This window comes from Mytilus galloprovincialis, chromosome 1, assembly GCF_965363235.1.
Source record: "Mytilus galloprovincialis chromosome 1, xbMytGall1.hap1.1, whole genome shotgun sequence".
Classification (NCBI taxonomy): Eukaryota; Metazoa; Mollusca; class Bivalvia; order Mytilida; family Mytilidae; genus Mytilus; species Mytilus galloprovincialis.
This window is the reverse complement of record NC_134838.1, coordinates 59,909,512-60,034,702: the sequence shown is the minus strand read 5'-3', so window position 1 is coordinate 60,034,702 and position 125,191 is coordinate 59,909,512. Positions and strand designations below refer to the sequence as shown.

At 31.4% G+C, this 125,191-nt stretch overlaps 5 protein-coding genes and 2 long non-coding RNA genes across 9 annotated transcripts; 3 read left to right on the top strand and 4 right to left on the bottom strand.

Annotated features, from left to right (window-relative positions):
• The first annotated feature begins 4,775 nt into the window (after nucleotides 1-4,775).
• Nucleotides 4,776-13,106, top strand: LOC143080250 (uncharacterized). Of its 2 annotated transcripts, none has more exons than XM_076255999.1 (4): nucleotides 4,776-4,841; nucleotides 7,462-7,800; nucleotides 9,165-9,275; nucleotides 9,656-13,106. In XM_076255999.1, exons 1-4 carry the CDS (start codon nucleotides 4,820-4,822, stop codon nucleotides 12,322-12,324), a joined length of 3,141 nt encoding a protein of 1,046 aa, XP_076112114.1. In that variant the 5' UTR covers nucleotides 4,776-4,819; the 3' UTR covers nucleotides 12,325-13,106. The 2 variants fall into 2 exon arrangements, with proteins under 2 accessions (XP_076112114.1, XP_076112107.1); XM_076255992.1 differs by lacking the exon at nucleotides 4,776-4,841 and adding an exon at nucleotides 5,138-5,272.
• A 10,967-nt stretch (nucleotides 13,107-24,073) lies between these two features.
• Nucleotides 24,074-40,240, bottom strand: LOC143080232 (interferon-related developmental regulator 1-like). 2 transcript variants are annotated; one of them, XM_076255963.1, is made up of 12 exons: nucleotides 40,038-40,240; nucleotides 38,679-38,792; nucleotides 38,077-38,161; nucleotides 34,581-34,661; nucleotides 33,012-33,207; nucleotides 32,297-32,347; nucleotides 31,623-31,801; nucleotides 30,643-30,751; nucleotides 29,421-29,555; nucleotides 28,185-28,313; nucleotides 24,749-24,838; nucleotides 24,074-24,209 (listed from the first exon to the last, which is right to left on the bottom strand). In XM_076255963.1, the coding sequence occupies exons 1-12, from the start codon at nucleotides 40,060-40,062 to the stop codon at nucleotides 24,117-24,119; spliced, it is 1,287 nt and encodes a 428-aa protein (XP_076112078.1). In that variant the 5' UTR covers nucleotides 40,063-40,240; the 3' UTR covers nucleotides 24,074-24,116. The 2 variants fall into 2 exon arrangements, with proteins under 2 accessions (XP_076112078.1, XP_076112087.1); XM_076255972.1 differs by lacking the exon at nucleotides 40,038-40,240 and having other exon boundaries at nucleotides 34,581-34,663; nucleotides 38,078-38,161; nucleotides 38,679-38,712.
• Nucleotides 40,241-41,340: 1,100 nt separating this feature from the next.
• Nucleotides 41,341-42,222, top strand: LOC143080244 (uncharacterized). Its single transcript, XR_012979667.1, has 2 exons — nucleotides 41,341-41,657; nucleotides 42,086-42,222. It is a non-coding gene; the product is annotated as an uncharacterized LOC143080244 (long non-coding RNA).
• Nucleotides 42,223-52,040: 9,818 nt separating this feature from the next.
• LOC143080221 (HAUS augmin-like complex subunit 7) lies at nucleotides 52,041-66,333 on the bottom strand. Its single transcript, XM_076255954.1, has 10 exons — nucleotides 66,204-66,333; nucleotides 63,124-63,230; nucleotides 61,972-62,048; nucleotides 61,492-61,553; nucleotides 60,948-61,066; nucleotides 57,804-57,974; nucleotides 56,271-56,370; nucleotides 54,742-54,951; nucleotides 53,828-53,936; nucleotides 52,041-52,244 (listed from the first exon to the last, which is right to left on the bottom strand). The coding sequence occupies exons 1-10, from the start codon at nucleotides 66,270-66,272 to the stop codon at nucleotides 52,114-52,116; spliced, it is 1,155 nt and encodes a 384-aa protein (XP_076112069.1). The 5' UTR covers nucleotides 66,273-66,333; the 3' UTR covers nucleotides 52,041-52,113.
• LOC143080213 (battenin-like) lies at nucleotides 66,308-89,285 on the top strand. The gene is made up of 15 exons (XM_076255941.1): nucleotides 66,308-66,422; nucleotides 72,353-72,410; nucleotides 73,013-73,112; nucleotides 74,957-75,019; nucleotides 75,814-75,893; nucleotides 79,259-79,344; nucleotides 80,247-80,319; nucleotides 80,873-81,016; nucleotides 81,764-81,864; nucleotides 83,912-83,961; nucleotides 84,425-84,493; nucleotides 85,277-85,332; nucleotides 86,325-86,418; nucleotides 88,121-88,261; nucleotides 89,093-89,285. The coding sequence occupies exons 1-15, from the start codon at nucleotides 66,365-66,367 to the stop codon at nucleotides 89,222-89,224; spliced, it is 1,305 nt and encodes a 434-aa protein (XP_076112056.1). The 5' UTR covers nucleotides 66,308-66,364; the 3' UTR covers nucleotides 89,225-89,285.
• A 3,742-nt stretch (nucleotides 89,286-93,027) lies between these two features.
• Nucleotides 93,028-102,821, bottom strand: LOC143080204 (N-alpha-acetyltransferase 11-like). The gene is made up of 7 exons (XM_076255929.1): nucleotides 102,673-102,821; nucleotides 98,064-98,162; nucleotides 97,214-97,272; nucleotides 96,194-96,242; nucleotides 95,386-95,546; nucleotides 94,178-94,262; nucleotides 93,028-93,693 (listed from the first exon to the last, which is right to left on the bottom strand). The coding sequence occupies exons 1-7, from the start codon at nucleotides 102,691-102,693 to the stop codon at nucleotides 93,565-93,567; spliced, it is 603 nt and encodes a 200-aa protein (XP_076112044.1). The 5' UTR covers nucleotides 102,694-102,821; the 3' UTR covers nucleotides 93,028-93,564.
• Nucleotides 102,822-108,818: 5,997 nt separating this feature from the next.
• On the bottom strand, nucleotides 108,819-124,193 carry LOC143080197 (uncharacterized). The gene is made up of 7 exons (XR_012979655.1): nucleotides 124,060-124,193; nucleotides 121,385-121,560; nucleotides 120,404-120,568; nucleotides 118,516-118,934; nucleotides 116,994-117,162; nucleotides 113,670-113,900; nucleotides 108,819-112,165 (listed from the first exon to the last, which is right to left on the bottom strand). It is a non-coding gene; the product is annotated as an uncharacterized LOC143080197 (long non-coding RNA).
• Between the last annotated feature and the right edge of the window lie 998 nt (nucleotides 124,194-125,191).

Sequence of the window (125,191 nt, the reverse complement as noted above, 5' to 3'; positions counted from 1 at the left end):
ACGGAAAAGGACATACCACGCAAATGTGTAATTAATTTGAGTTTTGTGCTAATAAGTATGGTGTATAAGTTTCATAACATTTGGTTGAGGCAAGCGTAAGCTAGAGAAAGAAAACTCAATATTCAGCAATTGCTCATGAATATAGGGGCATAATTTTTGATGGTTAAGGTGACCCCAACAAAATTCAGACTTGATTTGTGTTATGTGGCAAGAAGCATTATGTATAAGTCCCATAACATTAAGCTGAGGCAAACTAAAGTTAAAGAAAGAAAACTAAAAATTGAACAATTTTTCCATTTGTAAAGGAGCATAACTTTTAATGTGATGGTTAAAGTGACCCCACCAAAATTCAGACTTGATCTGTGTTATGTGGTAATTTGCATTTTGTCATAACATTTAGATACGGCAAACTAAAGTTAGAGAACGTAAACAAACTTTGGAACGTATGGACAAGTGTAAAACTGTATGCCTTTCTACAGCGGGCATAAACACTAACAATAACCAAGACCGTTTTTGTCACCATGGTTATTGAAGGAATGTAGTGCATGCCCACAAATGATAGTCTAGTTGCTATCAAATGCAACAAGAGGCTTTCAGAGAAACAGCTAACCGGATTTTTTATCATATTTGTGTTCTGGCATTTTTCAATGTTACAAGGACCATAACTCCTGAAAGGTAAAACTGACAATCATCAATATAGATCTCGACTTCCATTTTGTCAAATGTAACAACCAATTAAAATCTATAAAGCTTTGGTTGAACAGTCCATGAATTGAAGAAAAAACTATTTTTCAATCTTTCAAGAACAACAACTCTTTCAACGGTGAAAGTGAAAATCTTCAATATCAAGCTTGACCTCTATTTTGACACCAATAACAACACATTAAAAGCGGTTGATGAGTAAATGCCTTGATACTGTTAGGCAGTCACCCACCTGCCATACATCCCAAAATCAATAACCAAATTAACGCCAGAAGGAAACAAATCTCACTATATGCGCTTTTTCTTTAAAAAGATATTATTTATGTATGTCAAAACCGATTCTAGAATACGACATGGGCAATGCTGAGTCAGTCAGATTTCTTCTTAACCAAATTGTCTCCCTATTATTTATACTGATTTGTTTTCGAAGAAAATGGTAGTCATTGGAGAGGTTTAATTGAACAATATCCGTACTTTCTTGCCAGTACCGTAGTAATGATCTAATGATCATACCCTCGAGGATTATCAGACCGCCAGCAAATGTATCGACTAAATTGTAGTATTGATATTCAACTGTGCCATCTTTAATACACCAGATGCATACTCTTATATCCATTACACATTTTACACATAAATAAAATGTCATTTTTTTTTCAGTTTATAGGATATGATACAAATAAAAGCAACAGTAGTATACCGGTGTTCAAAAGTCATCAATCGATCGAGAAAAACAAATATAATGCTTTCCTTTTGGAAATTTATCAAAGACAAAACGCAAACATTTCAAAATATAAAAATTAGTCGAAATAAAAGGACGGAGAAATTTGTTAAGAAACACTTTTATATAATTCTAATTTTGATAAGTCGTTTCAAAGAAGTCAAGAGATGACGTACTACATTTTGGTAATCAAGTTTTTCCTTGAATTTGGCACAGATAATTGTATTTCTTTTTAAAGTTAATTGTTTGATATAAATCTCTTGAAACAAAAATGTTTTAAAAGGGAAGTGAAATACATTTTGTATCCAATGAAATTCAGGAAAAAGATAAATACGACATTTAGTAATTCTTCTTCCTGTAAAGTGTTGATAACATTCAGATTGTTTTTAATAAAGAAAAACAAATGTTTGACTCGATTAAGAAATTTTGTTCAAAACTTTTAAAGTCCCTTCCGTCTCGGTGTTGCACATGTGCTTCTAGAACGGAAGAAATAACTTGGAGAAGAAGAAGACAACCTATAACACTGACGATTAAAACATTTCTCAGTGGTGTTAGTTTGTAGAATTTCTTTTTTTTCTCGAAAGTTCTGTCTCTGTGTGATACAGGTGCTCCAAGAACGGATGAAATAACTAAGAGAAAACAAGCTAGAACTCTCTGATAATTTTAATCATTTCTTCAGTGGTGCAAGTTTGTGGTATTATATTTTCGAGTGGTGCGAGTTCCGTCTCTGTGTGATATGCGTGGCGTGCATCAAGAAAGGAGGAGTTAACTAAGGGAAGAAGAAAACAATCTATTGATTTAACACCTTTCTTCGAGTTTATTTAACCGTATAGCGGGTTATTTTCGCGTGTGTAAATTTTCGCGATTTTCATTGAAATGGTATATTTCGGCGGCCATTATTTTGGCGGATTCAAAACTTTTATCAATAGCTTTGCATATACACTTTTAAATTGGAGGAACTTATTTTGGCGATTTTGTACCATCCGCGAAAATTAGCGAAAACAACCCGCTATACGGTATTTAATATTTACCTTAAGTGGTGTGAGTTTGATAAAAGGATTTGGTTGTAATAATCTGTGAGAGGGTTTGAGTGATGCGAGTTTACCGTGAACAGGGGCCTAGTTGTCATAAATTTAAGATAAATTGAATACAAAACCAATTCCACCTGCTTATAAAACGTAGACGACAAATAACCAGCTACGGAACTTTATTTGGGTTTTAAATCAACTAAGCTACGCTAAATGAAGCAATTACTATATGAAGTTATAAAGTACATTACATACACTAACTATTTATTATCAACCGGCTATAAACGTGATTTAAAAACTTAATAGTATAGATGGCAAAACTTACCTTGTGCAATTAAAAAGAAACAAATACATTGTATTGGACTAATATAACACTTTTTTAGTTCAAACATATTTAATTATAGTGGTTTGGGAAACAAGTTTTGCAACTTATATTAATCCCTTTCCACTTTGCGGGTGCGAGTGCTGCCTTGTAGCGGCATTAGCCTACTCTAATTCTAAATCTACAAGGGTGTCTTTAACGTGGAAGAGATATGGTTCTCTCTTAACACGGGTCAGCCATTTATCGTTCCCTTCCGACGTACTATCGTCGTTTCCTCAAGACCATACTCGCAAATGATGTCAAGGGAGAGCCGAAAATTGAGTTTCTGAAATTTTCATCCCGAACGAGAATCGAACCATAGGCTTCCTTGATATAACACTATTATATCAAAGAAGCCTATCTAAAGTTACCTCAGGGCCCAGTTGTTCAAAAGTGTCGTTAAGCTAACGTAGTCGTTAAAGTGTCGTTAGAGTGTCGTTAAATTTAACAAATTCGTTAACTGTTGTTTTCCATTTTTTATATGATATTTAACATTGATACTTTTCAATATGATATTTAACATTGAAACTTTTCAATATGATATTTAACATTGATACTTTTCAATATGATATTTAACATTGATACTTTTCAATATGATATTTGTATTGATACTTCTTATCCATATGATATTTACATTGATGCTTATCTCTATGATAGTTACATTCATTGGTAATTATAAATATTTACTAGGCTTATAATGTGTTTATCAATGTGTAACGATTTACCAAACCAGAAATATGACAGTTGTTTTCCATTCAATCCTTTGGTTGATATAGTCGACTGTTTGTTTTTCTTATGTTTTATAAACTCCCCTACCCTTTTGCATTTACCTTGGAGTTCGATATTTTTCCCCATGTGGAGCAATATATCCTTATACTCCCTGAAAACCTAATATCACCCCAAGTTTTTGGTAGGGTTCGTGTTGATTAGTCTTTTATTTTCTATGTTGTGTTTTGTGAGTTTGTAATGTGTATCGCTGTTCTATTCTACTCCAAGGTAGAGTAAGCTGATACATTTCCTGTAAATATATGGGTTTCGTGAATCAGCATGTTAAAAAAACTCACAGAAAGAATTGTTTAATTCCGATAAAAAAAAACCTATACATTTGCATTTTTCTTTTTCGATGGTTTCTATTTACCTCAATTAAACTCATCATAGATACCAGGATTGAAATTATGTACTTACGCCAGACTAAAAGTTTTGCCAAATACAGTTAAGGTAATCTATTTCTGAGGAAGAAAAGCCTTAGTATTTTAAAATTTGAGAGTTTTTTTAAATTATGACCACAGCAATGATATTTCATGTCACCACAGAAGTGCTGACTACTGGGCTGGTGATACTTTCGGGGAATAAAAACTCCACCAGCACCCACAGTTTGTATGTAATAACCCAACATATAACATAGGAAATGTGTATGTAATTTTTTTTTTAAATGCATGAATTGCAAAATATTGTTTTTTTCTCTTTCATACGCTCATGTGTGTATATGTCCTCAAAATCAATGACTGTACATTGATACATTCTTAAGTTTTGACAGAATTGTTTTGCAAATTATAAATAGATTAAACTCAAGTGATTTGAGCTTGTTTGTCTGAATTTGTTAAAATTCTTATAACTTATTTATTTTGGATTTTCAGTTTTTGCTGTTTTCTTTTAAGTTTGTCCCATATCTTATGTGAAAATACCTAAACTATCTCCAGTATATGACTTGAGTATTTCTGTTAAGGGAAAATAGCTAAATGCAGAATAAGTTATTTTCACCTTCGAAAATATCATAATTAAAATTATGTAAATTGTTCATTTTCTAAACTACATCAAGTCCAGTATAGTTTAAATTTCAGATACACAGGTAAAACTTTAAAGAATATAGTTAATTAGCGACAAATAAATGAAATTAAATATTTACATCTTCACCCCCGCAGATGTGAATTAATTCATGGAAACATAATACACTTCTTCGTACATACCGTATATAATACGGAAGTCAACTGTGACGCTATTAAATGATTGATGTTAAATATGGAGTCTAAAAGTAAGCGGCTTTTTTTATTTTTTACTTCTTTTATTTGATGCAAATGTCTTTTTCACAATCCCTAACTAATACGATGACTTATACTCTGATATATTTATATTTTTATCTATCAAGATAATATTTAAGGGAACAATTTTAGCAAATCAGGAAACCTTATTTTTTTACAAACTCTTAGTTAATTTTTAAAAAATACATGACACAAATATCACAGATTCAATTAAATATCATAAGTTAAAGTTGTAACTCCGTCAGGGAAAGTTGGCCATAGATGGTTGAGGTTGATTTGATTAGTTCAAGTACTTTCATCTTGACCCTCTCATATATGTGTGAATCAATCCATAAACAACTTCAAACACTCCTACATATCGCATGTCATTCGGATATCAACTATGACGCTCTTTAATGATGGATGTTAAAAATGGATTCAAAATGTAAGCTTACTCTTTTTCTTTACACCTTTTTTTATATATCATTTTCACATTACTAATGAATACGATGACTTTAAACTCAAGTTTTCATCTGGAGGGAGGCTTGTACAAAATTAGCAAAACAAGGATTGTTCGTCCTTTGAACACTGGTCCTGCGAGTCCCGTCAATGAAACCTTTCCATGACAATGATCCAAGAATTTGGTCAAGTTTGACATTTCTCTCAAGCAAAGTTGTCTTATACGCTGGTGTTTGTCCTCTTCAAGTAATTTTTATGTTGTTGGATTTTTTTTAACTTTTTATTGGATGTTTAAGTCTCCAGCATTGTATATCAGTATAATACTGATTATGATATAGTCGAGAGTAGCGAATATGTCCCTCTTCTGTTCCCCATAAAAAAGAAAAAAACTAAAGCTGCATGTGGATAAATAGACAATAACTGTTTAGTGTCTTTAAATATCAGCTGTATTTGTACGAGGCTATGAAACAAGGTGTATGCGAGCTTTTATTGAGCTACTACACCTGTTTCGAGCCGAGTACAAATACAGCTGATATTTAAAGACACTAAACAGTTATTGTCTTTATCCTGCAATTATTTCTGTATATTATTTGTGTTTTGAAAGACACAAAAACACATATTTTGCAATTAATTTTCGATTTGAAATCCCTTGAGGCGCGTGTTGTAATATGTTACAGTTATCATACATTCAGCTGAAGACGGATTCGCAAAAAAAGAATCCCGAATGGTCAACAATAATGCATCGCTCAAGGTGAATAATTATCTATTTTAACATAACAACTAATTTCAACAGTAAAAATAAATAACAAAACATTGTCCAATTTGAAACAGGAGTGTACGAGTTGTCCTACGCTTCAGACTTGACATTCACTAAACATGAATGCTGAAATTGACATGGTTGTTTTTGTTACACAATCATACACTTTCAAGTTGTCATCGTAGACAAGACTGCTGTTCATGTGTGTATGTTATCAGAAAATTGGTGTGATTTTCATTTCTCTCAAGAAATGTTGGAAAACAAACAGAACGTATAAAAGTAATCGTAAATTCGCAATTAGCACGTCATTGGAATGCAACTGCGATACGCATTCTGAGGTCACGCAGGTTCATACAATACTCAGTCCGGAAGTGGACGGAGCTTCAAAGCGATATCTGTATAGTATACAGATACAGCATAGCGATATCTGTAGGGCTGTATCTGTATAGTAGAACACCCAATTGCAGGATAAAGATAATTCATGTGGGATTCATCCTTCGATGACCCATCTAAAAAGCCCTGACTACGATATTCATAGTTGATCTAAAATACTAGTGTATACTATTTAGTCTAAAATTTCGAATTCCCTGGCATTGGTTTTTGTTTTGTTGATATGCCTCAAGGAACTGTTAGAGACAACCTTCATGCGAAAAATTATATATCTTATACAAGAAATAAAAATATTTGACTAGACTTGTATGTTTTTAAATGCTACATTTATTAAGCATGTGGTAACGCATTATGTTTATATGTATATATACATACTTGTTTTTAAGCACTTCATTTCAGACAGGCGGAAGTAAACACTTGTGTACGATTAAATCATTAAAATTGGCCTTGGTCTTTCCGTTGTCATAAGGAAATTGAAATTATAGAATTGAAAAACAATAAATTCGTATGAATATCAATCTTTTCGCTTTTCTTTTATGATTTTGATCATATATCACTTCCTCAAACCTCAAAGTTCAAAATTAATATTCTGTAAACTTGAAATGCATTTACTATTGTGTTAAACAGTTCTAAAATGTGTCATTTTGAATCTCTTGATTATTGATTATTAATTTTAGACGACATTAAACTTTTGAGGTTTGCTTGCATGTTCATTGTTTGAAAATTAAAAACCTCAATCGAATTTGTAATGTCAAACCTGGAAGAGGTTATATAAAAAGAACAACTTCTTCATTTTATAGATTAATTTCTGTACAACGTGTTAATTGATTTTTACTCTTTTGGTTTTCATGCAGTTTCTATGAAAATATAAAGAGAAAAGTCGTTCAAGCTTTGAAATAGTTTCTGTTCATAACAATGCCACGTGTAAACGATTTTACACTACAATCTTCATATTGTATTTTTTCCTTTTATGTTCATATATAAAGTGGTTTGAAATAAAATAATAGGTTCATTTATATATTTTCCAGATCTTGGAAAACTTTGTACGAAGATAGGTTTAGAATGGCAGCTGCTTGGTGTACATCTAGGTTTCAACACCGTCCAGATGGAACAGTTGCGTGCTGCGTACCCCTCGAGTATTTCACAATGTGTGTCTGTAATGTTAAGTCATTGGAAAATTGTCACAGAGCAGCATAAAGTCAATTATACTTCTGTATTGGCTAATTCTTTAAGAGAAGTTGGAAGGGCAGACCTTGCAGATGATATTAATGGCTCAGTGCAACGGCTTTCTTGTGATTTTTCAGTAAAAGAGAAAACCTGTTCGATATCAAGCACAGACGGAGAGGACGAACTTGATGGTTGTGCAGGTAAAAACAAGTCATCTATTTCTCATCTTTTCTTTTCATTCCTGTTATTTTAAGTGTGATTCGCCTCTTTTATTGAAATGGGATATATCATCACAGAGAGGATGGATATGTAATTTTGGTCATTGTTATTCCTATGAATTGTATCGATGATCTTAAGTGCCAGGCTTTGTAAGAATCAGGCAATTATGAAAAAAATCAAAACATGGCCGAAAAAAACTACTGACATAACTATCTCATTTTGAATTATCCCATCTTGAATTAGAAATGGGTGGTCTTCCGTTTCTGCCTGACGAACCAGAACACGAAAAAAAACTGAAAGTTGTATTCATTCATCAATACACAATTTAAACATAACTACTATCAAATTGAGTGTTTTTTTTGGGTTTTTTTTGTCATACTTTTATCATTGTCTGATTCTGAGGCAAATTGAATCAGACAATTCAATTTGTCTGATTCAAAATTGGACAATTATATGGGTGGTTAAGTAAACAATATGTTTAAAGTTATAATCAGTAGTAATTTTCTGTTTTAACATTTTGTATTTGTACCTTAACATATACCATACTTCCGGACAAGGTTGACAAGTTTTTCTTTCACACTTGTATATGTTTTAGTATACAATCTTTATGTGTGCTTTTACGTCTACAATAAAAGTAGTAAACAATCAATAAAGATTTATCTCTTGAAAAAGATACCTAATTGCTTAGGACACACCAGAAATGATGAAATTCATAACTTAATTCAGAAGATAGGGACTGTACATATTAACACATCAAAAATGCTAGATTTAAAGATGATATGAAATATCATTATGTCGTTTTAACAACAACATTTGAAAAAATTAAGTAATGAATATACAATTTCGTTATGTGATTGAGGCTCCATATGTGTAAACAATTAACAAATTTTAATTCGCAAACTTATCGCCTATTTAGAAGTGTTGCTTTGGATAGGCGATTACTTAATCTAAAATTTTAAGTCTCAAGTCTTTTTCAGTGATCGTTATGACTGTATGTAAATCTTACATCTGAAACCCCTCCCATTTTTTCAGTTGAGGGAACAAATAAATTACAAAGGTTACTAATGGAATATTTGGAACATTTGAAAGGTTTTTTTGTTTTGTTTTTTGTTTTTACTAACCTTCATCGGGAACGCTTAACCCAAACATAACGCGAATAGTTATAGTAGAGGGGATATTGGTTTAAAGGGGGTAAACAAAAGAATCCCCGAATCAATCTAGGGTTAAGTTTGCCTTTTGAAACCTTGGTTTCTTTATAATTACAGTAAATAGAATCACACAAGAAGAACTAATCATAACAAGCTCACATCACATCAAACAAATACACTATGTTTAATATTTTTAGACAATAGCCGTCAATATGTAATGCTAAATGATGACAGTAGGAGGTATAAAGATGAATTAAAAACTATAGTCTTTGAGAACAGGACTAGTGATCCATTGTACAGATACATAGGTAAGACCCTTAAACATAGGAAACGAATTCTCTCCTTTTTATGTACTTTGTTAACTGAACAAAGTAGGTTAATCTTACACATCGTTATATTTATATTTATATTTATACATTTGTAACATCATGGAAAATTTATTTTAAATAAATATCCAAAACTTTAAATTATACGGCTATTGCAATCTTTAACTTTTTCTAATTATATGCCTTGAAGTTAAGATAGAAAAGTCAACTTTTCATGATTTCATTATTATTTTTCAAAGTCTAAAACTGTTGTTAGTAAAATATTATTTCAAAGTATAGACGTCAAACTGTTGAAATGTCTTGTCAAAACATAAAAAAATGTGTTTATATTCAATTTATATAATCTTGCAACACTTTTACAGAACAGACAAAGGTATTCATGGAGCATAAAAATCAAAACATTGATTTATTTGTGAAAACAAGAGCATTTGAGAAAACAATGGAACGATTGTTGATGAATGGCATTGTTATAATCATTGGTAATGCCGGGGATGGGAAAACTACGCTTGCCGTTAATGTTCTAAATAGTTTGCAGAAAAAAGGATATACGCCCCTCGTATTTTCTGACCCAAATTTTCTTGAACAAGCAATAGATCCAAGTAGACAAATAGTATACTTCGTCGATGATGCATTTGGAACCCCAACATTAAACAAAAGGTTCATTGAAATTTGGTCAAGGCTTTATGATAAAATTGACAGCATCGTATCAAAACAAAAAATGTCATTAATTCTTACCTCAAGAAAAATGGTGGCTCAACAAGCAAAAAATATGCTGCGTTCCTGTGAACGTTACTTTAATTCACTTCTCGATATTACCGACGAAAGCTTATGTATGAATAATGTCGAAAAGCGAATGTTAGTTGCCCGCCACTGTCAAGGTCATGGCCTTTTCCCAATGCAACTTGTAAAAGATATGTCAGGATATACTCCCGGGTTCCCTTTGATTTGCAAATTATATGCAAAAAATCATCGTTTGAGAAATAATGCAAATTTCTTTGAAAACCCATTGTCGGTGTTACAAAAAGACATTTCAGAACTTCTTGATTATGATATTCACTCATTTTGTATCATGGTTCTAATTGTTCTCCACGACGGGCGCCTTCCAGTTGAATATCTGGACGACGACTTTGAAGACGATGGTATGGATGAAGAAAAACTGGACACAGTCATCAAGGCATTTGATATGAACAAAAGGACAGCTTTGCATCAGATGGAGAAATCTGTAGAGGCAATATTAGGGGTATATGTAGAAGAAGTAGATGACGTGTATGTATTTTTACACGACTCATTTTTTGATGCCGTTTGTTTAGTTTTTGGACAAAAGCACCCGAAAGAAATACTAAGATTGGCATCAGCTCACTTTATTGAGCAGCGTGTTAGGACCAAAAATTCAGTTTTATCAGAAAATAGTGATGAGTTAGATGTTATCGTTTTGAAAAAATCGCATTTAAAATGTCTGTCAAAACGGTGGATTTCTGATATACAGACAGGAAATATTAGAAATGTCATGAACAACCCGTCTATTCAAGACGATGTCATGTTGTCAAAATTTATTGAAAGCATAGAGCACTTGTCGGCAGTTGAATTTGAAAGTTTTATCGAGAGCATGGATGGTCAAAGATCCCTAGTCGAATTTATATTAGACGATGGTCATACTAAATTAGCTATGCATTTGCTTCATAAGATAAAAGATACAAATAACTTATTTTTTGAAATACCAATCAAAAGTCTCCATTCAGTTATAAATAGGAGAGATGCTACACTAGTTAAGCTTTTGCTAGATTTTGGAATGGATACGAGTAGTATCACACGTCCATACAAATTGAATGGTGTGCATTGTGCAGCTCGATCAGGAGAGGTTGAAATCTTACGTCTGGTAATGGAAAAAACTGGAAATGGTGTCGTTAATAGAATAGACAATTCAGGCATGCAGCCAATACATTACGCATGCCAAAGTTCAAGTGATGCATGTGTAGAACTTCTTTTAAAAAATGGAAGTATCGCTGATAATGCAGATTATGCCGGAAAGCAACCTATTCACTATGCATCATACGCTGGTAGCATTAAATGCGTAGACCTGCTCAACAAAGCCGGTGCGTGTTTAAATGAAAAAGACTGGATGGAAAGGACATCTCTTCACTTTGCTGCTATGAGTGATAACGTAGATCTTGTATGCTTTCTTCTAGAACATAGCTGCGATCCCAATGCAAAAGATAGTGATTCGTGTGCACCGTTATTTTATGCTTGTAAAAATGGCCGCTGGAGAACAGTTAAAGCTTTAATTCAGAATGGCGCTGACATTAATATTTGCGACAAGTATAATAGATTACCTATACATGCAACTACAGAAGGATGTCACTCTGATCATGAGGGTGCATACTCCTGTTTGAAACTACTGTTAGATGTAAAGACCGACATCAATGCTGTAGATGACCAAGGCAAATCCGCTTTACATTACGCATGCGCTTGGTCATATGATCACAGATTTGACAGTGTACAAATGCTTGTCGCATCAGAAGCTGATGTCAATATAACGGATGGTTTTAAGATGACCCCATTGTTGTACGCATGCAATAGTGGAAGTTTTCGGTGCGCGTCTCTTTTACTTCATTATGGCGCAAATCCTAACTGTGACGGAACACGACAAACTAAACCGATACACCTTGCATGTGCGGATGATAATATTGAAATAGTCAAACTTCTGATTAGTAAGTCAGCCGATGTTAAATCAACAAATGCCGATGGTCGCCAACCAATTCATTTTGCTAGTCAATATGGAAATAATGATGTTATTTGCTTTCTTGTTTGGAATGGAGCTAGCGTAAATGTTCAAGATAGTACGGGAAAGACTCCACTTCACTATGCATGCAAATGGGGACGAAGAAAATCGGTTAAATGTTTGATGAAACTCGATAGTAATCCACACGTCAAAGATAATGACGGATTGTATCCACAGGACTTAATTCCGCAGTGGGCAGAAAGCAGTAAATTTATCAGACAATGCTTATCTAGTACTTCTAGTTCTTTGTAGAATCCGTTCGAATTACATTAAGACGATCATGCAGTAAACCTTGACTTGAGAGGTTGTTCTGTGAAGTGATAAACTTATGCAAAATAAATAAGTCTACATCGTTGTTTCAAATAATGACTTTTGGTGTTTTTAATGGAGATAACTCGTATCACACTCGATGTAATGGTAGAATCTATAATTAAATATTAAAAGTAAATTGCTGTATTTATCATGCATTAACTGTAGTGTAGACCAGTTAAGGGAAATGTATTACCCAAACGAATCCGAGAAAATTAGAAAACGCAAAAAAATCAATCAACAAAAAGAATCATACATGAATGTGAACTATAAGTTCCATCAAATTTTATCTAGTATTCTTCTTAAAATAAATTATGAATTAAAAAAAAGGAGTTTTAAAGTTCAAAAAATATATATTCAAATTTGTAAAATAAAAAAACTTACACCTAATTATTAAGCATTACTAACAAATAATGATGTTCAATATACTACAGTCTACGATCAGTCGCTAAATCGTTATAATTTTACCAAGACCAAATAATAGTTTTAGTAAGAAACCTCTTCATTTTTTTTAGATAATCAAAGTCCGGAAAGATTTACCATTCATCTTTAAAAAATAAACGGATTCTTAATGTAGTTTATTCAAGAAATAATTTTCTTGAGAAAATTGTGTGAATATTATTATTAACAATTTAAATCACATTACCATATTTTATGATATGGGCTATTATTGTAGTTGTTTGAATGCATGAATGATGTATTTTGCTATTAAATAATATACTTTGTGAGGGTACAAGTATTCTTTTAAAGGTCTAAATGAAAATAAGGCAAGTTGTCTTACAGATTAAGTACGCTTCTTTGAATTGAAGATATAAGACAACAAACCACCAGAGACCAAATTTCTAGAATCCAGCAACTATATGTCACCAAATGACCTTCATCAATGAGCAAATTCCATACCATAAAGCAAGCTATAAAAGGCCCTGACATTAAAATTCAAACGAAAAAACAAACGGTCTGAAACAACGAACAAAAACCATGCAGAAACAAAAACAATCATTGAATAAGAGCTCTTGACTTTGGATAGATCACATACACTGTTTTGAATTGAATTGGTATATAAGGTGTTCAAAAAATAATATGACACAGAACAACAAACGATAACCAATGTGGACTTTGTACAGGCACATACAGAACGTTGCGGGGCTTCCTGATACGAGTTATGTTCGATCACTTTAATTAATTAAGGTCTGGAGCTGGCTTGTCAGTAACTGACAGTAGCACTATATTAAATCTATCATTTTAGGTTGATAAATGTAATTTTGTTTAGTTTCCTACCTATTCTAACATCGGACTTGGGCATCTTTTAAACTGCGCCTTACTGTGTGTATTGTAGTGTGTTTGTTTATCCGACATTGGCTACTGGAGGTGTATGGCAGGGTTGAGACCTCACAAAACATGTTTGATCCCGCCGCATTATTGCACGTTTTCAAAGTCATGCACCTTTAACCTTTTAAAGTATATTGTGTTTCTTTTTTCTTTAAAATTTTTAGTTCGTTTGTATGTTTCAGAGTTCAGTGTGGCGAACATTTAGCTAAATTGGTATATACTATTGTTAAGGGGCCAGCTGAAACCTGGCTCCAGGTGTGGGATTATCCTCTGCGTTGAAAACCCATTGGTGGCCTTTGGCTGTCTTGTGCTCTTTGGTCGTGTTGTTATCACTATGAGTAACACATTCCCCGTTTCCAATCTCAATTGTCAAAGTTGTCGGATTACCACGATGTCATGTCACTTTCTATTTTAAATAGAATTTCGAACGAGTCACGGCTATATTATATGTTGGCGTATTGAATTTGCGCCAATTTTTAAAAATCCAATCTTTCATTTGCGCCACAAGGTTATATTTCATTTGCGCCAAAAAATAAAAACTTCATTTGCGCCATTTTGTTCCTTTTAAAATTGTTATACGATGATGACTGATGTACCCATATTCTGACTCTTTTATTTATTGTGTCTGTTTAGTTAATACATCAATGTAAATATAACGGAATTTGATGAGACTGTCATAAAAGTGAGAGGGTTAGCGCTATAAAACCAGGTTTAATCCACCATTTTCTACATTTGAAAATGCCTGTACCAAGTGAGGAATATGACAGTTCTTGTCCACTCGTTTTTGATGCGTTTTGTTATTTGATTTTGCCATGTGATTATGGACTTTCCGAATTGATTTATTTTTTGTGATTTTACTTTTTACAGGTATTATAGAACTAAAAAGTTAGATATTGATTGCTCTATCATGTCTATTGTGAATAAGATTTGCTTCTACGGTATTTCTTAGATAATTAAGTAAGTTCAAACATATACTCATTTCTAAAACAAAACTGAGGTTTAGAATTATACAGTGTTCTCGTGTTTGAGGTGTCAAGATGGACATTGTCAATTCAGAGACAAACAAAGGAAACAATAAAATTGAGAATGGAAATGGGGAATGTGTCAAAGAGACAACAACCCACCCAAATAAAAAACAACAGCAGAGGGTCACCAACAGGTCTTCAATGTAGCGAGAAATTCCCGCACCCGGAGGCGTCCTTTTTCATGATCACACATATATATATTTCATATGTTCTGACAAATTGAGACAAGTCGTTTAGGTGTAGCATTTTTTTTTTTTTTTTTTTTTTTTTTTTGCAAAGCCAGAATAACACCTGATATGGACAGACTTATAAATTTACTATAGTGTAAAGTGCTTAGAACTATCTCGCAATTTTTCTCCTGTGTATAGTGCTTTCTTTTGGGTTTTATCTTTAGGTTTTATGATCACGTTGATTTGTCAGAACTGTGTTTTATCAAGGTTTTAACTTTACTTTTATGGTATGGTTTTATGATGACTAATTTCTGAGGAATTATTTGTTTTCTTATGCAACCAAAATCTGTCTTTATTATTTACAAAGTCTTTTTTTTTTTTAAATCTATTTTTCATATTAACGTTGGCTTGTGCACGATGTTCTTACAACAAGACGTTACACCAAATATGCGACGTCAAAGAGGTTTTTTTTAATAGTGACCGTTAGTGATTGCTAACATATTTTGTTTGTTTTGTGGAGGAACTTTCGAAGATTCTGTTTTATTTACCTGTATTTACCTATGCTATTGACGCAAATGAAAGGTTTTATTTTTGGCGCAAACGAAAGATTTTTTTGGCGCGAATGAAATGCCAATTGGCGCAAAAGCAAAACACCGAGATATGTCGTAACATTTAACTGGTTTTGAAATAAAAACAAACAAAACAAACAAACAAACAATAATAAAAAAACAAAACAAAACATCGATTTTGGCCGTGGTATAATTGTACTGTCGATTTTTTTTATGGAATTTTATGAATTTCGATTGCACTTTTGATATCTTTAGTTATTTTCTAGTGACAATTCAATGAAAGTTATTAACCAACTGTTAATACTTTGAGTATATACGTTTAAGTATGTTATAAATCAAATGTGAAAATTTAAGTCAAATCTGTTTTACTATTATATGCGTTAACTCGTTTAGGGATTCATATGTGGCCTATTGCAAGGTCTTTCAACATACCTATCTGATCGTCTATATTTCACGGCCTTTATCACGGTCGACCAACTTTGCAGATCCTATTGTATTTTTGTTAATTTGTTCTGTTCTGAATGTGCATGAAACTATGATGTTTGCCACTGGACTTAAAAACATGTTGCGGTCCGCATGACAAGACATTTAAGTGGATTACAAATTGACAATGTATTCGATTGGACGGTAATAGTTCAAATCAGCAAAAATGACTCACAACCAGCAACCAGGAAAGGTGCGATTTGTAAAACTGACCGTTTCTTTCTTCGATCGTTTAATATAAAAAAAAAAAAAAGATGTGGTGTGGTTGCCAATTAGACACCTCTTCACAATAGACAAAATGATACAGACATTAACAACTGTATGTCACCCGACGTTCTTCAACAGTGAGCAAAGCCTATACCGCATAATCAGCTATAGAAGTCCAAGAAATGACAAATGTAAAAAAAAATCAAACAAGTAAACGAACGACCTAGTAAGTTATGTACAAAAAAATGAATGAACAACAAATATGTAATACAGTAATACAATACAGACGACAACCACTGAATTATAGGCTCCTGACTTGGGACCGGAACATACATAAAGATGACGGTGTTAAACATGTTAGAGGGATCCCAATCCTCCCCTTTACCTGGGACAGTGGTGTACTGTTGTAACAGTACAAACAAACAAAAAACGATATACAAAAATCAGTTGAAAAGGGCTCAGCTCATCAGATAGATACACATATAAATCACCACAAAGTGGACGTGGCTGGGAACTTGTACATCCCAACAACAAATAGACACTTAATACATATATGAGAGTACTCGAAATTACAGACAGCTAGTTCAAAGCCTTTAACAACAAATAAAAACAATCATGGATCTAAGACTAAATAATCAATCAGTACGCATACAACGTCCAATGTATTAGCAGTCAGAGAAAAACATGACCTTGTGCAATACCAAGATGCAGGTATCGGCAGATTGTTGATTCATGCAAGTGCATATGTATATAACAATGATATTTAGTTTGCTTTTAATTTAATGATAACAAAGTCAATGTTTTTTTGGTTTGAATTCAATCAATGTGTACATGAATGTTAGTTTTTCTCGTTTGAATTGTTTTAAATTTGTAAATATGGGCCTGTTATAGTGCTAAACAGTATACGTTTTGCTCGTAATTGAAGACCTCGCGCGTTGACCTATACATGCTTACCTCTACGTCATTTGGTCTCAGGCGGAAAGTTGTCTTCTTAACTATCCCATCATATCGTCTTATTTTCACAAGATATATCTTTTCTTGACAGCGCGATATAGCTGTGGTGTTTAAACCTCTGTGCATATTACCAGCCACAAACAGTCATCAATTTGTAAGAGAAAAAAGAGCTATGCTTAATAATTTTAGTCATCTAACCCATTCATACTTTTTAATATAATCGACGGATCAATTTATCTCATTCTTTATATTCAGATATTATACTGAAATTTTTATATAATGCAAAAGATGCGAGTGGGTGCCTATCTCAATAACATGAATAAGAACTTTGCATTCAAGTATCTGGTACATATATAAACATTCAGATTTTCCTAAAATCTCAATAACTATTCTCACATTTTAGTTCTTTCTTAAAAAGTTGCAATTATTTCTGAATTTACAGTATTTCATTTTAAAACACATCCATACAAATTAGAGGTTGGAACATCTATATGTGTGCCCGAAGTGTGGCCATAAACAACATGTATTTTTTCGTCAGTTTAATGGTTTTAATATGATTTCCAAAATAATAATAGAAATTTTAAACAATGCATTTGGCTCGGTACATTTACAACTCCTCAAAGCTAAAAAAAAAAATGAACCGAGAATGATCCTCAACAGAACGCGAAGCATTGCAATAGTGCAATGTTTGTGGTTTCCGTCGGACAGCTGATGAAGGCTTCGGTATTATTCATAGATAGATATGGCTATGCATATCCTTTGTGTAACTCCCCCCCCCCCCACCCCCCATTAACCCACTCATCAAAGGAAAGTGCAATGTAAATAATTTCTAAAATAAATTGCTGAAGTGCGTGTTTTGCACCATCCATTTAAAAAATCACCATATATCATTCAATTATCGTGTCTCAGCAACTGTCCACTTACATGGGATTTTTACAGTGGTTCTTTTTTGCTTTGATATGAACACGCTGAATTGTTTCAAGACTGTGATCTGTTTGAATTGCTTGCATATATTTAATAATAGGTATTATTGGAAATTAACACATTTATTCTAAAACCAGTTGTTGGCATGATACGGTGTATGTTCTTCACATATATTTTATGATCGTATAACGGGAAGGGTTGTGCTTGATATTGATATGATGAACATAATCTTTTAATCAGTTTAGTTGAGGTCTGGAGCTGGCATGTCAATAACTGCTAGTAGTCCTTTAATAATATATGTACATGTATCATTGTCATTTTGTTTACTTTCTTTTGTTGCCTATTCTGACATCGGACTCGGACTTCTTTTATGGTCAGTTTTACTGTGCGTATATTGTTGTGTTTTTTCTGCATTGGCTAGAGATATGGGGAGGATTGATATCTCAATACAATTGATATCTCAATACAATTGATATCTCAATACAATTGATTATATCAGGCCCGTCCCTTAGAAGCACTAAAAATCCTCCAAAACCAATCATATGTATTTTAAAAAGGGTGTATAGTGTTGCATCTTTTTCAAATCTTTTATCACTTATAGTTTTAAGGTTTGTCATAACAATCATTGGAGCTTCAAGCAGTATGCACTTATGTGTGCCATTCAGTTGGTAGTTGAAGTAGACAAACATAGCTTAATGCAGTTTTCCTTAAAGGAATTGGATGTTGATGTAAAAATTGGTGTCAACAACTGAAAATGGGCAATAATGCCCTTATTTGTTTCAAATATTAGTGTGAATTAAAGTTACCATATAAGATCTTAAATTTTTTCCAACATTAATTAGGAACAAGGTAACAATGTATTAGATATACATAGACATATACGGGACCATCCTATGCTGTGTCATATGCATGAGTATAGTTTCACAAACTTGAGACAGAGACATATAGACTTGTATTTGTCTCTGCTTGGGATTTAAGAAACAGTGATGTTGAAGTACATCTTGAAATTGTTATTGCCCCTGTCTGACCATAAGAAATTATGTATTTGACACAACTGATGACCATGTTTGAATATTAGATTATAAAGTGTCATAACTGGAGATTGGTCAAGTGACACTACCCAAATTCGTATGGATCTGACTTTTATGGTAATTAGCATTGGGAATAAGTTCTGTGCTGACATGAATTATTATTGATATGGTCATATTTATAAATTACTGTTTATAAAACTTTTGAATTTTTGAAATACTAAGGCTTTTCTACCTCAGGAATATATTACATAAGCTGTTTTTGGCAAAACGTTCAGGAATTTTGGTCTTGAATGCTCTTCAACTTTGTACATTTTTTGTACATTTTCCTGGTATCTATGATGAGTTTATTTCATAACATTTGGTTTGGACAATCTTTATTTAGCAATTACAAACAAACAATTCAGCAATTTAAAAAAATAACATTTGGTAAAGGCAAGTTACAGTTAGAGAACAGAAACGAAAAATTCAGCAATTTTTCTATTTGTAAAGGGTTATTATTCTAGAACAGTAAAAGTTACGCCATCAAAATATAAACTTGATCTGTGTTTTGTAGTAATAACCATTGAGTATAAGTTTCATATCATTTGGTTGAGACAAACTAAAGTTAGAGAACAGAAACGAAAAATTCAGCAATTTTTTCATTTGTAAAGGGGCAAACTCTAGATTGGTAAAACTTACTCCTCCAAAATTCAAACCTGACCTGTGTTTTGTGGTAATAAGCATAGTGTATAATTTTTATAACATTTGGGTTAGGCAAACTAAAGTTGTACAGAAACCAATTTTGGGACCAAGAGTAAAACTTAATGCCCCCTCCGCTACCCTGGGGGCATAACAATAATTCAGGGGCATTACTTCTCCAGTACAGTGATACCACCAACATTTGTAATTGATCCGAGTTTTGGTACAAGTTTCATAACATTTGGTTGAGACAAACTTAAGCTAGAGAATGGAGACTAAACATTCAGTATTTTTTTTTGTAAAAGGGCATAACTCTAGAACGGTTAAAGTAACGTCACCATAATTCAAACTGGATCTGTTTTTTAGTGTTAATAATCATAATATAAGTTTCATAACATTTGGTTGAGGCAATCTAAAGTAAGATAAAGGAAACCAACTTTTAAGACGTACAAACAAGTGTGAAACTTAATGCCCTGCTACGGCTTGGATAACCAAGACCATGTTGTCACAAGAGTTATTGAAGGAATGCAGTGCATGCCCACAATTGAAAGTCTAGTTGATTGCAACTGCAACAAGAAGCTGTCAGAGAAACAGCTTACTGGATTTTTTTAACATTTATATGTGTCTTGTCATTTTTCGATGTCACAAGGACCATTACTCCTGAAAGTGAATATCATCAATATTGATCTTCACAACTGTAACAACCCATCAAAATTTTTAAAGCTTTGGTTAGACATTCCATGAGTTAAAGAAAACACTATTTTTAATCTTTCAAGAACCACACTCCTGAATGGTGAAAGTGAAAATACTCCAATATCAAATTTGACCTCAATTTCGTCACCAGTGACCACATAGTGGTTCAGGAGTAAATGCATCGACACTGTTTGGCAACCACCCTCTTACCATACATAAAAAAAAAATAATTATTTTTTCTTTTGGAAATCTTGTTAATAATAAACACCAGAAAGATACAAATGTGCTCCTTTTCCAATGTAGAACATTGAAAATTTGCAGATAACTATTATAACTTTGGGTTTTCACATATTAAAATCAAATCATTATCTGCTGAAATGTTTATTTTGTCAAAAAGCATGTTTTTCAAAATAAGGTTCTTTTTCAAACATACAATTGTGAAAATTATATCTAAAACAATGGTTGTCATAGTTACATCATTGCACATTCTTCAAATCTGGCAAAAATGTGGAAATAAATCATAAAAAAATCTACAAATGGTTTTAATTTTAAGTTTTGAATTAATGGTGTATTTGTATATTCTTTAAACCTGTTTTTTAAAGTAAGTTCCTGCATGGTTCATGTAATTCTACATAACAATATAAACAACATAGTTGAGAGAATTATTGAAATTAATTATTAAAGTCAAATGTATGACTGATAAGAATGTTGAAATTGTTTCAAATCTCTACATCTATCAGACTAAACAGAAAAATGCTTGTCAAATAAATAATAAATGCCCTGAAAATTCTATCTATACATAAATCTAAATGATTGAAATAGTAAAATTCATTTGAGATCTCAAATTCATAATTACCTAGTCATTGAAACTCTAATGCAATTCAGTATGTAAATTATGCTATATATATTCATGAAATAAACATAACACAAGAAATATTGGAAAATTCAAATTCTTTAAAAATATTTAACATGTTTGCATCCGACTGCAAAAACAACTAAAACCTTAATGATACCAATTTTGATTAGAAAATTTCAGTTCATAAATATGGGAAAAAAATGCCAAATTTTTTTTTTTTCAATATTTCTTTGCATTGACGAAGCATATGAACTGAAATGTTCTAATCAAAATTGGTATCATAGAAATATTGATAAAAAAAAATTTTGCAATTTTTTTCCATATTTATTTCCCATCAACTCAAGAAGTATGTGCTTACTTCCAACTGATAATTTAATTTACATCAACATGAGTAAGAAGACAAAACAATTTTTTTTGTTTTTTTTGTTAAATAAAATTCAAATTTCTTTTTTAAAAAGTGCTAGTTCACTTTCTAATTCCTTAAATAATAATACTTAATTGTTTGATAATTTCCATGTTCAGTAAACTATGTGAAATCAAGGGGGGAAAAGCCAATCTGTCATATATATTTAAAATCATTTAAAAATGTGCAGAAAGTAGTTTAAATTTTATATGACCACAAACTTTCTTGAAACAAAAATGAAACCTATCAGAAAGAAAACATTTTATGATGGAAAAAAAAAACACTAAATGAATTGAGGTATGAAAGACCTGAAATAGTTATGCCCGTCTAATATTGAATGCAAGGCATAAAAATTGAAACAAAGCAATGAGACTTTCACAACAAAATGTGTTTTAAACTGAAAGTAAAGAATCAACTGGGCATCAATTAAATATGAATTACAAATTGAAAATGTATTTCTCTTTTTTAAAACTCTTACAAGAAATACACTTTCTTCAAGAAAATCAATGATTATACAAATAAAGCAACTTATATACACATATAATTCAATAATTCTCATGCATAAATAGGGTTTGATTTGACATTTGTAAATAATATATGTTTAACCTTTCATTATGCAAGAATAAATGTTCTTACGACTAAAATGATCAAAATGTACACACTTCTAAAACATATCACAGGTCATGGTATAAACATTTAACAAAACTCTGATAGAGGTATTCTTGTTAACTAATTAAGGGGGGTACAGAACATCTAAGGGAGTTAACTCTTTGAAAATCATTTTAATTGCATACTATTATGATTCACATTGATCAAAATTAGTGTTTGTCAACCTGCTGTTCATATCCAAAGAAACAATTCCTGTAAACTGTGTTTAATATCAACCCATTGGTAGCCGTCGGCTGATTTCTACTCTTTTTTCAGGTTGTTGTTTCTTTGACACAGTTTCCGTTTCCATTCATAATTCATTTCAATTTTTTAGAATTTTTTTGTTTTTTTGGTCAACACGTCAAAGTAAATATTATGTCAAAATTAAACAAGCTAAATTTAAGTGTTGTGTACCCCCCTTAAGGTGGTACCCAACACTTTCACTAAAATTAATTTGGCTCGTTTCATTTTCATAAAATTTGGTCAAAGTATTTGACCCTTTAACAAAGATATAAAAATTTTGAAAATTTTGAACCAACCGTTTTGTCAGAAAATTTACACTGGTTATATATAGCAGTTTGACAAACACCAATTTTGATCATTGAGAAGCTTAATATTCCTTTTACAACACAACGTAATTAAAACGTTTAGATGACTTTACAGAGTTGTCTCCCTGTAGTGTTAGGTACCACTTTAATAGAGATTATGATCAACACTACAGCACATAAAAGGTGATTCAAACTATTCCAAATTGGTAGTCGTAAGTGGTGTACAATCGACTGGCCATGTGGTGAAAATGCATTTGTAGTAAAATATTTGATAACCATTGACCATGCTGACAAGTTGATTTGATCCTTGCAAATAACAATATTCTGACAAATAAACCTTTAAGGTGGTACCCAACACTTTCCTTTAACAAAAATATAAAAATTTCAAAAGTTTTGAGCCAACGGTTTTGTTAGAAAAATTACACTGGTTATATAGCAGTGACACAAACACCAATTTTGATCATTGAGAAGCTTAATCTTCCTTTTACAACACACTGTAATTAAAACATTTAGCTGACATTACAGAGTTATCTCCCTGTAGTGTTAGGTACCACCTTAAAGGAATATTCAACCCATTACTGCTATTCAGCAATAAAAAATCCACAAAAAAACCGCTACATATTAGAGTCGGTTCTAAGTTCAATTTAAATTTTTTGAAGAAGTGATATCAAAATTAATATATTGGTGAAAGTTTTCTTTCAAGACATTCTTAAAAGAATCATTTTTATTTTTATCAAATTTGGATTTAGTTTTAACAGCCTGGAATTGGTGTTGCAAGACTTCAAATAGAACATGTAGTATTGGTTATATTTATTCCTTCAAAAAACTTGTGAATTAATAGAAAAAAACATTTGTTCTTCACTAGAAAAAAAATATTTAAATCAGAGTTTACAACAAAACAATTATTTAATAATACACTAACTAAAATTAAAAATATTGTTCAGCACTTTAACAGTTTAAAATTTGACCTTTCTCTTAGATAGAAAAATAACAGAACTATACACGTATACAAGTACACTGCATACAAAATAAATTGTACAACAAATGCCTTTATAAATATGGATGATGAAATCAGTCACACAATGAATAGGCATCACACGTCTTTGTCATGAAGCACGCCATTATATTATGGCCTATAAATTAACAATGAAACTATTCACACATATGAAGCAGCATCACAATTCCCAGTCATTAAGAGTACTAGCGTTCTGCATTCGTCAATCACCACCGTTCATCACAACAGATCTTTTATCTCTGTGTTTTGATCGTGCTTTTGTCCTTGCCTTAAACAATGCAGCATTATAATGTGTCTGTAATTAAAATTAAAAATATTATTTTACCATATAAATATTTCCAAGGGGCAACTTTGTTTAAATGTAGTTGATTTTCACTGATTTTTGAACTCATCCAAGATTTGGCTTCTGTAAAGTCTTCACGCTTAACCACAAGTCCTACAGCATTGGCTTGTAAAATTCTTCTCTACAAGCCAACGGATTCCAACTAAAATTTTCAAACAGTTGAGCTTCTGGCTTGTGATCTCAAAAGTTAAGTGTAAAGGCTGTATAAACCTATGGTATAAGTTTTATAATGATTTGACAAGAATTATGCCAGAATGCTAACAATGCAAGTTTCCAAGGGGCATATATATCTTTTAAAATAGTTGCTTGGTACAGACATTCAGAACTTGTCAGAGACATTGCTTTTATAAATCTATGATACAAGTTTAATAAAAATCTGGCAAGAAATGCACATGTGAATTCGAAAGACCTGATAGACAGCGACAGGGACACCCTGTATTTATATGCCCAAACAAGGTGTTTTACAGAGAAAAATTTAACAATATACCTACCCTTTCCCATTTTGATACTTTCTGAGGAGGTACATTTCCAACAGGAATGGGAGGTCCAAGGCCAAATATCTCTCGTATCGCAGGGTTCTCCTGTAAAAGAACAATAGTGTTAAAATTTGAATTTTTAACAACCAACTTAATTTTTTAAGAGAATCCAAATCTGGCTATGTTGCTTGCTTGCTTAATGTACATCTGAATCCTCTGTTATTTAGTCCAAGCATTTAAGACAAAATCATGCAGCATTTAAAATAAGGGAATAGTTTGTTTCTTTGAAACAGAAAGAAGTGTGGTACAATGCATATAAAATACATCATCTAACAAGAATGTGTCCATAGTACACGGATGCCCCACTCGCACTATCATTTTCTATGTTCAGTGGACCGTGAAACTGGGGTCAAAATTATAATTTGGAATTATAATTAGAAAGATCATATCATAGGGAACATGTGTACTAAGTTTCAAGTTGATGTAACTTTAACTTCATCAAAAACTACCTTGACCAAAAACTTTAACCTGAACTTCGCACTATCATTTTCTATGTTCAGTGGACCATGAAATTGGGGTCAAAACTATAATTTGGCATTAAAATTAGAAAGATCATATCATGAGGAACATGTGTACTAAGTTTCAAGTTGATTGGACTTCAACTTCTTCAAAAACTACCTTGACCAAAAACTTTAACCTGAAGCGAACGGACGGACGAACGGAGGCGCAGACCAGAAAACATAATGCCCCTCTACTAATGTAGGTGGGGCATAAAAAGAACATATTTTTATTGATTTCTGCACATGGGAGGACAGTTTAAATTTCAATTTTGTTATTTTTCTTACAATTTCAAGAGGTGCAATAGCTGTCAGAGAAAACTTGTCCATTTTTAACCAGGTGCTCCGCAGGGCGCAGCTTTATACGACCGCAGAGGTCGAACCCTGAACAGTTGGGGCAAGTATGGACAAAACATTCAAGCGTGATACAGCTCTGAATTTGGATTGTGATCAAATTTTTGACATTACATGTTTTTTTTTTACACAAAACAAATGTCAAGATTTTACAAATCAATTAAAGATTTCTTCTTCAAACTTTTTAAATCTAAAATTAAATAGTTGATCATGACACAGCATAGGTTTCTGACACAGAACGAATGTGGTCTAATGAACTTAAAAGTTTTTTTTTGCCTTTGAGCAATTCACTATGCTGTTGAATATTAATCCTCTCAAAAAAATGTTTGAAGAAATTTTCTTTTTATTTATGAAATCTGAAATGAGAAAAATTTAAACCCCCCCTTTTTTTTCACATCCCCGTTTCCCTTTTTCCAAAACTGATATCAATTCAAATTTCTAATGGAGTTTGCAACAATAACTACTCTTTTAAATACATCATAAAATATTAAAATGTAAAATAAAGTGCTTGTTATCACTGAATGGTAAAGATTGGTTGGTAGTAAAAGTGAATATAAATTGTTTATTGTATAAAACAATAAAAAAAACCTTCATCAGCAACATTTTATATTGGCAAATTTCCAATGAAGTTATTTACATAAAGTTATTGGCAAATAAAAATAGAAAATGACATCATAGTCATGTCTGGCAAATGTCCAACATACATTATCTAAAAACATTTTAGATAAGATAGATCAAGATAAGGTAAAAAAGCTTCATCAGCAACATTTTATATTGGCAAATTTCCAATGAAGTCATTTACATAAAGTTATTGGCAAATAAAAATAGAAAATGACATCATAGTCATGTCTGGCAAATTTCCAACATATATTATCAACTACTATTCTATACAAAGAAAGATAACTCCAATTGAAAATTAATTGCTATTGCACAATATTGTGCAATTAGATATTTCTTGCTATTGTGCAATACTGTGCAATTGAAAATTTCTTGCTATTGCACAATACTTGATATGAAATCCTGATTTGGACCAACTTGAAAACTGGGCCCATAATCAAAAATCAAAGTACATATTTAGATAAAGCATATCAAACAAGCCAAAGAATTTAATTTTTGTTGAAATCAAACTTAGTTTAATTTTGGACCCTTTGGACCTTAATGTAGACCAATTTGAAAACTGGACCAAAAATTAAGAATCTATATACACAGTTAGATTTGGCATATCAAAGAACCCATTTATTCAATTTTTGATGAAATCAAACAAAGTTTAATTTTGGACCCCCATTTGGACCAACTTGAAAACTAGGCCAATAATTAAAAATCTAAGTACATTTTTAAATTCAGCATATCAAAGAACCCCAAGGATTCAATTTTTGTTAAAATCAAACTAAGTTAAATTTTGGACCCTTTGGACCTTAATGTAGACCAATTTGAAAACGGGACCAAAAATTAAGAATCTACATATATAGTTAGATTCGGCATATCAAAGAACCCCAATTATTCAATTTTTGATGAAATCACACAAAGTTCAATTTTGGACCCTTTGGGCCCCTTATTCCTAAACTGTTAGGACCAAAACTCCCAAAATCAAACCCAACCTTCCTTTTATGGTCATAAACCTTGTGTTTAAATTTCATAGATTTCTATTTACTTATACTAAAGTCATTGTGCGAAAACCGAGAATAATGCTTATTTGGGCCCCTTTTTGGCCCCTAATTCATAAACTGTTGTGACCTTAACTCCCAAAATCAATCCCAACCTTCCTTTTGTGGTCATAAACCTTGTGTTAAAATTTCATTGATTTCTATTTACTTATACTAAAGTTATTGTGCGAAAACCAAGAATAATGCTTATTTGGGCCCTTTTTTGGCCCTTAATTCCTAAACTGTTGGAACTAAAACTCCCAAAATCAATCCCAACCTTCCTTTTGTGGTCATAAACCTTGTGTCAAAATTTCATAGATTTCTATTCGCTTAAACTAAAGTTATAGTGCGAAAACCAAGAAAATGCTTATTTGGGCCCTTTTTGGCCCCTAATTCCTAAAATGTTGGGACCAAAACTCCCAAAATCAATCCCAACCTTCCTTTTGTGGTCATAAACCTTGTGTTAAAATTTCATTGATTTCTATTCACTTTTACTAAAGTTAGAGTGCGAAAACTAAAAGTATTCGGACGACGATGACGACGCCAACGTGATAGCAATATACGACCAAAAAATTAAAATTTTTGCGGTCGTATAAAAATGTTTTTTCAACCTCTTGATTTTCTATGGTTTTTATTGGTACCTGTTTAGCTTATATTTCACCAGAATGTGCAGTTATAAAAAAATACCTTCAGGCATATGGTCTTGATAGGTAAAGGTGGTGGTTTATGCACAAGTTCAATTGATTTATCCCCACACATACATTTTGAATCTATATATAGTTTAGCCATATTTTTTTGGGGGGGGGGAGGAGTATGGTTTGTTGTCTTGCCAAATATGTTTTGTAATTCCCGCTATCCTTTTGTGTGTAAACACATCCAGTTTCGATTACTATTTACCTGTAAATGATGATTTACACCTGAAGTTAGAGCCTGACATAAACTATCATATTGCTCCCTCTTTGACCATGAATCTATCATTACACATTCTTTACCAAATTTGACAGCTAGATCAGGTTCATCGCCTTCCTGCAAAACAAGTTTCAATAATAGTTGTGTGTTCTAATTCAAAATTACAGAAAGAAGGATTATCGTTTTACATTCTGAGTCTAAATTTAATTTTTAGCAAAACATTTAGATGTGAACTTCAAAAATTGATACAATATATGTTCCTTCCCTCTGAACCATGTATGTTTAATTGCATATCAGTAAGTACTAGCTATTATTGCTATTTTGTGCATTTTACCTTTGATCTTTTTTTGTGATAATTTTTCATATCATGCTACTCGCTTGAGATGGAAAATTGTCGCTAGAAACTAAGGAGCGATGTGGCATTGCTAAGCAAATTGAAAATGTCGTCATAAAATAGTGATAAACAGATTATCATTGGTCATCTCAACTCTATTGTTTTTCTTGCTTTCGTCGTGACAGGCTCAAGCGAGAAAATCAATCTTGTTAAGATAACCAATAATAATCTATAACAAATATGTCAGGCCCGTAGCCAGAAATTTCCAAAGGGGGGTTCGTTGGACTAACAAACTCGACTTTAACAGTCACAATTCGAACAGAACATCGACTTTAACAGTGCTTATTTGTTTTCAAGGGGGGGTTCGTCCGAACCCCCCGAACCCCCCCTGGCTACGGGTATGTATGTGTTGAGTTTTTTCATATTTTTTTTGTTTTTATGTGATTAATCAAATTTCTGTAAGTTCACTTTTATTTAACAACAAAAAAAAACCAACATTTTTAGTATTAACCATGTTAACAGGCATATATTTCAAGCCCAGGACTCTATATCTTTTGTTAGCTTTTAGTTCTCAATCTATGACAATGTATGTATGTGTGTGCCTGTCCCAAGTCAGGAGCCTATAAACTTTGTTAATGTGTTATATATTTGTTTTTTCGTTCATTTATTGTACATAAATAAGGCTGTTAGTTTTCTTGTTTGATTTGTTTTACATTGTCATTTCGGGGCCTTTTATAGCCGACTATGCTGTATTGGCTTTGCTCATTGTTGAAGGCCATACAATGACCTATAGTTGTTAATTTCTGTGTCATTTTGGTCTCTTGTGGAGAGTTTTCTCATTGGCAATAATACCACATCTTCTTCTTTTTATATTATAAACAACTGCATACCTCAACAGCTCGTAACACATCTCTAAAGCTTGAACGCTGCATTTTTCTGTCTTTCTTTGCTCTGTATTTGTGTGAATCTGTAGCTAAATTCTTCAGAGTTGCACAGAGAGTACAAATATCCTCCCCTTCATATTCCTGAAATAAAATATCAATGCTGAATTCTTTCTTTGTATATTTATAAATATTAAAGTATAATTTGGATGAAAAAAACCTCCATGTATGTCCAAATTTCATTAAAAAAATTGATTTTCAAGTCTTTTTACTGAATCTGTCCTAAATATTAATTCTGAGCATGTTGATATTTTAAAATATCTGAATAAATACAACAATGAACAGTCATGACTTTAACAACAGTCAAATATCTATATTAAAAAGAGACAATAACTTTTGACTGTAGAAAAGTAGATTTTTACTAAAAGCATGAAAAACATCTATAGTACTATCATGACTATAAAAGGAATAGACCTATTTCATTGAGCCACATCCCCTCTGAAACCATAAAAAGTCAGAAATATTTGTGATAAGACGCATTAAAGTAGAATTTTGTACTTCCTACATGGCCCAAGACCACAATTAATTATCCCGCTTTTCGTTGTCCACGAATATAGTTCCCTTTAATCATAGTGTATTTTTTCTTTATTTTTTTTCTTTCCCTTTCTCATACATTTCTTAACTTTTCTGGGGTGGAAATGAAAGAAGAGAGCTTAAATAAGCTTTAGGATGTTTTATTCTAACTGATTTTGATATGGAAAGAGTGATTAGGCCAGGTGCAAAAAGGTGATATTTACAGTTTTTGGAACATCTTTTGACTTGTCCATAGGGGTATTGATTTGATGTGTATTGGCTTAATTTGTAAAATACAGAAGAGCAATCTTTCTGAATGTTGGATATATTTTTGGACTAGAACTGTACTTTACACACACACACACAAAAATTTGACAAAAAGGCAATTTTTTCTAATGAAACGAAATGTTATAAAGAACTAATAGAAAATTTAATTGTGGTCTGTGGCCCATTTGTCTTTGAATACAATCTCCCTGTTTTATTATCAAGAAGAGTGGATATTAAAATTCTGCATCAAACAGAAATAATATTGACTCAAGGTTCTCATTGCTGAATTAAACTTGCATGACAATACTGTGAATTGATTTTTTTGGTGAAACAGACTGAAGTTATATTTTTAAGAATTTTTTTTTAAAATCAAAAAGAAATCAGTAAGTACCTCATCTTCTTCTCTAGCAAGCTCATACAACAAGGCAATAGTCTCTCCAGCTACAATCCTCAACTCCACATCAGCACTTTCTAATAAATCAGACAACCGACTTAAATGCCTGAAATAATAAAATATTCATCATTTCATCATTAATATATTCAATGCTCTGGCACAACAATATATAATAAACATCAAACAGAGTAATGTGTTCTTACAAGCATATTTTCGTTATGAAGAGGTGTCTTAAAATTTAAATCGGACTCTCTAATAGACCAAAAGATCGTTTCTATTGTAGTTGTAAATGATCAAAGGGTCATTCATTTCCATTTACACAGCTTTTAGTATTAATTTTAATTCTGTTCTTCAATATATGGATTTTGCAGTTCATATAAAATATTACTGTGAATACGTCTCTAAATAAAATTAACAAAAAAAAGTTTCCAGAATTCCCAATTTAGTTTCCAGAATTCCCAATTTATAATGTATTTTCTACACTTTTCACGTACTGTGTAAAATGTATGTAAAGGTGCAAACAAAAAATCCAATCTGCTTTTTTGTAAATAATATTATCAGTTACAGTGAATTTATCCAGTCAATAAAATTATATTGGGTGATGAGGCAAAGCCAAACTTGTTATGAAATTTATTAAAGAAATTCTGTATCAGGACAATTGCACACTGTGTAACAAATTTATCCTGATTTTGTTATCACACCACTTATTTATTGTTTTGTTTTTTCATGATAAATTCTGTATTGGGCAATGTCAAAACTTATTTCCAAAAATATATCAAACATGTCTCACTTTTGTTTTGTTTCATATTGAGAGTGTTTTTTTTCATTAAGTCAATAGTATAAGGGAGATAATTCGAATTGCCTATATAAAAATAGAAAATGAAAAAATTGCACTGAAATTTATAAGGACAATATCAGCCAATAAAATTGAATTGTGAGAAATTACTCTGAATCAGGATAACAATAATGACACTTACATTTCAATTTTCTTCTGGACAGAAAACGTAGGCGCTATAGAGATCAACAAACTCCAGGCTGACAAGGCATCGGCATGTAGTCTACTAATTTGTTGTGGGTGACTGGGTACTGATTTGTCACCCTTTCTGTAAGATCCTTTAAATATGTTCTCCAATGCCAACATCGTATTATCAACAACCTAGAAGAAAATATGTAGTTATAAGAGAAACAAATAGTAAAGAAAAGAACCCTAATCATCATAATCTCAAACACCTCACCTTGAAAAAAAAGGGAAATGGAAATAAAACAGCCATTCGAAAATTAAGTATAACAAATACAGGACAATGTTCACAATGTGCAAGTTTTAAACAGTAATATGCCTGTCTGTCTGTTTGTTTGTTTTGTATTGGTTTGTTTATTTAGTAACAATCCTATTGTTTGGATTTTAAACTAATAAAATTCATATTATCCTTGAAATATTATGAATAATTACAGAGATTTTAGATGAAAGATAGCAAAATTTTATTTTTTCTATGCAAGCACCACAATTTCATATATGTAAATGAAGTGTTGTTCATCATAAACTCTGATCTATGGTTGAGTTGTTATCGCTTCGACACATTCTCTGTTTCCATTGTCTATTCTATCATAGGTTGGTGATTAAAGAAAATCGGTCAACATCAGATATACTTACAGATATATCTGTACAGGCAAGAAAATTACTCATAGCCAAGGTTGCAGCACACTGAAAATAAATAATAATAATAATTAAAATTAAATTTATAACTGTCACTTTGGTGTCCAAGCTTTACTTACACATATTACATACAAGGATCTGAAAACTCTATTTCACTATTTGTTTTACAGTCATTTGGGGATCCTCTGGTTTTGTTGGATTAATAAACACCTTCATAATTTTGAAAGCTGAAATTTCATTGAACAGAAAGTGATAAGTGTGTGTCAGATCCAAGAGAGCTAAGCTTGGACACAGGATCTGTATTTGAATCCTATTGCAATCAGTAAAATGTCCCAAACTCTCTAAATGTGTACACTAAGTGAACAACACATATTCATTGTATTCAAATATATTCTTGATTGTAATTTCAATTACTTTGGGATGAAAGCAGGAGCTTACAATACTACAGAAACTAAGTAAAAAGATACCCTTTCTTCCCTCCCATTGCACAAACTCTTTATAAGTCCCACTACATGCAAACCTGCATAAAGTATTTTTTTCCAAATCAAGTCAACACAATTATTTTTTAATGTATTTTTTTCTAAATGGTATGGATATACTACAAAGACAAGGTTGCTGCCACTAGAAATGAAAAATGTAATAATACTATTGGTTGCTGTACAGTAAAATTTCCATTTTTTTTGGTTAAACTTGTAAAAGTTTATTTACTTACTTCGGACCTGGCTTTAACAGGAGCAGTATTATCTGCCAGAATTGTCAAAAGCAAACTATGTACTTCTTTAAAGTCATCTTCTATTTCATTTCCTAACTGAACACATAGTAGACTTAAACATTTAGCTGAGGCTGCTTGCTCATCGCCGTTTCCTTTCTTTAAACATCTCAGCAGACCGTCAGAAACAGTCACTTTCCTGCAATATAATTTCATCATTTGATATCAACTGGACCAATCAAAAACTTTATTTTTTTTTAAAAATTTGTCACACAACTACTTTATATTCTGTGAATAATAGTTATGTGTTAATATTATAACTGTCCCATTTAAAATGGTGGTGGATGTATGGGTAGATGCTTACTGTCCAGTGGCAAATTGAATGCATATTTAGGATATAAAGAACATGTTAATATGATGAACCTTGTTTTGTACTAGACCAACAAGCATAGCTGGATTTTAAACTTGCTAGTTTACGAAGCTGAAAGCTGACAAGTCTTTACTCTTTCTCCAAACTGCCACTTGCTTAGCAAATAAGCTGCAAAAACAAATTTCAAGACAATTGGACACAGCCAAGGATCGTACCCATAACACTAATTTGACACAGCACAAGATTGAAATCCATGATCTCCAACACTTGAGGTAGACCACACCACCAAAAGACCACAAAATCTGAGAGGGTAGGAAGGTCATTTTAATTTTGTACATGGGTGGAGGATCATTCACGCTTTATACTTCTTATCTAAATATTCTTAATATCCATTTGTTATGTCTGATGTATGCAAATTACTCCGGAAAGATTGTTGGTGTGTGGTGAATTAATTATGGAAATTTCTTTCTACCCTCCAACATAGTCTTCATAAAGTTGTACTATAATTTGATACTGCTGTTTGGAATTCATCATGATTATTTTGTTCATATCATACTTATTATCTACCAATTTTGAAGTTAAAAAAGAATTCAAATATGACGTTCTTCTTAAGCTTTGGGAACAAAGCCATGTTCTAATTCAAATAGAACATGGGCTGCACGTGATTGACGTCACAAATGAAATTGCAACGTCAGATGAATTTTGAACAACGACAGAAATAAAAATGGACATTTTTGTTGGTGTTGCTCGCTAGGAAATTAAATAAAAACATTCTAAAAGTAAGTTTAAATATTTCTGTTCTTTTTTTATTGATAAACTGCTGATTTTCTATAATGTTTTTGGTTCATGAAATGAATATGGCGACATTTCGAGCGTCTACTATAGGTCCGTTTCGAAGTGAAAAAGTTCAAATATTCCTATTAGAATCGAAATAATTCTATCCTGCCATGCTCTATGCTCATTTTGAAATAATTCTATCCTGCCATGCTCTATGCTCATTTTAACATGGGTAGGCATTATATTTGTTAATATCTTAATACCGAGCGTGGCAGAATAGAATTATTTCTTAATCAATATTCACTTTCAGTGTACATGTAGATATAAAGGAAAACACATCTAGAACATGCATAATTCACTAAAACTTTAAGACATTTTCTTCTCATTCATAAATTCTGCTTTAACTTTTATTTCAATGAACCTACCTGTCACTTAGAAAATCATAAACATATTTCTTTGAGAGCAATTTTGCCATGGTTTCAATGCATGATATTCTGCCTTTACCACTGAAAATAGAAAACATATATATAAGAATTTGTGAAATTATAGATAAAGCAGATAATTCCCAAATTGTCAAATTGGTGTTCTTGCATTGTCACTTTGTGGGTTTTGTTCGATGTTGAACATGAAGCCGAAGATAATGTATTGACAAAAAAGTTGTAAACTTGAATTAGTGTGAAAATAGTTTACAAATGTTAAAAAGAGTATTTGCCATAGGCAGGTCCTTTCAGGGGTCGAAATTAGCGCTGGTCCGGTGGTCCGTAACCAGTAGAATTTGAGTCGGACCAGTATATTTTGTCACCTGGTGGTCTGACGGACCAGTAGAAATTTGTCGATAAAATCCATGATTGAATCACAATTTCGTTTTTTTTACTAAACAATTTACCTGCAAAATCAATTACACGGGACTGGAGGTACAAAGTATTACAATTGATGAAGTTTTTATTAATATTGAGGTTGAGCGTCCTTCACAACAACACAAAATGTGGAAATTTTGGGAATTATTCAAATCGACGGACAAAAAATAAAAAAAAATAAGTGACATTCAAATAAAAGATCTGAATAAACTTTATGTAATTGACAAAAAGAAAGTTCGTAAATATCAAAAATCAAAATCAAAAAGGTAAAAAAAACGTGAATGGTTTAATTATATAGTTGATTGCAATGTAATGGATTGTATAATGTATATCATGTGAACAATTTGCAGTGACAGACCTAGATAAGAAATGTATTTTTGTATCGAGATCTTTCAAATTTTAAGTTAGATTTCTGTACTTGCTAATGAACAGAACAGAACTAACCAGATGCTCCGCAGGGCGTAGCTTTATACGACCGCAGAGGTTGAACCCTGAAGGGTTGGGGCAAGTATGGACACAACATTCAAGCTGGATTCAGCTCTAAATTTGGATTGTGATTAAATAGTTGACACAGCATAGGTTTCTGACACAGAATGAATGTGTTCTAATGAACTTAAAATTTTTGTTTTCTCTTAGAGCAATTCACTATGCTGTTGAATATCAATCCTCTCAAAACAAGAATGTGTCCTCAGTACACGAATGCCCCACTCGCACTGTCATTTTCCATGTTCAGTGGACCGTGAAATTGGGGTAAAAACTCTAATTTGGCATTAAAATTAGAAAGATCATATCATAGGGGACATGTGTACTAAGTTTGAAGTCGATTGGACTTAAACTTCATCAAAAACTACCTTGACCAAAAACTTTAACCTGAAGCGGGACAGACAGACGGACGGACGGACGAACGAACAGACGGACGGACGGACGCACAGACCAGAAAACATAATGCCCCTCTACTATCGTAGGTGGGGCATAAAAATGTTTGAAGAAATTTTCTTTTTTATTTATGAAATTTCAAATGAGAAAAATTGAACCCAATTTTTTTAATCACATCCCCCTTTCCCTTATTCCAAAACTAATCTCAATTAAAATTTCTAATGGAGTTTGCAACAATAACTACTCATTTAAATACATCATAAAATATTAAGATGTAAAAAAAACTGCTTGTTATCACTGAATGTTATTTATTATAATTTATCAGTTGGTAGTAAAAAGTGAATATACATTGTATATTGTATATAACAAAGATTTAAGTTGATTCTGGACAAAGAAAGATAACTCCAATTAAAAAAAAATCTTGCTATTGCACAATATTTTGCAATTAAATATTTCTTGCTTACTATTCTGGACAAAGAAAGATAACTCTAATTAAAAAAAAATTGGCTATTTCACAATATTGTGCAATTAGATATTTCTTGCCATTGCGCAATACTGTGCAATTGAAAAGACTTGCTATTGCACAATACTTAATATAATAATTTTAGTTCTGATTTGGAACAACTTGAAAACTGGGCCCATAATAAAAAAAGTACATTTTTGGATTCAGCATATCAAAGAACCCCAAGATTTCAATTTTTGTTGAAATCAGACTAAGTTTAATTTTGGACCCTTTGGACTTTAGTGTAGACCAATTTGAAAACAGGACCAAAAATGAAGAATCTACATACACAGTTAGATTTGGTATATCAAAGAACCCCATTTATTCAATTTTTGATGAAATCAAACAAAGTTTAATTTTGGACCCCGATTTGGACCAACTTGAAAACTGGGCCAATAATCAAGAATCTAAGTACATTTTTAGATTCAGCATATCAAAGAACCTAACTGATTCATTTTTTGTCAAAATCAAACTAAGTTTAATTTTGGACCCTTTGGACCTTAATGTAGACCAATTTGAAAACAGGACCAAAAGTTAAGAATCTACATACACAGTCATGACAGTTAGATTCGGCATATCAAAGAACCCCAATTATTCAATTTTGATGAAATCAAACAAAGTTTAATTTTGGACCCTTTGGGCCCCTTATTCTGTTGGGACCAAAACTCCCAAAATCAATACCAACCTTCCTTTTATGGTCATAAACCTTGTGTTTAAATTTCATAGATTTCTATTTACTTATACTAACGTTATGGTGCGAAAACCAAGAAAAATGCTTATTTGGGTCCCTTTTTGGCCCCTAATTCCTAAACTGTTGGGACCTAAACTCCCAAAATCAATACCAACCTTCCTTTTGTAGTCATTAACATTGTGTTTAAATTTCATTGATTTCTATTTACTTAAACTAAAGTTATTGTGCGAAAACCAAGAATAATGCTTATTTGGGCCCTTTTTTGGCCCCTAATTCCTAAACTGTTGAAACCTAAACTCCCAAAATCAATCCCATCCGTTCTTTTGTAGTTATAAACCTTGTGTCAAAATTTCATAGATTTCTATTAACTTAAACTAAAGTTATAGTGCGAAAACCAAGAAAATGCTTATTTGGGCCCTTTTTGGCCCCTAATTCCTAAAATGTTGGGACCAAAACTCCCAAAATCAATACCAACCTTCCTTTTGTGGTCATAAACCTTGTGTTAAAATTTCATAGACTTCCATTCACTTTTACTAAAGTTAGAGTGCGAAAACTAAAAGTATTCGGACGCCGGACGACGACGACGCCGACGCCGACGCCAACGTGATAGCAATATACGACAAAAAATTTTTCAAATTTTGCGGTCGTATAAAAACCTACGAGTATAAAGGAGAGGAAACAAAAGAAGGGAAAATCATGAAAATAAACGTAAACATCTCTCCTTTATATTAGTGTTTGTCAAATGAATTTCATTTGTGGAGGACCAGTAGATTTGGAGCCGGACCAGTAGATTTTCAGTCCACTGGTCCGGCTGGCCAGTACACAAAAAAGCTTAAATTCGACCCCTGGGTCCTTTATACAATGTTATACCTTCATTTAGATTTGTTGGTATTACAGACATAAAACACACTGTTTAAATATATAGACTCCCATTTTATTTTGTGTGGAGTAAGTCACAAGTCAAGATGCTTATGTTACCAGGTTGCCATGGTTACCTTTTTTGTGATATTCCTTCAATGCAGTCTTTCAATTTATCTTCAAAATTTTCGACTACAGTAGTATCATCAGCTCCATTCTCTCCTATAATAAACAAAATACTTTACTTAAAAACTTGTACAAAAAAATCAACAAAACATTATAGTCAATTTTAACACATCCTTATTAATCGTGTATAAATAATAACTTTCATTTGTGTTCAACTTCAAGTAAAGGAAAATATGTATTTCTTGAATAAACTTTTATTCAAACCCAGATTTACTTTTTTTTTCTGTCTTTCTTTCCTTTCAAAAAATTGAACCTTTTGCTTCACCTATTTTAAAGTAAAATACATGGGGTACAAATGATCTCATTTTAATCAGTACTAGTAAGAACTTAAATCTACCAAAGATTGAAACAATACAATAAGGAAGACTAATTTTTCCCATTTCTAATCAATCTGACAATACAGAAGTTGTTGTTTCTAATCATTTACAATTTAATGAATGTCCGATAAAATTTTGTGACATTGGCAAAGTACTGCCCTATCCTAGCTGCATGAACCTCAAGAGATAATTAAACTCTGAACTGAAATCTTGTCTTTGACCCGTCTTATACATACCATCTTCAGATATACTGCTGATATCCTCCGACAGGACACTAGCAGTACTCCAGTTATCTCCTGTATCATACTCTTCATCACTGGGAGGTAGTGATGCCACAACCTTCTTCCCTCCTGCAAAATAATACAATAATATTCAAAATTCAGATTGATACACTGTTTAGATCATTTTCAATCAGCATCTTACATAAGCATGCTTACATTATGAAATAGCTGCAATTCATATCAATTTATACAATAGATTTCCAACATAAACTTTGCTAAAATTATCATTTATATTTTTATCCTTGTACATGTCTGTTTGACATTTAGCAGCTCAGTATTTCTTGTCTACACATACATCAATTTATTTAAGTTATACACAATCTCACATTACTTCAGTATTTTAAATTTTAAAACACAAGTTAAAAACACAAGTTAATTTGGCTTCAACCTCAAATCATGCAAATTGGTAGTTTATACTATATATTATATAGCCCTATTTTGAGTTTCCTTTTTTTGACAAAAAAGATTTACACCTGTTGATCATGTTGATTCAATAAATCAGAAGATTTCAGTGGCTAATCTAGAATTTTTTGAAAGGGGGCACACCGACTGCTATAGAGGTTCTAGATTGATTCCCTAAATAATAAAATTGCCCCACAAAAAAGCGGGGGCCGGACCACTACCTCTGTAATTGACTAGCGATTTATATTGGATAATCATTTTAAAATTGACATCAGAAATCTACATGTACAGAAAAATACATATTGTATGTGAAATTCAACTTTATATACATTTTGTAACTTACATAAGATAGATAGAAAGGGGCTGCAGTGGTGGATCCAGGGGGAGGGTTCCGGGGGGGGGGGGGGGGGGGGGTTGGAACCCCCTTTTTTTTTGACGATCAATCCATTTGAATGGGGACATATAGTTGGACCCCCCTTTTTTTGTCCTGGGTTGGGAACCCCCCTTTTTAAAAGGCATGCCTTTTTTAAAATGGCTTGATCCGCCCCTGGTCTGGGGCTATAAAATAAGAATATAATATACAACAGGGTAGGTGTCATTGAATAAGTTTACACTGTGTAAAATGTTATGAAACCCATATTAAGTGTCTATCAACTGTAGTTTTTGATACCATGTAAACATGGTCAAGGTTGTTTATTTGTCAGAACGCAAAACATATGGCGGTAAAACTTGCGCAATAGAATGAAATATTTTTCTTCCAATTTTGAATTTCTAGCTTCATTTAAGAGTATTTTCTAAGTATAATTCCATCTGTTCATTACACATAGAACGTTTCACTGTATTTGGTAAAATATATATCCACATTCTTCACCGTAAATTATAGACAACAGAAATGTCCACCGGTGAATTTACCTTTTTTCTTTCCTCCTTTAGGCATTATTATTTTAAGTCTCTTATAAAATTAAAATGTTTTCTAGTCCCTAAAACTGTTCTCTTTCGTATACTAAGATCTTGAAGATAAATTCCTTGATAAAACAGAGTAATTCGAAGAGATAAGACGTTATCCTCAGACAGCATGGTCAACGTAATCACGAAGTTTCAGACTGTCACATTCTAAAAATAGATTAAAAATTTCGTTTTTTCTGGATTATTCGATGGAAAAAAAATAATGTCTAAAATTTTATTACTTAAAATGATTCAGTAAGAAATTATTTTTGGTTCTTAAAGCAAATAAAATGTTTTCAAAAATATTATTATATATTTGTCATATTAATGCTTGAAAAACCTTCTTTAGTTGTTCATTATTTAAAACGTTATTCCGACTCAAATTGTTCATGACGTTTTTTTCGTTTCCGAAACGATTGTTCACGTGACACCTTTCCTTAAATAGTCGTCTTCGCAACGTTGGTGTCATAAATATTTTGATTGCCAGTACTCCTGCAGTGTGTAGAGATTTGTTAATGAAAAATATGCATCCGTGTTTATCATATGATAATATTGAAAAAACTAAAATGGATATATCTAATATTTCACAACAGGAATTTTCAGAAACACAAGTTTGTGAGACCATCTGTCGTCGGAAAACCAGGCGCGGTAAAAAGAAAAACAGAAACGTGTCGAGACTAGAAAATGGTGGGTGTTGTCAGGAAAATGAGATAGACTCGTGTAATCAGTGCTCAACTTTGATGGAAGAATGTGATTATATTCATGAAAAAATGACAAGAAAGTCTGGAAGAAGAAGAACCGGAAGACTTCTGAGGCCAAGATACAGTCCCAAAGCTCCACGCAATTACACATCCTTTATTATGGACGATCATTTAGAAAACGCATACGGTTATCTTGATTATAAATCCCCAGAGTCAAATTTCGATCAGAGAGTCGATGAGGGTTGGTCAGTTTCTCCTGATTATTTTTCAAGACTTGGTAGTTCAGATAATGTAGAATTTTGTGATGAGGATATTGAAAATGAGAATTTAGATTGTGCAAAAACATTAGATTTCATAAAAAATGATTTTGAATTCACATACAATTTATCACGAACTGAAGAACTTTCAAAATTAACCAAAGATGACCTTATCATAGCAATTTGTAAAATGGAAGATCGAGCAGAACAATTATCAAAGAATTTAGATAATGTTGAATTACAAGATAAAAGTCCAAGTTTGAAGATCCGAAACCTCCAAAATGAAAACAAAAAGTTACAGATCGAAAATGAAACATTGAAAGCTGTGTTATGTCCGCAACAAAGTGACTTGTAAATACGAATGGATTGTGTTCAACTTCATCATGTTCATCATTTTCATGTACAGTAATTTATTCTTTTAACTATAGAAACTTTTTAAAGACATTTTAATTGTAAAAATGTTTGTCTACAAGTAAAGTTAAATATTAAAATGTGCTATTTTAAGAATTTTTTGTTGTTTTTATCTAATTGAGTTTAGTTTTATTTTTCAGATGAAGGAAACAAGTGTTGATGCCAGGACCTTAGGCCATCGGCCAACAGTAGGTTCCAGTGCATCAGTTAAGTGTAAGGTAATGAATGCAGATATTGTATGATGTTACAGTGTACATATACATTCTCATTTTCATAGCTGTTTAAATACATAAGAAGTAAAAATGTCGCAATATGGCCAGTTTTACATGGGAGACTTAAAATGTACAATACCATGAATACACAAGTTAAAAAAACATTTGATAATTACATGTATCATCACAGGTCAAAATTTAAATTTATACAATTGTTTCCAGCATCGACCAGACGGAATTAGTTTTGTTGTCATTCATGACGCTTAAAGTTTAAGATGTATGTTTTATAGAGCCACGGATATGTTTCATGTCACATGTGCTTACACCTGTACATGTACATGCATACAAGTTAGGTTTCAAAATTTGGATTTGTCAAACTTTTAATTTGTTATTCCTACCTACATTATACTCATGATGTTTACACAATATTTCAGATCTTTCAGTCCAGATGAAAACATGTTATGGATTGGATACATTTTGTACCTGTGAGGTAAAGTGGCTTCTAAATTCTCATGTACATGTTGTAGTCAAAAGAGATACATGTTTGAAAATAAGAACTTGTTTAATATTATTACATACTTGTTGTAAAATATTCAGTTTAATGTTTTGTACAATCTAACATTGTACATGCCATGTACAATGTACGTACTTGGTGCAAACCACACAATAGATTAGAGCTCCCACTCAGAAAAGTTACAATAATCGCGAAAACTAGAATTGGGGTTATATAGTTAACTGTTGTTTTTGGTAACTGCGTTCAGAAATTATTGGGTTCATTTATTATTGAGATATTTCAAAAATGGACAAAAATGCGAAATTAATTATTGCAATTTCAGAAGAATCTGCATTCAGATGCACAATCAGATAATTTGCATTAATAAAAGCCTTGCTGTAATTTCTAAATATACAGTATTTTATTTTCAGGGTATTCTTGTTTTAAAAAACATCTCTAATCTAATATCTTTTAGTTTCAAGCCTACGAAAACTCTTCAAAATTTACAGGCAACAAATTTATAAGAACCAATAGTAATAATTATGCTTAATTGTTCTTCAGGAATAGTTGTTTCATATTAGTTTCACTTGCGAGGATGAGTAATACATGTACATGTATGAAAACTATATTTGGTAAATAGGATCCTTTCAAGTTAAGTGTTTTACGTGTACATTGTACAAATAAGAAGATGTAGTATGATTGCCAATGAGACAACTACTCCAGAGACCAAATGACACAGGCATTAGTTACTTTAGGTCACTATACAGGCCTCTACCTTATTTCATCAGTGATCAAGGATAAGTTTGCATATATATAGTAGAGTCTAAATTACAAATACTGAAAAAGCAGTAGTTCACCTATATTTGGTGTATGATATGTTTGTACTTTGGTGTCTGTCTGGCAGGTTCTACTGACAACTCATTTTCATGGTTGAATGGTCAAATTTTATTTTTATGTAGTTTTTATACATGTTATACGACCGCAAAAAAAATTTGGGGATCGTATAATGGTATGATGTCGCCGTCTGTGTCATCCGAAGACACATTTGGTTTCCGGACAATAACTTTAGTTTAAGTCAATTTGATCTCTATGAAATTTAAGAAGGTTAAATACCACAAAAGGAAGGTTGGGGATGAAGGTCCCAACTGTTTAGGAATTAAGGGGCCAAAACAAGCATTTTTCTACTCGCAGGTTAATAACTTGTGTACAAGTATTTCAATTGCTCTGAAATTGTACCACAGTGTTTAATACCAAAAGTAGAAGGTTTGCATTCAACTTTTGTTGCAGAAAGCTCGACAGGGATAGTGATCCGGCGGCATTAGCTCACTTCTTAAAAGCTTTATATTTTAGAAGGTGGAAGACCTGGATGCTTTATACTTTGTATATATATAGATGCCTCATGTTACTAACTTTCCTTCAGTCACATGTCCAATGTTCTTGACCTCATTTTCATGGTTCAGTGACTACTTGAAAAAAAAGTTAAGATTTTTTGTAATGTTGAATTCTCTCTTATTATAAGTAATAGGATAACTACATTTGATATGTGCGTACCTTGCAAGGTCCTCATGTCTGTCAGACAGTTTTCACTTGACCTCGACCTCATTTCATGGATCAGTGAACAAGGTTAAGTTTTGGTGGTTAAGTCCATATCTCCGATACTATAAGCAATAGGGCTAGTATATTCGGTGTATGGAAGGACTAAGGTGTACATGTCCAACTGGTAGGTGTCGTCTGACCTTGACCTCATTTTCATGGTTCAGTGGTTATAGTTAAGTTTTTGTGTTTTGGTCTGTTTTTCTCATTCTCTATGCAATAGGTCGACTATATTTGGTGTATGGAAATATTTTATAATCTATATGTCAGTCGCGCATGATTTATTTGACCGGTTCATTGCTAAGTGTTAAGTTTTTGTGTTTTGGTCTGTTTTTCTTAATTTATAAGCATAAGGTCAACTATATTTGTTGTATGAAAGAATTGTTAGCTGTACATGTCTGCCTGGCATGGGTCATCTGACCTTGACCTCGTTTTTTTGGTTCATTGATCAATGTTTAGTTTTCTTGGTTAATGTTGAGTTTATGTGACAGTTGTAATAAAGCTTTATATTTAGGACTATCAGCATAATATCAATGATTAGTAAAGAAAGCGAGACATTTCAGCGTGTGCACTCTTGTTTCAAGGGGTTCAAATTTTTTCAAATTTTCAAGAAGAATCTTTAATTGCAAAGTATTGAGCAATAGATTTGTAAGATTTTGACATTTATTTTGTATCAGAGAACTATACTATGTCAAAAATTTGATCACAATCCAAATTCAGACAGTAGCTTGAATATTGTGTCCAAAATTGCCCCAACTGTTCAGGGTTTAACATCTGTGGTCGTTTATTGCAAAAAGTAAAGCGTTAAGGCAATTTGAACTCCTAAAAAAACCTGTCAGTAGACAAATTTCTATCTGCAGATTTTGAAATAAAAAAAAAATGGAGTTGCTGCCCTTTTTATACGACCGCAAAAATTGAAAATTTTTTGGTCGTACACAATGTATATTGGTATCACGGTAGTGTCATCGTCCGAATACTTTTAGTTTTCGCACTCTAACTTTAGTAAAAGTGAATAGAAATCTATGAAATTTTAACACAAGGTTTATGACCACAAAAGGAAGGTTGGGATTGATTTTGGGAGTTTTGGTCCCAACATTTTAGGAATTAGGGGTCAAAAATGGCCCAAATAAGCATTTTCCTGGTTTTCGCACTATAACTTTAGTTTAAGTAAATAGAAATCTATGAAATTTTGACACTAGGTTAATGACAACAAAAGGAAGGTTGGAATTGATTTTGGGAGTTTTGGTTTCAACAGTTTAGGAATTGGGGGCCAAAAAAGGGCCCAAATAAGCATTATTCTTTGTTTTCGCACAATAACTTTAGTTTTAGTAAATAGCTAGTATAGAAATCAATGAAATTTAACACAAGGTTTATGACCCCAAAAGGAAGGTTGGTATTGATTTGGGGACTTGAGGTCCGAACAGTTTAGGAATTAGGGGCCTAAAAGGGGCCCAAATAAGCATTTTTCTTGGTTTTCGCACCATAACTTTGGTATAAGTATATAGAAATCTATGAAATTTAAACACAAGGTTTATAACCATAAAAGGAAGGTTGGGATTGATTTTGGGAGTTTTGGTCCCAACAGTTTAGGTATCAGGGTCCAAAATTGGTCTACATAAAGGTCCAAAGGGTCCAAAATTAAACTTAGTTTGATTTTAACAAAAATTGAATCCTTGGGGTTCTTTGATATGCTGAATCTAAAAATGTACTTACATTTTTATACGACCGCAAAATTTGAAAAATTTTTCGTCGTATATTGCTATCACGTTGGCGTCAGCGTCGTCGTCGTCCGGCGTCCGAATACTTTTAGTTTTCGCACTCTAACTTTAGTAAAAGTGAATGGAAATCTATGAAATTTTAACACAAGGTTTATGACCACAAAAGGAAGGTTGGTATTGATTTTGGGAGTTTTGGTCCCAACATTTTAGGAATTAGGGGCCAAAAAGGGCCCAAATAAGCATTTTCCTGGTTTTCGCACTATAACTTTAGTTTAAGTGAATAGAAATCTATGAAATTTTGACACAAGGTTTATGACCACAAAAGGAAGGTTGGGATTGATTTTGGGGGTTTTGGTTCCAACAGTTTAGGAATTAAGGGCCAAAAAAGGGCCCAAATAAGCATTATTCTTGGTTTTCGCACAATTACTTTAGTATAAGTAAATAGAAATCAATGAAATTTTAGCACAAGGTTTATGACCACAAAAGGAAGGTTGGGATTGATTTTTAGAGTTGAGGTCACAACAGTTTATGAATTAGGGGCCAAAAAGGGGCCCTATTAAGCATTATTTTTGGTTTTTGCACCATAACTTTAGTATAAGTAAATAGAAATCTATGAAATTTAAACACAAGGTTTATGACCATAAAAGGAAGGTTGGGTTTGATTTTGGGAGTTTTGGTCCTAACAGTTTAGGAATAAGGGGCCCAAAGGGTCCAAAATTGAACTTTGTGTGATTTCATCAAAAATTGAATAATTGGGGTTCTTTGATATGCCGAATCTAACTATGTATGTAGATTCTTAATTTTTGGTCCCGTTTTCAAATTGGTCTACATTAAGGTCCAAAGGGTCCAAAATTAAACTTGGTTTGATTTTAACAAAAATTGAATCCTTGGGGTTCTTTGATATGCTGAATTTAAAAATGTACTTAGATTTTTAATTATTGGCCTAGTTTTCAAGTTGGTCCAAATGGGGGTCCAAAATTAAACTTTGTTTGATTTCTTCAAAAATTGAATAAATGGGTTCTTTGATATGCCAAATCTAACTGTGTATGTAGATTCTTAATTTTTGGTCCAGTTTTCAAATTGGTCTACATTAAGGTCCAAAGGGTCCAAATTAAACTAAGTTTGATTTTAACAAAAATTAAATTCTTGGGCTTATTTGATATGCTTTATCTTAATATGTACTTTGATTTTTGATTATGGGCCCAGTTTTCAAGTTGGTCCAAATCAGGATTCCATATCAAGTATTGTGCAATAGCAAGAAATTTTCAATTGCACAGTATTGCACAATAGCAAGAAATATCTAATTGCACAATATTGTGCAATAGCAATTAATTTTCAATTGGAGTTATCTTTCTTTGTATAGAATAGTAGTTGATAATATATGTTGGAAATTTGCCAGACATGACTATGATGTCATTTTCTATTTTTATTTGCCAATAACTTTATGTAAATAACTTCATTGGAAATTTGCCAATATAAAATGTTGCTGATGAAGCTTTTTTTCCTTATCTTATCTAAAATGTTTTAGATAATGTATGTTGGAAATTTGCCAGACATGACTATGATGTCATTTTTTATTTTTATTTGCCAATAACTTTATGTAAATAACTTCATTGGAAATTTGCCAATATAAAATGTTGCTGATGAAGTTTTTTTTATTGTTTTATACAATAAACAATGTATATTCACTTTTACTACCAACCAATCTTTACCATTCAGTGATAACAAGCACTTTATTTTACATTTTAATATTTTATGATGTATTTAAAAGAGTAGTTATTGTTGCAAACTCCATTAGAAATTTGAATTGATATCAGTTTTGGAAAAAGGGAAACGGGGATGTGAAAAAAGGGGGGGGGGTTAAATTTTTCTCATTTCAGATTTCATAAATAAAAAGAAAATTTCTTCAAACATTTTTTTGAGAGGATTAATATTCAACAGCATAGTGAATTGCTCAAAGGCAAAAAAAACCTTTTAAGTTCATTAGACCACATTCATTCTGTGTCAGAAACCTATGCTGTGTCAACTATTTAATTTTAGATTTAAATAAGAAGAAATCTTTAATTGATTTGTAAAATCTTGACATTTGTTTTGTGTAAAAAAACCCATGTAATGTCAAAAATTTTATCACAATCCAAATTCAGAGCTGTATCACGCTTGAATGTTTTGTCCATACTTGCCCCAACTGTTCAGGGTTCGACCTCTGCGGTCGTATAAAGCTGCGCCCTGCGGAGCACCTGGTTGATTATTGGCCCAGTTTTCAAGTTGGACCAAATCGGGGTTCAAAATTAAACTTTGTTTGATTTCATCAAAAATTGAATAATTGGGGTTCTTTGATATGCCAAATCTAACTGTGTATGTAGATTCTTAATTTTTGGTCCTGTTTTCAAATTGGTCTACATTAAAGTCCAAAGGGTCCAAAATTAAACTTAGTTTGATTTTAACAAGAATTGAATTCTGGGGCTTCTTTGATATGCTGAATCTAAACATGTACTTAGATTTTTGATTATGGGCCCAGTTTTCAAGTTGGTCCAAATCAGAATCCAAAATTATTATATTAAGTATTGTGCAATAGCAAGAAATTTTCAATTACACAGTACTCAGCAATAGCAAGAAATCTTCAATTGCACAGAATGTGCAATAGCAAGTATTTTCAATTGCACAGTATTGCGCAATAGCAAGAAATATCTAATTGCACAATATTGTGCAATAGCAAGAAATTTCAATTGGAGTTATCTTTCTTTGTCCAAAATAGTAGTTGAATCAACTTAAATCATTGTTTTATACAATATACAATGTATATTCACTTTTACTACCAACTGATAAATTAAAATAATCTTACCATTCAGTGATAATAAGCACTTTTTTTACATTTTAATATTTTATGATGTATTTAAATGAGTAGTTATTGTTGCAAACTCCATTAGAAATTTGAATTGAGATCGGTTTTGGAATAAAGGAAAGGGGGATGTGAAAAAAAAATTGGGGTGGGTTCAATTTTTCTCATTTCAGATTTCATAAATAAAAAGAAAATTTCTTCAAACATTTTTTTGAGAGGATTAATATTCAACAGCATAGTGAATTGCTCAAAGGCAAAACAAAAATTTTAAGTTCATTCGACCACATTCATTCTGTGTCCGAAACCTATGCTGTGTCAACTATTTAATCACAATCCAAATTTAGAGCTGAATCCAGCTTGAATGTTATGTCCATACTTGCCCCAACCGTTCAGGGTTCAACCTCTGCGGTCGTATAAAGCTGTGCCCTGCGGAGCATCTGGTTTTGTTATTGCAAAGTTTGCAGTTTTTATACGACAGCAAAAATATTTTGGGGATTGTAAAATGGTATGATGTTGTCGTCCGAAGACACATTGGTTTCTGGACAATAACTTTAGTTTAAGTGAATTGATCTATGAATTTTTTTAAGAAGGTTCAATTATGGATTTTATGGTTCATTTTTCAATGTTCAGCTTTCTTAATAAGGTACAAAATGTAGGTTTCTTGGATACTATAAGCAATGGTTAACTACATGTTTGTTGTATGGTGTGATCATGGTGATTGTGAAGTATTCATGTTTGATTATGTTTGTCTCATTTATATGGATCATGAATAATGTTTTATTTATGTGGTGCATGTATTGAAACCTTCATACTGGATGTCCAACATATATTGAATTATATATCAGAAAAAAAAACCTTGTAACTTTTTATACGACCCCAAAAAAAATTTGGGATCGTATAATGGTATGATGTCGTCGTCTGCATTGTCCGAAGACGCATTCGTTTCCGGATAATAACTTTAGTTTAAGTGAATAGATCTTTATGAATTTTTTTCAGAAGGTTCAATACCACAAAAGGAAGGTTGGGATTGATTTTGGGGATGAGGGTCCCAACCGTTTAGTTATTAGGGCCCAAAAGGGGTCAAAAACAAGCATTTTTCTAGTTTCAGGATTATAACTTGTGAAATGATACAGCAATGTTTAAATCACAAGTAGAAGGTTTTGGATTCATTTTAGGGGTTATGGGGTCAAAACAAGCATTTTTCTAGTATCCAGACAAGAACTTGTGTGCAACTGTATGGATCTCTCTGAAATTGTACTGCAATGTACCATATAATTAAGGGCGGGCTGGGATTAAGTTTGGGATAATTGCCCAAAATATGTAGGAATTGGGTGCCAAAAAAAAGGACCAAAATGAAGCATGTTTCTAGTTTCCAAACAATCATGACAAAAACTTGTGTTTAAGTGTATGGATCTCTCTGAAATTATACTACAAGGTTCAATACTACAAAGGAAAGCATGGGATTGAGTTTAAGGGTTATTGCTCCAAGGGGATTTCAAAAAGTTGGGGGGGGGGGGATTTTTTGTTAACCATTATTTTAAGAGCTTCCTTTTTTTTCAAAATTTCAAATTTTAGATTTATTTGATCTTTAAATTTGACCACATTAATTTTGTGACTAAAACCTATATAATGTCAAAATTTTATCACAATTCATAATTCAGACCGCATCAAGCTTGAATATTGAATATTGTGACCAAATTTGCCCCAACTGTTCAGGGTTCGACCACTGGGGTCGTATAAAGCTGCGCCCTGCGGAGCACCTGGTTATAGTATAATGTGTTACAACGTTTTCGTAGTCTAAATACATTTAGTTTCCAGAAAATAATATAACTGGAGTGCAACTTCAAGTGTATGGATCTGTATGAAAATGTATCACAACGTTTCATACAATTAAACTAAAGGAAGGTTGTCTGTGATTTTGGGGGTTATTGTCCTGTAACTGCAAAGGAATTGTGGACTGAAAACGAGCAAATTTGAGGCTAAAAGGGCCAAGTGAGCTTTTCTCCACTTGGCGTCTGTCGTCGTCCATTAACTTTTATGGAAATCTTCTCTGAAACAACTTGGCTTGAATCATCCTTAGGGTATCTACATGTAGTTTAAAAAATATAATTCGATGACCTGGGTCATCAACCAAGATGGCCACCATGGCTTAAAATAGAACACTGGTAAAATGCAGTTTTTGGCTTAAGGGATCCAAGGCATGCAATATGACACTAAACAGTAACCCATTGGACAAAAGATCAAATATACATCTAAGATCAAGATTTAAGTTTTAACTAAAAAGATACTTTAAACCAACTTATTTTTGCAGATACTTTTATTTTGCGTACAGCCCTTTCTAGCCCACTTCAAGGCGATTTATTTTCACGATTTTCTAATTTCTAATGTTGTAAGATCTGGAAATCAATTTTCACGACGATTTATATTCATGTTATTTATCTACTAGCGAAATTAAATCGCTCGCGAAAATTAGTTGGTTTACAGTTTCTGGTCAAATCACATTCATGACATTGTATACAGGACCATTGACCTTCTTTTATACAAGTAAGACATCTCACTTGAAATTCAAGTAGTCCTTGACCTTTCCTAAATTATGATACCGGATCTTGTGTTGCTGATTCAGATGCAAGGTATAAGAAACAACAAATGACCTATGGAGTTAGATGTTTCAATTCATGAGTCACATGGTTAAAGATAAGCTTTTATACATGTATATACTCACAAGTACCACAAGACAACTATCCACTTAAGAAATATAGGACAAGATTATATCAAATATAGGTCACATTAAAGCCTTCAAAATTAAAGGAAGCTTATACTGCATTTTGTACTGGCTGGGTTTTAAAGTATATTGTAAGACTAATTTAAACAATTAAAAAATATGACGTGTTTCAATCCTAAATTTTTAACAGTGACTAGATTTGAATTTAGTCTCATTTGCAAGTACATGTATCTACATCCTTTTGATCACTTCACATTTACATAATATTTAAGAAAGCTCTAGAATTGTTCTGGTTTCAATTTCCATATATGTTAAGGTTTGAAGTATATACCTTTCTTATTGATTGCCTCTTGGCAAGCAACAATCATATAAACTTTTCTATCTTTTTCCTATACTTTCTCAGAAATGATAAAATCATGAAAAAAAGACTGTAGGTGGGAGTTGGGAGTTATCACATTGTATGGTCACATGAAGCTAGTGTAATATACTGTTTAGTCTTAATCTAATCTTTTTTTATTTTTTGGATCATAAAGTTATTTTTATTTTTGTTATTTCCTGGTATTTCTATGTGGGTCTCCCACTCACCACTCAATAATAGATCAGATTATGCAGTTTCTCTAACTCCTACTTGATTAATCTCTTTCCTGGCCAGTTGATTATTATTTTTAAATCGATGAGTCGTTTGTTTGGTCTCATTTCTTCATTGGTCAAAATCCATTTATGACACCAGATTTTCTTTCCTCCAAATTTCCTATTGTGACGTGACTGATGACATGATAAAGGTGACTATGTCTGATGAAAGAACACTTCTTTTTTGTGGGTTGTTAAAAAAAAATATTAGATGGTTGCATATTGTCTAATAATCAGAGAAACATTCCTCCATCCAATCTAGTGCAATACAATATTTATCCACAGTTAAATTTTAAGATTTAACTGTCTCAAGTGGATAAATATTGTATCACACTTGATTCAGTGGTAGATTTTATATAATCTGAAATTTATAAATTAAATTAAAAACCATAAATATTTATATTAAAGTTTTAATGATTTACGAGTCCTTATGTACACATTTGTTAAATAATAGATGTATATTTTTGTCACACTTTGAGAATGGAGGATCGAAAGGAAATGTTTGTACTTTCATCTACCATATCATGACGTTGAATCGATTCGTCCAAAACACTGACACATTCTTGGAAACTTTCTAAAGCTGCCTGACCTGCTGATGCTGAAAAAGATAATAGAAACTGTCGACATAGTCCTGACTGTATAACCTAATCAAAAACTTAAATATGTAGTAGATCCTTCTTTATTTTTGGTATCATTTTAAAATATCAATTCAAGGTGTACAGTATATAGAACATGTAATGGCTTCTTCACCCAATCAACCAGAATCCTAGCAACAGAATGTAACTTAACGCAAGACTTGATAATAAAATCATTTATCATAGTACTTCTGTGTAGGCAGTTTAATTTGTATTTTGACCTTTAGAGTTATGTAGACTTTGTCGTAGGTAGGTAGTGAAATCAATATTATTAAGGTAACAGCTTGCTACTGGCCATTTCATTAGTATAATATCCCAGTTGATCCCGAAAAATCAATGGACATTTTTTTTAAAAGCTCATTCATGTATTATAGAAAATATTAAACAGCTGTGGTATTTGAATGTACTCATGTGTAAAGTCTTTTGTAGATCGTGGGATTATGTAAGATTTCAAATGGGGATTCAAATTGAGGTTATTGTTTCTCTCTGCATGATCATATAAATCCATCATTGAGAAATGATTCCTTGTTTAGAACACTCCACTGTCAACTATCAGAGATACAGATCACAGACATGGTACTGAAGTGTGAATGGCGATCTTAATTGAATAGCTGTCATCAATGTACTACCTCAGCACAGTGGACAATTGCATTCTCATAGTCATATGCTCAATATTAATGCATATTGTTATTTGAATAAAAATTCAAGAATTGTTTTGTTTTCTTTATTTAATCTAAGTTAATTTATAGACATATCTGAAAAATACTTTTGAGTTTGTTCGCTCCTCTGTTTCAAAATTACAAGCTTTTTAAAAAAAACTTGATAAATTGAAAGAATATAAATAAAAACTGAAAAAGCAGAAAAAATGAAGGATCCTTGTGTTTGTTTTCAAGTCAGATTTAAAGTCATTGAAAATTTGGCAGAAAATGAGTCTTTAGATTTTTTATGATTTAATGACATCTGTTTTTCTATGAAAAATAACAAGGATTTTATATAATGATTTTAAAATATATGTTATAAAATTATGAAAAGAAAGGATTGGCACAACATGGATAAAACCAGAGTATTCCAAAACATATGATAAAATTTTAAATTCCTGGAGGAACGAACATCCTTTACACAGAGTTATAACTCTCCTGTATGTTAAAGCCAATCATGTAACTTCTATTATTTGTATTATTTTATATTTTAACAACGTAAAAACCGAACAGAACACTGTGGATGCATTTTTTTTTATGGGAACCATTTTTCATTGATTAACCATGTTAATGAAAGATGGTATTTTTTTCAAGAATATTTGGTTTTCATGGTTTTGTCAAAATTTTCATACCTATCTGCCTATATAGAATGATGGAGTTAGTGCTTCATTGAAAACTGAAATTTTTGGTTCACCTATCCTCATGAAATTCACAAATTGGTGCTCTTCTAGAATTATAATGAATCCACAGTATACAATTCAAGGTATTAAACAAGCTTGATATTAATTTGTTCTTTAATTATTCACAAGGGTCCAAGCTAATTGTTATTTTCAAAGAAGAATTCTTACCAAGACTTGTATCCTTCTGTGATTTCATTCCAGATCTTTTTAACTTCATTGATGCTTCCTGGCTAAGATTTGAATAGGAATTTCTGATTGACTGGAACCCTTTCAACAGCTAAAAATAAAAATGAATGTATGGAAAGGAAGAAAAAGCAAGTGTTTAAAATACTGTCACAATTATTGTTTATAAAAACTAGGCTAGTATTCTTTCAAATACTGACACTGCCAAAAATAAGCCAGTAGAATGTTAAGCAAGACAAATAATGACCACATGCAAAAACTTCCAAACAGAAAATTAATGAAATTATATACATGTATAAGTATTTGAAGCTTTGTAAAACAAAAATTCCCAGTTTTGCGATTGGGACATAAATTAGTACTATTTCTCTTCAATAGTTGTAACAAAACATTTTATATATTTCAAATCAAAACACTCCTTTATATTAATCTATCATATGTAAAAAAATATAACAGGAAATTGCCAAAAATATGGGATGGGACAGCAGACCACATCAACAGCTAACATACAAATTTAACATTGTTTTGTTGCTGTGTATTCATTTAATGCTATGTACATAAATTAGGCCACAAGTTTTCTCATTTGAATTATTTTCAGTTGTCATTTCTAGACTTTGCTAACTTACTTAGCGCTCCAGGATTTGCTAATTCTTGAAGGTCATATGTTGACCTATAGTTGTTTACTTTTATTTCATTTGATCTTTAGTCATGCTAGTGAAGAGATGACTCTTTGGCAATCATACCACATTTTCTTACCTTTATAGTTCACTTTCTTAAAAAGAACTTAGACTATTTTTTAAAAAGGATAAAGGAAATTACCAAAAAAAATCAAACTTTACCATGAACCAATTGTGCAACCATTTGCCAACATACATCTACATGATTAACTTTTGTGTACTTACAGTCACAAACTGTTGAAGTAGATTGTGTACTCTTTTAAAAGCTGTTCCAAGATCTGATAGAAAAGGTGGAGATTTATTACACCAGAGACACATTTCATTTTCATATAAATATGAAAAATTGGTAACAAGATGTGTCAGTTCAGTTAACACAAGCTGCAGTGTCTTCTTTACCCGCTCTTTTTCAGAAATTTCCTCTTCTTCATATTCATACTGTCAAAAAAATAAAACAATGAGTTTACTGATAATGACTTTTGAGCTTAAAGATTATCCCATATTTTTAAAAGTTACCATAATGTTCATTTTTAAGAGTTGTTCAAAATTCAAATTTCATCCAACATTTTTTAATTTAAGTTAGCCACTTGAAATCTTACAATCAATTAACGGTTATGTTAATTACTTGGAATTACATGGAATTGATAAATTATGCTTCTTCCTTTTGATGCACCACATTTAGGCTATTTCCAGGTGCCTGCCAAGTTTTTATTGGTGGAGAAAGATTGGAGTGCCTAGAGAAAACCACTGCGCACAAGCAGGGTTCGAACTCATAACCTCAGTGTTGACTGGCTAGTGATTACAGTAGTAACTACCTAGACCACTTAGCCACAGAGGCCCCTCTATGAGTATGTATACAACTGACATGTTTGTTAGGATTTTCAAGATATCCTTATAAAAAAGTATAAATGATAAATACAAATATTGTACTTTTTCACAAATCAAATTTTTATCAAACTTGATAGAAAAAAATTACAAGGGTCAATTCCATCTTTAAAATTGAGAGCTGCCGTGGTGTAGTGGTTAGTGCATCGGACTACTAACACAAAGGTTCCTGGTTGATTCCCATTTGGGATGAAAATTTCAGGAACTCAATTTTCGGCTCTCCCTTGACACCATTTGTGAGTATGGTCTTGAGGAAGCGATGATAGTTCGTCAGGAGGGGACGATAAATGGCTGGCCCGTGTTAAGAGAGAGCTATATCTCTTGCACGTTAAAGACATCCTTGTAGATTTCGAAAAAGAGTAAGCTAATGCCGTTACAAGGCAGCACTCGCACCCGCAAAGTGGAAAAGGATTAATATAAGTTGCAAAACTTATTTCCCACAATCCACTATAAATAAATATGTTTAGACCATCTTTGAAATGCATATCGCCCACTAGATATTTTTTGGTTTACTTTTGTTGTTGTTCTGCTATTTCATTGACATGTACTCCACATCATTTTTTCATTTCAGATTTCAAAGTATTTACAATTATTCAAGCTAACCCCATCACTGGAAATTACTAAAGTCTTATTTTAGAAAACTTTCATTTCAAGGAAGGCAAAAACCTGGCAATCATTGGATATTGATAGTTTAAATTTGCATCCTACCAACTGTAATTTCCATTTGAAACTAGATATCAATTGATTATCTTTGTTTGTTTCCTTGGAAGTGTAGTCACCATATGAAAATAATCACAATTTTATAGTAATATCAAATTATAAGGTACCATATACATCTTTATATATATTGATTGGCAAAACTACTGACTTACCTTCTTTTGAAGTTCCTCTAAAATTTCTTTCTGTCTCTGTATGTCTTTAGCTAAATTTTCTGCTGAATCTATCAGATTTTGTACATTTACTTTTGGAGGGCTAAAATAAAATAAGTAAATTCATAACTTTTATTACACAAAACTGTAAACACAATGCATATCAATTAACTGTGGTAACTCTCTTAAACCTGCTGAACCCACAGCTTTTAACTTTCATGCATCAGAAGTTCAATCTTGTGTATTATGAACCTTTATCATTTGCATATGATTTTAGTGCAATGTTTCTGGTTAAATTTAGACACATGTGAATGCATATACATTTAATATATGAATTCCATGGATTTAAACTGATGTTGTGTACAAATATTTATGACAAAATCACATTGTTTGTGAAATTTAAAAATATTATCCATCAACAATGAGCAAAACCCATACAGCAGCTAAATATTAATTCCCAGAAATGATATATCTGTTATTATCGCTATTTTACAAAATTTTCCTTTCATCTTACTGTCTGATGATTTCCTTTCTCAGCACAAAAGAGTGGTATGAAAAATTATCTCTAGACACTAAGGGTGCCTGTGCCAGTTGTCACTGAAATTAACAACATCTACATATGTTAAATAGTGATAACTAGATTATCACTGTTCATCTTAATTTCATTGCTTTTCTTACTTTTGCCGTACCGGCTGAAGCAAGAAAATCAATCTTGTTGAGATGATCAACGATAATCTATAATCATTAAATAAAACATTGAATGAAATTAATTTCTCATTTGATTATATCAATAGATTGTACGGATACTTGTTACTGATTTGATATAACTGCATGCCAACTCCATAGGAAGAGTAGGGTGGAAAAGTTGGGAAGAATGGGTGAAAAAAAAACCACATGAGCCAGAGTGAAGATCAGAGAATATGATGTTTAGTAAATTTAATTTTCAAATGTCTCAACCCTCTTCCTGTCAGACTGTCAGTAAAATGTGAACTAGTAATTTTTTTAATAATACTAAAACAGTGGTTAATCTATACTTTTTTCTTTTTTTTTAAATCTTTTTAATAAAAAAAAATTCAAATCATGAAATGAATACTATTAGTTAATATTAATAAGTGTGCAATTGTCCTTATACAATAACTTATTGGGTCAATAAAATTCATATTGGAAGAGGCGAAGTCAAACCTGATATGAATTTTATTGACCCAATAATTTCTGTTGAGATAATTGCACACTGTTTAACAAATTAATCCTAATTTTGTTATATGATATAACAACTTGTTATATTCAAATTTAATTTTTAGGACAATATCGAATAAACATATTTAGATAGTTAATCTATAAATATGAAAATGAAAAATATAAGGACTATAAAGCAACTAAAAAAACATTTTTATTTTATTTTTGTTTTATTTCTATTCTTGGTTAATGGTATAAGGGAGATAATTCCAATTTACTTAAAAAAAATTGCCCTGAATTTTATAAGGACAATATCAGCCAATCAAATTGTGGGAAATTACTCTAAATCAGGATAATTACTTTTCTCTTGTATGTCCTTGATCAGCCCATGATGCCTCTACTTGTCTCTGTAAATCTGCTGGTAACAGAGTCAATCTTGAATTGAAAATGGCTCCTATTTTCTCTTGGTTCATTAGCGTATCCATATAGTTACAGTCACTCGTAAACTGTTCATATAAACTCATTTCATCACTGAAAACAGATAAAATTCTACATAAAAATAGTGTATAACTTTAAAGTTCATACTATCTTAAGGCAAAAAATATATAACATATATATTTGATTCCTGTCGCTTAGAAAAAAAATGGGGTACATGTAGGTAAATATTTTTTAAAAATATTTTAGATAGACCATATAGAGAAAGTTTAAGGAGTAGGTCCGGTAAGGACTCATTTTGGCCTCAAATTTCAGTTTCATCTGAAGAAAGATTTTGACCACTTTTTAAACACTTAAGCGTCTATTTCACTTGATTCAATTAGTTTATGTGAAAGATTTTAACTGATTTAGTCATTAAAAACGATCCGATTGAAGCTCAAATATGAAAAATCTCTCAAATATGCCAAAAAAAAGTCACTTTTCAGATTGTTTTTGTCAAAAATGAAAGTGGCCGCATCCATGTTCATCCACAACCTTTATATATGCTATGTATTATTATAAAATACAACTTACATTGCAATATTAAGGATGAACACGAATGCGGCCACTTTCGTTTTACACGGAAACCGTCTAAAATTTAACTAAAATGATAGAATTTTGAAGATTTCAGTAATTTAGCATGACTTAATGGTGCTACAACCCGATATATGTGCATTGTATTGTCAACAACAGCCCATATGTATGTATGTAGCAGAAGCATTCAACTGTCCAATAAATAACTAAAAGTTTACATTTTAACAATTTTGTAAAACTGTTATATTTTGGGGCCAAAAAGGGGCCTTACCGGACCTACTCCTTTTCTGCCAACTTCTGGACTTTTAAAGTGCTTTAATCACAAAAGCCTACTGTAGGTACTCACTTATACGTTGGAAGTTTGAAAGTAAAATTCAGAATTGAGAGAGGGGTACCGACTTATAAGCGAGATCCAGAGACCAGTGGAAAAATCCAAGCTCAAGAAAGGTGGTCAGATGTGAATATTCTGGCCAAAACTAGGTTTGTGATAGCCAACCCTACATAATCTTTAAATAAGTGGCTTTTGTTGAAAATGAATGACTACAATACTGTTTTTGTGTTGTATTTGTGTTTATTTCAGTCTTTTTCTGTACTAATACTGATATATTTTCCTAATTATAGGGCTCATTACAAGCATATAAATCAAGTTAAAGATACAATACAATATAAAATATTATGATTATCAATACATAACAAACAATAATTGTTAAATAATAAAAAGGAGGTCAGTCGACACAGTATACATGTTCAAAGGAGGAAACCTCCTGGACCACATCAAATATTCATAAACATTTTGCTACCGCTAATTACATCCCCCTTCAAGATAGAATATTTGATTACAGATATTTTGCCCTTCTTGTTTAAAATAAAGAATTCAGATATAAATTGCATGTCAACATTTGACATTATCCAGATAATGATTAAATATCAACTTTATGCAATTTTCCAAAAAGTGGTGAAAAATGAAAAATATGTTTCTCTGATGTATTATATAGAGGGCATGTTAGAAACAGAATACCATATTTATTCTATTTAAAGCCCCCTACCGAAAATCGTGCATTCAGAACTTTTGACTTCTAATAAATGCCCCCATTTTGTAGTTAAAAAAAAAATAAATTGAAATTTAACCATTACAATATTGCAAAGACATCGACCCAGTCACTCAGAAACATGAAACGAAAAATCAATAATGCCCATGTTTTAATCCACTCCGATAACCCGACACAGTGTGTACAAGTTCCAAAAAAAGATCTGTCAGTTACACAGTACGCAGTTGAAATTATGTTCCATTGATGTGCACGCTTGTTTATTCGAAAATTTTAACAAATTATTTGATGAGGTCACATTACCGATAAACGCTATTTATAGATTATGGAGACAATAAGAAACATGTGTATGTTACTATAGTCTGTTTCAACAAAATTCAGGTAAAGGTCAATGAAGTAAGGTACGAAATTCGTTTCTCTAATTGACGCCGCCCTTTTGGAAATTGTCTTCGCCCCTGGGGCGTTTATTAGAATAAATACGGTATGAAATTTATCTTCAACCATGTCGAGCAAGCAAACTTGTTTATTCTATTGTGCTTGTTTTAAGACCAATTTTCCTAGACTATTTATAATTCTTTTTTAACAATCTCTCTCTACTTTGAGACTAAGGTAACTTAGTTGTAATCTACAAGAATATGAATTGTTTTTATTGGTTTTTGATATAAAAAAAAAATCAAATTTGAGTTTCAAATTTCAATAGGTTTTTAATAAGCTGTGCTACCAGTGAGACATAGAATATCTTATGCACTTCCAATGCTTAGTAAAATTTAATTTGAGGCAATTTTTTTTTGCCACCCCTTACATATGATTTTTCTATATTTTAGGCACATAGAAAGATCAAAATTAAAGATCTTGCTTTCATTTTGTATCATACATTTCATAAACTTGATAGAAACTGAACTTTGAATAAGTGGAATAGTAGAGCTTATTAATAAGTTAACCCGTTTGAATATAGCAACACAAGTGGTTTTTTTTTATAAATGATAACTCTTAGTCATAGACTCATACTAAAAAAAATGATCTAGCTTTCAACAAAAAATAAAATATTATGAGTTATAAATGTTATAAGTTATAAGCAAAAAATTTGTTATTAAAATTTAAATGTATAAAACTAAAAGTGATTTTTTGTTGAGAATGTAAATTTGTTCTAATCATATGAATATGTATGCATGAAATATACATGTTTTTACTCTGGTTTCTTTTTAAAGCATGCATTACAGCATCATCAACAGTACATGTATTAACACACAGTCTAACATCCTGTTTGATTCAAGTACAGCATATGAGCAAACAGCATGTGGGAGTAAAATCAATCCTAGTATTTATTTATGTAACATCCTCGTTTGTAGACATATTACATCCTGGGTTTCATTTATGTTATGTTCTAGTTTTTATTTTTGTTACATCTTGTTTTCATTTATAATATTTAACTATTTCTTGGATTATTAACCTGACAACACCTGGACTCCTTAATGCCTTATTCTGTGGGTCTTCAGCCGTGTCCATTATGCATACAAGGTCAATTAAATTATCCATAAAAGCTGCTTGTTTGGATCCTGTTGTGATTCCCTGAAAATTCAGAGATGTTATCATAATATGCTTCTTTCAACAAATGAATTTTTACTAAATATCAGTTCTTATTGAATTTAAAATGTTTAATAGCTGAAATGATTCAAATTTATCATTTTAATAGAAGTTTCATGTCATTGTTTGAGAAATATAAAGTACTTTATAAAACATTTCTAGGAATTTGGTTAAGCTGGTTAAACTAATGCAAATTTTACAAATTAATATTCAACATGTTCAACTAAGCATTGCTAAGCTTAGAGCCTATCTTTTAACATTTGACAGTAAAATTAATTGATATTGTATGTCTTCAATCAATTCTTTCACCTTGTTTTTTCCTTTTACCAAATTAATTTTCTTGTGGCAAGCTGTATAAATGTTCTTTTAACTTGTTTTACTGAAAGTTACATTGACAAAAAAACACTTACTCTTATAAGATCAACATCATCATATCTACAGAGGCCAAGGGTAGACCCCACAAACAGTAATCCTAAAATTAAAAATAATTATGAATGTTCACATCCACATTAGTTATATTTATAGCAACATAATCTTGCAGTACATGTATATCAACAAGTAAATAAAATATGACAAAAATACCATTAGGTATAAAAAAAAGAATATGCCCAAAAGTTGAAAAAGTTCCAGATGAGATGACCGTGATGACATTGTGACCTTGATCCTATTTACTGAAAGTTAAACAAAATCTGGAATGACATAATTGAATCTGATTGGCTAAGATAGATTAATGATAAAGGGATTTTCCACTCTATTTTGAAAATGTCGACAATTTTCTGTTACTAGTTCGTCTGGCATATTAGATCACAACATTTTGATAGTCCAAGGCGTTGGGCTGGTAGATTTTTTAACTCCTGTGTAAACAAAATTTCTTATAACATTTTACTTACTTTGCAATCTGCTATCCATTTTGGACTCCACAGAGGCATACTGAGGATCTAATAGGTCATTTAGCTGACTGTCAAATCTATAAAAAGAAAAAAAAAATATTATACTACATGTATTCTGTAATTATCATCAAATTCAATAATAAATTGGAATTTGTGTAAGTTTGTGTTAATATAAACATTCTTTACCTCAAAAGTATTCAAAAGGGAAAAAGCAAATGAGTCCTGTCAGAATTATAACCATACTTAACATAATAAGTCATTTTGGTCTTCAATAATCACGATACAATTTAGAATTAAAATTAGGAATGTGTCTAAAAAACAACAACCCGACCAAAGAGCAGAACACAGCCCGGTGATAATAGACAAGTATCATTACAATACAAATCAGTGCTTGTAAGCACTCACGCCAGTTAAGGGTAACGATTGCTCAAATTTATTGGTGACATTGGATGTGGTTGATTCAACTACATGTACCATTATGGACAAAGGTAGATAACTCAAATTTTAAAGATTACTTACAACGACATTATTAATATTTTTAAAACAGAACCGTATTAGATTCCTGTACCTTGCACCTGTTATGTAATTTTCTTGACAAGTATAACATCATTTAATAACTTGAATATCTGAGCATATATAAATTTCATTGATAAATTTTTGAAAATATTCATGGGTAGGTTGTTTAGAATGTTATGATCAATGAATGCACTACTGATATATTTCATGTACAATGTATCTGAGTAAACTATAGTGACAAACCTTTGAAGATTTATTTATCAAGTCATTACTGTACAGTTTGATTGCATTTTATGCAATCTTTACCCAAAAACTCCAAACTGTCCTGTCAAGATAAGAAGGGCTATAACAAATCAACAATATGACGAAATGAACCGCTAAAGTTACTGACTTGGGATAGGCATTTGAACAGGATAAACATACAGTGCACTGCTGAGTTATGTTTAACTAGCATATTTTTTTTTCATCAATAGCACTTTTTTAAATTTAATTAGTGGTTTGAAAGGATCAATAAATACTAAACAAAACTCAAGTTAAATCCATATAAATCTACAAAACTTTCATCTTTTAATTTCTAAAGTTCCATGAAAACTATAAAAAAAAAATTAAAAAAATATTCTACTGTAAAACTCCTACTTTGAAAATAACCATTGTAACAATCTAATCCGAGGTTCTCCTGGTTTGAAGATAAGCTCAGTTATCCATGAATCATCAACACCTTCTGTGTAAGGGCAGCCGATTTTCTGAAAGGAAGAAATATTAACAATTACAGATGTATCATGGACAAATAAGCAGACTTTTTCTTCATGATATTGTAGTAAAAGAGAGACTTGTAGGTTTCATGTTCGTGGTTTCTTTTTTATATTATTACCAGAGATATTTTAAAAGTATTAGTAAACTTTCATTTTATCATCATAAAAAAGAGAAGTCTGAAAATGCATAAAAAATGTATAATGTTGAATTAACTGATCTCATACATATGCATAGCATCATTTCATTACAAAAGTTTTTAAACATGTTAAAACAATAAAATTTTGATGCCATTTCCATGCTGTCATGGCTGTATTTTAACATATGCATGGAAATTGAATTACTGAACTGTAAAGCAGTAAAATTTCATTCCCCACTGTTCAGGGTTTCCCCTGGGTCAATTATTTTTTTCGCCACTTCTTTCGCCAAAACAATATTTTTTTCGCCACTTTATTATTTTTTTCGGCACTGTATTATTTTTTTCGCCAAGTAACACAAATATATTTTTCTTTTAAAATTTTCCTTTTTTTTCCAGCCACCCCCCTCCCCCTAAATAAGAAGTGGATTTCTTCATAACGACAGTTTTCTTTTCTAGACCATCGTAAATAAGTAAAACTATATGCTTGAAACACGTGTGTCACTGAAACGACTTTGAAGTACCCACTCAAATCAATGATCTAAATGAAAGTTAAATGATAAAGTTTTAAATCAGAGACCTTTCTTGCTTTTGAACATTTTTCGTCATAACAATAATTTTCTGTTTCTGAACTATCATTAGTAGAAGGAGAGGAAGCGTAAAAATTTTGCTTCAAACACGTGCGTTGCAAAGTGGTTAATAAATCCCTTTTGTGACATGTAACAGAAGCCATTTAACCATATCATTTTGTCATATCATACAATCAACACCTTTATTAATTAGTCCTTTGATGTCGATAGCTATGAATGCAATCAACTGATTATTGATTTTCTGTCAAAATCTTAACGAGTTCAAGGTGAATTCCGAGTATTGTCTGATTGGTAAAGTCAGATAAACTCGAAAAAAGTAAATAAACAAGATGGCTGAAAATAAATCGTTATATATATTTCTTTCGCCAAAATCTTTCGCCAATGACGAATTTTAATCGCCACAATTATTATTTTTTCGCAAATTGCGAAAATGGCGACCGCCAGCGGAAACCCTGCCACTGTTCATGTCTTTGGACTCATAATGGCCAAAAATGATAAGTCACAAAATTGTCTAAAAAAACCTTTAATAGTGAAAACCCTGAGCATGGTAGGTATCTTCAATGTAAGGTTTGATAAATGTTAAAAAGAGAAGTGCTACAATGTTTTGTTATTACAATGATATATCTTTTCATGTGTATCCATTTTATCAATTTCTTTGTTATCTTGTACAAATCAAATTTTATTTCATGTTTGAGAATATAATATCAGTTGTTTCAATTCATTTCTAGGTCTTAAATGGTTATTTATAGTTACACTATTATATATTTTTTTCCATCTGTCAGGAATAACCTTTTTTCATATGTCAGGAAAAAACAATTATATCTGGCACTGTACATGCTGTACATAAAATTGTGTATTAAAAGATAAAAAAACAAGAATGTGTCCCCAGTACAGGAATGCTCCACTCACACTATCATTTTCTATGTTCAGTGGACCGTGAAATTGGGATAAAATCTCTAATTTGGCATTAAAATTAGAAAGATCATATCATAAGGAACATGTGTACTAAGTTTCAAGTTGATTGGACTTCAACTTCATCAAAAAGTACCTTGACCAAAAACTTTAACCTGAAGCAGGAGACAGACGGAAGAACGATCGAACAGACGCAGACCAGAAAATATAATGCCCCTCTACTATTGTAGTTGTGGCATAAAAAGGAAAAGAACAAGAGTTTCCTTAGAGCTTGAATCCCTCACAGGTATGTCAAAAATCTAAATTTTAGTCAAAAAATATAATTTTAATAGGAAAATTAAAAGGGCAAAAACTTCAGTTAGCAACCTTACTTTTGTCATTTTAGTGTGCTCACATTTAGGGACAGTATGTTTTAAAAGTGCATTTTGTTGTGAACTGAATTGTCTTAGTATAAAGACTATTTATAGACAATTTATATACAGTCCTTAATGGTCTTTTTTGTCGTAGACATTGTCTTATTCAATTATTTATATCGTCAAAAATCCGACTCAAAATGATAATAAAATCTCCCTTTATACTACATGAATATCTGAGTTGGCATTAGAGATGATCAGGTTGTCTCAGTTACTTAAATGATGTCTATAAGACTTAATTCTCTTCTTAATCAGTTTATGTCTGAATATGTTGTTTTTTTTGTCACAGACTTAGACACTAATTTAATCCTTTACAAAGTCAAAACTGCCTTTTATACTGTGTTTGAGTTGGCATTGTGGGACTTTATAGACAGTCCAAATTTTCTTATTTGTAGATGAATCATGACTGCATGGGGTTGTCTTGCACCCAACTTGTACATATATTTATTTAAGCATGATTGAAGATAGCTGTGTAACCGTACCTCTTATGGTCCTTATTATATTCTTTTTATTTTGCAGACCGTCCCGCAAATAGTATAAAAATAACATAAGTTAATAAAGTCATTAGGACTTAAGAGCTACGCCTACGGTTCCGCTGCTACATGTAACATGATGAGTACATGCAGATTTGAAAACTGAGGTACCTTGCTGCTTAGAATTAGGTTTTATTTATTGCCAGTAAATATTAAGGTTGGTAAGATAAATTTAACGTTTTCTGAAAATGTCGGAATATTTCAGAAACAAGTGATTGAAGTGTTCACATAATTTCTAGCATAACAACAAGTTTGGACAAGTGAATAACTTTGTCTTTGACGAATATCATTACACAAAAATAACATATTAATTTCTGCTCTATCTTGACACAGAACAGTGTTATGCAAATGGAGGCTCTTATAATAAACTATAAATTTGTACATCTAGTCTGTCTTTAAAAGATTTTGCAAGTTTTTGGCTTTTTGTATTCCCTTTGAAAGATGCCGCCATTCTTTTCGGAACGTTTCGGGTGTTTCCATTTTCTAGTTTTCATATCTTCTTTACGAAAGAGTTCTAAATGTCAGCTGTCAGTCTATATTGAAATGAATGAAAATGAAACACGTTCAAAAGATGAGCTTAGTTTTAGAGAAAACATGCAAAGTATATTTATAATTTTGTTTAATTCAATGACACACACACAAATATATTTTGAAGTTTTCTGTCTATCATATCATTTCATAGCGATATTGCTATGACAATCTGTCCACTTAGGGGACAATATTCCATGGTGTAATATCTGCGTTTATTCCGGGAACGTCACGCACAAACCTTCGGGACATTTACTTGTTACGTAACGTCGCTACGGCGATACCAATTGTATATTTGTCAGCCATTATTAAATTACTATCTGAACCATCAAGTCTTGCTCAGATCTTTCAATGGCGACGAGGATTAAAAACAAAGATAAAAGCAGTGTTTAGCAGCGTAAATAAAGAGAAAATTTACCGGAACACAGAATTGAAAGAAGAAAGTGCTAAAACAAGGAATTAAAAAAAGATACTGATAAAATAGAGATTATGGACCGAGGAGAGCCCCAGCAGATAACAGTAATTACGGAAACTAGAAATTTACGATCACAACCGTTTATACAGTCGGATGATCAGATATCTACAGGAAAACATTGGGAAGAATGGATGGAAAGTATAGAGAGGGAATTTAGATATTTCAGAATAACAGAACCTGCAGATAAAAAGGATGCATTAATCATTTATGGAGGAAAAGATATATCAAGATTGGAAAGAAGCCTAAGAGATGAAGAAGGAGAAGATGAGTATAAAGTCTTAAAGAACAAATTGAATAAATATTACTTGCCAAAGAAGAACAAACATCATGCCAGGTATTTATTTTTAAAAATGAAGCCATTTAAAGATGAATACACAGTAACATATGTAATGAGACTGAGAGAAAAGGCACATGCGTGTGAGTTTGAAGCTACATGCGACGAAAGAATATTGGAACATTGTATTCAAACCATAACCAATCAGGATTTGATAAAGAGGGCTATAAGCAAAGGATGGAATTTAGATAAATTTGTGGAAGAAGCAGGACAGATGGAAGACACATGTTTACAGATGAAGGATATGAAAGGAGATCCCAGAGACATCGGTACATTTTCAGCAAATAAAATTCAAAGCAACAGGTCAAACTATAGGGCACATGATGATGAAGAAAATTGTGGTTATTGTGGATTTGATCATGGTGAGGGGAACAAATGTCCGGCATATGGTAAACAATGTAGAAACTGTGACAGATATAATCATTTTGCATCAGTATGCAGAGCGGAAAAGAAAAAACAACAGTACAGAGCTGGCAATTTTAGACGAGAAGGAAGAAGTGTGAAGAAAACAACAGAAGAAAAAATTGAGACGGATTCGAATACAGATATATCAGATTATGATGAAGATGAAGATTATTTTGGAGAAACGATCAAACATATAATGAAAATACGAAAGGTAAAGACCGTACAAGGCATAAGAGACATGAACAAAACAGTGACGGTAAGAATAGACGACGTAGATGTGAAGGTGGAACCTGATAGTGGAGCTGATGTAAACGTAATGGATGAAAACCAATTTCTAAAATTTCATAGTAAAACATATGGTAATCCAGTATTAGAAAAGAGTAAAATCAAGTTGAGCACTCTGCAAAATTCATTACCAATCAAGGGAGAATTTAAAACTATCATAAGAAACAAAACATGTGGCACAGAGACAAAATTCGTTGTTGTAAAAGGAAAAATCAATTCTCCACCATTAATTAGTAAATCCACTCTGATTGAGCTAGGGATGATACAGATAAGAACTGATGGTTCTTTTGTAAAGAAAAACCAATTGAGAATACCAGACAGTGGACCAATTTTCAACTCTAAGAAACTTGCTATTGATAAGGGATTTCAACACTACCAAGTCACACCAGGACGCCAAATAGCAAATACAGCAGTGAACTTATTTAGAAAACCCATGAACAAAACACAGCAAATAACAAAGTTAAAAAAGAAAAACACTAAAACAGCTAAGCAGGAGATTAATAGAAGATATCACTCAAACTTATACGAGGAGATAAATGAAAGAGACAGACAATGCAAGGAGAAAATCAAAGGGTATGCTGAAAACAGAAACAGGAAGATGAAGAAAATGGGCCCCCCGCAAGACATGCGCGGGAGGGGGCAGTGGACATACAAAATTATGGGTCCCCCGCAAGACAGGCGCGGGAGGGGGCGGATAAAGAGAACTTTGGAAAAGTCAGGAAACCAGGACTGAAACATAAAGCAGAAGAACCAGGAGACAGATGCAATTTAGTGAACAATAGAGACTATTATAATTTATACAAATTGAGAAAGTGAACATCTATATTTTATTTTATTTTTATTACAAAAACATTAGTGAACAATACAGAGACTGTGATACTTTACTTAATGTAATCAAACTTTATTTTACACATTTTAATTTACATTTATAAAGTCATTTTCTAATTCAAAGTTAAGGAGGAATGTAATATCTGCGTTTATTCCGGGAACGTCACGCACAAACCTTCGGGACATTTACTTGTTACGTAACGTCGCTACGGCGATACCAATTGTATATTTGTCAGCCATTATTAAATTACTATCTGAACCATCAAGTCTTGCTCAGATCTTTCACATGGCAATGGACATTATTAAATACCTAAATTCTAGGAAATATTGTCCATGTGGACACTATTTCCCAGGACACTATTTTGCCTTACAAGACCCGTGTCAGGCAAGGTTATGATGGTGTTTTTAATATACATTTATAATTGAACTCTTAATGTTCTATTATTCTATATATTGTATTGTAAATGTATTTAATTTCATTGTATTGCATTGTATTACATTGTATTTCATTGTATTGCATTGTATTGTATAAAATTATTGTTTGATTGTATTGCTTGATCCTTATGGGTGTTATTTTGCAATAAAGATTATTATAAGTGTTATAATGTTTGGAAAGTAATATTTAGAAGTAATTTTACTAACTGTCTTGTTAAAACCAAGATGGCATCCACTTTCATCATGACAGATGAATAAAACAGCATCTTGCTTGTCCCAGTGTACCACTAGTTACATTTTCTTTTGCCTTCTTGTCATAGTACATATAGTACATTTCTTCAAATTTAATTTTAAACTTTTCACATTTCCTTCTTTCATTTAGATTTTTATTATCAGGATATTTCTTATAACTTATATAGTTGTAAATTTCTCTGTATTCCTTTCCATCCATTTTTTATTTTGTTTATATTAATCAATTTGTATTATTTTATCAAAATTCAAGCATAATAAAACATTTTAATGACCTTTGTATTACTTCCCTTGGAGGACATAATTTGTTAATAATAGTAGGATTTAATAATGTCCTCTATTTCATAACATTCTGTAGTCAAGTGGACACTATTTCATAGCGATATTGCTATGACAATCTGTCCACTTAGGGGACAATATTCCATGGCAATGGACATTATTAAATACCTAAATTCTAGGAAATATTGTCCATGTGGACACTATTTCCCAGGACACTATTTTGCCTTACAATATGGCCACAAAAAAAGTCTGTTTACTTTGTCTTTGCATTTGGATGTATAATTTGAAAACAAAGATTTTGTATTGACTCACTAAAAAAATATCATAAATCCTTGGTGTAAACAATGGTTTGATAGCCATATTTATGTGTCTTTGATATTCTTTTCAGATAAAAAAAAAAATAAAATCGCTGGCTCAATTATACATGTTATATATATACCTTTATCTTCGGGTTGTTACATAAGTCAAACCACTTCTACTAGACTGAACCCTCATCTTGGATTGTTGAAATATGATTTCTCATCTCATAATAATATATTTATATATATAGACTTATTAAAAAACTTATTTAGGTGTGCACAGCTGAACACTTAACACGAACATATGAATTTATACGGGTTCCAATTTTCACCATTTAATGCAGAATTAAAATTATTCTAGGTCTTTGCCGTCACAGTTAAATCTGACAGGTTATTCCACTGATCCACTACTCTAATTGAAAAAGTATTTAGTCTGTGTGTCGTCTTGCACTGTTTTTTAAAAAGTTTTATTGAGAGACCTATATAGTATTATTAGATGGTGCTAAAGTAAATAGGCTCATTCAGTTGATGTCATTTATACCATGCAAAGCCTTGTAGATTTGTATCATATCATTCCTATCCCTACGATATTCCAAGGTTGTTAAACCCAATGAACGTAGTCTATCTTCATAATTAAGATGATACATTGTATATATTTTTTACGAGTTTCAGACGTGGCCCTTCTTTGTACAGATTTCAGTTTGCAGATCTATGTCTTTTAAGGTACGATGACCAGACACATGTCGCATATTCTTACAATAGATGCACTATTGATTTATAAATAGTAAGAAACATATCTTGATCCATGTAATCAAAAGAATGATGAATAAGAAATAACCAGTCAGGGGACTTACTGAAATAAGTGATTTTTAAATCACTTATTTGAGTAGCAAATTCGAAGTTTTGTCACAAATCATTTTCAAATTGTGATTTTGTAGTTTTACCAAAATTTTAAACACATAGATTTAAAAAATATCTTTTCATTAGTAAAATTGAAAAAAATGAATTTTTTGCTTCTTTTAAGTATCAAGGTTTATGCCTTTGATGCTATCATTTAGCTGCAAATTCTATTTTACTTGAAAAAAATGCTATAATACTGGCTTTACATAATGAACTGATACTTACTTAACAGATTTTTCCTAGCAGTGGGAGTATTTTTCCTGTAAAGTTCAAGGTTTCATCTTTCAGATTATGTAATAAAATTCTACTGTTCGCGATAAAAATTTCACTGTTTGGGGGTGTTGAAATTAGTGGGGGTTATTAAAATAATGATACTTAAAGAAGTGATTTTTTGGGAAGGAAATTGTGTAAGATACTTAAAGAAGTGATTTTTATGTCATTATCCTAGATTCAGTACAAGGTCATCACCTTAAATGACCTGGTCATCTTAGACAACACAGATGTTGGTTCTGATAAGTTTAGAAACATAATTAGTCCCTGGATCATAAGTATTCTATATTTAAAGCTACAGTAAAATTAAATCACTTCTTCTAGTGATTATTTTGTACTACTTAAATAGGTGATTATAATTTATTAAAGAAAGACAACTCTTACTTTCAACCTTTATGGAAATAATGTTACCTGAATCAGTGATTTAGAAAATCGACCATTTAAGTAAGTCCCCTGACTGATAACTCTCTGCGCTTTGTTACATGTATATATCACATTTTAAAATTAGACTCGAAAGTTTCTCTCAGATCCTTTTCTTCATTCACTGTAGATAATATAGAATATTATCTTGGAAATGTTGTAGTGAGAATTTCTACTCAACATGCTCAGGTAATGATATTGAAGTAACACTTCTTTTTATAGGTATTTGCAGTGAACTTGAATTTATAATCTTATACAGGTTCCTGTTTTCATCATTTAAAGCTAACTTTATTACGGTATAAACAATAACAATCAAAACCAAGGAGTAAACAAAGACTCATAAAACCAAAAGACATTTAATAAAATATATATTTTACATGATTAAAATTTAATACATTTTCATTTATCAAGGTTTATGAGCAATTTCCTTTACTTAAAAATGAATATGTAAAAAAAAAAAATATATATATATATATTAAATCAATTGTCACAAAATTATTTGTGACTGTTTGTCCTCTTTTGTCCTGTGACTTTTTGTTCTATCAAATTTATGACTTTATGTCCTGTGACTTTTTGTCCTGTGACTTTCTGTCTGTTTACCTTATTATACTGCTCATTACACAACTTAATATACAATTATTGATCTCAAGATTTCAAGAATTTAATTTAAAAATGTAGACGAAATTGCAAGCAGGGTCTATTTTCTTGAAAAAATATCAGTGATTTGCATTGGATCCTGGCCATCCATTTCATTGCAGTTAACTTAGTGAAGCAAATATATCAGATGTCCAACATCTCATATTTTGAAATCTTTTTTTTCACAGATGCCACAGGCAATATATTGTCTTCATTTGATAAGAAAAGAAACTTGATTGGTTTCTGGTAAGTATACACATGAAATATTACATTGTAATTTATATGTATATTTTTATATAATTGAAAATGAGGATGGAAATGGGGAATGTGCTAAAGAGACAACAACCCGACCATAGCACAGACAACAGCAGAAGGTCACCAACAGGTCTTCAATGCAACGAGAAATTCTCGCACCCGGAGGCGTTGTATGTTTTATACAAAAGTATTCAAAATATATTATATTATATTATACCAAGACACACATGTATTTTTTTTATGAATTGATCAATATTCTAATAGTGATGACTAGGTAAATGAATATACTGTAAATTTAAAAATTATTGCGATTTTTTTTATGAATGGGACATGACCGTATCAGGTTGGCAATGATAAAAAGTCTCATTTATAATTTAAGTAGTTATTTTCCTTCATAAATTTTCTTGTAATCAGAATATCTTAGTTAGAAAAGTCAAATCTAGTCCATTTCAAAAAAAGATCTCAATATATTCTCAAGTCCCATGACATGTATTAATAAACAAAACAATTAGGCCTTAATTGATTTTCATGTAACTTTATCAAGGTAAACATTCTCCTAACAAATGACTAATTTTGCTCCTCATTTTTTATAGGATACTTGGATTATGTAATAATTTTGCCTATGTGATAATGTTGAGCGCAGCTCATGATATCCTGAAAGAACAAGAAAAAGGCGCTGAAGTCCATCATAATGTAAGTAGATGTATATCTTTTAAGAAACTGTCTATGATGAGGTATAATCAAATCTAAAATTTATGCCAGAAAATGTTTAAACATAGATAATTTAATAGGTTGTAATTTACAAAAATGATTTTGAAGTTAAAAGTACCTTCCAATAATTAAGAAAAATCTAATTTTACAGTTTAAAGGGGCACTAGTTGTCAAATTAATGTTCACCAATCTGACTCAAATTCTCTTATTTGACAAAATGTTTGACTTATAACAATGTAAAACATTTATTAAATTTATACAAAGTCTAAAATAAACAATATACAGTTCATGGGCTCAAAAATATGTAGCTTCATTCCTTGTGTATTTTAGTCTAGACACAATCTAATAGTCCATTTGCCAATTACCGATTTGATTCTGTTATTACACACTTTTTAAACAAATTAATTCCCTTTGTCAATCATAGACTGGTTCCATACCGGACAAAATTGGCTTTTGGCAATGCAAAGCATGATGAATTCAAAGTGATGTATCGGCGGTTTAACTAATTTTTCATGAAAAATAATTTCGGATGTCAAAAGTATTTAGCTTAACAACAAATAAATGTAATTATAAGATTTGAAAACCTTAAAGATTACTCACATTACGATCAGGTAAAGGAGTAGGTTCAGTAAGACCCCTTTTTGGCCCCAAAATATAGCAGTTTTAGAAAATTGTGAAAATGTAATCGTTTAGATATTTTTTGAAAAGTAGAATGCTTCTGCTACATAAATATGGGCTGTTTTTGACCATACAATGCACATATATCGGGTACTAGCATCATTAAGTCATGCTAAATTACTGAAATCTTCACAATTGTAGCATTTTAGTTAAATTTTAGACTGTTTCCGTCTTAAATGAAAGTGGCCGCATTCGTGTTCATTCATAATACTGAAATGTAAGTTGTATTTGATGGTAATACATAATATATATAAAGGTTGAGGATGAACACGGGTGCGGCCACTTTCATTTTTGACAAAAACCATCTGAAAAGTGATGATTTTTGGCATATTTGATAGATTGTTCATATTTAAGCTTGAATCGGAGGGCTTTTAATGACTTAATAAGTTAAAATCTTTCACATAAACTAATTGAATCAATTGAAATAGACACTTAAGTGTTTAGAAAGTGTCTAAAATCTTTCGTTAGATGAACTTGAAAATTGAGGCCGAAATCGGCCCTTACCGGACCTACTCCTTTGCCGTTTCTGCTAGCTCTCCATTGTAAATAATAAATAATGTCCCTCATAAGGGAGAAAACTAAAAAAGGTATCTGTAATTTCAGGGTCAATAACGGGAATTGGCAAATAGCCTATTAACTGTTGAGTTGACCTCTGAATGCCATATAAGGGATATAAACATAAATATAGTATAGATATAGATAGATTTAAGACTGTGCATTTTGATTTTTCTAGGTCTGATTAATTTCATATGACAGATTAAAAACATATGTTAATCATCCTTTTACGTGTAATAGAATGCTTTTTTTTGGATAGAATAAGTCAATTAAATGATTAACCTTTGTTTCACTTTCAGTGTTGACATTCTTTTCCTTTAAACCACTGAACACTCACAATGCATGTGGTATCCATATCTTGCTAAGGGCTAAATTGAAGTTCACATGAATACAGATTCAATTAGGTTGAACTATTCACTTGCAAGTGAATTATTCATCATAAATGTTTCTTTTTAAAAAAAAAAATGTGAAGTTAAGGATAGGGACTGGGCAGATATGGGAGTCTCAGATAAAAAAAAGGACTTAAAAGTGCATGAATCTATCTTTATCATTACAACTGTTGTTGAATAATCAAATAATTTTTAATATTTTAGGAGACAACTACAACTGAACCAGTCGATGAGCATTACATGCAGTGCAATGAAATATCCACAGGAGTAAGTAGATGAATTCAAAGTTACAAACCTATACTTATTGATGAGTAGAGGACCAATTCATATGTTAATTTAGTTATAAGAAAGTGATGTATTTAAACCCTCTTAAGAATGTTCCCTCCTCTGTTTAAAAATAACTAACTTTTTAAAAGACTATTATAATTTGATAGTATATAAATAGAGTAACTAAAAAAGTTTTTAAAAAATGCAGGGTCCGTGTGTTTCGTTTTCGAGATATAAGCCATTGAAAATTTGGCAGGAAATAATTCTCTCTAGATGTTTCATATATTTAACATTGGCAACTTATTTGTTTCAAAAACTATGAAAAAATACCAAGAATTTTATAAAATTTTGTAATATGGCTTTTTAAACTTTATGTAATAAAATTATGAAAAGAAAAGTAGGGGTTAGTGGGCAAATTTTTTAAATGACAATACATGATTAAAACCAGAGGATTCCGAAAATCTGAAAAAAAATATGGAGGAGCAAACATCCTTAATGAGGGTCTGGATGGGATTTAGAGAAAGGAGAACAATTATCAAATGTCAAAAAAAGAAAAACGGGCCAAAATATAATTAACAAAAAGTTATCCAAAAAATAAAGAATAATGGAGTGTTAAAACATAAATAACAAAGAATAATGGGCAGAAATCTAAAGAATATTATCTTTTCTTTTTAAGGCAATATGATACTCAATATTGATTATTTATAAAGTATTATATTTGATTCATTTCATTGTATCAGTCCAGATATAAATTCATCTGTCCATTTACTGATGATTTTACATCCTTTTAACAGGCTATTCTGCTGGCAGATATATTACCTACACTGATCATCAAACTGACAGCACCATTCTACATCCATCATATTAGTTACAGGTATGCAATTCAAGAAAGCTAAAAAATTTGATATTTTTACTGATGACATATTTAATACATTCTAATTTGCTCCTTTTATTAGCTAACCTAGCCCAAAGGGCTAAGTGAGCTTTACTCATCACTTGGCGTCCTTCATGGTCGTTTAACTTATTAAAAAATCTTCTCTGAAACTACTGGATTAAATTCAACCAAACTTGGCCACAATCATCATGAGGGTATCTAGTTTAAAAAATGCGTCGATGATACGGCCCGCCTACCAAGATGGTCGCCATGGCTAAAAAGAGACATATGGGTAAAATGTAGATTTTTATACGACCGCAAAATTTGAAAAATTTTTCGTCGTATATTGCTATCACGTTGGCGTTGTCGTCTGCGTCGTCGTCTGCGTCGTCGTCTGCGTCGTCGTCGTCCGAATACTTTTAGTTTTCGCACTCTAACTTTAGTAAAAGTGAATGGAAATCTATGAAATTTTAACACAAGGTTTATGACCACAAAAGGAAGGTTGGTATTGATTTTGGGAGTTTTGGTCCCAACATTTTAGGAATTAGGGGCCAAAAAGGGCCCAAATAAGCATTTTCTTGGTTTTCGCACTATAACTTTAGTTTAAGTTAATAGAAATCTATGAAATTTTGACACAAGGTTTATGACCACAAAAGAACGCTTTGGATTGATTTTGGGAGTTTTGGTTTAAACAGTTTAGGAATTAGGGGCCAAAAAAGGGCCCAAATAAGCATTATTCTTGGTTTTCGCACAATAACTTTAGTTTAAGTAAATAGAAATCAATGAAATTTAAACACAATGTTAATGACTACAAAAGGAAGGTTGGTATTGATTTTGGGAGTTTAGGTCCCAACAGTTTAGGAATTAGGGGCCAAAAAGGGACCCAAATAAGCATTTTTCTTGGTTTTCGGACCATAACGTTAGTATAAGTAAATAGAAATCTATGAAATTTAAACACAAGGTTTATGACCATAAAAGGAAGGTTGGTATTGATTTTGGGAGTTTTGGTCCCAACAGAATAAGGGGCCCAAAGGGTCCAAAATTAAACTTTGTTTGATTTCATCAAAATTGAATAATTGGGGTTCTTTGATATGCCGAATCTAACTGTCATGACTGTGTTTGTAGATTCTTAACTTTTGGTCCAGTTTTCAAATTGGTCTACATTAAGGTCCAAAGGGTCCAAAATTAAACTTAGTTTGATTTTGACAAAAAATGAATCAGTTAGGTTCTTTGATATGCTGAATCTAAAAATGTACTTAGATTCTTGATTATTGGCCCAGTTTTCAAGTTGGTCCAAATCGGGGTCCAAAATTAAACTTTGTTTGATTTCATCAAAAATTGAATAAATGGGGTTCTTTGATATACCAAATCTAACTGTGTATGTAGATTCTTCATTTTTGGTCCTGTTTTCAAATTGGTCTACACTAAAGTCCAAAGGGTCCAAAATTAAACTTAGTCTGATTTTAACAAAAATTGAAATCTTGGGGTTCTTTGATATGCTGAATCCAAAAATGTACTTAGATTTTTTATTATGGGCCCAGTTTTCAAGTTGGTCCAAATCAGGATCTAAAATTATTATATTAAGTATTGTGCAATAGCAAGTCTTTTCAATTGCACAGTATTGCGCAATGGCAAGAAATATCTAATTGCACAATATTGTGAAATAGCAAATTTTTTTTTAATTAGAGTTATCTTTCTTTGTCCAGAATAGTAAGCAAGAAATATCTAATTGCAAAATATTGTGCAATAGCAAGATTTTTTTTTAATTGGAGTTATCTTTCTTTGTCCAGAATCAACTTAAATCTTTGTTACATACAATATACAATGTATATTCACTTTTTACTACCAACTGATAAATTAAAATAATCTTTACCATTCAGTGATAACAAGCAGTTTTTTTACATCTTAATATTTTATGATGTATTTAAATGAGTAGTTATTGTTGCAAACTCCATTAGAAATTTTAATTGAGATTAGTTTTGGAATAAGGGAAAGGGGGATGTGATTTAAAAAATTGGGTTCAATTTTTCTCATTTGAAATTTCATAAATAAAAAAGAAAATTTCTTCAAACATTTTTTTGAGAGGATTAATATTCAACAGCATAGTGAATTGCTCTAAGAGAAAACAAAAATTTTAAGTTCATTAGAACACATTCATTCTGTGTCAGAAACCTATGCTGTGTCAACTATTTAATCACAATCCAAATTTAGAGCTGAATCCAGCTTGAATGTTGTGTCCATACTTGCCCTAACCGTTCAGGGTTCAACCTCTGCGGTCGTATAAAGCTACGCCCTGCGGAGCATCTGGTTGCTTATATCTCAGAAACCATCTTCAATATTATTATAGACAGAGATAATCTGTAAACAGAAATAATGTTCAGCAAAGTAATATCTACAAATAAGTCAATATTACCTAATGGTCAATTGATCCCTAAAGGAGTTACTGCCCTTTTTAGTCAAATTTGAAGATTTTTTTGTAAAGTTTTGTAATCTTTTACAAAAATCTTCTCCTCTGAGACTAATGAGACAAAGTAAACCAAACTTGGCCATAACCTATTAAAAAATGTGTCGGGTGACCCTGCCTGCCAACCAAAATGGCTGACATGGCTAAAAATAGGACATAGGGGTAAAATTCAGGTTTGGCTTATATCTCTAAAACTTAAGCAAAAGTATAATGGTTGCATTAATCATTCAACAAAAATATGAGGTGAGCGACAAAGGCTCTTTGAAGCCAATAGTTCATACACATTGTAAATTTTTGTTCAAGAATTATCTTCAAAATAATTTGTGAGTAGGAGATGATCTTTATGTAATACCTTTCTTGTAAAGACATCTTTAAAATCTAGTCAAGTATCAATGTCTATAGACTGTCAGTTATTTAACGTTTGACATTTGTATATTCTGAAGGCATTTTGAATATTTTACAGAGGGAACCAACCTAGACTATCTAGAAAATAGTTCAGAGTCTAAAACTTTTGATGATTAAATCAGTGTTTAAATTTATATGTTGAAAATAGATATTGATTAAATACAGCATCAAATACAGTTTTGTGAGTTGATACATGTATTTTCATCTACTTCTAGAAGATAATGTTTTTCTTCCAAGTAAACTAATCAATGAGTGAGTGATTTCTCTTAGAAGAAATTCAAAGGTCCCAGGGAATAAACTACACAAAGAACAATAGCTATTGTTTTTAATCAATTGGCCAAAAGAATTGATAAAACTTTTACCGATAATACCTTGACAAAGAGAAAGTAATTCTGAGGAAAAGCTTCATTTCTTTTTGCAATAATGAATTCATGTTCTAAAAAATGTATTAAGACAATTAAAATATACTTATGGAGCAAATTCCCTTTCATTACAGAGTTAGAGTTGCTATAGTTGTGTTGTTCAACCTGTCCAGTTTTCTATTGGTTGGATTTTCTGTTGGTATATGGATGAGTATATTAGGTAAGTTTAATACTTTCTTTGGCAACATTCTTTTTCAACATACTCTGTCATCATATATAAAATTGCGATATTAGAGAGAAAAACACAACATAGTTATTAAAATTTTACTTTAAAGCAAACTTGGCTACAACTTTTGCCTTAGGAAATGAATGTTGTGTTGATTGAACTTGATTTACACCAGAAAATTGATTGATCAGTCTTGAATCACACTTTTTATGTTTTAAATAAGATTTTAAACGTTGCGTTTGTGAATTTTGAACTATCGAGAATTCTCTATCAAAACTACTGGTAAATGTTTTGTTACATTGAAATGTCTTGATTTAGTTTCTGTTTTTGAAATTAGTAAGTTTTTTATTCAATTGCTATCTTTTGCTTCAGATATCTGATAAAGATTTAGTTATGTGTTTGAACAACCAAAATGCTTGTCAATCTGATATGCAATGTATCAGTATATCAAAATGTTTATAAGATGCATTTCAGAGGAATAGTTTGGAAAGATTTGCTTGATTGACTCATTGAGAGCTGATTTCAATTGGGCTTAAAATAAAATATTGTAATGTTTGTTTCCCCAATCCCGACCGACCCTGGAAAAAGGGTGCTACTCATAAAATTTTATTGTCAAAACTAAGTCAAAAATTAATTTATTCATTTCAGATTTTCAGGCTTGCAGCATCGTCCAATACAATGATACTATTCAGGCTTTTTGGAAAAAATAAAATTATTTCCCTATCTACCCACACCTTGCTTGGCAGGGTAGGGATTGGGGAAACAAATAATATATTAAGGCATTGGGAAAACTATCAGAGACCAAATGATGTGAATCTAAGCAATTGAAGGTCACCATACAGCCTTTAACAAAGAGCAAAATCAATACATAATGACCATTTACATTTGTTTTTCAGGAGTTGTTTGTGCCAGTATATGTGGTGGTTTAGGAGAAGTAACTTATATGAGTCTTTCAGCTTTTTTTGATAGGTATGTTTTGTGTTTAACTACTATTTCCTTGCAAGAGTGTTAATTTATTTGTTAGCTATGTGACATTGAATATCAAGATATCTAAGAGGGGTTGTATTTCTTGTTTCTATGGCAGTGGCGTTGATAGATGTTGTCTGTATTAACATTCTTCATTTTTGAATGGTACAAATTTGCAATATCGATGAATGCTGCGGAAGGTAACATTTTTTTTAAACTTCTATTTATCATACCAAAATGGAATAAAACTAATAAATGCATTGAAATAAGAATTATCATGATTTTTTTCAAGCATTTTTCTACTCTTAACTTTCATTAGGAGCACTTATTACATAAGCAGCTAACACTAAGGAGCAAAACTTTTGGAAATCAAAGACTCATCAATACATCAGGAGCTTACAGACCAACAGATGTCCAAATAAAATTAAAAAAAAATTTTAAAGACAGATTTACCATTGGGATTTCATGCCTTAAGTTTTGTAGATATTGCATAATTTATGGAACAGATTGCTCTTCTGATACAGACCACAACTCTTTTCTGTTTTTTTTTTTACAGAAATGTTATATCAACATATTCCTCAGGAACAGGGGGAGCTGGTGTATTTGGTGCCTTATCTTATGCGGGTTTGACATCAGCAGGTCTTTCTCCTCGTAACACATTGTTTGTCATGACCATCATTCCTGTTACCATGGCAATAAGGTAAATGTTTCTGATTCTTTTTATTTCCATATAACTGAAAGTGAAAACTAAAATTTGGCATCTATTATTAATTTTTTTTCTAATCATAAAAACTGTTAAGGTGTAAATATATCACCAGCAAAAATTAGATATTTCATGCAGTACTTTTTTTTTGTATTTATAAAAAGGATAAATCCAAGTTATAAACTGGAAAGGAAGCTTTGAAAATATAGGATACTCATGATTGTCTTCAATTTTGATAATAATGATGTATGTACCAGTATTTTCAAATAAACATAATCATAAAATTTCAAAGAATTATTGAGACCTGCATTTAGAAATTAAGCCAAGCCTTCAGAACGAAATATATTGATGTTTGTGAAATGATATGTGTGTGATATTTAAAAAGTCATACACATTTATATAAATTAAATTTTCAAATATTTTTAAATTGTTTTATTGATCAACTTTTTGTTTAGAAATGTTTTCACCCTATATAAGTGAAAATACTAAACACTATTATACAGAAGTGAGGATTAGACCGTTGGTTTTCCCGTTTGAATGGTTTTACACTAGTAATTTTGGGGCCCTTTATAGCTTGTTGTTCGGTGTGAGCTAAGGCTCCGTGTTGAAGGCCGTACTTTAACCTATAATGGTTTACTTTTTAAATTGTTATTTGTATGGAGAGTTGTCTCATTGGCACTCACACCACATCTTCCTATATCTACTTCAGACTTATTTTGACACTTATTTGCATGTACTTTTCAGTTATTTTGGAATTTTAAAAAAGCCTGATAACATGTACACAAAAACAGTAACAGATGAGACAACAGATGATACAACAGCTTTGTTAGATGATAGCAAAGAAGGTAAGTATCTCTCCCTCTGGTACCTCAGTTATTGTATATTCAGAAATTGTTTTGATGTTTTTATTATTGCAAAAAATATGCCAGGGTTATAATCACAATAATTTAAACTCGCATTTTAATTTTTTTTATGTGAATAAAACAGGATTTTTCTCAATATAGCAATAAATAAAATTGTATTTTAGTCCAAAATGACAAAATCGCAATAAAAAATGCACGCAATAAGACAATTAGTGTGAGAGAGATACAATAATTTGCCCTTAATGATAGTTATAACCATTTAAAGTAAATTAGTTAGAAATTGTATCTGAAATTATTTATTTTCCTTTTCTTATCTTGCCTTGGGGAAAATGAAATGTTAGCATTTTAAAAATACAATTTATTACCTTCCCTTTGTTAAATGTCGCTGAAGGATGATGGATAATTTAGATTTAACAAAAAGATCTATTTGGTCAATTATATAATCTATCACAAATTTTGGTACAGTAGCTGATCTTAATAAAGGAACCTTGTGTTCTTTGTTGTTCTTCATTTATGGTTGTTAAACACGAATACTATTAATTAAATTATTGTTATCGATAAAGTCCCTGCATTTAAATCACACTTACTATTGTAAGCCAAATTTAGATATAAAGGTTAACCTAAACATTATTATAATTATTGGTATCTTCATCCTTTTTAATTTGTATATATAGATTCTACCACTGCATCAAGTGTGATACGATATTTATCCACTCGAGACAGTTAAATTTTCAAATTTAAAACGCGAGACTTACAGAGCGTTTTAAATATTTAAAATTTAACTGTCGAGAGTGGATAAATATCGTATTACAGGAGATTTGGTGGTAGAATCTGTTTCTCTAACATACCTGTCAACTGACCCGGATTCTGCGGGTGTGACCCGAGATTTTCACAATTCTGAGGGATCACCCGGATCATCCGCCGGGTCATTGAAATAACCCGGAAATTCCGAAAATGACCCGATTTCACCCGTATTTCTTAGCTTTGAGATTGATTTTCATAAGTTTCATGGCTTCACTTGACAGCTTTGATGTCAAACACACTGTTGATTAACACCAATACATAAGCTTTAGGACGTAAATAAATTGCCCTGTTGTTTTACATAGATATTTCAACTAAGAGTTACTTCCCCTTATTTGTCACCATTCAAAATTATTCCTTATATTTACGTTTTATGGGTGAAAAAGATTAAATCATAATAATATAAAATTCAAATACATATTGAAAAATAACTTTTCATTATTTTTATACGTTTATACAATTTTTTAAAAAAAGTTGAAAATTATTTTTTACATTTATACTTCCTTTAACTGTATTACTATATTTTATCATAGTCTAATTTCCTTGTCAATTGAGAGATGAATGTTCATACAAGTAATAATTCTACATGGTATGTTTAAAGGCTAGTAGTCTCATTTTAAAATTACATTTGAAAAATAAATTCTAGATGATGACAAAAAGTAAAGGACATGAGACTGTGATACACAAGTTTATAAAAATCTTTAAAAGTATAATGAAATAATAATAAATAAGATTTAAAATGACTTAACCAAGAGAACATGCATTGATGTTTTGGTATCTTTGATATACATTATAAGAAAATGTACCATAAATACTGAAATTCAGCTCGAAAAAGTTAGTACGCGTTATGACCTGAGATTTGATTCTTCAATGCAGGTCATGACCTGCATTTTCATCGTCACAGGTTGACAGGTATGCTCTAATGATTTTCAAACAATATGCAGGCAAACGTATTCCTTCTTTGCGAACGATCTGCAAAAAATGTGTTCTTTCTATGTGACGTCATCTGGCATGGTCGCCTTTTTTCATGCCGTCACAATATGAAATTCAGACGAAAGCAAGAAAATTAGACGATTTTAACCAATGGAGAACTGAGATCAAAGGAACCACGCGTTGATTAAATTTTTTTATACAATGGGTGCAGAAAGGGATAAATTGACGAAGAATTAGAGAAACTTAATATAACATAATAATAGCTGTATAAAATTTGTTTAAATTTATATTACAGTCTCTACAAAAATAGATTTATCATTAAAAGACAGATTCAGGCTGTTACGTGTAAGTATGAATGGATTGACAAACACTGAGTAAAAGAATTTATACAAACAATACCATGCAGATATAGAGCTGTTACATATGAACCAAATAATATGCAATCATCATTGTTTATTTATGAACATGATGTTTCGATTTAGTCCTATTAGGGAAAGACAGTACCATGTATTTTCCTTTGAACACCAGTAAACACAGATCTTGTTTTTGTCATAGAATTTAAATCATAACTGCCTACTAAGCATTGTTCTCATCTTCTCATTTCTATGTGATATGGTTGGGTGGATGAAATAGTTTAAAGTAAGTGATTCAGCAATTAAGATTACAGAGTTATGAACAGTGAATAAATGTCATTGGAACCAGAATAGGTTCGTGCATCGGGGGGAGGATAATCTGTAGAACTGACCCATTTATATTTCCTGTTTGATATGAGTCATTTATTTTATAAGTTGTATATTTATATTTTCAGCCATTATTAAAGTATATGATTCCTCTAATACTGGTATATTTTGCTGAATATTTTATAAATCAGGGATTGGTAAGTTGATAACTTAATGATTATATTTAAATTTTTACACACATTTTTTATTTTTCATGAATAAAAAATTAAAAATGGAAACAGGTTATGTGTCAAAGAGGCAACAACCTGACCAAAGAGTAAAACACAGCCAAAGGCCACCAATGGCTCTTCAACACAGCGAGAAATAACATGAATTCACAATCATTAACCATTTCAAGAAAGAAAGGATACTCTCTTATCATAGAGGGAAATGTTAAACATTAAGACTTAACAGCTGTATAATGAAATATTATTATTATATAATTACATTAGATGTATGTTTCATTATAATACGTTATTCTGATTGGCTAACTGCACATCACATGTTATTCCTTAAGCATTACTCAATAAAACTTTTCATTCATGATAACACGAGGTCCTACAATAAAGTGCACAGGTGAATTAAATAAAAACATTATAAATTCCGTGTTTTCATGACCCTAGCTAAAAAATGTAATTATAAGTATTGAATGCTCCTGTTTGTAACTTCATAGGGTTGTAAAAGCGTTGACCGTGCGCACATTTTTAGAATGAAGCGCTTCTGTGCTTCATACAAAATGTACTTCGGTCGATGCTTTTACACCCTAATGAAGTTACAAAAAGAAGCATTCAATTCTTAAATAACACAACCCCAATTGTTGTAAGTATAAAACTACATATAGGGTGAACAATACAGGACACAATTAAGCTTTTAATATATATGCCTAACATTCTTCGTACTACATGTATATTCATTGTATTATTGTTGCTTGTTCTTTTTAGATGGAAATATTGTATTTTAACAATGTATCATGGTCTATATCAGAACAATATAGATGGTAAGTAAAATGAACAATGTAAAAATAAGGAGAAGTGGTATGATTGCCAATGAGATAACTATCTATCAGAGTCCAAATAATGTGGATGTAGGATGACCATCAGTCATTGTATGAGCTTCAGTTGTGAGCAAAACCAAGTCCCTATACTCAGCTGTAAAAGACAATAACGTGTAAAAAATGGGAAACAAAACGACAAAAACTTTATTTGTGAAACAGCAATTAAGGTAGTACCCAACACTTTAACTAAAATTAATTTGGCTTGTTTAATGTTTTTAAAATTTTGACAAAGTATTTACTTTGACCCTTTTACAAAAATATAAAAATTTCAAAAAATTTGAACCAACTGTTTTATCAGAAAAATTACACTGGTTATATAGCAATTTGACAAACACCAATTTTGATCATTGAGAAGCTTAATATTCCTTTTACAACACAACTAATTAAAACGTTAAGCTGACTTTACAGAGTTATCTCCCTGTAGTGTTAGGTACCACCTTAAGGAAAACAAATAAGACTAACAGCAAGATGATTTAATGCAATTGTTCATGAAATATTTGCTATTGGTAAAAGAAAATCATAAATCTTTGAATTTATTTCAAACTTTGGTTACTCTGAATTGTTGGAAGTCTATTTACTTTTTTTTAGCCTTTTTATCTTAAATTTGCATGTAACATTTGCTTCTGGAATATTACAAAGATGTTTTTAGTTCAAATCACACTGCTGAAGTTGTGCATTTTGATTCAGGTCACATTACCATGAATTTACATAGTTCCATTTGAGCATATTTTTTCATAGCTAAGAATTTAAGAAAATAGAGCTCTTCCAATTCAAATATGTGTATCTGGATGTGTTGCCTGGTTCTATTACTTATATGGCCATGGTTGCTGTCTTGTTGATGTCTACACAACAGTTCCTTTTATTTGTAACAAGTATTGAACTTTTTTCAAGAAAATTTGTTAACACATTTGCAGTTTATTATCTTTCTGATTTAGGTATCAAGTAGACTACCAGCTGGGAGTTTTTATATCAAGGTCTTCTGTCAATTTTTTTGAAGTGAAAAGATTGTGGGTGCTTCCCATTATTCAGGTAAATTATAAGCAAAATACCAAACATACTACATTCCAACAGTACCTAAAAAAGTCTGATTGTGCCATGAAAATAATTAAGTAAATGTAATCACAGAGTCTACTTCACCATTGGAGATGCCTTCATATCCCTGATATGGTTCAAACATTTCCAGAGGATATTTTATCACAAATAATTATCTTTCTGGAATATATCAAGTTCGTTCTAGATTCTGAAATAGTAAAATTATAGTGGAAAATAAAATTTGAGACTTTTAAGCACTGGATCTGGTAGTCCAAATAATTATGACGTCATGAAAGGCTATTATAATTTTTTTCCTTTGCCGCCTTACTTCGACGTCATAATGCTGAAGCCGCCATTTTCGGTTGGACCTTGAGAGCATATTTTGCTCTCAACTTTGAGACCCAATTAAGCCATCAAATTTTCATTGAAGACTAAAAAAAGTTGCATATATAAAAATTCTTACCTTTTAAGTGTTTGTTTGTGCAAAATATTTCCAATTAATCCCTACAGACATAATAATATAAGTTACAATTCCATCTGAGGTGGGAACATGTCGACTGCATTTTTTAAAACGTTTATCTGATTTCTTTTTAGGAGATTATAAAATAATTTTTACACCAAACTCGCTAAAATTTGACAGACCTGAATTTCCGGAACCTTTGTTTTACATTATCCGGAAATTCAGGTCTGTCAAAATTTAACGAGGTTCAAAAATATATGTTATACTTCTAAAATGAAGCATCTTGATGAGAAACCAGCTAAACGTTTTAATAAAGCAGTAAATTCCCTCTCAAAATCCAACTGAAAATATGAGTTTGGCGTTATGAAGTCGAAGTAAAGCGCCAAAGAAAAAAATTATAATAGCCTTTCAAGACGTCATAGTTATTTGGACTATGGATCTGGATGCTTGTTGTAAAATCAAAATTACAATATTCAGAAAATTAATTGATACCCTATGTGCACATTTCAAAAATATATTTCATGTTAGTGGTGCTCAAAGCCTTATGTATAAAATCCAAAAGCATGATGTAAAGGAGCAATAAATCCTACATACATATTAAAATAGATGCTGAAATTAGATAAGTAGATATAAGAAAATGTGGTGTGAGTACCAATGAGATAACTCTCCTTCAAAGACACAATTTGTAAAAGTTAAACCATTATAGGTCAAAATATGGCCTTCAACATGGAGCCTTGGCTCACACTGAACTGCAAGCTATAATGGGCCACAAAAAAAGACTAGTGTTAAACCATCAACTAGGAAAAAAACAATGGTCCAAACTATATAGATATGAGAAACACTTATGAACCACATCAACAAACGACAAGAAATGCTTATGCTTCATGATCATAACCTTAGTTTTTATACAATTTTTTTATGATTATCTAATTATTTTTTTTCTCATAAAAATAAGTTACTTTGAAATATTTTCTGGAATTTGGATGTTAAAGTTGTTATCATAAAAGAAGAAATCTTGAAGCAAACTATTTTGAACTTAGTACTAAACCTGTTCTGATAGTATCTTCAAACGAAAAAGGTGATGTTGACATGCTTTCTCATTTGTTAACAGTTTCAAGACATATTTATCTAAAACTATTACACAAAGGGTTTCAATGTTTGACTGCAAAATTACAAGACAATGATAAAAAAAACAATGTGTATATATATGTGTAATTAATACTTTTTCTTCTGTTTCAGTTTATCAATCTAGGAATACTGTTAACACAAGTATTCTACAGATATATACCTAGTATAGCCATAATATTTGTGATCATATTCTTTGAAGGATTGTTAGGAGGGGCAGCTTTTGTCAACACATTTTATCAAATTGCAAAAGAGGTTTGTAGTATTTCTAAATGTTGTCTATACTATGATCCTATTTTCCCTTGGAGCAAGGAAAATTTGTACTTTTATGGATATATAAATAAATTTGGTGTATTTACTGTCTTCTGATTGGATAAAAGTATTAGTTTTATTTTCAATGTTGTCAATTTTTATGGCGACACGCCCACTCTGACGTTGTGTATTCATACGCCAACATGTGTGTACATTGTTATTGTTAATATAAAGAATATAAAAAGTTCTTTGAGCCTTATTTTTGATAGAAATTTATTTATAATGAATGGCAATAATTTATTTTGAATTTATTGACCAATAAAATTAATTTTTGACTCTTTACATTTTACATAATCCGCTTCACGGATTATTCAATGTGAAGAGTCAAAAATTAATTTTATGGGTCAATAAATTCAAAATAAATAATAGCCATTCATTAATTGATTTGACTAATTCTGCATACCTGCCTGTTGTTCATTGTCCGTTTGTATTATATCACCTATACCCATGAAATCCAAAAGCATTAACATTTTATGAATACTAATGAATTCAAAGACATGTTTATACTATCTTACAGGAAGTTCACCAATACCCATAGTGTCACCTTAAGCCATACTCAATGTTGTTGAACGATAGCCATAGTTTTGAAAATATAGTTATATAAGTATTTTATATACAGTAGAAATAAGATTTGGTATGATTGCCAAAAAGTTAACTCTCCACAAGAGAGCAAATGACATAGTAGTCAATATAAACCTTAATATTAATAGTTCATGACCTATATATTATTGAGTTTGCTGATAGGCTTAAACACATGTACTTTTATCTTAACAGATTAGAGCAGAATATAGAGAATATAGTTTAGGAGCAGCAACCATTGCAGATTCCTTTGGTATATCTGTAGCAGGAGCAGTTTCAATACCTTCACATAATCATATTTGTTCTTTACATTTAAAAGTTATGTAACTATGACAAAAAACTATGATACTTTTATGAGATTATTGTATTAAGGTTGTTATAATTTATATATATATATATGTCTCAACTGTATGGTTGTTAAAATTTATATATAATTATATATATATATATATATGTCACAATTATTTTATTTAATTTGTATTTTTTGGGTGATATGGTAAAACCATGTAAGTTAACATATATATCCAATCGTAGTAATAATTTATTATAGGCACACAGAAAAAGCCACCACTTCCATAAATCTTCACTTAAGTAGTGTTATGCATATCAGCATCGTTTCTTTATTATGGTGTGTGCATTGTACTTGTTTGATTTATATGATAGAACCTCCAAAAAACTATTTAATTGAACAAATACTGACAAATTTGCTAAAGCAATTTAATAAACCAGTCATTCTTTATACAATATGATGAAATATCAGAAAATGAATAATAGATCAAAATCTCATGATTATTATAAAAAAAACGGTCATCACAGAAATCTGGTACCATTTGAACCAAGCAGGAATTTAAATAATTTAGCTCTTTGCTATTGAAATCTTGTGTTAGAATATCAATTTCATTGATTGATTGGCGATGGCCTTATTTTATTAGTGAATGAAGCTTGAGTACCCTCAGAGAACCACCACTTCAACAGGAATTATGTATTAAACAATACAAGTCAACTGAATATTATATTAATAAAGGGGAGATAACTTTACTTCATCATCATTAACAAACAGGAAAACAAGTAAGACTAGAGCCATGAGTGTGGTCCGACTCACAACCTCAGCTTTTACAGGCAAGGGATAAATGTAGATGAACTACTAATACCCCTTGGCCACTGAGGCCCAAATACTCATTTCACACACCTATCATGATAACATAATCAGTTCTTTAATATTCCGGTGTCAAAAAATTTCATGTACTGGTATAATTTTTTAATGATAAAGTTTTTGGTTCAATTTTTTTTTCATTTTCAAACAACAGTGCTGGAATTATGTATGTACCGGTATTGATTAACAAAATGTGAATGACTGTTATTGAATATACATTAAGAAGTAATTATACAAAAGTTCTGTGCAATTATGTCTTTCAAATGCAGGTTATTTTATAAAATACATAACCTTTATTAAAAATGTAACATTTCAAATAAAATCTACTTACCGGTATATATATGGAGTTGTTTTCTATCTGTTTTTGATGTGCAAATATTTTGACCACAAGCGTCAATAAAAAGAGACATTGTGATGCTACACTATTGTTTCAGGTAAGGGTGATGGTTGGTACCTATAAAAAGTTTAAACACGCTGCATTTGTGCAGGAACCTGATGATTAGTCGTTGTTTGTTGATGTGGTTCATAAGTGTTTCTTGGGTGTTTTTTTTTTATAGATTAGACCCCGGTTTTTCCTGTATAAATGGTTTTACACTGGTCACTTTGAGGGCCTTTATAGCTTGCTGTTTGGTGTGAGGGGAGGCATCGTGTTGAAGACCGTACTTTGAGCAATAATGGTTTAGTTTTACAAATTGTGACTTGGATAAAGAGTTATCTCATTGGCATTCATATCAGATCTTCTTACATCTTTTAATTGTAAAAATGTGCACCTGGTGCAGAAAATTTGTGCTGTAAGTGTTCTTTCAGAATGATAGGTCTTTCTATTGAAAAAAACAACCCCGACGGTATGATATTACAATGAAAAAGTAACAAAAAGTTACCATACTCCAAGGAAAATTCAAAACAGAATAAAGTTGCCTTTATAAAATGGCAATATTCAAAACTCAAAACACATCAAAAGAATGGAATACAACAGTCATATCCTGACTTGTCATTTCCTTGTGTAGAACTTGGTGGACTAAACCATGTTTTATAGCTAGCTAAATCTCACACTTGTACAACATAAACAGTCGCATGAAATGTGCTTCAATGAAATGTAATTTCACTTAATGATTAAGCCATAGGGAGTGGTCAAACCTAAACACATTATAGAGAACAGAATTTCCCACTTGAATGAAAAAAGAACACAATTTCCTGCCAATTATTGCAGAAAATAATATATGTTGAAGGTATACGAGGTATATGTATATAGTCCAATAATACATATTTTGAGTATTTTCTTGTCATATAACACACAACAGACATTAAATGCCTGATTACTGATACTATGATCTTTACAATATATAGAATGAACTTAAATATTTTCTTATCATATTCCTCCAATTCTCCTGAACAGATTAATTTCATATTTAGTTACCTGTAATGTGTGGAAGATTATGGGATTTGTAAGTTACCTAATTCCTGTAAGCTGATGCTTTTGAATTTGAAATGTTTTAAAGGAAGTAAATATTTTTATCATACAGTACTAATTATAACTGAGCAGAATAGAGTTATATTTAATCAGTCTCTTGGTGTTGATAATTTGTAGTGTATGTGAGCTTTTCTTAGTTTCCTGTTTCCAAATATTGTCAATGGACATTTTTCATACAGCTGACTTTTGACCTGGCATTACATTATATTTCAACATATTCCTTTTTCCGTGTTAAAACATCAAGCAAGGGCAACCAAAGTAAAATAAATTCAAACATATAATCAGGACAATTTTGGGGGAAAGTTAACTGTTTACCAATGCTTTGTAGTGTATAGAAAACATATTAATTTTTCCCAAAATTTGCTTAATTATACTTCCATACAAATGTTTTTTCTTGACTGAGTACTAGGATGTCCTACCACAGAACAGGGATCCTGTCAAAAAATAAACTCTGGTGCAAAAGTTGGTATTATGGAAATTTTTAGAAACTGTGAGAGATTTTTAACAATGCAAATAATGCTTCTTCAAAGGATGACATCTAATAAAACAAGCATTATGAGAGTATTTCATGGCAATACATAGTATCCTACTTGTTAGAAATTAACTGTACTTAAACTTAAAGCTAACTTGATCTATAACTTATCATAGTGTTAACTATATATAACAAATATCAAGTCAATATCTTCAAGCAAGACAAAAAAAAGAATGGAAAATTGATTATTTAAGTGAATTATCCAAGTCCAAAGACCATAACTCTGCACAAAATCATCAGACCAAAACAGAATTCAAGACTGATAGATCGCTTGTCATGATTAATCAATACACCAAATATCAAATTAATTTCTCCAAGCAAGAAGAAAGAGTTTGGTAAACTCAGTTGCCGAACTGATGGAAGAACTGAATGACCCCTTTGACTTTTTTCGCTATTAACCATTACAAATAAGTCTATAAAGCTAAAATAAAAATCCACAGGAACCCTTGAATCATAAAAACTTGCAGGTCAAGTATAGGATTTAATTCTTATTTTCCTTCTGTTGTGTATTCATTATTATTCGTTGGATACCAATTTTCTTTGAATTCAGGGAAACAGGTAAATCATGAATTTAAATGTTCCAACTAATAACAAACTTTACATATAGATGCAAAGATTGACAAAACCACAAATTGAAATGTCCATGAAAATGCAATTTTCCTCATTCCACAAAATTGATACACAAGAAAATAAATACACAGTATACAATGAATACTCATCTGGTTCAGCTACAATAATGTAGTAAATGTACAAAGGAAGATAACTCCAATTCAAAATATTTGTATCATTGGCAATAGTATCACCTCTCATTTATTTTAAATGGTGGTATTCAAAACATATAATCTCTCATAACTCTTTTTAGAGTGGCTCTTGACTTATATATGAAGTTGCAATAATGTGTAAATGTTTTGTAAGAAGTGAGACTTAAATCAAATATTGATTTGTCTATATATAAAGTGAAGAACAACTAAATCTTTTAACATTTTTTTATGAAATACATGTTTAACATACATACTTTATAAGAAAATCACATACTTTTTATGAAAAGCAAACTTTTAGAACTGGAAGTTCTTCAAGTTTTTAAATCCAATCAATTTTCTATTATAAACTATCCCAAACAATAATATATACATTTGTTCATTGATTTCTAGATATATCAAGTTAAAAAAAAACTCCAACTGATTTTTCAAGCTTTTAAACCAAGAGGAAATGATATTTCTATAGAATTTAAAAAAAAAAACACTTTTACTCAACATAGCAAATAGTAATTTTTAACTTTAATAGAATGTACCCAAAAAAGTATTGAATTCATAATCAATAATCAACAAAAATAATATAAGCGTCAACATATTTTTAAAAACTTTTATCCCATTCTTTGAAAAGTTAAATGCATAGAGAAGAATTCTTTTCAAGAATATCAAAACAAAAAATTACAAGTGGAAGAAGATGAAAATCCACAGATTAATTAACTGTTCTTGTAATGTTTGTAAAAATGACTAAAACCAGCTTATTTATGATTCTCTAGTCTCTTTATTTGTGGTGTCTGTCTTCTCTTTTGATGTGTCTCCTTCTTTCTTCGATTTATCTTTTTTACCAGGTGTATCTTTTATTGCTTTTACAGAAGATGTATCTTTTGTTGACTGAAAAATTAAAAAAAATATCAAATTTTAATTGTGGTCTTACATTTTTGTCTCTGACTCTTGTTTTCCTGGGAATTAATTTGTGTAGCTTTCATATCAAAGTTATGTCCTCTCTACTTTTTTTCATAATTGTTTTAAATTTGTTGATAATATATTTCCGAGCAGTATAAAAATGGTTAAACAATGATTAATTTTCTTCCTTGCTTATTGACACTTATAGACAGCCTCACAAATTTTTACTGACTATTTCTTGAATTATAATTGCAGCATTATCATTTTTTTTTATGGATTCAAATGCAGTTAAAGGCATTTCAAATGCATACAAGATGTCATCAAATTTGAAATATCTTGCAATTAAGTGTATATATTGCCTTACAGTAAATATCTTAAGCCTCTTCAAAGAATTGTTGATTCAATAAAAATATGTGTTCAATGAATAAATAAATCCACAGTATACAGTTTATAATAATTGGTTCACTATTACCTTATCTTTAAAGTCTTTTAAAACTCTTCTCATGGCATAGGCATCTTCCCCATCAGCATAATATTTAGGTTCTATCTCACTTATCCTGGAAAATAAGCATTGTTTTAAGAATTAAAAGTATTAAACTGCCTCAATGGTTACTAGAAGAAATTGGTTATGGATTTATAATAATAGTACTTTATTCAGAAGCAATACAGCTTATAGAATATACAATTCTAACATGACGTCCTTCAAACGCTTTTAGTACACACCCGTTGTAAAATATGAATATATTATTTGGGCTGTTCCGATCGTACTCCCACGTCATATGGTTTTTTTTATGAATGAGCTACCCGACATCATAGAACATTGACGTCAGAATATAAGCATTTTACGTGAAAATAAACACTTGTGAAACCGAAAGTCATCACAACAAGGAAACATAAATAAACGATGCTAAAGTGTGTTAAATAAGCCATTTTTGTATACATATAAGACATCTATGAGTACAATTATCATTTAAAGTCATCCAACCATATCTAAATATGTCATTTTAAATAGTTTAAGCATGTCACTTATTCAGTTTGCTCATTCTTTTACGTCAATTTAATAGTGCGTTTATTTATGGGAACAGCAAATAATGCCTTTACATAGAGCACTTCGGTCCAAAACATTTGCTGTATTTGTCTATTAGAATGGAAATAATTCATGGGGGCTTGAATATATCGTGATTTTACCATGTGGTGTCTCTTTATGCCAAGAACCAAGTACATTTGTTCAGACTTAAATTAAAACATGCATATAAACACATCTTAAAATGCAGAAAAATAGTACAAAATTAAATCATGATCTGATGTTTGAAATAATACATATATGTTGGAATACCAGTAGTATAACAATAATCAAATTACACAAATGTTATTAAGCAGAATAAAAGTAAATTGTTGAAAACCATGTTGCAAGTTGAGGTTTTCATTATTATTCATTTTTGTATTTTATGTATACATGTATCAATTTTCATGGATTTAGTAAAAATATTATTTCCATGCATATTTGATTTTGTGGTTTTAAAAATTCTGCAGACATGTCTACACAAAATTTGTACTTTATCGAACATTTTAATTTCATGGTTGATCTTTTCCAACAATTGATTTTCAACAAATAATGATAAATCTACAGTACAAAGGGATTAGCTTGTACTGTAGGATTTATTCATATTCTATACTTACGAAAATTTGAGTGTGTTGGTGTATAAATGTAAAGCAGCTCTGTTACTCTTCCTGACATGCAAAGAGACATACTGTGCATCAAAACATTCAACCATTGCTCTAGATGCTTGATCCATAAGTTTCTGTGCTAAACCTAATCGTCTGTGAGATCTTTTTACAGCCTGAAATTTTTTTATTAACAGAAATAATTTCTGCTGATGTTCATATTTAACACGTTTAAAGCACAAATTAAAAACTGGTACATGTACTAACTGACATCTTCTAACTTTTAAACAATTTTATGAAACTGCAATTAATTTCAAAATAAAAAAATACTTTTAGTCTGAACTTTAGTTGTGGAGAGAAACAAAATTAACAGATAAACATTATGTACCCATACTAAATTTTTGATTATGTATAGATACTACAAAACAAACATGACATGTGATGAATACAATGTTTATTCTTTGTTACAGTAACCACTAGTAACAGAAATAGTTTTTACCATTTACAGGAAATACAGAGACAAAACTCCAGGAAATACAGAGACAAAACTCCAAACTAGTTAATTTAGCAACAGCAAAAATCAAACTTTACATGCATTTTATCATAGAGATTAACACAGAAAAGTTTAAAAGTACTATTTGAAACAAACAATGAAAAAATCTATTCATATAAAACTTCCACAAGTTAAGAAAACAGCAAAAAAATAAATCACCTTAAAAATAAATTACAGCAATGACAGCTACTGATCTCTAAATGTGTAAAGTATCTATCAAAGTAGTATGTTTATATTGCAACTATTGTCATGATTGTACTTTATACATACCAGTGATGTGATGTGACCATGTGGTACCTGGTCTTCAGGATCTTCTTCCCTAAAAAAAAATCATAAATCATACAAATAAAATGATATTCAAATACAATGTAAGATCTAAAGTTTAGTGTTCAAAACGCTGATTTAATCTAATCACAGAAAATCAATAACATGAACATTTACTTTGTATTAGACTAACATACTGAATCAGTTTTCAATAAGCTAGGTTTAAAGGTAACACTTAGTTTTTGATCTTACTCATAAATGGCCTTTGTTGGTCTTGTATTATTTTAATTTTAGTTTCTTGTGTACAATTTGGAAATTAGTATGGCGTTCATTATCACTGAACTAGTATATATTTGTTTAGGGGCCAGTTGAAGGACGCCTCCGGGTGCGGGAATTTCTCGCTACATTGAAGACCTGTTGGTGACCTTCTGCTGTTGTTTTTTTTCTATGGTCGGGTTGTTGTCTCTTTGACACATTCCCCATTTCCATTCTCAATTTTATGGTTGACAGAGAAGCAATAACTACATAAAATTGATAATGGACATGGAGAATATGTCAAAGAGACAACAACCTGACCAAAGAGGAGACAACAGTTGGAGACTACCAATGGGTCTTCAACGCAGCGAGAAAATCTCGCACCAAAAGGTGGTCCATGTACATTTTTACCTATTTTCATAATTCTTTGGTTTGATTCGGTATGAAATTTAACATGTGAACTACTGCATTGAGGGTAAAGCACACTTCCACAAGCATGACAAGATTCAATTGTCTTAAAATATGATATGAATCTCATTTATTAATCATAGAACAGACATTCAGGTGTTACAATAATACAAGTCACTCTCAACTGTTTCAACTAGATGTACATGTATTTGAGCCAAGGATCTGTGTTCTTTCACCTATAATTGTTTAATTTTTACACATCGTGACTCGGATGGAGAGTTGTCTCATTGGCACCCATACCACATCTTATTATTTCTATTGAACACAATTATCAGCTAACTGTACATTTTATTTTACACTTACATTTTAGCCAGTACATAACCTACAATTTTACCATCTTCATCCTCTGCTACATAGGATAGCTGAAATAGAAAATTTACATATATTTAGGACATTTTGGCATTTTTATAGATCTTGGTAAATGTATTGCTGATCATGTTTTACTTTTGACAGTATATATCTTTCAAGGGATTTGCAATTTTAAAGGCCTTAACTCCTTAAACATGCGACCCTTCAAGTATAGTCTCATTTTTTTTTAACAACATGCAGAGAAATCAAAGCTTGTTGATAATAGGTAAAAATTAAAAACATTATTCATAAGTTGTCAATTGAAGACAATAATTGTATAACATGTATAAGGATTTATCAATTAGTATCATCATGTGATCATATATTTAGTTTAGTAGATGTTGTAATGCCGATAGTTTTTGTTGTTTGGAGTTTTAACTATATGTTACATGCATTTTTTTTTCAGTCAGAAGCAAGTATTGAGTATAAAGTGAATGCTTGTGATGAACAGTAATTCACTTTGAAATTTATCTCAACAGAAAACTTTATCATAGAGATAGATATAAATCAGAATGTGATCACCATTTATAACCAACTATCACTCTGTAAGTAATTTTTTCTTATTTTTTTTTGTACGTACTGTAATTAGTCAAATATATAATGAACTTCAACTACAAGGTACTGTTAGTGTCACTTTTGCACCTTTGTCAGGAAATTTCAAAATAGTTATGTATTACGGGTATTATGCAGGCAAATGCTTATCAGTTACATTTTTTGTACCTCAAAGTGACTTCACCAACAAGCCTTTCAAATGTTATACATGCCGATACTTTTTTTTGTTGGGTATTCAATTCCTATTAATTACCTGTGGCCAAGATAATCCATGGTAAAAATAATATTTCATCTGATAATTCTCAGGTAAGCATAACAGATTACAATGCTGCATGTTCATCAAATCTTCCGGCTGAAAAAAAAAGAAAAGAAACTATTTAGCGAACAAATAATGTATAAATAGATGTCTAATGGTCTAAAGGTCTGAATCATAATTAAATTTGTTTATTATCATGATTATAGTGTCACATATTGATTGAAACAAAGCATTCACATAATAATTATTAATATTCATAATGCATCTACACACAAAAAACAATCAACATGATCAACATCCAGCCAAAATATGACTTGAGACACTGATCCTCAATACCAAAATATATACAACATAGATACCCTACTCACACTATCATTTTCTCTATGTTCAGCGAACCGTATAATTTGTGTAAAAAATCTAATTTGACATTTCAATTTGAAAGATCAAAAACCTAGGGAACATGTGTACTAAGTTTCAAGTTCATTTGATTTCAACTTTATCAAAAACTACCTTGACCAAAAACTTTAACATGAAGAATGACAGATGGATGCACAGACCGAAAAACATAATGCACAAAAGTGGGGCATAAAAATATACTACTTAAACTTGTTAATAATCTCGTAAAAGATTTACTCAAAATTGGACAACTCCCTTAAAAAATAAATAAATCTTAGATTACAAAATTACAAAATGATTTAGGTGATTAAGTTAAACAATGATAAAGGAAGAAGTCCATACTCCACCATGAAGGACATAAAAATTAGCACCAAAGGTGTCCACAAATTGTTAAAAAAAACTGAAACCTCATAAAGCTACTGGTCCTGACTCAATACCATCCTTTATACTTAAAAAGAAGCAGCATAACAACTTGCTTCTATACTCACAGACCTATACCAAGCATCATTGAACACTGGCGAAGTCCCACAAGATTGGAGAGATACCCATGTAGTTCCACTTTTCAAAAAAAAAGACAAAAGGCACTTAGCCAGGGGTTAAAAAATCCACTAGCCCGACGCCCGGGACTACAGCTTTTAGACCTCGGGTAACCAAAACTTGTAACCCAATATGCCCATGATGCCCGACGGACTAGTAACAAAAATTTCTTGGCGTTTTCAAAATAGAAAGTGGAAAATCCCCTCATTACCATTCTATCTTAACCAATCAGATTCGACTATGTCATTCGTCTTCCCAGAGTTAAAACTGATTTTGTAAAAGTTTTAAAATAGAACAAATACAATGTAACTTGGTGTGGATCCCGTACTTTCAATATCGATTTGTCATTACAGGGGTTATTATACACTGCTTATGCAATCGGGGAAATATAATGTAACCTGATTAATAATTTATTGCAATTTTATGTGAATCCCTTTTGACAGTAATTTAAAAACCTGACTTTCGTCAGATATAAATTTGTAACATGTGCACATGTTATGGACGCCATTTTGTTTTTTATTTGCAATCTGAAGAAGCCTCCAGAACCATAACCTAAACACTTAAAGTCTTCAGAAAACCTAAACTTGATGCAATAATATTTCATCAAATATGATTATCTTCATTGATATTCAAATGGATTCGATTTTAAAGAAATAAAATTTATAACAAAAACAATATCAGTTAAGAGACTGCTCAGTTTGTAGTCAATTTATAGCCCACAATTAGCTTACCTGTGATAAATGTAAATATATGGATATTACCGTACTTCCTTAATAAAACACTTATAAAAGACACAAACTATGAATGGTGATATTTAATCACATAAGTATTTGAGGTCATTTGATTTATTTTAATAAAGAGAATTTTAAAACTGAAAACAAATACATGTATAAGCATTTCACCTAACAAGCTGATAATTCTTATACACAATTGTGATGAAGTATTTGATAAAAATCACTCCAATCCTTTTATATACCCATATACTATAGCAGTGGTCAAGAGTTGTACCATATCAGGATTTGGTCAACTCTTAATTACAGAATAGTCGAGGAATATTCAATTATCGTGATCAACGAATTGAATATATCTGCTAATGAGATATTTTTTTGCTGACATAAGTTTTTGGTATCCAATTTGCTAAAATCTACTGTACAACGGATAAAAATTGATTGTAAAGTTTATAGAATTCATTGTATTTTGCAGCAAACTCAAAGTTTGTAAGGCATACTCAGGCTAGAAGGTCAGTTTCTGGGCTAGTAAAATCATGCTACCAATAAGCCCTGGGCTAGTGAGCTATAACAAAATTTCTTAACCCCTGTTAGCATCTTATTACAGACCAGTATATCTAACTTCCATCACATGTTAGATCTAAGAACATATTGTACATACAATGTAGCAACATCATGGACCACTTTGACAAAAATAAAATACTAACAGATGCACAACACAGATTCCGCAAAAGACGATCATGCGAATCCCAACTCATCATATTACCACCAACGACATTGCATCAAAATTAAAAAGCAGCGGCCAAGTAGACATCATCCTGCCAGACTTTGCAAAAGCATTTGACAAGGTACCACATCACCACTTCCTACACAAGCTAGAATACTATGGCGTCAACCCCAAAATCAACAAATGGATTCACTCTTTTCTACATCAACAGAAATCAGAGCTTAATATTAGAGGGTGCTGTCTCCACACAAATACCAGTACTCTCTGGTGTACCCCAAGGCACAGTCCTTGGACCATTACTGTTCCTGACCTACATTTAGGACATACCAGAAACAGCATCTACATCAGAGACCAAATTATTCACTGATGACAGCCTAATCTTTCGTGCCATCAGCAACCAAGCAGACAGTCAACTTCTCCTGAAAGACTTATCAGCATTGGACGACTGGGATGAGTTTCAATGCCAAAAAATGCCTTGTCACTAGAATATCACCAATCAATCGACCAGTGATACAAACATCATACAAACTACATGGTCAAACTCTAGACGCAGTGGAAGCGAGCAAATATCTTGGAATAACCATCAGCAACAACCTAACCTGGGATAAACACATAGACAATAAATAGGCAAAGAAAATGGAACATTGAGATTCATACGTAGAAATCTCAAAGGCTGTACAAAACCTGTAATGGCAGCTGCATTTGCATCCATGCATTGCAATATCCAAGCACAGCATGCATGGTATAGGACCCAACAACCCAAAATAAAATCACAATTTGTGAAAAACAACTACATAGACTGAACACCTGGCTGTGTCACAAATATGGTCAAAAAAATTAAATGTGAAAGCCTTGAAGAACGGAGGAAAACAAACAGTTATGCATGCTATTCAAGATCCAGCATGATCTGATAGACATAGACTGTTTCCAATATTTAACCCAGAATGATAACCGGATCAGAGGTAAAAACTACTTCTTCCAATGCAAGAAAGAACAAGTACAGCACCTACAGCCAATTTTTCTTCCCGAGGACCATCAGGGATTGGAACAACCTACCAACATCAGTTTCATCAGCCAACACTGTTGAGGGATTCAGAGCTGCCCTAAAGGCATGCTCTGAAAGGAAGTACATGCAGGAAACACCAGTTGTACATAATTTTAATTGTTTATTATTGTGAACGTTTTAAATGTTATTTGTAAAAAGCTAAGAGAGAACTTATTGTGTTGCCTGACACTGCGTAAAATTTACGCGCAAAACTAATAACATTCAGCTTTGAATCCAGTTCCTAATTACCTGGAAGAAAAAGAAATCTATATAGTCTAAATAATTTTGACGTCTTGAAAGCACAGGCACTTCTACTTCTACTATATAATGACCATCTTCAACACGTTGAAGTTCACATCATTTGTACTGCGCATTGCTTTGTGAAGACATATATACAGTGAAATATACACTTGTTTTTATCCATGGGATACTTGTAATTATGTTCATAGTGGGTCTTCCCATGGATAGAAACAAGTGCCTGAAAGGCTACTATATGGGGACAAAGTCCCCTATTACAGTAGAAAATTCAAAATTCGAAAAAAAAAAGAAAAAAAAACGGGAAAATTTCCCAAATTTTTTATTGTACTAATGAACTCAAAATGGTTCAATTTTTTTTGTCGCGTTTTTTAATTTCCGGATCTGCGCAGAACACATAACTCTTCCTTCTTCCGGTCTTGTTGTCGTGAGACTTTGATTAGTCTAGTAAAATATAGGAACTCAAGGAACACCATACAATGTACCAATATATTTCATTTTTAATCATTCTTTGTCTTTGGTATAAATAAACGTTACCTGATGCATTGCGTTTCTTTGTTTACATTGAACATGACGTCATAACTTAAATAACGTCACAAGTAAAATCGCTAACAACAGAACCAAAATCGGAAACATTACGGTATTTCCGTTTCTTTTTTTAACAAATATTTAAGTTACAAAAATTAATTTAAACAAACTTCGTCCCCATTCACAGGTAATGCCTGCCTCATATTATTTTTAATCTTTGATGCCTTACATCGCTCGTATGGATAGTAAACCCGGCAAATTGTAACAAACCCCTGTGTTTAGAGACCTGTTTTAGACTAGGTGAATATAAATTATTTATGATGAATAATTTAAAGTGTTTGTTTTTGTCTGAACAACAAATTCGAGATTTGTCGTTTAAATCATTCTTACTCTTGCACATCGTATATTCATTTTTCTTCTTCTTAAATTTGTAATTGCTCTAAACAAATGTCAATATAGCTGTAATATCTCGATCTGTTTATTTTCCTCGAAGCGAAAGATCACAAAAACATGCTGTCGTAAATTGGATGCAAATGTCGTTAATAGGATGTCGTAATACAATAGTCGTAATCTATGGTGCGCTGTTTATGCTATTAAAGATATATATATGACGCATGTATGCATACGCACCATATTTGTCCATGCTTACTCTTCATTTTTTAAGAAATGGATACTTGAAATGTATTTGTTAATTTTAAAAAGATGACGTTTTGATGACGTCGCATGGCGACGTTTCAGTACATTTTGATTTTTCAGTAAACACTTCATCTGTTGATAAATATTGTGAACGTTTTGTGTATATCTAAATATTTTTACCTATGTTGAAAGACGTGCATAGTATCAAATCATAAAAATACCATTTTTTAATTAGTCTCTAGGAAATCTTGTTAGATTTTCGCTGCTATTTTTGATAAATAGGTGCAATTTGGGTACTCGGTGCAATTTGGGTACCGTTACGTTATAGCCATAGGGGAAAACATTTAGATAAACATAATTTGATATTTAATTTAAATAGAAACAAAATTTCTTGAGAAGAAAATGTTAAACTTCTTGGAATAACTCAAGAACATCATATATATTAACTATATTAACTATACTGAGATATACTGTTCCCAGAATAACTATACTGGCTGAGATTCGGACCTAAACTTTAACAATCTTATATCTGAAATAGTATGTAAAAAGGCACCAAGACAATTAAATATTCTAAAACGTATGGGTAAATATTTAAACGGGCTAGGCAGTTTAACAGCATACTTCTCATTCATTCTTTCGAATTTTAACTATTGTCCAGTAATTTGGCACTACGGCTGTACATAGCGATAAAAAATCTTTTAGATTGGAAAAAAAATCAAGAAAGAGCTCTATAATTCATTTATGAAGATTATGATAGTCCATACGAAAAACTGCTAGAAAAATCTAAATTACCATCTTTAAAAATAAGAAGAATAAAAACAATTGCAATAGAAACATTTTAAATAATTCACAAAGAAAGTCTGAGCTACCTTCATGATTTTATTGATATTAAAATTAACAAATATGATTTAAGATCACAGGAAACAGCAGTATTCCCAAGAGTCCGAACTACTAAGTATGGTTTAAGATCGTTTCGCTATAATGCTGCATGCACAAATCTGATGAGCTGTCCGAACCACTGTAGAATGGAAACATCTTTAATAATAAAAAAAAAATTGGTACAACCATGGGTTCCAATTAACAGCTCGTGCCAGTGCAGTGCATGCATATAGTGTTTATGCATGTTTTTATTTTTGTCTGACTATTTGATTTGTGCAATCTTATTATCAACTTGTGCTAGATGTTTTAAGTGTACTATGCTTTTAACTTATATATGTCATTTATGGTATCTTACTATGCATTATATGTTTAACATTGTGTTGTTTTCATGACTTTTGTATATATGCGTATTGTATTTTGCTATTAAGTCGATTTGAATAGCTCACTAGAGCTTGTGTCTTATGTAGTTTATTGAATATCGACTCTAAATAAAATTTTGAATCTTTTGAATCTTGAACCCCTCCCTCCCTCCCCAAATAATGATTGTTAACTAATAACTATTGCTCCCACTTTGAATTACAGTATGATCAAAATTCCACATATATAAGCTTGTACATGTATCAAAGGTAATTTGTTGTGCCGAAATAGTTGTCAATGCGATTTCATATAATCTTGTTCGTGTATTATTGTATATTTTTATTCAGACTTTCGAGACGGTTTCGATCGGACTACCAGTTAGGCCACACCACCAGTTCGGCTTCAGTCAATTCGGGCACATTTTTTCATTTTGTCATTAATTGGTTTGATCAATGATTAGTATCTTACTATACAAATCCTTGAATGTTTTACTTTTATAATTTGTGAATTGGATGGAGAGTCGTCACATTGCCGGCACTCATACCACATCTTCCTATATCTGTAAACTAATTGTCATAATGTGTCTTGTTGTTTCTGATTGTTAAACTATTATAGTCTATTCCTCTCTGTAAAACAATCCAAAAAAAAACATGACTGAAACGTCCATACACAAACAAGTATGGCCGAACTGGCAGTTTGACGGAAACGACTATGAACGAAACTAATGTGGCCAATACGGCAGTGTGGCCGAAGGTATCCAGCCATTTTGTTCCAATACCATTTCGTATCCAAAATTACCATTTCGTACCATGATTTTGCCATTTTGTACCATATGATTTTGCCATTTCGTACCATGATTTTGCTATTTCGTACCATTATTTTGCCATTTCGTACCATGCTTTTGCCATTTCGTACCATTATTTTGCCATTTCGTAGTTATGAACATTTAACTACTTCGTACCATAAGAAGCCATTTGGTAGGACTTTTAAATAGTGTATATAACCAGAGCCCTTGTTTTTTAACACAGGACTAGCAAACTAGTTTAACCCAGCCAGATTCTCGATATGTGCTTTTTCAAAGTCGGAAGCCAGTAGTTCGGTGGTTGTCTTTGGTTCGTATCTGTCATATTTATTTTTCGTAAATTGTTTTGTTTTACATTCGGCTGTTAGTTTTCTCAATTGATTTTTTCATGTTTTTCTTGTCGGGGCCTTTAAAGCAGGCTATATATATGGTATGGTTTATTTTCTAAAATCAAAAGCTATCAATCAACGAAACAAGTTAAAAAAACAACTTTGTTTTGCAGTAGTTCTTGTATTATATCAGCATACCCTCCCTCGCAAGCTAGACTCAATGGAGTGTCACCGAAGCGAGAAACACTGTTAATATCTGCATTTTTGTCTAATATCAATTTAACTGTTTTTTGTTATTTTCTGCTTTACATGTCATATGTAATGGGGAGTATCCATCTTCATGACAAAATGAAACGTCAGCATTATGGTTCATAAAAATTTCAACAACATCATGGTATCAACCTTTATAAGCTTTATATAATGCTGATCTGTGAAAGCTGTCTATTTTTTTTACATACAGTTCAGTTTTTAAAAGAAGAACTTAAACAATATCCGCATACCCTCGACAGTTGCTTCAGTTCTATCAACGGAAATGTCACATTTACTTCTGTATCATCAACATCATAATCAACGGACGAATGATATTCCCCAGTAAAAAAACTTTATCCCATTAATGTCGATTTAATAGAATATTGTTTTCAAATTTTCTGCATTGTGTTGAAGATACCTGATAAGCTTTTTTCGGAATGAATCACGGACTAATTGATTGTTATGCAAAGTACTGTAGACTCTGAGACTGAAGTAGATATCACATTGTTTCAAATTGTCTACTAGTCGTTCAAAATACCTTTCCTCCATTTCTTCTGGAAGTAGAATAAATTCAACGGTGGAATCAGTTTCAATCGATCTAAAAAGATATAGATCAGCGATTGACACTTCATTCGCATATATTTAACAAAGCATTCCTCACAATATTGTCTACACGCAATAAATGTCATATTATATATTTTATCATGAATGACGTACTTGGTTCCATTTTTATTTTGAAAAGTACCTTTTAACGTAGCGAACCCATTTTGCAAGGATCGTCTGGCGGAATCACTCTTTGAGTCAATATCATAATGTCGGGTCATTTCCATTCATTTAACAGTTATCATTTCTGGAGCTGCTTTTAAACTACATTTTTTATCCAATTCTCCTTAAATCCGTCCTCAAACAAAATGGAAAATATTAAGGCACATGCTTGGTATTTGTTTTCCGAATCTAGGATTTGTTTAATACGTTGTTTAATTGTATCTTTTGAAGATTTTTAAAGAACAATGGCAATTCCTCATAAGATATATTTTTCGACATTTTGCACAGAAGTGGAAAGAAGTCAAAATGACATAGATCATTTATCACGAGATCAATTTTATCGGTTTCTAAATATTTCTCTATCATCATTAATCTCTCATCTGGAAGTAGACAAAGTGGTTCAAATACAATATCAAAAACATTTGCAGTAAACCGCGTTAAGCCTTTGAACAGTCGGTGATTAAACACCTGTAGCCTACAGGAAATCAGAAGTTTTGTTGCGGTGCAATCCAATTTGAATATATCGTTAATATTTTCTGTTAGATCTTTCCATGTATTTACTAACTGAACATCCATTGTACCTTTCCCACATATATCATCAATTACAAAAACCTGGTTTCTATTTTTACTGTTATAGTTCATAATATCCGATGGTGCCGTTAAAAATGATAGGGATATGATATCATACTTTTTTCGCCGATGCAACTCTAAAGCAACATGGTGAATGAGAAACGATTTCCCTGTCCCGAAACTACCCATTACAACAGCTATATTACGATTTGAAATCCATGACATTACATGCTCTGTTGCTCTAGTTTCAACAAATGTCTCATCATCTTTTTCCCAACCTCGAATTTCATCTTCATGCAAATCTAGAAGTTAACAAATTAGAACACTGAATTAAGTGTCAAAGTCTGTATCTGTGAATTGGCAATAGCTCCATATAGAGACATAGTGGTATACATTTCTCTTAAACTGTGACTAAAGTTTACACTGTATCCAGAAATTTTAGTACAAGCGTAGTTTGAATAATAATTATTGTACTACATTTCTTATTTATGAAATCATGTAAATAGTAACACCTCTCTCAATTTTTTGATTTCATTTTGTTTACCTTTTTGTTCAGACTCTTTTGGTTTGGATTCTCCAAGACTAATTACTATGGCTTTCTTAACATTCGGAATCAAATATCCCTGAAGATGTTTTTTCCAGATTTTCGTATTGGTCGGAAAAACATTCATTTTTTTCTAACGTTATTTTCATGGTTCTTGTAGTATGCCATTTATGATTGAAAGACTAAAACTTTTAATTTTCTAATGTTATATGTAGTTTACAGCAGTGATAAATAATTTCATACATTTGATCTGTGACCGAAAAAGACTATTGTGTGTAGGGAAGTTCGTAGTTTGATATACCACAGTTGTCGTAAACGTTTTTTTATTTTTTAGAGTAACTGTATAGTATTTAAAACTTTGCGGACGTCCATCGGTAGTTTTACTGTCGCAAATTGAGTTTCCCTGTCGACGCGTAGGATGAGTTATTTTGCTTATTATTGTAGAAATTACATGTCATTACATTGCGTAATTCAAAATGTCGGCTTCCTTAGTTACTGACAAGGAGAAAGAGAATTGTTCGCTTACTGTCATCCGATCAGAACCATTTAACTGCGGATAAGCTGCTTACCGAAAGGTAGTGCGACCTAATCAGTCAAACAAACATTATGAGATTAACTCGCATTGGTCAAGTCTAACCTTCGACCTCACACCTGCGAAAATAGAACACGCATACTATAAAATTGAATGGGCTGATCAGTATTGACGTAGCCGGTCAAGGTTGTTATAACCTTCCATCGTTGTATTCACGTACATGATTGTGTTTTTGATTATCCTATAGCATTTTTAGCTTTTATACATGTGCATGTAAAATTCATTGATTTTATAATTTTGTGCAATAGTAAAATTTTTAACTTTAAAATCTTACCAGTTTTCACGTCGAAATATTTAATCATGGTATTACATCTATGATTTAATTCAACTGTCTCCTCTATCAGTTGGTTATGGATTAAGCGATCTACCATTTTGTTTTGATGGGAGGGGGACTTTGATGAAACATTTTGTTCATATTTTTTTAGTTGTAATCTCTGTCCTGAAAGAAAAAATCTTCGCCGATGTAACATTTCAATCCTTTTTACACCAACATACGTTCACTGAATTCATTTGAATTTCGTGGTGATAATGATAGTACATTGCTTACTACGTCTTCATTCACGTACACACATGATACGATTATTCTGGTTTTGTTTCTATATTTCGGGGACAATTTGATCCGTTTATGATACGTAATTTATGAATGACCAAACGCTTATAGCTACTGTGTAACGTTCTGTGTGTTAGTTTTATAGCATGAAAACACTAAAAGAGGAATGTGCAACCTATCATAAATTATTGTAATGAATCAGTATAACGTTTACAATACATCATAAAAACAAAAGAACAAATCATTATATACATATAATTTATGTATCTATCATGCAGATGTTGAGTCCACCCTCCTCAATGACCATGACTTTTCATCAAATGAAGCAGCATACTGCATAATTGACTGACACGAAAGACATAAAACCAATTTATCCAAATCATTCATATTATCTATATCTGAATAGATACTTCTAACTTACTGTAAAAATTCAAATCTCAAATCTTTATTTTTTGTACATGTTAATAATAAATGTTCTTCGTCATCTATTTTATTTAGACAACTATGTTGTAATAAACGTTCTTCTCGTTTTATATTTTTGTATCTACCCCTTTCAAATATAAATTAAATGCAGTACAGTTTAGCTCTCTTCATGACTTAGATATATCTGCATTGTCCTCAGTCAAAAGATTAACAATGTTTGAATAGGTATTGAATGAAGAAGATTCCAGACTTTCGTCATGTAAAGCATCACAGTGATCACAATTATCCAACCATATGTAATAGGCTAGATTATCTTTAATTCGTTTCAAAATTTCTGAAGAAACATCGAGAGGAGATTTTCCTTGGTCATCTTTTTTTAAAACACTCAGCTTTTCTGCCAATAATAACTGAACTATGTTTTCATATCCGTAATCACACGCTAAATGCAATGGAGTCTGACCCCATATATTTTGTAAATTGATGTCTGATAGTTTTAAGGAAAGAAGCATTTTTACAAGTTCATAATCTTCATACTTGCAGGTTTTATGTAAAGGAGACTCCCCGAATTTGTCACGTGCATTCACTTCTGCATCGAAATCAATCAATGATTTGACTATTGACTTGCTTTCAGTATTGCTTCTACTAAGATGAATATCAGGATACTCCGATGGTCGTAGGGACCACAAACTTTTACATCTTTCACAAATAACATGAAGTGGGGTTCTACCTGCGTTATCAGTCAACTGAATGTTTGCTTTATTTCTAAGTAATATTCCAACAATATCAAAGTTGTTAGCTTCACATGCATAATGTAAAGGTGACATGTTTTCATTGTCTTGCATATTTATATTAGCGTTGTGACTTATAAGTATTTTACATATCGAATGCAAACTATATTTACAAGCTAAATGTAATGGAGCCAATCCTTTTTTATCTGGTTTAGAGATAGGTAGCTGTTTTGTAATCAACAGATTAAGCACAGATGTACTACCTTCGTTTTCATTAGAAAATTCACAGGTTGCATGAAGCAATGATTGACCAGCATCGTTACACTTAAATATATTGAAACCTTGTTTCAGAAAGTATTGGACTACCTCTAGATTTCCTCCTTCACATGCGTAAAACATAGCTTTATCCAATGAAAAATCTAGCTTTTCAAATAAAATAAAATCTGTGGTTTCCATAAGTAATTTGACAATATCTATGGATCCATTATATGAAGCCGTGTATAGAGCAGAGCATTTGAAATAAGAAGAAAACTTATATTTCTGAAATAATAACTGAATTATATTGATATGATTCTTTTGACAGACAACATCTAAAGGTAAACACGCTCGTTCATATGCATGTCCATCCCAATAATACTCAATGCCATCTAAATATAAAGGATCTGTGTGGGTGGCAAGTAACATTTTCACTATGGCCTCATTTCCAATATTACAAGCCAAAAATAGAGGTGACTTGCTGCCTCGTATACCAAAAACCTGCGCTTTTTTCCCAAGTAGTATTTTTACTATATCAATATACCCTCCTTTGCATGCCAGTTTCAACGGAGTGTCACTGAAGTGGGAAACACGGTTTACATTGTCATGTTTTTCTAAAATCAACTTTACTATATTAGTATTTCCTGCTTTACATGCCATATGTAATGGAGATGATCCATCTTCATGACACAAGGAAGCGTCAGCGTTATGGTTTAACAAAATTTCTACAGCATCTTGATAACCACCTTCACATGCTTTATATAATGCTGTTCTATGAAAACTGTCTTTTTTATTAACATCACAGTTCATTTTAATTAGAAATTCCACTATATCTGCATACCCTTCTATAGCAGCTTCTATTAATGGAAATGTAACATTAACTCGTTCATGATCATCATCAAAAGCATAACCCATAAAATAATGACTTTCCCAAGTTAACAGCTTTATCCCATCCTTGTCCATTTGATTGAATACTTTTTTCAAATCCTTTTCATTGTGTTGTAGATATCTAATAAGTTTAGTTCTAAATGACTTATGGACTAACTGGTTGTTATGCAGTGTACTATAGATATCCCATTGCTTCAAGTCGTCTAGTAGTCTTTCAAAATATCTTTCTTCCATTTCTTCCGGTAAAACAACAAAGTCATCGGTGAGATTAGTTTCAATCGATTTAAATATGTATAGTTCACCGATTAACCCTTCATTAGCATATTTTATAAAACATTCCATGAGATAGTGTCCGTACTCTATGGCTGCAATATCATGTATTCTCCAATTAATATGGTATTTTCCTTCAGTTTTTGTCACAAACGTCCCTTCTAATGTTGCGAACCCATTTTCTAATGATCGTTTTGCGAAATCACTCTTTAAATCAATGCCGCAGTGTCGTGTTATTCCTTGTACTTTATCAATTATATATTCTGGAGTTAAATGTAAACTACACTTAAGCCAATCCTCATTAAATCCTTCCTCAAACAAAATACATAAAACTAAGGCACATAATTGTGAATTGTTCTGCGAATCTATTATAAATTTGATTTGTTTTTTTATCGTATCAATCGGTGATCTAAAAAAAAGACTCAATTTCTCTTTCGATACGTTTTTCGACATTTTGCATAGTAGCGGAAAGAAGTCAAAATGTAATAGATCATTTATTACATGATCAATGTTGTCGGTTTCTAAATATTTCTTTATCATTAACATTCTTTCTTCTGGGAGAAGACACAGTGGTGCAGATACAATATCAAACACATTTTCAGTAAACTGCGTCAACCCTTTGAACTGTGAATCATTACACACCTGCAGCCTACAGGAAATTAAAAGTTTTGAATCGGTGCAATTTGATTTAAATATATCGTTTAACTTTTCTGTTAGTTGCTTCCATGTATTAACTAACTGCACATTTATTGTTTCCCTTCCACATATATCATCAATTACAAAAACCTGGTTTCTGTTTTTACTGTTATACTTCATAATATCCGATGGTGCCGTTACAAATGATAGGGGTATGATATCATATTTGTTTTTCCGATGTAACTCTAAGGCAACATGATGAATGAGAAATGATTTTCCGGCCCCAGAACAGCCCGTGACAACAGCTATATTATACTTAGAAATCCACGTCATTACATGCTCTGTTGCTCTAGTTTCAACAAATGTCTCATCATCTTTTTCCCAACCTTGAATTTCATCTTCATGATAATCTAAAACAATAGCGATACACAAATTAGAACACTGAATAAAGTGTCAAAGTTTGTATCTGTGAATTGGCGGTAGGCCCATAAAGAGACATATTGGTATACATTTCTATTGAACTGTGACTAAAGTTTACACAGTTTCAAGAGATTTTAGTACAAGCGTAAATAATGATTATGGTACTACATTTCTTATTTATAAAATCATGTTAATAGTTACACCTCCTTCAATCAACATTGAACTGTTTTTCGGGTTTTTTGTTTTTTTTATCCATGAAGATGTTTTTTTCAGATTATCGTATTGTTCGCAAAAACATTCATTTTTGTTTCTAACGTTATTTTCATGGCTGTTGAAGTATGCTCTTTATGATTGAAAGACTAAAGCTTTTGATTCTCTGATATTATATGTATTTTACACCAACGATATATAATTCCTACATTATAGTCCAGTCAAACTAATTGCAACAGAAAATGTTTTAATTCTAATCTATAGCATTAAGCCCCAAATATACACAGAAAAAAGTCCCATAAAATCTACCTTGAGGAAAACTCAAATTTTGCATTTATAATTTCGTATGGAAATTAACATTGGAAAGAGAGATAACTCTGCAAAAATGAGTCTTTTTTGTAGGTTTTTGGTTGATTTTTTTTAATATTCATGTAAAATATTATACTTTGATGGGGTTATAAGTTCGTATTTGACTATATTATATAATCCTCTACTCATGAAATGTACAAAACCAATGTGTTATGGGTATTTTTATTTTTTTGGCACATTTTTCATTAAAGAAATTGCAAATTTATGGCTTTCTTTCCATTTTGAAAAAATAATGTGAATATTTGGTGTTGTTTATATAGGAAAATTATATTTGATCACCATCTACCCCTTGTTTAAAGAAACTTTCAACCACAAAAATAAGAAAATATGCTCAATTATTTTTTTTCAATTTGATATTCTTTACCATGACATGCTGAAAAGTTTAATAAATGGTCAACTACTGAATTATGAAAACTAGGTTGTAGCTTGATTAAAGATATGAAAACACCTTCCTTCAGAGTTGTTTGTTATACTCTAAAGACGGATAAAACATCAAGAATCAATACATTCTGTTGAACAGAAGCAGTAAAGTTATTATTTTGAATCAATTTTTATTGATATTTCTGTCTTTTTTTCATATCTATGCACATCTCCATAGGAATTTTAAAATCATGATTTTAACTTTTCCTCAAGTTAGATTTAATGAGACTTGTTTCTGTGTATATTTGGGGTATAATGCTAAAGATTAAAACTTGAAAATCTTCTGTTGCAACTACCTCAAGGTTATGGTCAAATTTTGCTAGATTGACTGGACTATTAAATCTGTGACCGAAAAAAGGCTGTTGCTTGTGGGGGAGTTTGATGTTCAATTTACCACAGTTGTCGTAAACGTATTTTATGATTCAGTCTTATAATGCTGTAATTACGCACACAAAGTGTTATTTTCGTTTATATATGTTTTCGTGTATCTCATACCTCTTATATGTTTTGGGATTATTTCTTCTTGACGTTGGATAATGTTTTTGATTCTTTCGTTCAGGGTTATTAGTTCATCTTGTATAACTTTGTCAGCTGCAGATCTCTTTTCTGATTCATTCTCTAGGTTGAATTTCAAAATATTTGCATATTTGGCTAAGATACTCGTGTCTTGACGAATTTCTTTAACCAATTCTAATCCAAGTAATGTGCCTTTTAAAAACTGTGTATCTGCAAACAAAAATGGAAATATCATTAGTACTTGAGGCTTATTTAATTTTTCAGCGATGTCAAACGAAGACGATTGTCCATGTCTATCAACTTCAAATTAAACATTGGGCAAATTAATGCAATCTGATAATTTCTTGAAGCGTATTTGCCCCTAATAAATAAATCATTTGTTTTTTTTTCTCTATGTGTTATTCCATTTTATGAAAATCTAGAATACTTGTACAACTTTAAAAAAGTCAATATCGTTTTTAGGATGTTCTCCTCAAAATCCAAAACAAAAAAACATCATAAATACTGTCTTTATGAATAGAATATTGTGTTGTATAATTATTCAAAATTATTTTAAAAAATCAAGATAGTTCTGAGTGCATAATTGGAAGCTACTTTGTAGTCGACAAAAGGTGTTTTTTTCTTTTGTAGAAATGAGAATTAAACTATTTGATTTTTTTTTAAAATAATTTGAACAATGGTGAATCAAAAGTGTGTTTAGGGAATAAAGTTTTAAGACATGTGCGCTGTCCTGCAATATTTTTTAATTAAAAGATATGGAGAAGAAATTGAAAACGTGAGTGTTGAATACCTTTCGATCCAAAATAATCTAGCCACCTTCCAAATTGGTCAATATCCCTTATGCGCCTCAAAAATTGTGTGTAAACAAAAAATCTCTGTGTAGTGATATTTGACATGTTTCCTTTTTTTTTTTACAAATGACTGAGCTTAACCATTTGTAGTGATTTGGAAAGTAGAGAAACATAGAATAAATGTGTTAAAACTATGGAGCTTTTAAATATGTTCAAAGTATTAAATTTTAAAAGAACTTATTGTGTTAAAAGGGATTTTTTAGCACGAGGAGCCATCACGAAAGGATTTTCGAGGTATGCTAGTTTACGGAAAAAGTAATCTCACATCGTTACCAAAATTTAACCACATTTAAGCTTCAAAACGAGCCATCATACATAACATAGTTTACGATATAGACTGAGCTACAGAAGAAAACGTTACCATAACTGCCTATGGAGAAACAATTGCGAATATTGACCCAAATGATTTATCACAAAAAGCACATATTAAATGAAATTAATTTTATTACACTGTGTAAACATGTTGATAGCTAAATAATCATTTGATTGGTTGAGATTTTCAAGGTGTAAAGGACGAAAACATCATTGTCCGCTCTGAACTTAATATCGTGTTTACCTTTATAGCGTTTAAACACATATTAAAATCAAATTACACTAGCGAAGGCGTCAGTATAAGAGACAGGGTCATGGCTAAAGAAGACAAATATCAAAAGACAAACAACAGTACACAAAACACAACAAACTAAGCAAAACTAACCATATCCAAAACTAGGATCATGCCAGGTGTTCCGAAAGTGTAAGCAGATTCTGTTCAACACGTGGGACCCGTCGTGTTCCTCGTATGAGTACAAACCAGGAGATAGTCATATACGGTAGTTCACATTCGGGAAATGAGGACAAAAAGGGGATGACTTCAAATTTTCTCGTTTGAACGCTTTTATTAATAGCATCCTTGAATGCATCAATCTTACGTCAAAGGAAAATCATGCAAATAAACAAAAGCTCTAGAATATCGTTTCAACTTCTAGATATATCGTGTATATTCAGCCACTTTTGAAATGGTGCAATGTAGAAAAGAATATAATCGCTTGTGTTCAAGGTTTTTAAATTGTATACATTCTATACTTAATCGAGAGTATACAAATTGCACCTAACATTTTTTATATACTTAAGTGAGAGTACATAAATTGCGCCTACGTTTTATTTATGATCAAGACAAAAATTTAATTCTCAGTGTATATTGTAGATGTACCCTTATTCACTATACAATTCCACTAATTGAATCTTGAATCCATATTAAATCATAGAAAAAAAATGGGTTTGACCCACTCAAGACGATCCATTGATAAGGAGTACCTATATTGCATCCATGTTTAAATTAACATCATAAAAATCGTATAATGGATGTTTTGTTTCAATTCTTCAAATATTTCAACAACTTCACATGAGTCTATGCTTAACATTGTTTTTTTTTAAATGGAAGCTTGTAACATATTGCATTTGTTAATTTTTTAAAAGACGACTTTTTGTGAACGTCGCATAGAATAAACTTTTTCTTGGGAGTTCTTCATCAGTTGACATATATTGTGAAAGTTTTGTACATATAATTAGCTATGTTGAAAAGACGTCATAATGTCAAATCATAAATTCAAATTGTTTAGTCTCTTAAAAAACCCAGGGTAAGATTTTGGCTGCTTTATTTTCTTAATCGCAGCAATTCATGTGCTCGGTACAATTTGGGCACTGAAACGTTATCTCTTATTTCAATTAACTGTAAATGGATGATATCATAAATGTTAATAAAAAAAAGTTACGATTTAAATAGAATAAAATGCAAACTCCTATATTTCTATACTTTTCTAACATATCAAATAAATGTTTACAAAATTAGTTGCGCAGTTGTATAGAAAAAAGGAAAATCACAAAAATACTGAACTCTGAGGAAAATCAAAACGGAATGTCCCTAATCACGTAAATCGGGGAAATATGTTACAATTGTCTAGAACTCGTCGCATGTCTCCACAGCCTTCATAATTTATAGATTGATTTTCTGTTTAATTAATATAAGATTATAAAGGGATAACCCACTTAGGGTTCAAATTATTTGATATTCCATTGATATTGATATGGTTGTACCTTAAAATTACTTTGTCTTTAGATTAAAAGCATCACATCCAACCTTACACATAAGTTAATGGCGTGGAAGATTTTTTTCATTATGAAATCCACTTTGAATAACGATACAGAAACAAAACAAATCATTATGTAAGTATGATTGTTTCGTCAACAAATCAGGAAATCTTTTTATTGATTAAAAGAAATATCTATGCAGCGTTAATGTAGAAATGCGAATTTTGGGTTTGTATTCGATAGTAAATTCAAGACTCTGTAACTTTGCAGCTATTGGAATAAATTGAATTCACTTATGATATGTCAGAAATCAAAATTAATAATAGAAATATTATTTCATTAGCGTTTAACATTTTCAAGTCATTAAACTTATTTCATATACCATTGGTTTCCCATTTTTTAATCTCTTCTAAAGTGGACTGTTTTACAGATGCTTTCAGATCTAGACTGCTAATAAAATTTCCCATTTCTGTAAGGGACGTTACAAATTTTCCTTTATCCCATTCTTTTAAGTTACAGTGCGCCCATGGGTTTCTGATGTTGGATCGAATCTGAAAGTGTATAAAAAAAATAGCATTTAAGTTATTTTTCAGCTAAAAACAAATCAAACGAATTGGTGAAAATATAATAGCATGGTATATGTCAAATAAATATTCAAATACTCGTCTTATAAACATATATGATGAGGAAGATTAAGAAAATTAAAACCTTTAGTGAGTAAACAGTTAAGTTTTTTGAACACTGACTGCATTGAAAAGGTAGCATATGCTTAATGGATACATTTTGGTAGAAGGTTGCATTTATAACCAATAGTGTATACTGTAAATTAATAAATTATTGCGAGGTTTTATAGTGCGAAATAATGCGACTACTTAAGTATGGCAATAATGAGAGCTCGCATTATGATATCAAATACATATATCTAAATGCATCTGTTCTTAAAATTTCAAAAAATAGACTGGCATTTTGTAATTCTTGAAAAGTTCTATGTAAATTGCGAAATCCAAAATAAAGTATATACGTAACATGAAAATAACAACTCTTTCACATCTATGATGACGACCGTAAAAGTTAAATATATGTCTAGCGTGTTTGGTTTCGTGTTGCTTTATAATCAGTTTTATATGTTGTGTTTTGATGAGCGTTGTTTGTCCCTTCGTCGTATTTTTTTATTTGACGTGGTCTGTTTTTCTCTGACTTGTGAGTTGGAATATCTCTTTTTTTAAATTTTTCTTGCAATCCAATTATTTCGGAGCATGTCCATTGTATCATCAAACAATCACCAATCCATGATTGAAAAGGTTATATAAAGTGTTAGAAAATCGATAGTCAAAATTAGCATCAAAAGATTCATTTATTTGTCCCGTCCTTTTAAGTTATGAGACAGTTTTTTTCTTTGTCATGAGTTTTGGGGAAAAGATATATTCAATTTGATTTGGGACTTTCCTTTTTGAATTTTCCTCGGAGTTCAGTATTTTTGTGTTTTTTTTTCTTTCAAAGTTAAATTAAAACTGCAACAATTTCCATTCTTTCTAAAATTTGCAAGTTACTACAACTAACAAGTATAAAACGTGAATATGAAACAATGAGTCTCGATGAATCAGTCAAAGTTTTACAATTAAAGACACTAAACTTGAAATATTTGAAAGGCGCAAGTAAAAATAAATCTAGTAATAACACTAAAATACCAGCCAAAAACAAACTGTTATCTACTAGGACACCACACGTGTGATGATACTACCAATACTCGTGCATATATTGTATAACTAAACATAACATTCTTTTAAATCCATATTTAATTGATATAGCGATGTCAAAATAACGAGGAATAATACACGTTAAATTATAGTTGAACAGAGAGTATCGCTATACAGTATTGATATTCATAATCAATTAATACCTACCTTTTCGGCATATGAACGCACCGCTACAGGAAACTCGTCGATATTTATAATTATCCCAAGAACAGCTGATGAATCGCATGAATCGTCTATAGCCTGGTACTTTGTCATGTGTGTTTGAAAAAATAGCTTAGATAAATCAACATGATTTTTTACCCGGTAATCATAACGTTTTGAACGTTTTCCAAAGATATCTTTGTTCATATTTATCGTCTCATAATTTAGATATATCCCTGAAAAATATGTCTTAAGATGGAATGGATAAGTTTGTTTTTCAATCCGGCATTTTATTGTCAAGCGGTAATAAAGCTTTATAAGAATAGGTAAAATATATTCTCTGAGTACAGGAGATATTACAGTGTGTAAACAAATTCCAATAGTGAGCCATCTTTTCTTGTTATCATCTAAATCATCAGACGGTCCTAGAAATGTAAAGAAAAGATTTTGACAAGATTTTCTAAGTTACAACTTAAGACAAAATGACTGTACAATATTAAATAAATAAACTAGATATCACTTCGATAAGGCATAATTTGATATTTAAGAAGCTCATTTGTATACTTCTACCAGTAAACATTATCAATTATCAAACCAAAGTTTATTAGTCCTTTTTTTTTCTTTTTCTAATATATGAAATTTGTTTAGATTTTCACTGATTTCTTGTTTAAAGTATCGACCTTTTGATCGTTCGAAAAACTCAAATTTTGTCTTAATTATACTGATGATGCTTGAGGCTATCATTTTCATTAGCCAAGAGAACTTTTGATAGAAGGGCTACATATCGGTTTTTCCTCTTGTTTTTTCTTTTTTCTTTTTATTGTGGTTATATTTGAGGAAGTGTGTGGCTAGATTTTAACTTCTGATCAATGCATTTAATAGAGCAATTAAATGTTAATATATGAGTTAAAACTCAAAGCCTAGATTTCCCGCTTAAACAGATCTTATATTTAAAACAATTTGGGTGACACTGTCAGGAATTACCACATTCTTTTTAAACGTCATGTTAAGTACATTTTCAAGGTTTCAAATCGATAAGTCCATAAACACTCACAAAATCAAACGTTACCAATCAAACAAGTAAAATAGCATGCTATATTCCTGACTTGGCTAAGGCATTTCCCGAAGAAAATAGCGGATAAACATTGCTGTCATAAATATATAACCCTCCCACATGTTGTTAATAGTTCTGTTATACAGAAAAAAATGGTGACCAACACAAACAGACATTATATATGTATTGACTTAGTATAGTATTCCCCGAGTCTATTCATTTTATAACAAAATTACACAATTCTGAAAATGTTTAATAATCTTTATAATTCTTTAACTATTCGTTTTTCTAAACTCGATAATGTTTACCTACTATATACATGATATAAAAAGATAATTGGAATAACCAAAATTGTTGGACGGTACAAAAGATCACACCAACCATGTTTTGTTTATGTCATCACTCATTATCTGACGCTTTTGAAACCAAATATATTAGATATTTTTAAATTTCTTCATCACACAATTAATATGATATAAACCAAAATTCGTATTGATGGAATAGCAACAAATAAGAAATTATTCTGTTGGTCACAATTTAATTTATATGGGCAGTTTAAACAAAACTCAATTAACTCTTCCAACAAATATTCATGCCCATCCATTTAAATTCGTTTTTTTCTAAATGATTAGTTTCTTGAAATAAAAATTATGTGCAATTCTACCAAATGAAATAATTGAACAATAATGATATTTATGTTGATATTATATAAATAAAATAAAACTCTATGGCATGTTTAGTTTATGGTTGTGTGAGTGGTTTTTATTTTTATTCCTGGTTGACTTAGTGGTCATGGTGTTATATTTACTAATTTCACTTGACACAAACAAATAGAAATACCTGCTATTCGAGCAACTTTCGTCTCGATGGAAGTAACTTCATCTTCTAAACCTGGCGGGAAAGCTCGCTTTAAAAGTGAACATTTCGTGTCCTCATCCATGTTGTGTGTTTAGTATAAGGTATTAAGTGTGTCTGCTATTTTAAGACTTCGTTACCATTTCAGTGCTAAAATATATGTATACAAATAATTGGTGTAAGGAACTACATGGAAAAATTATCATATTAAAGTTTAACATCACCAACTAGAGATTTCCAATAAAACGACATATACGTACCTAACTCGACGTACGCACGTAACGGGACCAATTATTTCTAACCAAATGATTTTGTTAAATGCGTTTCTAAAGTTTTCACTAAGTACTCTAAACAATAAAACCCATTCATAATAAATTTTATCAATAACAAATATTTCTAAGATGATGAAAAACGAAAGAAATCATGATTCTTATATATCACGTGATTATTGAGATTCCCGCCTAAACTTCAATGTCATAAGACCACGTATATATACGTATCTTTACCTATCATACGATTCATTTGAGTTGTCTTTCATTGTTTTGACCATGACTTTGTTTTTCCGATATAGTTTGTAAAATTTAACGAATTTTCTTATTTGATATTTGGATTGCTTTTGTTTGTTGTTATCAGATTGGTGTGTCTTCTTATTTTTCGTTTTTTTCAATGTTTTATAATATTTAATTTCCGTAGGTATTTATTATTAGATAGATTTTTTTAACAATTTTAGACAAAAATAACTCAAAGTGTTAATCAGAATGGGACTCTGTTAAAGTTGATAACTGGGATTGCACCATACTTTATTAAGCATCATTTCAAACGTTCTGTTCTTCTGCAGTTTATTTAATGAGAGATCGGGTTTACAAGTATGAAAACGTTTTTAAAGATGCCTGTTTATCAAGATATGCCTTATGCCATGTTATGTTCAGACAGGAGAGAGAGGATGCATGTGAATAATGTACTTACGTAGTAGATTGTCTTAAAGACTGCCATGACAACAAACTTTCTACCACAAACAGATTTGAAATTTGCCGATAGCCATTCCGTAATATAAGTCTGCTTTTAATTCAAAACAAAACACTAGACAGTCTTCTCTACTTTGTTATTGTGTTGGCATGGTAGCATCAAACTTCCATTGTGAACTGAAACACGTATTATGCAAAGGTAATTTATTTTAACGCTATTTAAATAAATCAACCGTGCATGAAATATTTATACAGAATATATATGCTCATTGATCAAAATAGTACATCTTTGTAGTGTAGACTTTAAAAGATAGTTATGTAATTTTGGCATTCATACAATATCTTCTTAGTTTTGTATAATTGCTAAGAGGTTCTTTATATTTGTTAAAAAACATTTGTGTGTAGACACAACGTCCTTAATCATATGTATTGGTTTAACCTACAACAACAAAACTGACGAATATGAATTTGGAACAAAAGATGAAGGAAACATAAAAATAAATATAAATCGAAATGTTTCAATCTACGGATGACGGTAAGAGCTAGGGTTCTTGTTCGATGTCATCATAATTTTTCGAAGTAAAAAGAACTGACCTTGATAAATGGGTCTGTTTTCAGTCAAAACCGAAATAAAGAAATAAAGAAAGAACAAAAAGAACAAAAAGAAAAAGACGAATGCTCTTGATAAAAATCGAATATGAATGTTCTAGTATAAGTAAGAAATAGTGTGGTCTAATTGATGTAATTGCGTTTCTTCTCCTTCATAATTGCGACGAACTACACAATGATTTTAAGCTTTGGACCGACAATCATAGCACATGTGTTTAATTTACTGTCCACTATAATTCTTGTTTAGGCATACATTGGTCGAGCAATACACAAAAAAATAAAATCATTCAAGATGAAAGAGACAATAATATTCCAAAACAAGAGAAAAGAAGTTAGTGAACCAATTTCTGTCAAAACATCATATAAAAATGTATAAAAAAGGCATCCATTTTCATGAACTAGTACACATCAGATGAAGCCGACCCCTGGGTGCGGGATTTTCTCGCTATGTTTGATGACCCTCATTGGGGGCCTTCGTCTCTTATATTTAACATTGCCATAAAAACGAGAGGTTTGACATGCCACAAAACCAGGTTCAACCCACCATTTTTTCTTAAAATGTCCTGTACCAACTTCAGACTTTATATGTTTCAAATCAAATAAAGGCAACAGTAGTATTCCGCTGTTCAAAAGTCATAAATCGATTGAGAGAAAACAATTCGGGTTACAAACTAAAACTATGAAAATAACTTGATTTACTAGTTTCAGAGATAAATTAACCAATTTGTCTCTAACAAAACATACCTATATACCTGAATATAAAAAAGGTACCTTGCTCGCGTGTTAGAAAAATGGCAATCGGTAGTGAACTTCCGTGGTAATTCGTTTCTGTGATTGTCTATTTTACTGAAGCATTGAATAATCTACAAAATGGTGTATAACAGAAAACTCAATTTGTTTGAAAAATGTACGTGCATTCCAGATTGAATTATGACGAACTAGATGTTTTTAAACAACAGGTTTAACTTAATGACTACAATTTTCAATATTCAAATATGGCATCATACTTGCAATTGCAAGGGGAAAGTTGGGCTTTTTATTACTTTATACAAGTCGAAATAATCCTTTTGATGTTTAAAAAAAGTGAAACTTTTAAATGTTAGTTGTTAAGGCTGTCCATTTATTCAACAAATATTTCAGTCATAATTTTGTAGTAGAGAAAACAAAGAGAAGCACTTGATATTTGTTCATCAGCTTGACAATAACAGTAAATTATGTAGAACCCTTGTGTTGCCATGCTTATCTGAATTTGTGAATCAGCATACCCGATGTATGTTTTAAACGGTGTCCTAGAACCAATCGCTAAAACACGCTCGTATATTCCAGATTCTCTGAATTTGCTGTCCTTATTCTATTCAATTCCATGATATTTGAAAAATACAGATAAACGTTAAGTATGCGACAACGATAAAATTTAACTTGTTAATGTAACTACCATTACAATAAAGATTGTTTGAATTTAAAAAAAAATGCTCCCTTTATTCCCCTTATTATTCAGTTAATCACAACTATTGATTGTTTGATGTTAAAATCCATGACAACAATGAATTTAAATTGATGAAGATTGTTTATTTTAGCATTTCACTATATGTCCAAGTGCTCTCTGTAAAATGCCCATTTTACAACAAAGCCAGTTTAAAAAAAGAGATCATTGAATCAATGATTTTATATTCTGCCCCTACTTGATGGTTTGGTTTGTAAGGAAGGAACGTTTTTCTTGATTCAATTCTGTGAATTGTTTTTGTCGTGGGTATCAATTTTCGTGGTTTGAGGAAAGGTTATCATTTAGTGTATAATTGATTTCACAGTTTTACCGAGGTCTACACACAAGCCTTTTGAAATTTGTATATCCTCAAAAGTTTGTAATTCACGAATAACAACGAATCATCAGTAAATTGCATAAATGAAACTACATATTCGAAGCTTATTGTAGTTTTGGCTAGTGTTTGTGTTTGTTTGATTTGTAATCTGCCCTATATGATAATTTGAAGGTTTGGAAATTTCACTTAATAACAACAAATGAAATTAAAAGACATGACACATTGAGATATCAGTTATTCAATGTACCTGCTGTACGAGCAACTTTTTCCATGATGGAAGTAACTTCATCTTCTAAACTTGGCGAAATTGTTCGCTTTAATAAGGAACGTTTTCTGTTTACATCCATGTTTGCACTCACTACAAGGTATTATGTGTTTCTGTAGGGTGCTATGAAATACATGTAACAAATCGAAAAACAAAACATTATATAATTCATATTTTTTTATTGATTGATTGAGTGGTGATTGTTTTACGCCGCACTAGTCAAAAGGGTTTATAGCGGCGAGAGCTATTTCAAAAATTATAACAAAACGGTTTTTTTTATAATATAAACAGACTAAAATCTAAAGCCAAACTACTTATAAAAATTAAAATCTGTTTAAATTAATACAACAAATATATTGGAATATATTCCAATTTTTTTAAAAAGCAATTAAAAAAAAAATCAAAATCCCGTATAAAATTAATAAAACAGCTATTTCTCATAAATCATCAACGGATCAATTAAAACAATAAGTCTTTTGTCACTTTAAAACAATGATGCTAGAAATTTGTTTAAGCATGTGTTCGAATTTAATTTATTTCTATGACATTGTAGCTGATCATTTTTCAATCTACCCAAACTACATTTAAAAACAACTTGTCCAAGAATTCCAAAGTCCACCGAATCCATGAGAATTTTGAATAATCAATAGTTTAATTTTGATTTCTAATAAATTTGATAAGCCCATTTGGAAATTTACATACTATTTAATTATCCTTCACGACTGCTTTGCTATCACTTCTACTCTTTTCTTTTGGTTAGTTGTATCAGTCTTCATTTGATAGTTGTTCGGATGGAATTGTTGTCTGAATTTGGTATATGGTATGCATCGTAACGCCACTATTAACTGCAGAAACACAAAACACAGGGTGAATTTTGTTTAAACCGAGATCTATAGACCATTGCATGCATTTTTGCGTATTCGTAATGTTTCAGAGTAAAGTAACCTAATCTTTTTCTGTTTAATTCTTAGCTTTTTCACTTTTTTTCCCTTTATTTGGCTAGACTCTTTTCTTCGACTAATTGCTTTTAATGCCTCTCTAATATCTTTAATCATGGCTAAGCTGAAACATATGTAAAATGAATATTGTATTTCGTTACAATTTTTATTAAGCA

What these genes read in the sequence shown, in the direction of transcription:
- LOC143080250 (XM_076255999.1), top strand. Translation starts at nt 4,820, where the DNA reads ATGTTAAATATGGAGTCTAAAA. An exon ending in CGAACTTGATGGTTGTGCAG is followed by an intron (nt 7,801 to 9,164) that starts GTAAAAACAAGT and finishes TAATATTTTTAG; the next exon opens with ACAATAGCCGTCAATATGTA. An exon ending in TCCATTGTACAGATACATAG is followed by an intron (nt 9,276 to 9,655) that starts GTAAGACCCTTA and finishes ACACTTTTACAG; the next exon opens with AACAGACAAAGGTATTCATG.
- LOC143080232 (XM_076255963.1), bottom strand. Translation starts at nt 40,062, where the DNA reads ATGCCTAAAGGAGGAAAGAAAAAAG. An exon ending in GTCCAGAAGAAAATTGAAAT is followed by an intron (nt 30,752 to 31,622) that starts GTAAGTGTCATT and finishes TTATTATTTCAG; the next exon opens with GCATTTAAGTCGGTTGTCTG. An exon ending in ATGTGTTACGAGCTGTTGAG is followed by an intron (nt 28,314 to 29,420) that starts GTATGCAGTTGT and finishes CTTGTTTTGCAG; the next exon opens with GAAGGCGATGAACCTGATCT.
- LOC143080221 (XM_076255954.1), bottom strand. Translation starts at nt 66,272, where the DNA reads ATGGCGGCATCTTTCAAAGGGAATACAAAAAGCCAAAAACTTGCAAAA. An exon ending in CTTTTAAAGACAGACTAGAT is followed by an intron (nt 63,231 to 66,203) that starts GTACAAATTTAT and finishes TCTTCCTTTCAG; the next exon opens with AAAATCGGCTGCCCTTACAC. An exon ending in TTACAATGGTTATTTTCAAA is followed by an intron (nt 62,049 to 63,123) that starts GTAGGAGTTTTA and finishes TTCTTTTTATAG; the next exon opens with ATTTGACAGTCAGCTAAATG.
- LOC143080213 (XM_076255941.1), top strand. Translation starts at nt 66,365, where the DNA reads ATGAATGAAAATGAAACACGTTCAAAAGATGAGCTTAGTTTTAGAGAA. An exon ending in ATCCATCATATTAGTTACAG is followed by an intron (nt 75,894 to 79,258) that starts GTATGCAATTCA and finishes CTTTCATTACAG; the next exon opens with AGTTAGAGTTGCTATAGTTG. An exon ending in CTTTCAGCTTTTTTTGATAG is followed by an intron (nt 80,320 to 80,872) that starts GTATGTTTTGTG and finishes TTTTTTTTACAG; the next exon opens with AAATGTTATATCAACATATT.
- LOC143080204 (XM_076255929.1), bottom strand. Translation starts at nt 102,693, where the DNA reads ATGAATATACGATGTGCAAGA. An exon ending in ATGGATTATCTTGGCCACAG is followed by an intron (nt 97,273 to 98,063) that starts GTAATTAATAGG and finishes TTTCTATTTCAG; the next exon opens with CTATCCTATGTAGCAGAGGA. An exon ending in GGTTATGTACTGGCTAAAAT is followed by an intron (nt 96,243 to 97,213) that starts GTAAGTGTAAAA and finishes ATTTTTTTTTAG; the next exon opens with GGAAGAAGATCCTGAAGACC.